At 42.9% G+C, this 144,179-nt stretch overlaps 2 protein-coding genes across 6 annotated transcripts in view; one reads left to right on the top strand and one right to left on the bottom strand.

The window, feature by feature from the left end:
* FAM160A1 (family with sequence similarity 160 member A1) overlaps positions 1 to 47,262 on the top strand; it is a 94,822-nt gene extending 47,560 nt beyond the window's left edge. The window contains exons 5-11 of the mRNA XM_023226260.2: positions 14,619 to 14,786; positions 23,563 to 23,642; positions 31,069 to 31,259; positions 33,953 to 35,089; positions 40,678 to 40,856; positions 41,173 to 41,311; positions 46,907 to 47,262. Coding sequence (XP_023082028.2) covers positions 14,619 to 14,786; positions 23,563 to 23,642; positions 31,069 to 31,259; positions 33,953 to 35,089; positions 40,678 to 40,856; positions 41,173 to 41,311; positions 46,907 to 47,160 — 2,148 coding nt within the window. The 3' untranslated portion in view covers positions 47,161 to 47,262. The remainder of the gene's footprint in view (positions 1 to 14,618; positions 14,787 to 23,562; positions 23,643 to 31,068; positions 31,260 to 33,952; positions 35,090 to 40,677; positions 40,857 to 41,172; positions 41,312 to 46,906) is intronic.
* Positions 47,263 to 54,207: 6,945 nt separating this feature from the next.
* GATB (glutamyl-tRNA amidotransferase subunit B) lies at positions 54,208 to 141,676 on the bottom strand. 5 transcript variants are annotated; one of them, XM_023227563.2, is made up of 13 exons: positions 141,467 to 141,675; positions 139,417 to 139,567; positions 102,861 to 102,974; positions 100,330 to 100,528; positions 99,466 to 99,588; positions 91,488 to 91,601; positions 88,683 to 88,767; positions 87,953 to 87,997; positions 85,421 to 85,610; positions 72,979 to 73,112; positions 64,203 to 64,281; positions 57,019 to 57,318; positions 54,208 to 55,725 (listed from the first exon to the last, which is right to left on the bottom strand). In XM_023227563.2, the coding sequence occupies exons 1-13, from the start codon at positions 141,640 to 141,642 to the stop codon at positions 55,600 to 55,602; spliced, it is 1,836 nt and encodes a 611-aa protein (XP_023083331.1). In that variant the 5' UTR covers positions 141,643 to 141,675; the 3' UTR covers positions 54,208 to 55,599. The 5 variants fall into 5 exon arrangements, with proteins under 5 accessions (XP_023083331.1, XP_023083366.2, XP_023083342.1 ...); XM_023227598.2 differs by lacking the exon at positions 141,467 to 141,675 and adding an exon at positions 138,973 to 139,053 and having other exon boundaries at positions 139,417 to 139,455; XM_023227583.2 differs by having other exon boundaries at positions 54,941 to 55,725; positions 57,184 to 57,318; positions 141,467 to 141,676.
* Between the last annotated feature and the right edge of the window lie 2,503 nt (positions 141,677 to 144,179).

Below are 144,179 nucleotides of genomic sequence, written 5' to 3'. Positions count from 1 at the left end.
AGGGCATTGATTCTATATTGTTGGCCCTTGTTCCAGTGACAGTAGGAAAGTGGGTGTCTTTCACATAAAGCTCTTTTTCCCCCTCTTATCATTTTAATAATGAATTTCACCTCTTTCTGTGGTTTCCAGGAGTAGGGTGCTCTGTGAGTTCTCTGCAGAAGCTGTTTTCTGCAGTAAAGTCCTGATCTGTCACTGGGAGCAGCTTTCTTCTGACAAATGTAGCTGAACTGGTTGGCAGAAGGATGGCAGGGAGGTAAAAGGGCAGGGAGTGGTTACAAATCCTCTAAAACGCCATCAATTGAACTCTTACAATGGGAGACAGTGTCTTTGACGACGTGTTCCAAATGGTTGATACAGATATTCCATTTCAAAGGATTTCTGCTGTGTTTTCAGAGGGCAGGGGACAAGAATGCCAGGAAATTGTTTGAATTCTTGCCTTGATGCCTTCTCCTCAAAATAGTGTAAAAAACATGAAATTTATTATCAGGTAGACTTAGGTTTGAATGTGGCTTCTGCCACTTGCTGTGTGCTTCTAGGGCAAATTTTGAGCCTCACTTTTCTTAGCTGTAAGATGAGAATCCTAATACCTACCTACCATTTTACTCTATCAAGATGAATTGATTAACATAATACATGTAAAACATCTAACACAATGTTTGGCACAGAACTGGTACTTCATAAATGGTGGCTATTTCTGGAACTACTGTTAATAGTGGTAGTAATGAATGATAATGATAATAATAAACAAACTCCCCCCCACCTTTGGAAATGGCCTGTATGTCCCCTTAGCCTTTGGTGGGGATGGCAAGGGGCTATTGACAGAGGCCCATCCGGGAAGGATGTACTCAGAATTTTCATCCTCACATAGTCAACATGTTATAATTTAGAGTCTCATCACATATTAATCCTTTAAAATGCAGTCACTCTCTAGAAGAGTTCATTTTACTGATTACTCATTTTGTGTACACCCTGCTGTTTAATTCAGAGGGCCTATAATACAGATTTTCATGTACACAGTGTGGACAGGGGGTTAGTAAAGGAGAGGGGAAAATATAATTTGGGAATTACTTTGGCCATAAGTCACACCTGGTGTCATGGTTTGGTGTGGGGTTTGGACACCCAGGAAAGGTTAGATTATTGAGAAGTTGAGAAGAAGAGATGCCAGAATGGGTGACAGGAGGGTGGTGGGGACCCAACTACAATTTTGAATTTCCTGTGCAGGGTTCTCTGTTAGGATTGCCTGTGTGTTGCCATGAGTTTGTCTTGGTGTCCCTTCTGTCATTTGGCATCAGTTGACAGTGTCTGGAGTACAGTTCCATTTCACTGAAGCATTCGGTCTAGAGTATAAAGCATTTTTGTGAATCAGTGGAAACTGAATTTGCACAGCTGAGGATCTGTACTGCAGTTTCAGAAAAGTCAGTATAGTTTAATTGAGTTATAAAGGGCTCTCCTCCCCATTTGAGTTGTGACAAGTTGAGAAATACAAAAAATGAGGCAGATGGAAGAAGATTAAAACACTATCTTTATTACCAGTAGAACTGATGCCAGAGAATAGGGTTTACTCCTGAAGACAAACATTCCCAATATTCAACCTGAGAATTAGACAGACAGACTCACCCAGACACATTATAGAACCTGTGCTGGGGAAGAGCAGAGACAAATATGTGCTTTCTTTTATTGAGACAAGAGTCTCACTCAGTTGCCCAGGCTGGAGTGCAGTGGCACAATCTTGGCTCACTGCAACCTCCATCTCCTGGGTTCCAGTGATCATTTTGCTTCAGCCTCCCTAGTAGCTGGGACTATAGGCATAGGCCACCACACCCAGCTAATCTTTGTATTTTTAGTAGGGATGGAGTGTCACCATGTAGGCCAGGCTAGCCTTGAACTCCTGACCTCAAGTGCTCTGCCCGCCTCAGCCTCCGAAAGTGCTGGGATTACAGGTGTGAGCCTCTGTGCCCTCTCCCGAATATGTACTTTCTGCTGGAAGCCTGGCTCCCAGGAGAAGAGAGGATGGGACAGGCTCAATCCCAAGCTCAACAAAATGACAAGTTACTCCTCCTCTCCTGGAGAAGAATTACTGGGGGAGTCAGAGAGAGGCCAGAAGTACGCTGCTAGGAGATCCTGCATGTGGGAGGACATATGAGAACTGGAGACTTCATTTTACCCTATCATGTCTGCATAAATTCAACCTAAGTTCTAGCAAATTTGGAAGGAGTAATTCATGCTTAAAAAAAACAAATGGGAGTGGTTTAAATGTCACTCCCATCACCAAGAACATATCATGGTCCCCGGGCCCTGCAGAAGATAATCCAGAGTCCTTAACCCGGTTTTGAAAACCTCTCCTGATGTGGCCCCATCCTGCCTATAAGCCTTCTTTCCCTTCATGATGTTCAAATGCAGATCTAAAGTCTGATTAGTGCCCTCATCATCCTCTGAACAGTTCATTCTTGCTCCCGTGTTCCTACTGGATTATCCTTCCACTTTTTGCCTGTTCATCCGAAGCGTACTCATCTGGGCCGGGCACAGTGGCTCATGCCTGTAATCCCAGCACTTTGGGAGGCTGAGATGGGGGGGATCACTTGGGGTCAGGAGTTCAAGACCAGCCTAGTCGACATGGTGAAACCCCATCTCTACTGAAAATACAAAAATTAGCCAGGTATGGTGGCTTGTGCCTGTAATCCCAGCTACTCGAGAGGCTGAGGTACAAGAATCATTTGAACCTGGGTGGCAGAGGTTGCAGTGAGCTGGGATCACGCCACTGCACTCCAGCCTGGGTGACAGAGTGAGACTGTCTTAAAAAAAACAAACAAACAAAAAACAAAACAAAAACGTGTATTCATCTGTTAGGTCTCAATACAAGCACCACTGTGGGCAGAAGCCTTGCACTGAAGCGTGTGCTGACTTCTCTCATCTCCAAATTGCCAATGAACTTTCACATAGGACTGCACTGCTTAGTACTTGTTCATCAAATGAGCTTTGTCTGCCAATTGTTGTAAGTTTTTTGAGGGATAAATGTTTCTTATGCTTCTTTTGTGTATCATCAGCTGCTAGTATATTGTACACCTGGAAAACACTCAATATATATGCAGTTGGTTAAATAGATGTGTCAAAAGAAAGTGGCTAGCACTCTTACCACTATATTAGAAGAGAGTGATGTGTTGGTTATGCTGGAAAATGAAATACCAAGACAATGAATTGAGATTAGCACTTAGTTTTATGTCACTGATGTGGAATCAAAGAATGCTTTGGAACAGACTTGTAACAGAGAGGGTAGATCATCATCATTTTACAGCAGAGAAAACAAAGGCTCATGATTTGGAAAGAAATGTTCGGAGTCTGTGAGCTTAATATTTGTGAGAGGAATACAGGATATGAAGCAGATGATCTTTCAATTCTTTAACATTTGATTATGTTTACAAGGTTTATGTGGTAGCTTTATGTTTGCGTTAGAAGGTCCTCTAAGTGTTCCGAAGTGCTTTTCTATTATCCTGTCGATCCTCACTTCTTTATGTGCTCGCCAAAATCTGTGGAGGAAGGCACTTTTCACAGAAGCCTTCACATCTCATCGTTAACCTTCTTCATTGACACATGTCTGCTCACTGTGGTAGATTACATAGTAGGCAGGCCTGAGACATCAGGCTTGTTTTCCATTTGTAAGCAGTTGGGACACCAGAATATTACTTCACTTGCCCATGGTCACCAGATGCTAAGAATTAAAATGCAAGTGTCTTATATTCATTCCCATTGCAGACCATTTTCTACTACTCCATGATGTTTTTCTCTTCTTTAAGATCATCTGGAGACCCAGAGAGAATCCTGGCTGAGAAGGGAAGCACATTTGTGAATCCCTGATCAGCAAAGAGATCGGTTAGTGCAAGTACCTGAAGCACCCAGGGTAGAAGGTTATGAACACCAGGTTGGAGAAAGGATGGCTTTGATGAGTGCTGAGAGAGGACGCTGCCCTGTGCCAGAGTGGAACAGGAAGCAGGGGCTGATACCTGAGAAGGACAGGTCAGCTAACCAGCCCTCAGTGAGGGTTTCCAGGACAGCCTCGTTACTTGCTTTGTTGTAGGCTTCTCAAGACATCTGTGATCATATTTAACTATTGTACAAAAATAGCAAACAAAAGAAAAGTAGTGTTTTGGTCATTTGTGCCACTGTTTCTTTCCAGTAAAAATTTTTTAAAAATTTTGGTTTTTAACTTTAAAAATTAAATGTTAGTGTTGTCTCTTATTGGTTAGTTAACAGAAAAGCTAATAGAGAAGTTAGTCTGTCTAGTGTATATTTTTAAACAGATTTCAAACACCGAGTTGTCACATAAGTCAGTCATGAAGTCACTTTGGTAGGTCACAATTAGCTCTTAAAGTAGAATAAAATAGAAAATACCAGAGTGCATTGCCCTTAGTAATGGTGAGTATTAGATATTATTATAAAATATTTTTATTATGATGAGTCGTGGTATTAAAAAGTTTGAAAACACTGAATGGGAGAATGTTACTAGATTACTTGTTACTTGATGTTACATTTCTGCTTTATCATGGGCTGCAAATAAATGTTAGTTGGTATTCTTTTGGTCTAAAACATTCATTAGGTAATTATTTCATTCAACATACGTATTTTAAGCACCCAATATATGCCAGGCACTGTTCTAAGTGTTTGCTGGGGTTGAGATACCTGTAGCAATTTACTTACAAAGCATATCTTATTTCTCTTACTCAGAGAAAATACTGTATTGGTGTGCCTAAGGTTTAGCTGTGGATACGAAAACTCCCTTTATATTACAGAAAATTCGCTTTAATGATCCTTTCGTATTCCGCACACTACTTCTATTTACAATTCACTAGCCAGGACACACATAGTAACATCTAGATGCAAAGGAAGCAGGGAAATGTGTTTTTTTTTTTTTTTTTTTTTTTTTTATTATAAAGTCAGGGTTAATTCCCAAGGAAGAGAGGGAGAATAAATATTGGGGAGACATTTAGTAGTGCCTGCCATAAACCTCAAAGCTTCTTACAGATAAACAAAATTTCGTTTCCATTGATGGGAAACTGGAAATTTCTATTATTATAATTGTTGGAAAAGCACAGGGTTGGCAGGGCCACTGCATCGAGTTGGGCAGGTTGTCTACTGCACAAGGGCAGCCTGCTGAGGGTGCAGATAGGAGAGATGGTGTTCATGTTCTGTTTGCCAGACTTTGTGTCCTGGCATGGGGCTGTGTCCACCCACGGGAAGAGGCACCCTTATCTAATTGGCAGAAGACACCTTCTTCTCTGGCCAAGCCATCTGCTTACCGAACTGTGGGCCTGGGGGGCTACTTTGCCCAAAGAGATGTATTTCTAATTTGCAGAAATGCCCTATATGGGCTGGTTGTGGCTCAGAGGCCAGTCTCAACTAGCCTAGAGGTCGTCTTAAGCATTTGACCCTGACATACCTGATTCTGCCCCTTCTTCTAGTATAGCTCTTCTTGCCTGGTTTTATATTTTTAAAATAATAGAAGTTAGCTGACAAAACTTTATGCATTGTCTTATCACAAATAGGCACAGAGTAAATTTTCAGAGGCTGAGCAGGTCTACTGGTCCTGCAGAGTCTCCTCATCCCTGACGTCTTCGAAGCCCCTCACATCACTTCTCTTCCATTGTAGGAAAGGAAATTCGTGTTATAAATTAAGCTTACATCGATCTCTGATTTGAAATGGAAAATTAGATATCTTTTGTTTTTAACTTCAACAAGTGCATGAGGGAGATAATGGTACCAAATGATTGGGTTCTTAAGCATCAGAATTATGAAAAGATAGAAACGGTCCCACCCTCCCTATACACAAAGAAATAATAGTTAAAACACACACACACAGAAAACCCCACCTTATCTAAGGCAGCCAGGTGGTATTCATCTTGGAAACAAATGCAGAGAGTGGAGGGAAGATCTGGTCTGAAAGTTGGTGTGAATCTTTTATTCTTTCCCTGCACTCTCCTAAGAGAACATTAAAAATGTATCAGCAACAAAGGCCCTGCAAGCTTTTCTTCAAGTAAGAAAACCAAAAAGCAAGGAAAACAGAGAAGGAGTTTAGTCTGTTTATCTTCTGACTATAATTTTCTCTCGCCCCACACTAACTTTTTTTGAGGGCTTGCTGTCCCGTCATTTTTGTGTCTGACTTGCGTTTCGGGCGAGGTAAAGCGGAGTCATTCTGATGGGATGCTCCTCTGTGATTATCCAGTGGCAGATGATGTGCAGGTTTGGGACAACAGAGAGGAACAACCAGAATGACTGTAATTATTGAATTTGTTGGGGCAGATACGTGTGTGTTTTCTGCCTTCCCATTGTATTGAGGTCTTTCCAGTGCTCGTGGAGTGAAATCTGTCTTTTATTATCAGAGCTTGCTTTGTTACAGTTTTAGTGTCTAGGAAAGTGGGTCTAAATTTAAATTCCTCTCCCGAATGATACATTTAACCCGTCAGGGAGATTGAGCTGTGTGCGTGTGGTGGCGGGGCGGAGGGAGTGGGGGAGGAGTTGAGGCGGTTGCGTGGAATGGCAGGCATTAGATGCTGCCTTCTTGCAGTGGTTCTCAGATGCTTCATTCTAGAGAAGCTGCCAGTTGGGGTTCTGGCGCATGGACCATTTCCCCTCCATTGTGGGTTTTAAAGTCAGTCTCATCAGCATTCAGTAGTATTGTCTTATTAATCAGGAAGATAAATAGGGAGAAGCCTGAGGAAGCATTTCTTTTTTTTTTTTTTTTTTTTTTCAGCGGATCACTTTTCGAGGTTACCATAATTCAAGAGCATGGCATGAGTTACACTGTATTTTCAATGAAATGTTATTCACTATAAGTGGAAAATTTCCCCTGCTGTTCCGGCATTGTAAAATTAATATAACTACCTTGCTAAGGAAGGCATCCCCAACATGGGCTGTGAAAATCCAGTGTTTTTATTAGTAACAGGGCTGCTGATTTCCATCTTGACACATTTATTGATTACTCTGAGTACCTGGCGGTGCATCAGGTCCTTTGAGAGTTCACATTGCAGGTCAGATGTAGTCATTTCTGCAGTAAGTTTGCAATCTTAAAGGATGAATGTATGTATTATGAAAACTGAGAAAGGGAACTGACAGCCTAGAAAAGGGAAGTCTGAGAGGTTTAATAAGAATTCGGGAATAGGAAAGTTGAGTTTTGCGGGGACAGCATTTCTCCGTCACCACTTATTAAGATGGGGGCAGGGTAAGGTACAATTTAAATTACAGCAGGTGGAATCTCCCTTTGTAATGAGGAGTGCTTTCTTCTGATTCAAAAATTATGAGCCTCGACTAAGCTGTGTTGCCCAAAGAAGCTGTGTAATCTCTGTTTGAGTTTGAAAGAAGGGTGTCGTGGGTGTTTGTGTTTTGGCAGCCCAGCACCAGACCTCTTTTTCTTTCTAAGCCTGTCTCTCCAGCCTTCTGGTGATTCTGTGAGACACCCCTTCAGTAAGTATTTTTTTTGCTTGGACCATCTGGAGTTAGTTCTCATAAGATTGTTGGGACTCAAATAACTGAAACAATATGCTTAGAATAGTCCTTAGTTACGTACTAGGTACTCAATAACTGGTCAGTGATGTTGTTTTTATTGTTTCTCAAATTGTCACTGAGAAGTTTGAATAAAAAAGGGACCCTTTCTGGAACAATTAGTAAATAGGAAAGAGAAGAACCAAGTGGTCTTTGGAATACCCCTCAGATATTTGTTTCTGAGCCAAAATGCCCGCATATTTCCTTGTTAATACCTCAGGCCCATGCTATGAATTACCTTTCTTGTGGAGTATTTGGGTATTCAATAGTTAAACTTTATTAGGTGAGGTTCAGTATATATGCAATCATATACTGCATTATACTCTAATAAGTTATATCATAATGAAGCTATAGGGTACAAATTATGCACACATAGTATAGACATAGCCAAATGGCTATAGACATAGGCATTTGCTGAAACCTCCAAGGAGAGAGGTTTATGATAAGCAAGCGAAAATAACTTTTGATGTGAAAAAAGCAGTAACACTTCAACTTGGCCAACTCTAGTTGCAGCATTGGCCCATTGGACATAGGACCATTTTTATTGGCGATGACAGCTTTATTCTTGTTCTGCCAGTATTGGTCAGCTCGTCCTGTGGGATTAAAATGAGGTTTAGATTGGCTAGCATTGGCAAATACAGATGAAAATATGTTTTAGGGAGTTTCTGTGTCCCCTCTAACTACAGCCTATTCTAGGACACACTGAATCCTTGTGACCACCTCAAAATCTTCTGATTCTACAAAATGCCTGGGAGGGAATGGGGAGGGAGTGGAAATGGATGAGGTGTTCATTTTCTATAAGGGGTGGTTGTACTCCCCCCCCCCCCCCCACCTCCCAAAAACATGTACAGACAGGCAAATTTTGTTCTTTTGCCACCAACACTCCCACCGACTTCCTGGTCCTTCTCTTTTTTTGGCCTCAATTTGGCTTATTTTAAACTGAGGACCCAAGTCAGGAAATAATAGCCATCCTTTACTGAGTTCCTTCTATGTGTTGATATTTATGTGTATTCTCTTTAATCCTCTTAATACTTTCAAACATATTGGATTATCCCCATTTTGCAGAGGAGGAAACAGGCTTAGAGAGATTAAGTAACACAATCAAGGTTATACAGGTAATAAACGTTAGGATTTGAACTCTAGTTTGTGTAGCTCCAAAGCCTCTCCTTTTTCTGAAAACCATTCTCTATTATCTTCCTCTCACTGTTTTCCTCAAAACCTCATTTTCTACTCAGGGCTGGCAACCATATTCCCTGCAAGGCTAACATAACTCCTGGTATAGACCTCACATAGGTTCAGGTTTTAAGTAGAATTTCCTAATGCATTTGGCTTCTGCTTACAACAGCAAAGCACTCAGAATTGTGTTTTGTTCATCTTTCTGTCCCCAGGACCCAGTGCAGAGCTTTCACACCTGCATAAATGTTTGCTGAATAGGGCCATTCCTGGTATGTTCCCATTGCGAGGAGGTGTAGGAAAAGTTAGGAACCCCAAAGGTGCAGCATCCATAGCAGTTGACAATATTCATGACAAGGTAATCTGAACACTGAGAACAAAATGGAAATTGCAGAAAAACAATCAACCAGATCCCAGATAATAAAAGTTTGTACTTCGGGGACAGGTAGTCAGTGTTTATTCAAGTACCTCAAATTTGGGCCAGTTAAATGCATTGAGATCTGCTCCAGGGAAGCAGTGCTCAGTGAGAAAGCCACATGGCCTTGGGAGCACCACCACTGCCTGTGGTTTGAGTGGCACTGCCTCCCACGTTGTGTTTCTGGCACCTGGTTTTCCCCAGGTGGACAGATCCTAGCTCCTGCTTCCATTGGGGAGATGAGCAGTGTTTCACTATTCAGGGCCTGGAAGGACCCTGAAAAGCCATTTGTTCACTGCTTCCCTTTTCTCCCAGAAGATATAAATTTATTATACTAATATATTTAATGTATTATAGATCCATTGAAGAAATGCTGGGAGAAAAGGGGCAGAGACTGGCTTTTATTTTAATACACTTTCCTCAAAATATGTTACTGAAATCCTCATTGTAGCCACTCTGTTTCCTCCTTCCTCAAATATTTTAGGAATAAATCAGCAAACTTGCTGACTTTGGCTGTCACCTCCATTCACCTCCCCAGCTGGCCTCTGGCGGTGCTAGCAGTATAGCGTGTGGCCTAGAGGTCGGGGAGCAGAAGGGAGGCATAGGGGAGCCGACGGGAGGGAGCCGGAATCATCAACTGCAGACTATTTTCAGATCTGGAGTCACTGAACATTTTCTGTCCTGAATTTTTGGCTGAAACAGTAGAGCTGCTTGCTGAGAACCAGGGCGTCTGTCTTCCCTTTTGTACTTGAATGTTCTTCTTAGCGCTTCATGTCCTTGGAGGGGAGAAGATGGCTGCAAGGAGCCCATCCAGCTGCTGCCCTTGGCTGCAGGTGGGTGGATATGCCTCCCGCCTGTCCGTTGGCTTGGCTCTCTCTGGCAGCAGCAGGCGGGCTCTTAGCCTGTGTTCCCTGTTAAGACCCTTTCACTCCTGTTTCGTGTGATCCAGCCTTGTCATTCTTTTCCCCTCTGCTGATTTCAGTGGAAGCTTCACTCTGGTTGGACCCACTGGGGCTGATGACTCACTGATGACCCAGGTGAACCAGCAGTTAGCTAGTTTTTTCCTCTGTTATCAAAGGAAAAGCCAAGGAAGGGTGGCTTCTAACTTGGAGAGGGTGCCACAGTCACCTGACCCCACTGCCTGCCACCTGCCTGAGTGACAGAAGGTAGGATCCATCTGTTTGTTCCAGTGTGACTAGATCACAAAAAAACAATTAGCAGGTTGGAAATGTATTTTTCAGGACACACATAAACCTGCCATTACAGGGAGGATTCTGGTGCTAATTTAGATGCAAATGGGATGGCCCGACTAGAGCTGATTACAGAAAGGTCAGAATGTCTCTATGCTCAATTTCACTCCTATGCTGTGCAGTAAGTTAATGTGCTGCTGCAGTTGTGGGCATGATAGCTGGCTTTGGTTCTGGCTTTAATTCTTTTTAGAGAGCTTTGGTTTTATAGAAGTAGAATGTGATGCGTGGTGTCACCTCCTCCCTCCCCACCCACCTCCTTTTTAAAAGAAAACACACTGTCCATTTTACCTATTTCTGAGAAGCTTGAAATTCTAATAAAAAATAAAAACACACTTTTGGAGCTCTTAGTCTAAGACAAAAAAGAGTAGATTGATTGTAAATTCAGTTGCCATCCTGTTGAGAAAACTGATCTCACCTATGTGTGCACTTCTTCCAGGCCAGCCCATGCTGGGTTATAGCCTGGAGCATAGGGAACTGGTGATGAGAACTGGTGGGTGAAAGGATGGCGTAGATGATGGTGAACTGTGCTCCTGTGGTGTTTTTCAGATGTTTTTGGCTGCAGCTCACAGTCAGAAATAATATTTTGCATGTTTGCATATATATGTATATTCACTGAATTTGCAAGCAAAGCACATATATTTAATATATTGCATTATGTATATTTTCAACAAAATATGTATACACAAGTTTGACAAAACAGGACTTGCCCTTACTACGTGCAGGGTACTCTAATATTTTCTATTGGAATCTGGTCTAAACCATTAATGAACTAATAAACTGAATTAACTACCCACTCTTGATCTCAAACTGTAGTTTCAAAAACACCGGCTTGAGGGATTGGTGAAGATTCTTGGCATGAAGAAGGACCCAGACAAGGGCTATAGGAATGTACAGAAGACGGACAGAAAAAGATTTATTTCCAAGGATGGACTAAACGGGACTCAGTAGCAGTAAAGTCAAGTACCTGAGTCAGGCCTCTATTCTGGAACTTGGGTTGAAAAGTAATCACGTAATAGTGCCTAAGCAGATACGTTCTTTAGAGTAACAACTGTTCTTATCTTGTCAAGGATAATTATTCGTTTGTGGACACTGAGTTTTCTTTAGGTGATTTCAGTCATTGTGGCCCACCTTTAGTAAGAAATAACATTCTTAAGCTTTAGTATCCCTAAACTTCATTATTGTGTATGATATGGCAGTAAGGTAGGACGTCATTTACTGTTTCTATTAGTATTTCTGTGTAAATTCGTAGCTACCTGCAATTCTTTATAGAACAATTTAAATAAATATTGATAGTCATCTCTAAGACAGAGATCTTACTTATATTAACAGCAGATTGTCCTTCATAATGGGTGCATGAAGAAGACACTACTTTCCAGTCTTGCTAATGCTTCTTTGGGGCAGTAGCAGAAGATTTTGTTTTACATTCTGCGCAGCAGAGCATCTTTTCCCTTGTGGTTTATTGTTAGCTTTCCAGTGATCACACTTAGGCTCTGGTCTCATCCTCGTTAAGGAGGTTGCCTATTTGGGGGGATTAGAGGAAGTTTCTGAAAGTAAGATAATGGGACAGGAAAAGATTTTCTGGTATAAAAAGCTCCTAAAGGCTCTGAGGATGTGGTGGAAGGAAAAGATAGAAGGAGAAGGGAGCCATATTTTCCTGGTTTGGGTATTAGTTTAATGTGAGTATGATCTCAGTTCATAAAAATATGCAACTTAATGCTTAATGGACTTGGGTTTTTAATATTTATAGCATGTTATATAAACGTTGTCCCTCCAAGTGCTTCTTAAATCCTCTTAGCTTATAAATGACAGCTTTGATTTCTAAAAAGAAATGAAATCTTTTCACTTATCCAGCCTAACTGTAGTAAACAATAGATACTTAATGCCCTCCTTTCATGTTAGGCCACAGAGACTGAGACTATAGTCTAAGGAGTTGATTGCTGTGCTTTCGAGCTTACTAAGGTCATATGTAACTTAAGGGGGGAAAAGCTGATGCTACATTATTGGTACAAAGGCTGGAATTCTGTATGACACGTCAGTTCAGCAGTGTTCCGTAGATAAGTTGAAAATATTGTATTACAGAAACTACATACATAGCCTGTTTGGAATGATTATGCAACTTTTTTCTAGTGATCAAGGTTGTTGGGGAATTAGATTTTCGCCTAAATCATTTAGGATTAAGTTTCTGCTAAAGGATCCCAAGTTTGCAGTAGTGAAGTGGATGTGAGCTAATGTAGGGTTGTTGTGAGTCATTTCCCCCTTAGCCATGATTGGTGACATCAGTTATTACAGAGATCTTTATAAAAAATGTCTTTACTCTCTGGGGCCTTCAGGACACATGTGGAGGATAAAGAATAATCAAAAGTTAAACTAAACTCTGGCAAATATAAATCACTAGATCTTTGGGGCTGTCATTCACTCAGGAAGAAATATGTTCTGTGTGCCAGGCTTTGTACATGGCATTGGGGTAATAAAGGAAAAGACACAGTGTGCATCCCAGGACAGCATTAGGAGTGCTCCATACATGGGACTAGAAAACATCAGGAAACACAAAGACGGAAGTAGTTTGTTTCAGAATCAGGGGCAGACCATGAAAAGCACTCTTCCCAATGCAATTTATTTGTTAAATGGTTGATGGTTACCTGTTTCTATTGCTATATTTGGGCCACAGAGAGCTCTTTACAGTTGGTCAGTTGACATAGTAGTGTATTGAATGTCTGAGAGCTTGCATTGTTGGCACCAAGCTGGGGGAAGGGAATTTGCGCTACGATATGTACTCAGACCACTGTGGAATGACTTCTCATTAGATTCTAATGCACTGGATAAGCATGCCTTGCTTAGGATAAGGAAAACGGACACACTGACTTGGTAATATTTTATCCACCTGGGCTCATCTATCCAGAAGATAGCTGAGCACCAGAACTTTTAAAAAGTAATTTAAGCAGCCAAAATAGATAGCGCCAAGCCTTTATGCACAGATGCATCCACTCAGGGCTCATCTACACTTATGTAGCAGATCTGGACATCTGGTTTCTAAACTAATCTGTGGATTTTGAAAGCTGAAAATTAAAAGGGGAAGAGGAATGGAATATAAAAGGAATGGCCCAGTAACCGTAAGATAATGTGACAACTAATGCTTTTAAAGGAAGAGAAAGAAAGAAGATTTTAAAAAATGGAAAAGGGAAAATAAAAATCACTCAAATTGTATTGCCATCTGTTTTGTTTAGAATCGAGTGCATTTGACTCATGGTGGAGGGATTGCTAAGATTTCTAGGGTGTGTGGTATTAGAATCTGAAAGTGTGAACTATTTCTCTGGTGATTTTCATGCATTCAGGTGTGGCTGTTTCTTTATGCTTCTGCGGGGCAGTTGATGACCCTGGGAATGACCTCTATTCATCAAGAGATGGTATATTCTCATCTTAGGAGGACAAAGATGTATATGCTAGCTCTTAAAATACTCCTAATAAATTTTGATACTTGAAGCATCAAATCCTCAGCTTCTTGAAAAACTTGGCTCTTCAGAGTCTTATTCACTGAAAAATTGACATTTTACTACATGAGAAAATTACACCAGGTAGCAAATATTAATTTGTATTATAAAAAAGTCACAGTTACTTTATAAGCAGTGAGTTCTTATAGTACTTTATAAATAACATTTTATGTGTATTATTCAGTTATAAAAAATTTGACTTGCATCTCTCCAGAAACACATCTGAACATCTGTAGTACTTTGTGTCTGTACTGCTCCTTTGCAATTTATATTATCATTTTGCTTGTTATAGCTCATCTTCTTGGACATAAAGAGTGTTCTTATGTTTTCAGCTCCTTGTACATAATAGGTCCCAATAAATGTTTATTGAATGACTAATAATGAAACAAGTTACTCTGAGCTTTCTAATCAATCCTTTACAAACCATGTAAATACTTTCCATTATCTTTTTTCTTCATTTCTGATTACACTCTAAAATCTTTATGGTATTTGAACTGTATTTGATGATTAGAATTGTCAGAACACTTGAACTGATTCTTTATGCCTTTCTTTTTCCTTATTGAATTAAAGGGTGGAAACAGCATGAGGTATTGTGGAATGTGAATAGATTATGGGTTTCAATAAAGCTCGGAAGTGTGTTTTCGTGGGCAGTCGTGTTCTTGCCTTGATGGGGTCACTGTGGTGAGGCTGGGGCCACGGGAGAGGCGTGTATCACAGCATCAAGAGGATGCTCACCTGCGCTCACTCTGTTGTTGGTTCTAGGTGACTGTGGAGGAGGTCATGACCACAACTGCATATCTGGACCTTTTCCTGCGTAGCATCTCCGAGCCGGCACTACTTGAGATCTTCCTCCGTTTTATCCTATTGCACCAGCACGAGAACGTCCACATCCTAGACACTCTCACGAGTCGAATCAACACCCCGTTTCGGGTAAGGAGAGCGCCAGAGGAAGGGAACTTATAACTAAGAACAGATTTCAGGAGAGTTTGTTTTGGGAATGAAATTATGAACATTCTCTTTTGCTCTCTCTCTCTTTTTTCTTTTTTTTTTTTTTGGTGGTGGTTGTTCTGTGGCCATTGCCTTCTTTCTATTTGGTTAGAGATGAATGGGATAATGTGTTTTGCTCTCAAGGATCCTTCTGTCAAAGAGGTGACACTTACTGCCTTTCATAGGACATCTTTTGCGATTTCTCTGTTTTAGTACTTTCTACTGTAGAACTAGCAGAATGCACTTTTGTGGGGGCAAGATGCAGGGGAACACCTGGACTTAAGCACAGATAAAACCAAGGAACCAGAGTGCATCAGGTCTGGATATTAGAGATCATATTCCTGTCCATGAGTTTTCCTGAAATGGAAGTTTGGAAAGTTGTGAATTTGGGTGGTCATTCTTCATTTTGAAGCTCTGATTAACTTGAAAAATACTCCTCCCCAAAGGCTGTCCCTATTTAATTGCAATTCTTGTTTTAAAAGCAAAAGAATGAGAATGTATATATCATTCAGTTTGTAACATATATAGAGATAATATGTATAACAATAATTGCACAAAGGGGCAAAGAGGGAATAGACTTATATAGGAGTAATATTTCTATATTTCACTAGAGCTAATTTAATATAAATCTGAAGTAAATTCTGGTAAGTTAAAATGTATACTGGAAACACTAGAGCAACCACTAAGAAAATAGCTAAAAAATATAGTGAAAAAATCATTTAAAGGAATTAAAATGTTATACTAAGAAAATATTCAATTAGCACTACACTTAACAGCAACATAATACACATTCTCCTCCAATGTACATGAAATATTCTCTAAGACAGACCATATGCTAGGCCATATAACAAGCCTCAGTGAATTTAAGAGGATTGAAATCATGCAAAGTATGTTCTCTGATCATAATGGATGGAAATTAAAAAAATATTGACAGAAACAAATTTGGGAAATTCACAAGTATATGGAAATTAACACACTTCTAATCAGTGGGTCAAAGAAGAAATCACAAGGGAAATGAGAATTTACTTTGAGATAAATGAGAATGAAGACAAAATATACCCAGACTTATGAGATATAGTGAAAGCATTGTTTAAAGGGAAATATATAGTTGTGAACACATATGTTAAAAAAAGAAGAAAGAGCTCAAAGCAGTAAGCTAAGCATCTACCATAACACACTGGAAAAAGAAGATCAAACAAAGCAGGCAAAAAGAAAACAATAAGGATTAGAGCAGAAATTAGTGAAATAGCAAATTTAAACAATGGAGAAAATAGGTGAAATAAAAAGTTGGTTCTTTGACAAGACTGACAAACCGTTAGCTAGGCTGAGAAAAAAAGAGGGAAGTCTCAGATTACTAAAATGAGAAATGAAAGAGGAGGATATTACTATCAACCTTACAGAAATAAAAACAATAAGTGATTACTATGAGCAACTATATGCCAAAGGATGACTTAGATGAAATAGACAAATTCTAGAAAGACAAAAACTTGTGAAATGGAAAATCTAAATAAATTTATATCAAAATAAATCAATATCAAAATAAGATTAAAATAGAGTTAAACAAACTACTCATAAAGAAAAGCCCAGACCCAGTGGCCTCACTGGTGAATTCTTTCAAACATTTAGGCACTAGTTAAAAAGTAAGGTCAGCAAAATGGTGGAATAGGAAGACCCAGGCCCTTATTCCCTCACAGAGAAACCCACTTAACAAAATGTATGGACCAAATTGCCTTTGTGAGAACTTCAGAAACTTTGTAAGAACACCAGTTAAGAGGTTGTAGCACAAAGCCAAGAAGAGACATATTGAAGTGTGCAGGAAAATAGGTGGCATTATTACCTGCTCTAGCCATGCGCCCTCCCCAGCACAGTGTGGCAAGATGCAGAGAAAACTTCCAATTGCTGACTTTTACTTTGTGAGGGAAAGAGAAGAGTGAATTGCTGGCTTCACACTGCTGCTTATGTTCTGTCTGTTTATTGGGAAAAGAGGAATAAAATAGCTGTAAGACACACAGAAAACAACAAAATGGAAATAGTAAGTCCTTCCACCTCAGTAATTATTTCAAATGTAGATGGATTAAACACTCCGATCAAAAGATATAAACTGGCTAAATAGATAAAAGAAAACATGATCCAAGCATATACTGTCTAAAAGACACTCACTTTTGATCTAAGAACATGCATAAGCTGAAAGTCAAAAGATGGAAAAATATATCCCATGCAAATGGTAACTAAAAGAAAGCAGAGATTGTTGTACTTATATTTAAAAAATTAGATTTTAAGGTAAAGAGACAAAAAAAGACACAAGAGATAAGGAATGACATTATGTAATGATAAAAGGGTCAATTCACTAGTAAGATATAAATATTATATATAACATCAGAGTTCTCAAATATATGAAGCAAACATTGACAGAATTACAGGGAGAAACAGACAGCTGCACATTAATAGTGGGAGACTTCAATGCCCTACTTAAATAGTGGATAAAAATATCAGACAGAAGATAAAGAAGGAAACAGGATTTGAACAACACTATAAACCAGTTGGACCTAACACACATATACCAAATACTCCACTCAGCAATGGCAGGATATACATTCTCCTCAAGTGCACATGGAACATTGTCCAAAATAGACCACTTGTGAGGTCACAAAACAAAGTTTAACACGTTTACAAAAATTGAAAGCACACAAATAATTTTTTTCTGACTACAATGGAATGAAACTAGAAATAAATAGCAGAAGAAAAAGTGGAAAAAATTATGAATACATACAAATTAAACAACACATTCTTGGGCCAAAGAAGAAATCACAAGGGAATTTAGAAAATATCTGGAGACAAGTGAAAATGAAAGCACAATATCCCCAAACTTATGAGATGCAGTGAAATAGTACTAAGAGAGAATTTTATAGCTGTAAACACTTAGGTTAAAAAAAAGAAAATCTTGAAGCAGCAACCTAACCATACATCTCCAGGAACTAGACAAAGAAGAACAAACTGAAGTCAAAGTTAGCAGAAGGAAGTGAAATAAATCAGTGAAATAAAGAATAGAAAAACCAATGAAACCAAGACTTGGTTTTTGAAACAACAGCAACAATATTGATTGGCCATTAGCTGGATTAACTAAGAAAAGAGAGATGACTCAAATAACTAAAATCAGAAATAAGAGGGGTCATTACAACTTACGCCACAGAAATTAAAAAGAGCATACCACAAACAATTATACACCAACAAACTGGATGATCTAGAAGACTTAGATACATTCTTAGAAACATAGAACCTATCAAGAATGAATCATGAAGAAATAAAAAAAAAGTCTAAACAGACTTACCTCTAGTAAGGAGATCAAAGTTGTAATAATAATTTAAAATTCTTAAAGAAAAACCCAGGACCAGATGGCTTCACTGGAATAGTCTACCAAACATGTAAAGAAGAATTAACATCAGTCCTCCTTGAATTCCTAAAAACTTGAAGATCCAGGAACATTTTCAGACTAATTTTATGAGGCCAGTATAGTCCTGATACTAAAGCTAGACAAAGGTACTTCAAGAAAACTAGAGACCAGTATCCCTGATGACTATTAATGCAAAAATCTTTAACAAAATACTAGCAAAAAGCATTAAACTGCACATGATAAGGATTGTACAACATGACCAAGTATGATTTATTCCTAGAACACAATGATGCTTCACCGTATGAAAGTCAATCAGTGTAATATACCACGTTTACAGAATGAAGGACAAAACCCACAGGGTCATCTCGATTGATACAGAAAAAGCACTTGACAGATTCAACACCCTTTCATGATAAAAGCACTCAACAAACTAGAAATATAAAGAAACAACTTCAACATATTAAAGCCCTTATATGAAAAGCCCACAGCTAACATCTTACTCAATAGTGAAAGACTAAAAGATTTTTCACCGAAATCAGGAACAAGGCAAGGATGCCCACTTAGAGGTCCTAGCCAGGGCAATTAGGCAAGAGAAAGAAATAAAGGCATTTAAATTGGTTAGACAGAAGTTAAATTGTGTCTGTTTGTAGACAGCATGATCATATATATAGAAAATCCTAAAGATGTCACTCAAAAACTGTTAGAACTAACAAGTGAGTTCAGTAAAGTTGCAGGATACAAAGTCAACATGCATAAATAATTTGTATATATTAACTATGAACAATTCAAAAAGGAAATTTTAAAAAGCTCTTTATAATAGCATCAAAAAGGATAAAATACTTAGGAATAAACTTAACTGAGGAGGTGAAAGACTTGTGCACTGAAAACTACAAAACATTGAAAGAAATGAAAGAAGAACAAATAAATGGAAAGACATTCCGTGTTCATGGATTGAAAATCTTATTTTCATTAAAATGGCCATATTACTCAAAGCAATCTACAGATTCCATGCAATTTGTAACAAAATCCCAGTGGCATTTTTTGGGCAGAAATAGAAAAAAAAAAATCCTAAAATTTATATGAAATCTCAAGGGACCCTGAATAGCTAAAATAATATTGAAAAAGAAGGCAAAAGTTGGAGAGCTCACATTTCCTTATTTTAAAACATATTACAAAGCTATAGTAATAAAAAACAGTGTGATACTAGTATAAAGACCAGTGAAACAGAATAGGAAACAGAATGAAACAGAAATGAACCCTTGTATTATGGTCAAATGATCTTTGACAAGGATGCCAAGACTACACAATAGGAAAGGACAATTTCATCAACAAATGGTAATGGTAAAACTGGATTTCCACATGCAAAAGAATGAAGTTGAACCCTTACTTTACACCATATAAAAAATTAACTGAAAATGGATCAAAGATCTAAACATAAGATCTGAAACTCCAAAACTCCTAGAAGAAAACATGGAGGAAAACTTCATAGAAATTGATTTTGTAATAATTTATTGGATATGACACCAGAAGCGTAGGGGAAAATAGACAGATGGGAGTACATCAAACTTAACAACTTAGGCATATCAAATGAACTAATCAACAAGATGAAAGGGCAACCTACAGAATGGGAGAAAATATTTATGAGTCATATATCTGCTAAGGGGTAGTATCCAGAATATATAAAAAGTTCTGTAACTCACCACCAACCAAAAAGCCAAATAATCTAACTTAAAAATAAACAAAGTACTTGAATATTTCTATGAAGAAGACATACAAAGGACCAAAAAACATATGAAAAGATTAGAGAAGTGCAAATCAAAACCACAATGAGATATTATCTCATATCCATTAGGGTGGCTACTATCCAAAAAACTGAAAAAGTAAGTGTTGGTGAGAATGTGGAAATACTGGAACCTTTGTGCCTTGTTTATGGGAATGTAAAGTGGTGCAACCATTATGGAAAACAGCATGGAGGTTTCTCAAGAAATAACACATAGGATTAGTACATTATCCAGCAATCCCACTTCTGGTAATATATCTAAAAGAATTTAAAGCACTATCTTGAACAGATATTTGTACACCCATGTTTATTGCAGCATCATTCACACTAGCCAAGAGGTTGAAGCAACCCAGATTGTCCATTGATGGATGAATAGATAAGAGAGTATGTTATATGTATACAATGGAATGGAATGTTATTCAACCTTAAAAAAGAAGGAAATCTTGTTACATGCTACAACATGGATGCTCTTTGAGGGTATTATGTGAAGTGAAGTAAGCCAGTCATAAAAAGACAAACTGTAGGATTCCACTCATGTGAGGAATCTAAAATAGTCAAACTTAAAGAAACAGAGGGTAAAACGATGGTTTCCAGGAGCTGGGTGGTGGGGAAAATGGGGAGTTGTTTGATGGTTATTGAGTTTCAGTTTTGCAAAATGTAATGTTTGAGAGATCTGTTGCACAACAATGTGAATATAGTTACCACTAGTGATTTGTATGCTTACAAATCATTAATATGTTAACTTTTATGTTGTGTGTTCTTTATCAATTTAAAAAATGCATAATTAATACAAATTCTTCACAGACTCTTTAAAAAATTAGAAGAGGAGGAAATACACCTCAACTCATTCTGTGAAGCCAGTGTTAATTCTGATTCCAAAACTAAACAAAGATACCACAGGAAAACTATACACTTAACTATGACTGTGGGCTCCCCATATTCTCAATAAAACACTAGCAAATGAAATCTAGAATAAATAGAAGGGATTATACACTATGATCAAATGGGGTTTATCAAACTAGGATTGTAAAGCTGGTTTAAAGTCTGAAAATCAATTAATATAATACATCGTATCAAGATAAAGGAAAACATCATGATTATCAGCAGCATACTCAACAAACTAGAAATGGAGGGGAACTTCCTAGCAATCTGATAACGAGCATCTACGAAAAAGTCAGAGCTAACATTATACTTAATAGTGAAGAATGTTTTTTCACTAAGATAAGGAATAAGATATCTTCTCTCCTCAATTATATTCAAGGTGGTACTTGAAGTTCTAGCCAGGGCAATTAAATAAGAAAATGAAATAAACACATTTATATTAAAAATAAAATAATCAGTATTTGTAGGTGACATGCTCTTGTATGTAAAAACTAAGGAATGCACTAAAATTGTTAGAATGAATGAGTCTAGTAAGGTTGCAGATACAGGATTAATGTACAAAAATCAATTTACAACAACATCAAAAGAAAATATGAATAAATTGTACAAAAGAAGTGCAAAACTTATGCTGCAAAAAGTATAAAACATTGTTTAAATTAAAGAAGACCTAAATAAAAGGAAAACATCCCATGTTCATAGACCAGAAGACTTAATATTATTAATATAGAAATACTCCACAAATCGATCTACCATGTCAGTGTTTTTCTATAAAACTCCTATCTGGCCTATTTGTTGAAATAGATAAGCTGACTCTAAAATTCATATGGAAATGCAGTAGACCCAGAATAGTCAAAACAAACTTGAAGAAACGAGTTGGAGAACTCACCATACCTGGTTTCAAAACTTTCTACAAAGCTACAGTAATCAAAGCAGTGTGGTGCAGGATAGACAGACAGATCAGTGGAACAGAATTGAAAATCCGGAAATAAGCTCATATATCCGTGGTCAATTAGTTTTCAAGGAGATTTCAAGACCACTCAGTGGGAGAAAGAATAGTCTTTTTAACAAATGGTGCTAAGACAATTGGATATCCACGTGCAAAATAATAGGGCTGAATCCACACCTCATGCCATATATAAAAATTAACTCAAAATGGACCAGAGACCTAAATGTAAGAGCTAAAACTCTGAAACTCTTAGAAGAAATCATAGGAGTAAATCCTTGTAGCCTTGGCCGTGTTTTCTTAGATATGACACCAAAAGCATGAATGACAACAAATGAAAAAATTGATAAATTGGAAATTATCAAAATTAAAAACTTTTGCCTTCAAGGGACAACAACAGGAACTTGAAAAGACAATTCACAGAATGGTAGGAAATTTTTGCAAATCATATGTCTGATAAGGTATTTGTACACAGAGTAAACAACTCCTACAACTCAGTAATAAAAAGATAAACACCCTGTGGCTCACCCTTAACAGTGAGGGGTAGGGGTTACTATGCAGTCTGATAAATTAACAGTGATTTGCAGGGGTTACTGTGGCAATGGATGAGAAGGAAACCTAACTGAGTTGGGGAAAGGAGGTGTTGGATGGTAATATTGTGAGACAGAACAGAAAGATTTCTTAAGGGAGGTGAGGCCTAAGCTAAGACTTTGAGAATAGATAGGAATTAGCCTGTTGGAGGAGTCAGGAAAAGGCATTGCATTTAGTGGAACCACAAGTGCAAAGACTTGGAATGGGAACAGGGTATGTTGCTTCTAGCTAACTACACGTATATGACCTGCCCTGAGGATAAGAGATGTTTTGGATTAGGCTAAGTACAGCTCTTTCTTTACAGCATTGTTGTGGATTTCATTGGCCAGATTTTAAGCCCAACATGCCTAGAAAACAGACTAGCATTTACTCTACAAAGAGTGAGGGCTTAAAATTATTTAAATGGGCCAGTAGATTGATAAAAGCTTACTCTCAAAAGGGTACAAAGATTTTACAATACACCTTTGGGCATCTCCCCTATTTGGCAGTTTACCTTTTCTTTTTGGAAATCAGCATTGATAGAATTCTTGTTTTTTTAAAGAACGTTTTAGAAAAGAACATTATCTCACCCTCAGCACAATGGGAAATGGAACCAAGGAAAATGTTTGCCCCAAAGCCAAGAGAGGAGCTGAGCTTGAGGCTAAGAACTCTGAAGGGAGACTTGGCTAGGTTGTACACAATTTTCCGTGAACCCTGTCTTGTAAATAACTAATGTTTGAAAAATAACTCAGGAAAACAAATTACCTAAATAGGAGATTGTGTGTGTGTGTGTGTGTGTGTGTGTGTGTGTGTGTGTGTGTGTCAGAGAGAGAGAGAGAGAATTGGAGAATTGTAGGGAGAATGTTTATCTGTCTGGATCTTTAAAAGTTGGAAATATGAGCCCAGGCATTTTTGTAGGAAGATAATTCTGCACAGTGGCATAATTCCAGACACTGGCTTTCTAATCAAATCCTATAGGAGGATTGATATCCTGAATACACATTCTCTCTGGCAGCAGCATGCTTTTTATCAAAACTGCTAAAAAAAAAAAAAAGGCCCATTTTATTTTGTAATTCTGATTTATTTACCATCTGTGGGGAGTGGAGCTATCGTGCCAGCATCTGAACTAGAATGTGTGTCTCTTGTTTCCCAGCTTTGTGTGGTGTCCCTGGCATTATTCAGAACTCTCATTGGTTTACATTGTGAAGATGTGATGTTACAGCTAGTTCTAAGGTGAGTTGCCTTTTTTGTTTCCTTTAAAGAAAAATTCACTTTATACTTTATATTACTTTCTATTCATATACTTTATATTACTTTGGTCATATAAGCTAAATAGGGGCCATGCATCTAAGGAAGAAAATTATCAAGAACATGAATTTATTTTTTGCAGTTTCCCAAGGTTAATTTTATTTGTACTATTAAAAGTTTGTCGAGGGCCATATGCATTATATTGTAAATATGCACCTGGAAATTATAGATAGAATGCTTGAAAATGTTCAGAAGTATTATAAAAGCTATTCTGGTCTGTGGCTGAACATCTTTCTCCTGAAGTACATTTATAGGGGACTTTTGCTATTAAAAGGAAGTTTTCCAAATATAAAATGCTTTTGATATATAATTTCTTTGATTTATGCTTTGATAATGGTACACAGTGTTTACTCTCTGATCTGTGAGTATATTTCGGTTAAATTCAGTAAAAATTTGATGAGTATTTGCTGTGAACTGAGGACTTACATACAAGGTAGCAAAGTTTTGTCCTTTGGACAGAAGTACAGGTGGGAAAGGTTTTATGAAGTGACTGGGATTTGAAGGATGAGTATTAGGAGTCAAAGTGCACAGCTATTAAGAAGACAGTCATTTGACAATTTAATAGGGAACTCAGGAACACCATTATCTTGTCTTGGCCCAGCAATACCTCTTCTTCTCCAGAACCTGTGAGAAGCATCTGTTTTTGTGAAGGAAAGAAATGATGCTTCCTTATTAGCTCATGATTTAGCTCTGAATCTCTGTACAGAACTCTAGAAACCCCTGGTTAGACCATGGTGCACGTCTTTCCTTCTTTTTGGTAAACCCAGATCCCGAATCTTGGAGTTGACTACTCTGGTGAAACCCTACCCCAGCACTGCAAGAAGCAGACCCAGAGAGAATGTGGTCCCAAAGCTGAGAGAGGAGCGAAGGGCTAGGGCTGAGAGGAGCTCCGAGTTGTGAGGTTTTGTGCTCTTACATGCTCTTCTGGTGGTGTGGAAGCAAAAATGAAAAAGTGGGACTACCGGGGTCCTCCGGCATGCACTCCCTGCTCCTCCTTCCTTAGTGGACTTCCTGACCCTTCATTGGAGCAGTCCTGGGGAATAAGGGTGGGTGCTAACTTTGAGAACCACTTTGTTTGAGGAGTGGTGCCATGCAGGCATAACATCCTGCAAAAGAGAATGATTACAAAACGAGTCTGAAAAAGCTGGTGGTGGCCTATTGTGGAGGGCCTTACAGAATTGTCGGGAGAGTATCACCTATTAGTTTTTTAAGTTTAAAAGAGCTTTTGAACTTTTTAGGGTTTTAGATTAGGTCATCAGTAACTAATCTTAAGGATTAGCAGAAAACAAATCCAATCTTAAACACCCTGGATAGTCTGGGTAGAGCATTAGTTATCTGCCCTAAAAGGATTATGTTAGCTCCTCATCAAGCCTCTACTGATATATGACAGAATGCATTAGCAAGGCCTGAATGAAATCCGGAACAACTTGGCAAAGCCGTTTTTACTGCCAAAAAAACCAAGCTTTTACTCCAAAGTGGGTAAAACCTGATGGTATTTAAATGTTAAATTCTTAAATACTGCTTCTTTGATGGTAGGAAAACCAGCTGTCTTTTTTCAGTGTACTTGGAAGCCTGGCCTTGGTCTGGAGGTGCAGAGCTTCCCAGCTGTGGGTCACCAGGTCAGATTTAGTCCAGGTGATGGAAGCTCTTGCCTGCTGGCTGTTCAGTGACCTTTACAAGGTGAGCGCTAATCACCCTTTTACTGCTCATATAGTGGTGGTTGTTGTGTTAAAAAAGTGTCCTCAGAGATGGTATCAGTAATGGCTTCTCTGAAGACCCAGACTTGTACCTTATAAAGATGAAGAGATCAGTTCATGGTTGAAATACAGAAATGTTCAAGTCAGGGCTAGTCATTTCTAGGGTGGATGAGGACAAATATCCCAGGGAAGTGCCTGAATGTTATGTTATCACGAGTTCTGAATGGAATAATGAAAAAAAAAAAAAAAAAGTGCCAGACCTGAGGTTAGGACATGGGCTTGACTGCCTGGTCCTAGGCTCTTCTGGGCCTAACTTTCTTTAATGAGGATGATAGTGATAATAATAATAATATAGTTGCTCTTAATTGAATACTTCCTCTGTTTCTAATTCTGCGGTGCTGCTTGAGGGGTTCCACCAGGAGAGAAACTGAGAGGACATACACAGAAGTCGATTGGGCACATAATAGGCATGGAACAAACCACTGGCTCCTGGTCTCCTCCTTCTGCACTGCTGATGTGACTCAGCCTGTTTTGGTTTTGGAATATGCTACCTCATAAGGTTATTGGGAGGATCAACTGTGGTATGTCTGTGAAAATGTTTCGAAATGCTGTAAAGCAAGGTTCTGTAACCTTTGACCTGTGGGCTGCATGTATGGGGCCCAACACAAATTTGTAAACATTCTTAAAACATTATGAGATTTTTTTGCAATTTTCTTTTCTTTTAGCTATCATTAGTGCGAGTGTATTTTATATGTGGCCCAAGACAATTCTTCTTCTTCCAGTGTGGCCCAGGGAAGTAAAAAAATTAGACACCCCTGCTGTAAAGTATAACACACATTTAAGGGAGGGAATTTTCTAGAAAGGATATTTTAAACTAATGAAAATAATTCTTTCTCGATTTAGAATCTGTGCAAAAAGCAAAGCCAATAAAAAAATGTTTATTCTTCAAGTCATTTAAACATTATTTTAAGAGACATAAAAAATAGATTTATAATCTGTCCTTTTTGTTTGCTGCTGTCACTGCAGTCATTTGAATATACATGATAAACTTGCAGATCTGAGAGGCAGTAGAGCAATGAAGATTATGTGACTGCGTTTAATGAAGGTATTTGTTATGTGATAAATAAATAATAACTATATGTCAATTTTTGTTACAACCCAAATACTCATAAATACCAACATTTCAAAATGATGATCCATTTGTAACAGATACTGGTTTCTTCATTTGACAAAATATCAGAAAAGTGAGTTGAAATAAGGTACCCCCAAAGACAGGATATTTTAGTGAGCAGAAAACCAAGGAGAAATTGTCCACTTCCACGGATATGACATATGATAGGCCAAAGGCAGGCAGGAAATGCTGACAAGCAGTGAGGTAACAAATATCTGCCATGCTCCTGGAACCTCCCAGTTGAGACAAATTTAATTGCTTAATACATTGAATGCTATTTCTGAATATTCTGGTTAGAGAGTTTTTTTCAGAAGTACTGGTCCATTGTCAGGTTTATGAACTGCCTTGCCTGTTGTGTTCAGATAGAGGTTGTTTTGCCTGAAGAGAAGCTGTATGTGTACTTCAGGAACATTTTCATTTTGCATAGGAGTTAGGGGTCTGGAGGAAAGGAAAAAAAAAAACAAAACCAAAAACCCATAAAGCCTGCCAGCCTAGGGGAAAATGAATAGGAGAAATATGGCCAGAACTTCTTTGAATCACAAATGATCTTTTTGAATTCACTAACATTGCTTTGTAGATTTTGGTCTATGGGTGCATTGTTGGAGTTACCATCTCAGAAGAAGTGCTTCACTTAGCTCATTGTACTTCACTGCCTTGTTTTGCTTGTGTTTATGGTCAGTGTAGCATAGGGCAATATGTGTGCTTTGTTATCAGCTGATTGTCACTGAATATTTTAGAAGTGATGATGGTTTAATTTAATGACCAATATCCAAGAAAATAAGAAATAGGCCCAGGATTATAGAGGGTTGGGGAAATAGTGAAAATCGGGGAGGACAATATGTATGATATATATATGATACATATTTTATTTATATATTAGATACATTTTTTTCCTTTTTTCCTTCTGTGTTGGGGAATGGCTTTGCAAAATCTGGACCTCTGAATTCAGATATTTATTAGTCTCTGATTATTTTTATAGTTTCATGAATTTAAATTCTTGAATAAAATATAGTATAAATGAAAAGATAGTTTGAGGATAAATACCTATACTGAATTCATAAGTGATTTTTCCGCTATTGACAGCCAATTCATTTTGATATTTGACATTTGGGGATATTCTGGCATTCATTCTATTTCTCATCTTTTCCTGTGAGTGATGAAAAGACAGAGACAGAGGGCCACGGTCTTTTTTTTCTATTCTTTCTTCTGGGATGATCCTTCATTTTAAAGATACAGCAGAACCACTGCTTTTTTTCTTTGCTTTTGAAAATTGATGTATAATAGTTGCACATATTTTTGGGGTACACATGATATTTTGATGCATGCGTGCACTGTGTAATAATCAAATCGGGATCATTAGGATATCTATCATGTCAAGCATTTATCTTTTCTTTGTGTTGGGAACATTACAATTTTTTTCTTCTATCTATTTTGAAATATACAATAAATTATTGTCAACTATAATTTCTCTACTGTACTATTAAATACTAGCACTCTGTGTAGCTGTATTTTTGTACCCCTTAACTAACTTCTTCCGCCTTCCCTTCCCAGTCTCTGTAACCACCATTCTGCTCTCTACTTCTGTGAGATTCACTTTTGTAGCTCCCACGCATGAGTGAGAACATGCGATATTTGTCTTTGTGTGCCTGGCTTCTTTAACTTAATATAATGACCCCTGAGAACCACCATTCAGAATACCGGCGGGCTATTCATTTGAATACTCCCCATTTCCTGTTTCGTAGACTCTCTCTTTCAACCAATAGGGGATCTCCCTTGATTTGAGCTATTCAGAAGAAAATTTTTAGTTTCTACTGAAAGCATGTATTTGTAAAGTTGCAATTCCCCAATAAGTCTTTATTCTAATATAGTTTCAAGCTACCCACTGGTGATATTTGATAAATAGCTTTATTAGCTTTGATCCAGTGTTCCATTTTTAATACTTCAAACAATACAAATCTATAAATATCAACTTAAATCATGAAATATGCTTAGTTTGAGCCGTAAGCAGTCATTGCTGTTCCAGCAGTATATAAAAGCATCGAAGTGGTTTATTTCTTAAATAATTAATGACCAAAATAAGGATACAGTAAATCCTGTGTAATCTGAATTTCTCTAGGCCTCACCAGCCTGTGGGAAGAGTTCACATCAATGGCTACAGGACAGGTTTTCCCAGCTCTCACCCCAGCCACCTCATAGAAAACCTTGGACCCGCCCCTAAACCCCCCACCTAACACGAAAGTGTCACCCATCACTTCTAGGGATCACCAAGTGAGAAATCTTTTTTGTTTCTCTGTTTTTGTTTTGTAGAAACAGGATCTCACTCTGTCCCCCAGGCTGGAGTGCAGTGGTGTAGTCATAGCACACTGCAGCCTCTACATCCTGGGCTCAAGTGATCCTCCCACCTCAGCCTCCCGACTAGCTGGGACTACAGGTGCAGACCACGACACCCGGCTAACTCTTCTATGTTTTATAGAAACAGGATCTTGCTGTGTTGCTCAAGCAGTCCTCCCACCTTAGCTTCCCAAAATGCTGGGATTGCAGGTATGAGGCACTGTACCCCACCCCCAAATGAGGAGTCTTCCATATAAGCATGAACAAATCTCCACCACGGTTGCCACAGCAGCATCAGCCATGGTCCCCTCTCCTGCTCCGATCCCTTTTGTTGCTGCTACCTTCCCTTCCCACCCCCCAACCCGCTGCCCCTGTTCCTGCTGTGCACCCCGGCACCTTCCTGTGGTGCTAGAGCAGCATTGCCTTCTCTGGGTGCCCACTGGGGTCCAGCTATGCTTTGTTCACAGCTGGCAGGTTCACACAGAGGTGGGAGAATGCTTCTCTCTCCTGTGTTATTTCTGGTTACCAGAGCATCTCTACTCACAGATATCCTTGTGGAAAAGAGCTCCATTATTTTCTGCCTGCAACATCCATTTTTCCTCATTGCTAAATTCCCCAAAACTAAACCAAGCATCAGAACAGGCTTGCCCCCTGTTCCGTACTTTCCTTTTTGTTCTTGTAACCTTCTACTTTCATGAAACTGTGCTTATGAAAACAGATGCCACCACATCAGACCTGCAGGGTGTGTCTGGTTCTTACTGATAGCAGGTTCACAATATATATCTGCCCATGGGGACAGTGGGAGGAGGGGATGAGGACTGCCTTACCTAGATGGTTTGCCTTTTCTGAGAACTGAAGGTTAAGTGGCAAGTTTGCCATATCATACCTGGAAAGTATGATTAAAACCTTCAGTATCAAGTAGCACAAAGAGAACGGAATCTTTCTTCCCTCTCTGACTCTGGTTCTTGCAGTGGATCAGTTGTGAATATCAACTTAGATTTTCCTCATTTGGATCAACAGTAGGTGTGGGAGATGGTTGAATGTTTACAGGCCTGAAGACATGTCCTGAAAGTCGTACTTTTTATCTTTTTTTAATGAAAAGCTTAATCTTAGCTTGTTTTTCTCTGCACTGCTTCTTTCTCAAATGCCGAATACAGAAGTAAAAACGTGCTGGCTGATTGAAAGGTTGTGATTGTTCACATAAGGGCTTGGGCTCATCTGAAATTGGCTCCTGCACACGTATGTGATGCTGGGCTCTGGCTATAAGTTCTTTATCCCATTTGCTCCATTTTTGTTTAAATAAGCAGTACTTTTTTTTCCCCTGTTAAGAAAGGAAGTCATTTAAACACACTTTATTCTAGCCACGAAGCTCACTGATGTGCTCCAGATGTGTCAGAAATGGTTGCTCAGGTTTTCTTGTCCCCAGGTTCATAATGATACTAAGATGCTTTTGATCACCAACCAAAAGTGTTTTGTGTGAAATGGGGCCCAGTGATCCTCAATGAGTCATTTTCCATTATATTTTCTCCTGGTCACCCGTGAGAACATACCCGTGAGAACGTAAAGAAAAGGTTTACATTATGGAGTGGTTGTTTGCTGCTGCCATTCAGTGCCTGTGATGAGCCAGAGTTTCTGGGATTATAAGAGAAATGATCGAAGCAACTCCTTGCTGTGGTAGCACATTATATTGAGGAGGTAGACACTGAAGTAATCGTGATACAAGGTAATGTGCTTGATAGAGGCCCATGAGCATAGTGGAGGGAGGGATTAGCTCCCTCTCAAAGAAGGTGACACTGAAGCTGGACTTTGTAGAATGAAAGGCATTGGTCAGGCAGAGAAAAGGGGAAATCTCAGGCCAGGTAAAGGTGACAGTGGGCACAAAGGCATGGAAGTGAAGAGGGATCATTTAAGAGATGCAGAAGGTTCTGGAGACTGAATTGTAAAGAACATTAAGTACTTTGTAAAGAGGATGTTCCTTCAGAAGAAATTAAGCTAGGGAGTAAACCCTGGTGGCTGATGAGATGATCAGTTGAGAGCTGGGAGATGATGAGTCTGCCCCTGGCCACAAGGAGTCCCTGTTATGGTTTAGTTAGTCCTAGTAATGGTTCAAGACATTGCAGAGACCAAACGCTGGTTCTTTTTGTCATTCTAGGTATCTGATCCCCTGCAATCACATGATGCTGAGTCAGAGGTGGGCTGTGAAGGAGAGAGACTGTTACTCTGTTTCTGCGGCCAAGCTGCTTGCCTTGACTCCTGTGTGCTGCTCCAGCGGGATCACTCTGACGCTGGGGAACCAAGAGAGGGATTATATTCTCTGGTCAAAGTGTATGCATGACACTTCAGGTAGGAACTTGCTAGTGGTGATCTTTAAACCAAAGGATGCCATTTCATCTCGCCTTGGGATGTGTGTCCCTTTGGGTGGACAGGGAATTATGTAGTGGGTCCCATTTCTTTTATGAATGACTAGTTGGGATCCTTTTCTGCTTTGTAAGGAGTTATGGACACGTAATCAGTGTTCATTGACATGCCCAGACATTACGTAGTGTTGCCAGATCTTTATTTTATGTGGACTTTCTAGTGGGATCCTCAGAGTCAAAATGTGAAAACGTGTGCTAGCTTGTCTTCGGAAACAAGACAGGGGTGAGAGGTGTGGAGATGGCTATTACTGAGACAGAATCAGCCCTTATTTTAATTTCTAAAATGAGCCACTTACAGAAATCTGTCATAAGGATTTACATATTATTGTATATCACTTTAAAACTTGAAATTTGTGATGTGACAGCGGAATCACATGCATTTGATTGACCTAATGAGGAAGGCTGCCATAAACACTTTACAGGGGTTATGATGCTCGGTGCTATTTGCCAGCTACGGTTCACCTCATACAAGCAAAATTGAAATGGCAATCTCTGTCAACCTTGGCTCTCTGGCAGGCAGCTGGAGCAAGGGGGCATTTGTGTATCTTTGATGGTCATATGGCTGTTTCAATTCGGGAACTTTCTGCATGGCCTGTGACCACTAGGAAATCCCCAGTCCTGGTGTTGAGTCAAGCGTTTCCAGTTTGTATTCTGATATCCACCCCAACAATGTCATTCTGTCCACTCAGCTATAATTTTCTTAGATAAAGTGTATTTAAAAGCTGGGTTACTTGACTAAGAAAATGTCAGTATGTTTGATATTAATATAATTTGTAGAAATTAAGGTTGTCTTACTGATTCTTTGTCTTTATATAAAGATGCATGGAAATTAGCAATTTATGTAATTTAATTGTATTTTCCTATTAGGCAAGTTAGTATGGATATTTTATATTTTCATACCTAAAAGTTGTTTTAAAAACATATTTAAAAATTGATGTCTTTTCTAAATTTACTATGAAAGTTTTTTCAAGAATGATTCTGTGGCTAGCCTTGCCTCAGAATTCAAAATTCAAGTTAAACCTATGATTCTCCATAACTTGCCAACTTCTTTCCCTGTGTGATCACTTTTAATGCTCTGAAGAAGGTAGTATTCCCATTTTACAGATGAATAAACAAACTCAGAGAGGAATTGACTTGTTCATGGTTATACAGCTAAGTAGGTTCTCTGGTTCCAGATTCCATGTTCTTTCTACTCTCCTGCCTCTGGAATTGCCTTACAGCAGATAAATGCCCTAATGGATGTGTGGTGACATAGCTGGCTAGCTAGCCAGAGTAATTACTGTACAGGGGTAAATAATTTGCCCAAGAAAGTAGCAGAGCCAAGATTCAGGTTCTGCATCTTGGTTCTGTGTCTTGGTTCTACTACTTTCTTGGGCAAATTACTTAAGTTTTCTAAATTTTTTTTCTTATCTGTAAAATAGTACCTACTTCAAAGGGTTATTCTCAGGAAAGCAAGTGAAGACATGTAAAGCTCTTAGAAGACTGCCTGGCATGTAGTAAGTGCACAATAAATATTGCTAGTAGTAGTATTTGATGTCTTTTTACATAACATAGATGAGAGATAAACACTAACGTTTTAGCAGTAGAGCTGTCAAATATGAATTATGTCTACCCTAATGCCCTGGAAATGGGTATCCTTAAAGGCTCAATTCTGACCCAGTCTGGTAGAGATTTAGAGCATGAAGAGACATGAGGCCTGCAAAGATGTGGCACTGAAGTAAGAATGGAGGTCGGTGTGAAATTGCCTGTGCTTGAATTGTGACTCTTCCGCAATTTGGGTTGGGCATTCTTTCATCTCTGAGCCTCAATTTCTTTATCTGAAAATGGAGAAAATAATATCTACCATACAGGATCATTGGGAGAATTAGATAGCATTGATAAAGCACCTGCAGCATACTAGATGCTTAAGAAATGATAGACTATATATTTTTCCCTCAGTCTTTTTCTTTTGAGGGAAAATGTAAACTCATAGGAAGATATTTTCACAGCTATTTCAGTAGTGAAGTTGGAACTTTTAACATCAAAGGCAGTCATGGTAACATAAGCAGCATTCTTAGGTTGAAATGACTTTTGTAGTGAATATGATTTTACTTTAAGAGACCATTTGATAATATCAACATCCCCGATAGTCCCCAGGAAGGCAGAATGAGTTAATAGGCTTTTCTAAAAACTCAGGATTTTTCTACAAAAAGTCTGGTTCTCAAATTCATGGATTATCAGCCTTCCACTTTAGATTCAAAGTAAAAAACTTTAAGGTTATCACTCTGTGGCAGGTACTATATCAGGTGTATTACCTAATTTGATCCTCTCAACAACCTGAGAGATTGCTATCATCAGCTCTTCTTTCTCTAATGACTCGTACCAGATAATAGATTTCCATTGGCTATAGCCACTATTGACTGGCTATATTGGTTTTCTATCTTCTGTGAGGGTAGAGTTTCTATTATTAATCTTTCCTTCTTACAATCTAACCATATTATTCAGAGGTTATTTAATCAGATATAATTAGACCCAAAGTAGCTGGCAAGACACAGTCTTAGCCCAAATGGATCACACCCCCATCCACGACCTTTGTCCCCACACCTGCCTTGTTCTAATGGATCTCTGCCTCCTGTGCAGGGCCTGTGGAGTGGCCATTCCCTGAAGCGTTCTCCCAGTCAGCCTGCATTGTGGAGTATGGGAAAGCCTTGGACATCAGCTACCTGCAGTACCTGTGGGAGGCCCACACCAACATCCTCCGCTGCATGAGGGACTGCCGTGTCTGGTCCGCCCTGTATGATGGCGACTCCCCCGACCCTGAGACGTTTCTCCAGAGTCTGACGGAGGAGGGCAGTGTGAGCTCGGCCTGCCCTGTGTTTGGGCTCCCGCAACAACTCCCCAGGAAGACGGGATCTCAGCTGGCTCCCAGAAAGGACAAGAGCCAGACAGAGCTGGAATGGGATGACAGCTATGACACTGGAATCTCCTCAGGGGCTGATGTGGGCTCCCCGGGGCCTTATGACGATCTGGAGGTTTCATGCCCTCCGGCACCCATCGATCCCCCAAAACACATCCAGGAGATGAAGAAGAATGCCATCCTGCTCTTCAAAGGGTCCTACATAGAAGAGTCGGACTTTCAGGATGATGTGATGGTGTACAGGCTGTGTGCGGAGAAGGACTCCGAGGACGTGAAGGATTCTCAGGAGGAAGCTGCTAGGCCACCAGCTGAAGCCCAGGCTGAAGTTCAGACTGTTCCCATCAACAACGGCTCCCTCCTCAGCACCCAGCCAGAGACAGATTCAGAGGAGGAGTGCAATAGGGACAATTCAGACCCGTTTCACAGTGCGCCCATGGAGCCAAAGCAAGAGAGGGAACCTGAAGCAGCCACAGAATCCAACTCAGAGTTAGCATCCCCTGCCCCTGAGGCAGAGTACCGCTCTAACCTGACGGCCGCCAACCCAGAGAGCGAGGATCTCATTGCCCAGTATGACCAAATCATTAAAGAGCTGGATTCCAGCACTGAGGGCTTGATGGAACAGAATTTCCCCACACCTGATCCCTTGCTTCTCACTAAGGAGGAAGAAGGGAAGGAAGAAGAGAGCAAAGGAGAAAAGGAGGAGGAGGGGAAGAAGGAGCTAGAAGAGGAGGAGGATGACTTTGACTCTTTTATAGTGGAGACACCTGCTGTAGAGACTGTGCTTTCCCCGTTTGTGCGGAGAGATGAGGCTGCCTTTGCCAGTCGCCATCCCGTGAGGACTCAAAGCACCCCATTCACAGGTGACCATCTTACATTGCTTTGTGGTTTCTGCTTTTGAAAGTACTTGTATGTATTGGAACAGGAAAGTAAGGTAGGCAAAGGTAAGGAATATGATCGGTTTGTCTAACAGAGGGCTGAAAATATTTTTGTCAAGAGCAAAGAGGGGTGACTTTATTTTGCGAGTCTTGCAATGACTATCTTATGTATTTCTCAAGCTAGGGGTTAGATTTTATTACTTAGTAAAACTAGTAGGACTGATTAAACCACACAAGAATCCAGACTTCTTATTTAATGACTTCATTTATTCTAGTGTAACTAACTTATTTTTCTCCTTAGCACTTATTTACATTTATTTTTAACAAATGACTGTCTCCCCGAGTAGAATGCATGCTCTGTGAGGGTGGAGCCCTATCCCTAGCACTGGAAGAGTGGACAGAGCACAGAATAGGTGCTCAGAGTCCTTGTTGGGTGACAGTAGCTGTGCACACATCAGAGGCATCGGGGTTAGCTGTGCCTTTGCCTGGGAGCTCATTTCAGAGAATCACAAAATCTTTATCCAAAAATAAGTGGAGTGGACCCACATCAACTAAGAGTGCTTTGAAAGAGTGTGTTCAATGATACACCACCAGCCACAGGTAGGAATCTTGCAAGAGGTAAGGGGATAGGGTAGGATTTATAGATAGGCAGATTGGGGTGAAGACTTATGGTAGAAAACATCATTAAATATTAGCCAACAAAACCTGCATTTACAAATCATGGTGCAATGGGAATCACCATAGATGAGATGGCTCACTAAGCCCAGGGAGGGCCGGGGTGGGATCACTGGATGGTGTTTAGGTAGCAAGGAGAGGGGCTGGAAGATAGTAGCAACGGAGGGCGACAGTGGTCTTGGAGCCAGGCCAGGGGTGGAGTCCTGGCTCTAGCATTTAGCAGCATGTGGCCTTAGCATCCCAGGCCTTCCGTTTGCTCCTGTGAGGACTGAATGAGATACTGAGAGGTCATTATTCATTTTATGACAGGTAGCTCCCTGGAGAAGCTTGGTGAGAAGGGACTGTGCTCCCACCTCTTGGAGTAACCCAAAATAGATGAAAACAGATTGCCTTCTGGTCCAGCCAGCCAAGTAGGCTTATGTGATTTCAAGGAGCTCTTCCAGCCTCCTCCTCCAATATTTATTCATCTATTTACTGATGCCTGAAGATTTGTATATACAGGAAGAAAGCTTTTAATTTCACAATTAAAGGCCTGCGGTTCTAGTTGAGATAACGTTTCAGTGTGAATAAGTTTTAATTAAAATTCAATCAGTCAGTCAATCATAAGTAAAATGGATTAGATAATCTCACTTTTCCCAGTTGATAAGGGAGACAAGGAAGGGGGAGCTGGAAGAGTTCACTTGGAGGGAAAGGGCAGCAGTAACTTGGCATGTCACAGCTTGCCTTCTCGTAGGACATCTGGGCTACCCATGGCCATGAAGATTATTCTTCAGAATGCCAGCTTTCTTACAGAGGAGCTTCATTCCTGGGAAATGTGTAAATAGAGGAAAGAAAGTATAGCTCAGGGCAAGGTAAAAAAAAAAAAGGCTAATCTAACACCCAATTAAATAACATCAATATTTTACATATAATACACCTGAGAACTGACAAAACATTCTGCAAGCTCTTTGATACATACAGGTAATTGTCACTAAAACCTTCCCTTTTCCTCTTTTGAACCTTGTACACAGCTTTAGGAAACATCTCTCTTTCCATGTATGTCTGCTTTATAGTTTCTGAACTTCTGAGTGTGTTCTGTAGCATTAGGCTTAACTACTTCTCTCCAGGGCATCTGATTTCCACTGAAATGAGTTCACTTCCCAGCAAAATCAAAGCATTCCATTTGTCTAATTTTATTTATTCATGTGTTCAGCAATCTTTTATTGATCCCCTGATGTTTGGCAGGTGCTATGCTAGGAAATAAGGACACAACATTAAAGGAATTCACAGACTTTCAGAGGAGACCCCAACAAAGAAGGGTACTCTCTTAGTGGGAAATGCATGATTAGTTGTCATATGCCAAGTCCAGTGGGAACCCAGTGAGGGGAGTGGGAATGGCCTCACAGAGGACAGGCATGGACAGTGCAGGGAAGTCCCCAGGTAAAAGCAGGTGAGAATGATAGTGCAGACAGAGGAGACAGCAGGAGGAGACTGAAGAGCCTGCCAGCCTGTGGGGTATGACCGCATGGATGATGTGGGATGGGGAGGTGGGAGAGAAAGGCAGAAAGCTTGGTTGGTGCCAGCTTATGAAGGGCCTTTGGGCCAAGCCGAGGGATGGAAACCTTGTGCCCTGGCACTGAAGAAGCCCCTGGAGTATAAAGTTGAGGAATGATGTGACTGGATCTGAAAAGGCCAGCTTTGGTAGGAGTGTGGGCCGAGCACTGGAATGGGGAGACGTTGGTGCCAGGAAAAACAAGTGAGACACCCTTATTGCTATGTCAGAATTCAGAATGTGCCAGTGCCTTTATCTAGTAATTCTGTTTCTAGGAATGTCCTCAGAGCTGTATTCACACTGTGTGCTGAGGTGTACATACAAGGATGTTCATTGCAGCATTGTTTAGAATAGAAGAAGACTGGAAACAACTCAAACACCCACCGGTGGGAGACTGACTTGCTTGTGCAACACCCTGGCCATCTAATGTTTTGTGGTCCTGAGATGAGACAGCTCTGTATGTGTTGATACGAGGTGTGGTCTCCAGGGTGTATTGTTAAAAATGCTAGGTCTCTCTCTGTCTCTCTTTTTCTGGCTCTCTCTCTCTCTCTCCTTGGCAGGCAAGATAATGTGTTGGGTAAGAGCACTGGAACAGGTGGTGCGAATTAAAATTCTATTATTCAAAGCTGGGTTCACTTAGCATTCTGCCTCCTCTTTACATGGGGATAAATAATAAATATACTTCCTAGGGTTGTTTTGAATCTTGAGTGAGTTGATACATGAAAAGTGCTCAGCACACTGCCTGGCAGATAGGATGTGCTTAATAACTGTTTTCAATAATAATTAAATTAAATCTCTATTAACATAATAATACTGTTGCTGGAGTCCAGACCAGAAATGAGACTGACCTCAGGCAGTGGAGCAGGGGAGGTGGAGCTTCAGGTCCACATCAGGAGATATGTCCAGGGTAGAATTTGCTGAGTGGAGGCACAGAATCGACGGCTGCTCCATTCTTGGACAGGGGAAGTGCAGGAAGAGGGTGCAGGTTCGATGGAGGCAGGGAACAGGGGAGAGCGGTGAGTGGATGACAGGAGGCGCAGTGGAGATAGTCTCAGTGACTGTGAAGAATGTAATACTTTGTGAGGCGGGGAGTCTATCTGTGCTCCTAGGAGATGTGGGAAGAAAATAAAACCGCTGTCTTCCAGACACACCTGCGGCTTCCTGAATTGTGCTGAGTCTTTCGATTTTCGGCTGCTTACCAGATCCCCCTATGCACTTTCTGTTAAGCAGGGATTTTTTTTTTTTGTAGTGCCAGAAACTAAGAATAAAGTAGGAATTTGAAAGTTTTAACACATTTTTTATTGCACACGCTCAAGGAGTGATGAGTCATTTAATTAGCAGACACTAATTATAATGTCAAAGTGAACTCCATTTGTATCATTACAGTCTACTGGCCTTGACCTAATAATAGTCCGTCATTCACATAGGTCAATGATGACATGATCTTCCTCTCCACAGGGCATGGGATTCAAGCTTGTGGGAACCCTCCCACTTCACCTCACCCCTTACAGTAGTGATGTCCTGTGGATGGTCTCCCCTGGTCACTGCATGGTCAGCAGTTTAGAGTTTGTAGGATGGCTGGATGCGGCCAGGCACAATCTGGGACTGGGGAAGAGAAGTTGAGGGATCATTTTAGGGTCATATGTTTTACAGAAGACTCTGGCCACCTAAGTATGTCTTAATTCACCTGCTTTTGCTCCATCTGGAAGGAAATAGATGCTGAGCCAGGGACTGTAGGGGAGCAGGTGAGAGGAAGCTGAGGACAGCAGCCTTCCCCCTCTAGATCTACCTGGAAAGCCAGCATTGTGTTGTGATGCCTTAAGAGTTACCATTGACACTTCTGGGGTTCTTTATGAGAAAACCATTCATTGCTTTCAAGCTGGGGTCCCTATCCAGAGTTTCCAAATGTGTTTGGCAAAGTCTCCCAGTTGTTTGTAAGCATCTCCAAAGAGGCTCTATCTGAAGAGTTCATTGACCTCTTGTGTCATGGAAAGTGACTAAAGACCTCTGCCTCCCATCCCAAGGATGGGGAAGTTGAGGCTAAATGCCACACATGAGGGGATGGTGCCTCTTGTGTTGAGATCCCTTAGAGACATCCTCAGTGTTCCTGGAGACAGAGATATTGCAGTTACCCTCTTCCTCCCCTGTGTGGTAAAGGTTTCGGTTTGGTGTTCCCATTCTACACACAGAGCTTCTGTTCCTTGCAAAGGGTTTTACTCTCTTATGCTACCAGGGCTTCTGAATGAAGCATCTTGTGATGAAGTATGTTTTTGTTAATGTTGGTGACATCTTCATAAGGCATGGCTTATTTATCAAGGGATGTGTGCTTTTGTTATAAACATGTCATGGTTTAGTAGCATCATCAATAGCTCCACCAAGGGAAATACAAATTCTCATTGATTGTGTTTAACAGAACACTTTTATGGTAAAAATTTAAAGTATCTTCAAGTAAGTTTATTAATGCCAGATTTATTTTTGGTTTTCCCTGCCCTCAGTGAACTCAAAGCATATTAATTTTCTAGTGACCCAAAGTAGCAGAAACTTCTTTTTGCCTATTTTTTTTTTAATGGACTGCTTTTATATGACTAATTTTTTAAATTGCTTTTTCTAAATGACTGCTTTTGTAGTCATACGGATTTTCTTTTTTAAGAAATCTATGACACACTGAACTATATCTCCCAAAACTGACACCCTTTTCTCTCTCCTCTGAAAATTCAGATGTGGTTAGTGAATTGCTAAGGTTATAACCAGGTGCTCCTCCATCTCTCACCTATTTTTTTTTTTATTGTTCCACATTACGACACTTGACAAAACCAAATTTTTCTCAGTGTGCTTGTTCAGGATAGGCAACCCCTGTTCTCAGTGTTGCTATTTGATAAACATAGTTTGTGCATTTTTGGTGTTCTTTACACAGATTTTTTGTTACTAAGACTTTCAATGGCCTCTGGTGCTTACATGAAACGCTACAGTCCATACAGTCTGTGCATCATGAGATGATGGCTGTCATGTGTTAAGCACTGGCAGCCCCAAGAAATACAGGAACAAAGTAGAAAAGCATATTTTAATTTTAAAAAGTTAAATTATTTGGTTTTTTTTCGAGGTCTGTGATAATTTTAATAAGTATCAAAACTGCTCATGGAGTCAGAATGTCAGTAGCCATGCCTATTTTTCTGTTTTCTTTTTGCCGTGGTGGTTTGCTTTCTGTTTTGGTCTCGAGGCAGGAGAAAACTTGGCCGTATTTGCTGTCTGGCTTGTACCTGCAGGCCCGTGGTGGTTTGGGAGCTGTGGCACCGATGGTTCTGCCGCTGTCAGGGAAAGGCATCCGTGTGAGCCCAGCCAGCCCTGAAGCCTTATGTTCTTCCTGCAGGCCCATTCATCAGCGTGGTCCTGTCAAAGCTGGAGAACATGCTGGAGAACTCTTTACATGTTAATTTGCTGCTTATTGGGATCATTACTCAGCTAGCCAGCTACCCCCAGCCACTCCTGCGCTCCTTTCTGCTCAACACCAACATGGTCTTCCAGCCAAGTGTCCGCTCTCTCTATCAGGTATGTTAGCTGAGCCCACATCCATACCTGTTGATTTTGTGGGTGCTAATTTGTAGGGCATCTCTGCTCTAATTCATTTGCTTTCCTTCCCTGTCCTATTAAGCTCACTGTGTAGTTTATTCTAAACAAACTGTAGAGCTTCATTTAGTTCGATGTTTTGAGGGTGCCCTATGCAGAACACCCAGGCAGTTAAAAATGAGCCAATGTCTAACATCATAATAGTTCCCATGATGAGGGTTGTACCTGCCAGATATATTGATAACTGAGAGTGGAATTTCATGGTGAGGCATTAACGTCAGTAATGCTGTTTTGACAGGTCCTTGCATCTGTGAAAAACAAGATTGAACAGTTTGCTTCTGTGGAGAGAGACTTCCCAGGACTCCTCATACAAGCCCAGCAATACCTGCTCTTCCGTGTGGACACGTCTGATATGACCCCTGCGGCACTAACCAAAGGTAAGCCGGGTTTCTCCACAGCGCCCCTCCTTAAATTCCTCCTCCACGTCCCTAGCCTACTGGCCTCAGTTCACAGACGCTGCACTGGCTTCTGGATCCTAGAAGCATTCAGATATTTTCATTTTTATGCAACAGGGAGGAACCACCTCTTCACATTCTTAAACCTAAAGAAAGGTCTCCCTTGCTCGCACCTGGCCGGTTTCCTCTGTGGACGGTCTAGAGGGGATTTGGTTTTTTAACTGAGAGTGGTGCCTGGAAGGAGCTGACGTGTAGGGGATTATCAGGCTAGAATAAATCACACAGCACACATGGGCCAGAAAGAGGCATTATGTGCACTCTCCGAGCCATTTCTTTGGGCAGCCCTGTCCTGAGGAGGGCATGTGTTCTCTTTATTATGTTTTCAGAGGCTCTTGGGCCAAAAATAAGTGTGCTTTATGGGCCCTAGGAGGTAAAACAAAAAACAAAACAAAAAACGGTTTGGACTGTGAGAAGTAAAGTTTATGCTCAGCCTAAAACCTCTGAGAGTGCCTTTTTATGAACTCTAGAGGAGGCGTTAGGCCAGGGCCCTGGCAGAGTGAGGAGTGGGGGCAGGGGATGGGTCGGTGCTAGTAGGAGCGCTGAGAATGGCTGGCCAGGCCCGGGAGCACCACTGCTGCTTTACCTTATTTAAGCTCTGGTTGGACCGATTTGCTGACCATTGTCCCCTGAGCTGTAACTTAGGCCTTGGTAGGAGCAAAGTAGGAATGCCACATATTGCACTGGCTTTTACTTTTCCACACACAGAGCAGTCAGGCTTCTTTGTGGCAGACGAACAATGGAGAGACTAAGGCGCTCGGTCCTGAGCCATAGGCAAGTGATCAGAAACAAGATTGGCAGTGAGTGGTGGAAATGAAAGTCAGGGCAATTGTTCCACCTTTCAAAGAAGCTGGAAAGAACCCAGAACTCTGAAGGCCTGACGCTGCCCCTGTGCAGCTATTTGATCTTGGTCGCTTTACCTCACAGGCCCAATGTCCCTTGACTTTTCAATGAAGGATTTGTTCTCCATCTCTTAGGTGCTTTCTAGCTGAAGCCAGAACTTGGGTTGTGATGAGCCCTTAGGGTACTGCAAGGTAGGGTTTGAAAGAAAGGTAGGCCATGTGCCACTGGTAAAGTGAGGAGTCGGGCTTCAGGCTATTGGACTTTGAGAAGAGCAGGCAAAGGTGTTCATGGAGGGAAAGGCTCCGGCACCTCCGTGGGAAGGTGGACTTCAGGTGCCATGTGGCCTCCTTAGACACACGGGTGGGTGGTCAGTGTGTGAGCTGTGTTCCTCCTGAACAGGGCGCATGTTGCTGCCACCCACCCCGCGAGAGAAGGTGCACCAGTTACCAGTATAATAAACCACTGCAAAAACTCATTGGCTTAGCACAAGGCCATTTATGATTGCTTATGAATCTGTGTGGTCATCTGGGTGTTTTGCTGATCTGGGCCAGGGTGATTTTGCCTGGACTCGCTTGTGTGGCTGCCGTCAGTGGGCGGCTGGATGTCTCGGATGGCCTCACTCACATCTGTGGCTGTTGGCTGGAGTGATGAGGGTGATGGGGGTGTTCCTAACCATCCGGCAGAGTAGCCCAGGCTGGTCCATGTCACAGTTAATAGGGTTCCAAGAGTGAGAGCAGAAGCATAGAAAATCTTCAGAGGCTCAGACTCAGAGCGTATGTAAGGTCCGTTCTGCAGCATTCTGTTGGCCGAACCAAGACACAGGGCCAGCGCAGATTGAAGAACGGAGCAAAAACCCTCCCGCTTGATGGGAAGAGCTGCAATAAGTTGTGGGCATTTTGTAGTCTCCTAGACAAGGCCTAGTCTTCATTGTATTTTACAGTTTAGAAGGTGCTTTCTCAGGCGGTCAATTTTCATTATCCAATAGCACTCTGAAAAGGGCAAAACAGGTACCATTAGCTTCATTTTCATTAAGGAAGCCCAAATTAGAGGTCCGGGGTATTCAGCCAGGATCATGAAACTCAAGTGCCTGAGCCCATCTTAGCTAATTCAGAGACGAGTGTACACACTGGCCAACCTAGATACACTGAGGTACACTAGATACTCAGAGTACACGGAGCCTTAACCCCCACATTCAGGGAAAGGGTGAGGGTCACTCACACCTTGGGCTTGTCCTGGTTTCAGAATATCTGGAGGCCATGATTGCAAAATATATGCCTGGGGAACTTGTTCTCACTGCCTACGGTTGTCAGATTAGTTAGCTGGGTTCCATGCTCCTTAAGCAAGGTCTGTGACACTCCAGGGCTTTGACCTGTAAGAATCTTCTCTCTGGATATAACACTTTTCTTTTACTTGAGTTTTTTTAGATTAACTTTCTAACTTTTCCAGGTTAGCCAAGTCATACTCTTCCCCCACTTAAAGCATCTTTAACTGACAGAACGAGAGTTTCCTGTCCCCTTATACAAAGCTGACTTCTGAAGCATTTACTGTGACGTGATTTCCTATAAATGATTCAAATCTGGGAGGCCTGTTCTCACTGGGATGCAGAGCAGTTTACAATGAAGAATTATGGTAATGGGCCAAATATTTGGTGGTCCAAGTATCTGCGTGCTCTACCCTTTGCCTAATACTGCTGCCAGGGAGATGAACACGTAACGTATCTCTCTCCTCACTTCTGAAATCTTCCCAGTGTTAGTCTTGAAAACCTTCTGTTGCAGCTTTTCAGACCCAGGGCAACATTTCAGAAGCCATTCCTAATTCTGACATTTATTTATACTTCCCTCCGCCCTGCCTTTTTCTTCAGGTGCTCGTGCATGCTTGTTGGACCCTTTTATGAGGGGCGTAACTCAGGCGCCTGCAGCCAGAGCGGCTCCATCATGCAGGGCCTGCATTCCCTTTGCCTCCTGGCAGCGCCGGTGAAAAACGAGCCTTCTCACTAATGCTTCCAACAGCAGTAAAAGTCTGTGTGGCCGCTGCTCCAGAGCAAGCTGATGTCCTGTTCCCAGTTCCACATTATTATTCTTGAGGCTGTTGGTCTCTGAGATTCAGCCACTTGCCAGGCCTTTCTCTTTCTACTCAAATACTTTCCAAACCACAGAGTAACAGTTCACTGTATTTACTTATGTTCAGAGCTCTTTTACTGGGCACTAATTCTAGAAGGGAGATCAGGTAGGTAATGTCCCCAGTTTACAGAGATGGAAACTGAGACATTCTGTGATGAGCTGGTGGCCAGGTAGGGACCATAACTCGGGTCCACTTGCTTTTGAATGGAGAATTTGATGGTGCTTGGTGACACACTGAAAGGCCAAGACCCCGGAGGGGAGCCCGGGTCAACGTGCTGCAGCCGCTGATGGAATTATGCTATGGATCTCCCGGCCAGCCCCTGGTCTCCCTCACTGGGTGTTCTCCTGTCTTCATTAGTGAAGACAGTTCTGATTCTTGGATTCATGCTGAGTAAATGAGCCTTAGCAATGACACTTTTTATTCACAGCTCAAGCTGGATAAATGAATCACAAAACCCCTTTTTAGGGGAGAAGAGAATGAATGAATTTGAAGGAGAATGGGGAGATGAGGAATATGAGCAGCTGCAGGGAGCATCAGGAGTGGGGAAGACTGATGAGATCAGTTCCTTCACTCATTCATTCAGCAAATATTTATTAGCTCCTACTATGAATATAGAAGTGTGTTAGGGGTTGCTAAAGACGTGTTATCAGATAGGGCTCAGCCCTGAGAAAGGCTGGAGTCTAGTAGAGGAGATAAAACATAAACAATGTGAGGCTGAAGGGCAGTGCAGGCCTTAGTTGGTCAATAACATGGAGAGGAGGCTAGAATGAGACTAGGTAGAGGGCAGAGGAAGGCATAAAGACTATAGGAATGAATTCTGGGGGCAGGAAACTGGAAATTCATTGTGAACTTGGTGGCAACGGTACTGATGAGGATGATGAGGTAGCTGACACCCATTCAGAGGTCCCTGTGTACTTTTTACCCATTGATTCATTTAATCCTTATAACAACTCTATGAGCTTTTGGCAGGTGAGGAAATCGAAGTACAGAGAGGTAAAGCAACTTGCCTGAAGTCAGCCAGCAAGTGGCAGACTCTGTGGTCTTAACCGCTATACTAATAATGCCTCTAAGGCTAGTAAGATTTAGGTGAGCAGAGAAATGGGGCAGGGAATTCCAGGTGGAGGAACCAGCATGAGCAGTGCAGGTTTCGGTCTGGGAGTAGTGTCCGCAGTGTCCCATTCCCCACAGGAATGCAGGCCAGCTTCCTTTGTGAGCTTTGCTGGGTGCTTTGGAGAGTGGGAGGGCCTGAGCTATGGTCGGGGATGAGAAGGCGTGCTCTCCAAGGTTGACATGTACCTCAGTGATATCAACACTTTTGTGCTCACTCTGTTGCCGGGGCATGAATTTCTGCTAAAAGGTAGCAGAAGACAGATTCTCAGCAACTTTTCCAGTTCTTTATGGCATTAAAGCTGTGATAAGTCTTAATCTAAAAGGATATTTAAAGCAGGAAAGTGGAAGTTTTTTTTTTTTTTAACACTAAAGACTATAGTAGTGAGATGTGGAAAGTATTATAAATGTCAAGAATTTTTAGTACTGTAGTTAAGCAACACTCTGAGAAGAGTGTTGAAAAATGGTACTGAATTCTAAGAAGCAGCCAAAATAATGAAGAACTTGAATATAATGATTTGTAAGGAGTAATGAGATTGTTTGGGTAGGGGGCAGAGGAAGGCATAAATAATTCCTACAAATATATGAGGGCTGGTGATGTTCAGGAATCAAAGAGGGAAGTTGAACCATTTTAATTAGTAAAAAGTAATTTGATAAGAAAATGCAAATCACTTGGATATGTTAAAGTTTGAACTCATCTTAGGCCTATGTTATTGAAATTGAGATGGAAACCCTTGGCAACCCTCCTTCAATGTAGGTTTCTAAGCCATTTGATACTACTAATTCCCCGTGGTTGCAGAAAGTTCTTACTCTGGTCTTATCAGCACCCAACTTCCCTTCCATTATTTCTGCTGATCTCAAGGAATCCTGCGCTCTCCTTTTATGTCAAACGTTGGCGGTCCCAGCCAGAAGAAGACTGGAGGTCACTGGGGAGCCTGAGAGGCTGGAGCACCCGCTGCAGAGAGCTTGGAGTGACCCAGTGCACCCAGCCTCCCTGCTGGAGCTATGCTGTGCTGTCAGGGCTTAACCGGCAAAGGGAGAACAGTCATCACAGCATTGGAGGCTGGGAGAGCAGGTGGGGCTGCTCATCGCCCCTTAATAAGCCAGTGACAGGAGATGCCTTTGTCAGTTTTCCCCGTTTCCATATTCTGGCATGGAGGGTTCTTGACAAACCTATATTCTTTCCATGATTTCTGCGTGAAGTTCCTTAGAAGGAATTTTGGATGAAAGTCTCATATCACCCTGCTATATGCTGGAGGATATCTGTTGGGCAAATATGTGTGTCATGGAGTGCACAGGGGCTGCATCTTCAGGATTTAGTCCAGTATAGGAACTGCACTCATAACTAGATACTCTCCAGCAACTCTGCCCCCAAACGCATGCTCCACTGAAGAAGGCGGATGGGAAGGCTATGGAGGGACGCCATCATGGTCTTCTTTCTGCTTTCAGATCCCATTCAGGAGGCTTCCAGGACAGGAAGTGGCAAGAACCTTTTGGATGGACCTCCAAGAGTGCTTCAGCCCTTCCTGACCCACAGAACCAAGGTGGCTGAGGCACCCCCCAACCTGCCCCTGCCAGTGAGGAACCCCATGCTGGCTGCTGCCCTCTTCCCAGAGTTCCTGAAGGAGCTGGCAGCCTTGGCCCAGGAACACTCCATTCTGTGCTACAAGATACTGGGTGACTTTGAGGACTCCTGTTGTTAGCTGCTGCTGCTTCTTTTTTTTTTTTTTTTTTTAATAGAGGTTCTTGTTTTGTAAGGTTTTAGTGTCTTGACTGAATGTTAAATGCAAAGCTGCTTACAAAGATTTCTACTTTAATGTTTCCTGACAATACTTGATTTGTGGGGAGGGGAATTTTCTGTATCTTTCCTCTCTCTCTCTAGCCGGGCCTTTCCACCTTATGTTATATATAGAATGTAAGTCTCATAAGCTGGTTGCTCCTATGGCAGTTTTCTTTGCTCCGTTTTTTCCTCGTATTTTTTGGGTGTCATTCTCCTATCCCTTTGAGTGATTCATCTTGCAGCTCAGATCACACCAAGCAAATATTGGGGTTCAGTGATGTCCAGAAGTGCCCCATGTCAGAATTCCAGCTGTTCAGCAGCAGCACCACAGGAAGACTGTACACCTGCAACTGTGCGAATGGTCCTGTTGCCTCCTGCATTTTGGCCTCTGTTTTATAAAGGAAGAATAAAGATGGAGCCCGTCCTGCCTCCATCACGAAAGCACGTATCACCTGTCCCTTTGGATTTTACTTCCAGGACGTGTGTCCTCCCCAGCGTGTGTTGCCTTATGGTGCCGGCAGAGCCACTGGTCTCAGCTCTCTGCCTGGGAAGTCGGATGTCTTTGGAGAGAATTTGGAATGCAGAGAATTTTTCTTATTTCTTGAGGGCTTACTTTAATCAGCATGACACTGTCTGAACACTGAAGATGGCCTTATTTTAGTAAGATTTGCACAAAATTAAGTATACCTATGCAAACTGTTACTTTGGTTTTTAGGAGTTTTATCAGATGAAGAAAGTACGGTCTCACATATGTATGTAAGAAGACAACCATCATTATTTTTATAAGTGTTTTATAAAAACAAACTGATTAACTTGTGAAGCCATTTCATAGTGGGTTTTTTCAGGGAAGGTAAGCTGGGTGGGATGGGGAGATAAACTAAATGTAGCCTGTAAAAACACTGGTCATTATTTAAAATTCTATTCGCTTTTGCTAATAAGCTGCACTTTGTAGAGAAACAGGAACTGTACAGCCCACTTCGGGATCTTGGATGTAAATGCAAACAGGTCACCGGGAGCCCTGCAAAGCCAAGTGCCTGCTGGTGACTCACTCTGCATGGAAATGCTGCCTTCCGAGTAATGGGGTTCATTAGAAGGCCCCACCGTGTTGTATGAGTAACCCTCTGCTGCTTTGCAGCCTGCTCCAAGAGGCAGGATTATACTTAGAGCCCAGCCATGTTAAACCACCACCAAGAGGGGAAAACACAGGATAATTGTGAGCTGAAAATGAGACCATAAACAACTGATTTTTATGGATATTAAATTCCACTCCCCTCTATTTTGGGCCCAGTTCTGCAGGTGAGAAGCAAGTCACGGACGTGAGCCTGCCTGTTTGGAGGGAAATTGGAAGCCTCGGCTCTCTCTGTGCTTTGTGGGCATCTCTGTGGAGCCCCGAGGGCAGCCACAGGTCTGTTGGCTGTGCCTCCGGGGCACTGGTTTGGTCTTCGTCAGGCTCCTCATGTGCAGGCAGGGCAGTGGAGGAAGGAACCACACCTGTGATGCTGTGGAGCGGTGGAGGCCCTCTTGTGCTTCAGGAATCTTGAAGCAGCTTTGTATTGAGCAAATGAGAAATTGGGAGCCGGCCTGTGAAATGACAACAGGAGACCTGGCCCGGGCAGGGTGAGCTGTTAGGAGCCAGCCTTGCTTTCGTGTTTCACAGTCCAAGCAAGACACCAAAGATTCCTACTCACTGTACGTTTCTGTTTGTCTTTTCAAATGGTTTGCTCAGCTGTGGTGCAGCAGCCAGGAGGGATGAGGCACAGCAGACTGGCCTGCTCCTGGCTTCCTGATGTCTGTTTGTATTTGCACAGCCCACAAGTCTCCATTAGAAAAGAAGGTAGCTTAAGATAGAGAAAGAGTAGTAGTTGAAGATGGAAGTTTGGCTGTAATTTGTTATACTCTAACTTTGTTTTTGCACAAGTATTTATCTTCTTGTTTGGACTTGCAAAGTCATAAAATCTTAATGCCACATCTGGAAATGGAATTCTTTAGCTTTGTGGTTTGAGTTCCACCTCTCTCCATTATCTGGTGGTGGTGTTGATTCTTCTTGAATCCATGTTTCTGCATTGTAGAGCACCATGGTCCCGTGTGGAAGGTTTCCTTTGGGAAAAGATTGATTTTGTGCATCTGACTGTTTTTTTCAATAGGTACTGAAATAAACTTAATTATTTTGTTTTTTTGAGACAGGGTCTTGCACTGCCTGGGCTAGAGTGGAGTGGTGTGATCACAGCTCACTGTATCCTCCACCTCCTGGGCTCAAGTGATCCTCCCACCTCAGCCTCCCGAGTAGCTGGGAATAAAGGAATGTGCCACCACACCCAGCTAACTTTTTGGTACAGTTTGTAGAGATGGGGTTTCACCATGTTGCCCAGGCTGGTCTTAAAGTCCTGGGCTCAAACGATCATCCCGCCTTGGCCTCCCAAAGTGCTGGGATTACAGGTGTGAGCCACTGGGCCCAGCCTGAAGTAGACTTACTTTAAATGACGACAGAGATGACTGGTGTGTGCAGTGACAGGCAGGAGAATTTAACTTTGCATGCTGGGGTGCTGGCAGCAAACTCACACGATAATGCTAACTTCCTATTTGGATTTGGAAACTGGCTCATGTTTCTGAATCCATCATAGTCCTCAGAGGTTTGTGTCCATGGTTTTGCAAAATGAAGTCAGAAAATGGAGCTGGACATAGAGAGAATGGGAAAACCCATGTGGCTGAGTGAAATAACTAGAAGTGGGTTTTTTAGGGAGTGACTAGACATGCCAAAAGAAAAACAGCAGAGAACTGGGTCTACCCACAGGAGAAGAGCAAATCCTGCATGGTTCAGGGAGGGTGAACGTTGATCTAGGTGGATATGAAGAAACCAGGGAGTGGGTGGGTGACAGTGGGAACACCTTGTTGGGAAAAAAAAGTCATTGGCAATGAGGTAGAATATTCCGGTCCTAAAGTAAATCGGCAAGCCCTTAGAAATATCTTTTTTCGCAATGAGTTGGGGGGAAAATCTTAAATATGTTTGGCATGCTTAAAATTATGGTCCGAGAGTGTGGACACTTCTCTGTGTGACAGGCTGCCACACCAGTCACTGTGCCCCTTGCTGGAAGAACGTAGGGGAAGAGAAACCGTGGGTACTGCCCCCTGGCGCAGCCCCTGAGCTGGGGTCACTGCGTCTGGCCTGGGCGGGAAAGGTGACGTAGCCAAGGGTTCCTGGAGTATCACAACATTAACCTCAATTCATAATTCAGGGCCTGACTTAAAGTTCCAGACTGAGTGACTTCTGTGGTTCAAAATGTGTGAGAGCACTGGGATATTTAAAATTGATTTTTTTGGAAATGGCCAAGTAAACGTTCTTAAAATTTTACACAAAGAAATTCCAGGTTAGGTTCACCCTAAAACATAATTTCATGGCTGGTAAAATACAATTTCCCAACCATGAAATGGGAGTGCTGGAATAGCCAATTAGAGATGTGACTTTTCTTTACCATTAAATACCTCCTTTCCCTGGTATTTAGAGGAATTGTGAAGTTGTCCCCATTTTGTTGAGCATTATTTTGGAAAATACTTTGATGTGCTTGGGTTGGAGTGGATGTCTGTCAGGTGTTAGGATGCATTCAGTATTTTTATAGGTCACCAGGAGTACCCTTTCCTTAGCAGGTAGCTTTTATTTAGGTCAGATATAGTTGATTTCTGTCCAGGATAAAACATCATGGAGCCAGGGTCTTGTCAGGAAAGCATCCTCTTATGAACAGAATCTAGAAACAGGCTCCATGAATATTGAGGTTGCCTGTTTAATTTGGGCAGCCAGTGGGTACTCCGGGTTGAAAGTTGTTTCCAGTGTCTCTGAATCAGCTTGGCTGTCCCGTCATGTGGACTGATTCCCAGGTCTGTTGGAGGTGTAGGGTTGTGGATGGGCTGCTCTTCTGAATCTGGATCAGCGTGTCTAGGTTGTCTTCAGGAGGGAAGCACAGCCACAGCAGCCTGGATAAATCAAGGGCTTTAACAACGGCATCGTCCTCTGGGAATCATCAGTCCTTAATATGGTCACTTGACATCATAGTTCTGGTGAACTATCTTTACCTGGCTGCACCCCCTTTTAAGTAAGCCCTTAATTTTAAATGGTCCCAGTGTGCTGTTCAGTATCTGCATATGCCGCAGTTCTCATTTAAGGGCAGTTCCATGTAATTGCTAATTACCAGCCCTGGATTTACTGAAATGGCTGTCTGTCATGCTTGCCGTTTTTATGGAACACTTTACTGCAGGTCAGCTATTACTGCACGTGCTATCACTGGCTCAGGCTGGTGTCATGTGTGGTTTGCTGCAAACGGCAGCCTGTTTTGCAGCGTGAGCTCTTCCTGGAAACAGCAGTCTCTTGTAGCTGATGCCACATCAGCTTTAGGTCATTAAGAAGATATTCTAGGCCCCTTGTTGCTTCAGCCATCAGTCTATAAATCACCCAACACTAATTCTCCATCAAGTCACAGCTTAAAACAGAACACTGTCAAACCAGTTCATGTTCCACCCTTAAATCACATCGTTGAGGAAACATTGCCGGAGAATGAAGTTGACTCTTTCCCACCCCCTTCTTTTTGAATGACCATCGTAAACCTAATGCTTTAGAAAGAGCTCTCAGAAGACTGAGAATGGTTTTTAGGATAATTTTGCCTCAGTAAATCCTCTCTATGTTCAGGCACTTATTAGGCCATTACTTGTTTTGGGACTACAGATTATCCTGGCAGCTCATTAACTGGATAAACAGGACTTTAGTGAAAGATTTTCAGAGGTTCTTTAGGGAAAAGAAGGACCAGGACAGGATGGGTGGAAGCCTTCAGTTCTTTGACCTCTTGCACCTAGAATCCTAAAACTGATCATGATTTTAGCTAGGACTGACCTTTCCTAGCTTGTAGGGTCACTGTGAATTTTGTTCCTGTCTTAAAAGGTTTAAGTTAACCTAGTCCACTATTACCTACACAAGTAACAAGACGGCCAGTAGGACCTGTCAGCATGACTTCAACATGCTCTCAGGCATCTTTCGGGGAGTTTAGATTTCCTGTATCATTTCAGAACACAACAAAGATGATGGAAGCTCTTAGGCCAAATTTCATGGAGTGGAGCCTCCTGAAGTCCGTGCTTCTTAGTGTGTCAGCTGGCTTTTTACTGGGACAGGTCTGTGAAAGGCCCACCTGTAACAAGGCCCCTTTTTGCTCTGTGGATATTTTAAAACAGGGAATTTGGTGTTGACAATCTTATTTACACAACTCCTGCTAAGCTATTTGACTAAGGGTTTCAATCAGATGCTTCCCACCTCACAGGCAGGGGTCAGCTCTGTTTGCAAATAATCCATGAATATGTTTGTCTAAAACCCGCTGAAGAGGCACAGCAGCCACTTCCATGCTGCTTTTGGTAATGGGTAAAGAGCACAGCCTTTCAGATAGATGTGGTGGCTTTTCCCCAATAGTCACTATGTAGAAACTATGCAACTAAATTCAATGGAAATGAAAGACACAATGTAAAATAGCGGGGCATGGCCGTATAAGCTGTCCTGAACTATCCAACTCAAAGCTGAAGGAGGGCGTGTGCTTTCCAAGCTGTAAGCTGTGTCCTGAACTATCCAACTCAAAGCTGAAGGAGGGCATGTACTTTCCGAAACTTCGAGGCCTTCTTAGTAATTACTTTAGCAATAATTACTAAAATGTTAGTGGGGTGGGGGAGCTCAGCTAAAATAGCCTTATCTTGGTGCAATAATGATCTAGGTTCTTTTTCCCAGGCCTAGGCCTACACCTTGAAAGACAGGAACAGAAGTTCACTTTGATGTGTAACCCTGGACAGAGATTAAACAACTCTTTTCTAGACCCAGAATGTAGAAGCCTCGTAGTTGGTATCACCAGTCTCTTCAAAAGGGCCCCACAAAAGCTTGTCCATTAATTTGCTTCATACAGTAAGCGAGCTTTTACTGAATACTCCCTCTGTTAGATAGCATGCAGAGTGCTGGGGCTGACCTATTCCTGCCTTCCCACCAGAGCCCTCCAACCTCCTCCCCAGGCAACAGAACACAGGGTTTGGGCTTGACCAGGCAGAGCTGGTTCAAGCCAGCCTGGGGCAGAGCCAGTTTTCCAGCACACTCCAACTTCTAGTGAGAGCCTCAGCATTATACACCCAGCCTACAGGTGTGCGGATTCCTGAGACAGATGGCAGTGGCATCACCTGTGGCGCCAATTCATACATTTTAATGAGATTTCTCCCTGAAGAGTGAACCAGTAGACCAGACTAAACGCACACTCATGCAAGAATATAAAATTGTATTTCAGAGGCCCCTTTACAAGCAGAGCCATCTTAGCGAATTTCTTGGGGTGTTATTGTAAACATATCTTCAGAATATCTCATCGGGTTTCAGTCAGAGCCATGCTTTGGTTTTTTCCTAGTTGCAGTGATATCAACTTACAAGGTTTGGCTTTCAGGATTTCAGAAGCTGGCATTCAAGACAACAGGCAATTGTCAGAGCTGGATGAGAATCAAGCTGGGCAAATCAAGGGCTTTCACAATGGCATCTTCCTCTGGGAATAATCGGTCGTTAATGCGGTTTTCACTTGGCATCATCGTTTTGGTGAAGTGTCCTTATCTGGCTGCACCCCCTTTTAAGTAAGCCCTTAATTTTAAATGGTCTGGAAAGATCTTCGATGCTTTCTGAAAGGTTTAGTCACCAAGAAGCCAGAACTTTTGGTGAAAATGGAATTTATAAAACGAAACTGAACCTTATCCTTTCTTACAAAATAAAGATCCTGTCAGACTCTAGTCTCAGACCACCTTTGCCCATTTGTAATTCAGAGACTTGCAGAGCGAGGAGAGAACTGATTCAGCCTTATTCTCTTGTAGAGCGGTGTAGTGAAAACCATGTTACTTTAGACCCAGTAGTTTTCTGGACCGCAACAGGATGCGGGGCACCTGGCTTCCTGGGTAAGGTCACATAGTCTCTTAAAATTCTGTCACTAATTCTTTTAAAAGATTTTTTCACGCCTGTCCAAAATGAACCACACAACTGGTTACCTTTCCCTGCCTACCTTTTGGGCTGGGGAAGAGGGGCACCTTTCTCATCACTCTCAGGGAAGTCCTGAGCAACTGTACAAGCCAGGAAGCATGAGTCACTGAATTGGTGATGGAGGGGTGTCCACTTTTTCCTAGTTCTCAGCTGCTTCTGGAGCAGCGTTCACAACGGGAATATTTGTGCTGTCCTTGGTAGGCTACAGGTTCACAGCTTCAAATCAAGGCCTCCAAGCATTTTCTCCTCTTACATCACAGTTTTGACAAGTATGCTTTTAAAAAACAACATTTGCAAAACTGGTCTTTAAGCGACGTGAGTCAGAGGTAACAAAGGCATACACCGAATGAAGGTGTGCTCCGGTGCAGTGGAGAGAACAGTATTAGTGTCACAAGCACAGGGGTGCAGACAGTCCCGCCTTCATTGTCATGCCTGCAGCGCACCGCCATTATCGTGAAAGGTCAAGATTGTGATTTACTAATTTATAATCTTATTTCCAAGCAAAACAAGTCAATTTCATGTTACAACTTTTTTCTTGTTTCTTTTTATCTTGTTTGGCCTGAGGGTTGGGGGAGTTGGGGGGAGTTGTCAACTGCACAATCTTTGAAGTGTAAGTTAATTTTTATGTGCTATTTCAGTATATATTTTATTGATTAAATTTATTTGAAAATTTACTTTTTAAAATTCATTTATTCTCAGACCTGCGCCTTCTGGGATGGGTAGGGAGTTGAACAGGCAGTATCACTTCTACTCAGTTAATAGGTTGATTAATTCTAATAATATCCTCCCTTCCCACCCTCTTGAGACCTCCTTACACAAATGTGTGTTTATACCGTGCCAGTTTATTTGGTTGTGTTTTCATCTTTGTTAACCTGTGTTTAGGTCTGAAAACAGTATATCCAAATTACAGTCTCTCTTGACCACTGCTAATGCCCATCACCTACAACAATGGCTGGCCCGTAGGAGTTGCTCAAAAATATTTGTTGAAGGAACTGCAGAATGAAAAGTTTTCTTAGAATGGGTAACAGTATCTCTAACATAACATTTTATTTAGTTTAAAATTCCTTCATACAAGAAGGTGTTGCTCCTTAACCACTGCTACAGCCACCACCGGACCCTCCTGATGTGGATGAAGCAGGCCGGGTGGCTCTGGTTGGCTGTGGAGGCACCTCCGGGCACAGGGCCCAGAGGGTGAGAACACTGGTACGCATGACGCCATAGCTGTGGCTCGGGACAGGGACTGAGAGGCAGCTCTCAGGGCACATGGGCGTCCGCTTTCACAGGATCCCGCTCCCAGTCGGGCTGCACTGTTCTCCCTTGGGCATGGGGACCCCAAACATCTCACGAAGACAGCTTCTCCAGGATCTCCTTTATCATGGCTGGATCTGCTCGGCTTTGCGTCGCTTTCCGGACCAACCCAATCAGTTTATTTATAGCTCTGGGGTTTCCCTCCTTCAAATCCATTACCTAGAAAGACAGAAATTACTTAGGAGAAAATGAAGAGACTGACTCATGCCCCCAAATCCCAAACTAAGGCTTAAGTTTACTGAAAATTAAATTCCGCTTATTTCCACTAGTATTAGACATAAAATGAAGAACAGAAAAAGGGGGGGGGCCTAATTTCTGAGTAGGTTTCTAGGCTCCTGTCAAAGGAGGTTTTTGCTACTCCACTTTCTGATTAAAATGAGCAAGAAGTGATTGCTGAGAGCCAGAGAAGCTGGCACGTGGGAGGCAGGGCCCTCTCCTCTGGGATGCCACAATGACAGAGGACACTGAGTCTGGGGAGGGATAATCTCTCTGAGATGAATCACTGCGTCTAATCAGTGAGGAGACCTGTCTGATTCTCAGTGACGTTCAGCTGAAATGTGCGGCTTTCCTTCTCCCCATGCTCCCCACCACGAAGATCCCTTATCAGAAAGCAGATCTACACACCGGCTAAGTCTTCCGGAGCACTGGGTCGGGGGAGTGTGCTGTGTGGGTGGGGGGAGTGAGGAAGCCGGGAGGCACTGAATTCTTATCAAATAGCCACTGACTGTTAGGGCCACCGCACGACCTCCTGCTCTGCAGCATCTCCAAGGGCAATGACATGAGGATCTGCACTCAAGTGCCGCAGAACAAGCCTGAAACTACTAGCACGTCTTTATCAGTCACCACAGATGAGGCAGGAAGACGAGACTGCTGAGGCCCGGTGCAGGCTCACTTTCCTTATGGAGGGCTCTCTACAGAGCTGTAAGTGTCCCTGGGAAGCTGACGGGTGGGTGGGTATTATTCTGAGAAAGTGGCTCACAATTTTTTCCCCATGGAAAAGTATCTGTAGACAATATGGTAAGACTTGGGGAGGAAGGGATGCCACTTGTTTTAGCTTTTCTGTCTTGTGCTGTGCTAAGAACACAAAATGACCTGGTTTTCAGCCATGCTCCTGTCAGGGATTTTCTCCACAATTTATAAATACTTTTCCCTTCTGCCTTTCTTCCCACTCCTTAGAAGCATGAAGCCGAAGTTCCTGTACTCTCCTTGCTCTGCAGGCACACCTGCTGGTTCCTTACTGGGAGGTCCTTAGGAAGTAGCGCTAACCACAACAGATTCGAAATGCCAACCCTGGGAGAGGGCGACGCGCCTGGGAGGTCACAGCTTGGATTTCGTGAGCTTGCTGACACCCTTTTAAATTACACCTCCATGGAGAGTAAACCCCAGGGGTGGTATCCTTATAGGAAAAGAAGTTGTGTTTTTCCAATATCTACCTCTTTCATCTCTTCTGACCTTAACTAAAAAGATGACCATGAGGGAACTGTAGATGAAACTGGGCCAGTCATTCTTAGGAAGAGCCTCTGGGCTGCCACAGAGAGTGATGGCGAGGCTCTTGGGCGTGTCCTGGGGCTGGCTCTGCAGGTGGCTCTGGCCCTCTCCCCTGCCCGAGATAGTCACCACTTGAGGATGGGCCTCCATCACGGAGTGGCAGAGCTGCTCCAGTGCCCCCCGGTCCTCCATCAGTTCAAGCTGCTTTTCTGAAACAATCTGCCCTGGGGTCTTGCCTTCCCTCTTCCACAGTTCCTCAAACACCTACGGGCCAGAGAAGGGAGAGGAAAGAGAAATGAGAAGTCAGCTCTTCTGCCAGCTCCATTTGCACTGCTGTGCTGTGTGGAGCTGGGGTGGGAATGAGCAGATTCAATGAAGACCCCACTACCTAGGCCTGGCCCGAAGGGAAAGGGCGCCTGGCTGCCCTGCCAGGGCCTTGGCTCTCCTGAGGCATCCCTGAGAGCAGGGCTGGGGAACAAGGCCAGCCAGGTGGAATGAACGCGCCTGGGTCTCCTCCTGAGGCTGACGTCTCCCTCAGCACAGGGTGTGAGAGGACTCGGGCCAGCCAGGTGCCCCCGCGCCCAGAGGGATGGTGAGTCCTGCCCGGCCGACTCCACACGGGAGGGGCCGCGGGAGGCGTGGAGATGCCCGTCACTCATGGGCGCCTGCTGACGGGAATCGGAGGGCCGGTGATGGATCTGTCTCATGGCCACTGAATTAACTGAGGTGACATTTCGGTGAAGGCTGGGGCCACACAGCCTGCGGGAGGTAACCACGGTACTAAATAAAGTCCAGAAACAGCCTGCTGGGAAAGATGACTTTGGGGGGGCAGGAAAGTAGCCCCAGAATGAAGATACAAAATGGCAAACAACTGAAAACATAAATTAGAATCCACAGGGGCCTCCTGGCCTACCACATTCATCTCCTACAGGTAGAGCCGGACCCAAATCAGGCTAGGATAATGAACGCTAATGGTCAGTATATTTTTCTACTTAAAAAATGACAACAACAAATCCCCAAACTCATCAAACCCGAGAAAAAGGAAACCATTTTCAAGGAAGGCATTTCCTAGGGCAGCTGTTTTCCTCATTGCTTCTAGAGAAAGCCAGAACTGGGGGCGGGGAGCAGCGCTTCCTCTGCTGGTCTCCTGCCGGTGCCACCTCCATCCAGCCCACAGTCACGACTGAACACTGAACATTCCCTGTTACCTTGGTGGCCGAGAATGGGCCAACCAGGAGCCATTCCTCCTGGAAAAACAGAGCTCTTCCATAATTAGCACGAACAGCAAAGCAAATAAAAGAGAGATGCTGAGTCTCAGCAGGGCTCAAAGTCTTCCCCAATCTGAATCACAACAAACCACAAATACTTATCACCGCTAGGACAGGCACTGCGCCTCCAGCCTGGCGCCTCGGAACGTGTGCCGTGACGGTGGCCAAGGAGGTGTGCTTGGCAGGTCCTGGGTAAGCTCCCCACAGGGCTCCCCTCTGCTGCTGCCCGACTGCTCAGGAAAAGCCTGGCCCTACTCTTAGAAAAATACAGAACGCACGTGCCTCCAACTCAATTCAGCAGATATGTACGTGGCCTGACAATGAGGAAACCATCGGGAGAAGGGGGCACAGAAGCAGGAAGAAACCTCCTCACTCTCAACATGCTTATCAGTGGAGTGTTGGCAGCAGAAGCACTGGGGACCTGGATGGCATTCCATGGAGCTGCCCTGTAAGTCTGAGGAGTCTATCTGCCTCCTTCCTCTGACACGTTTAGTTTTTGAACTAGGACTTAAATTTTAAAATACATTTTCTAATGATAAAAGTTAATACACATCCACGGCAGAAGACATAAGGAAATACAGGAGGGATCAAAAGAGATCACTGGAATTCCCATTTCTTCAAGAAAACCAATGTTAGTATTTTGGTGTTTTTCCTTCCCATCTTTTTCTTTCTGTTTTGTAACATACTTGTGATCATAACATATATTCAGTTTGTGTCCTGCTTTTTTGCATTTATCACAGAAGTACTTTCTTAATAAAAAGATCTAGTATCCATCAGATGTATTTATCATAATTGAATTAATTATCCCCTCCTCATAGATATCTAGACTTTGACCAGTGTTGATTTTGTTCATCTGCACAGACTCCCAAAAAAGCTCCTAGCTGAAAACCTGGCTCAAAACAGAAACCACCTGTAAGGACTTGCTCATGAAAAGTCTATGCAGCAGTTCCCTCCAGGAAAACCAGGCGGACTGACGAGCAGCCTGTGCCTGGAAGTAGGCGGGGCCACTCCTGGGTCTGCCTCTGCAGACACAGACCAGGGAGCGATTTCTCTGCGCCTGTGGTAGCTGCTGAAGCACACAGCAGACCCTGAGCATGCTGGCCAGCGAGCCAACCTCTGCCTGATGGGACCCACAGCTGGCTGGATTTGCCTGGGCCAAAATAAGCACTAGAGTGGCGGGGTGCTTGGGGATCACTTCCAATCGCACCATTCAGAAGGAGAAGCAGTGCACCGCTAGGACAGATGCCTTCAAACACAGAGGCTGGCTGCTCCCCGAGAAGGAGGGCCAGGCGGGGTGGGGGTACCAAGCAGTGACGCTAGAGAAACATCATTCAGCAGCCTCCTGGAACCATGGGAGCCCAGTGGCTGAAATGTTCTTTCCTCCCAGAGTTAGAACACATAATGTTAGTTAACTCCACAAATTAGGGCAGTGGCCATGACAGTCGAGGCCCCCAATCCCCAGCCCCTTGGGCTTATACAACAGACGCCGGTTGTCCCATCCTCTGCTCCTATTTAAGACAAGGATTGTGCACTCCTGGCTGGAGTCCAGGAGGGTGGGCGCCACTGGGCGGTAGTGGCGGGACCCTGTCTCCAGGCCAGACTCTCCTGCTCCTGGCCCTCTTGACGCTCACAGAGTGGCCTCTGTGGCTGCCGAGCCCTGTGCTGCAGCATAAATCCTCAGCTTTTGTCAGTGTTTCATCACACTCTGAGAAGTGATATCCAAGTGCAACTGTTTCTAGCCAGGAGCGCAGCTCCCAGGCCCTGCTGCTGCCTACCCAAGACAGATAGACGTAACAAGGAATTTCTAGCACAGTGCTGGTCCTCTGTGTTAATAAATGGCCGACGAGGAGTACTGGGTAACGCACGCTGGGAACTCCCCATCACACACAGACACTGGAGCCAGCTCTGACATGGGGCAGAGACTCAGCCTTTGGTTCCCTGAGGACTGAATTTACATACCCTCTTAGCTGCCACCCAGCTGTTTCTAGCTCAAGCTATTTCTGAAGTATCCTGAAGGAAAGCACACAAGCCTCTAGCCTCTCCCTGCCTGTCCTGGGTTTCCAAGGTCAGGATATGGAGGAAAGACCTGTTCGAGGGACATGGCAGGGAGGGAGCTGTGACAGTTACAGAGAAGGGAGTCCCCTTTTTGGCCAAAGGCAAGTATTGTGAAAGGTTACTTTTGTAGAAAGGCACAAACATCAACCCAAGCCCCTAAGAAAGTGGGGCCCAGTAAACCGTGCAGATAACTAAAGCACTAAAAGAGAGGAAAAGACATCTAGTCATCATCTGTAATACAGCTTTGGTGCATGATATGTAACGTTTTGCACATTAAAAGGTTTTTGGCGATTTCTCTTTAAAGCAGACCCCAAAGTAGACAAGAGATTGGTTATTATGGAACGCTTGTGTGTTAAACGCGATTTCCATCTCTGTGGCACCCAATTCAGCTGGGTCCTGCCAGAAACGTTAACTGGACGATCCTCAGGGCATGGTGGATCATCTGCATCTATTTCAGACGTGCACGAAGGAGATGCACTTACACCCCATACAATTTCCCTTGAACAATGACCGACCAGCCTTCTGGACAACATCCAGGGCGAGTCTCAAGAGGCTTGGGAATCCTGGGAGGCTGTTTTCAGGTTAGCTGTGACTCTGACAGTTTGGGAGTCTGAGGTGTCCAAGCTGACCCCGTCTTTAGTGAGGGGAGGAGACAGGGTGCCACCTGCCACTTCAATACGCAGCCTGGGTCTTGTGAGGGGCACACGGGATGCTTTTGTCTACAGTTACCAGGAGATAACTGCTCGGGATTATATATAATTTCCCAGCTTCTATTTCTGATTCTGAAGAACAGGGCTGCTTCGTGGCAGCAACCTCTTAACTCCCCTGGCTCTGGGGTGCTGAAGGGATGAGGTTTGTAAATCTCGGGAGCATTGGCAGGACACCGGGAGGAGGGTGCAGAGAAAGGCAGAAGGAATGAAGATAATGCACAAGGAAGTGGGTAAGAGACAGGCAGAGAAAGGCAGATTCATAACCAATTAGAGCACAAAGTGGGAGGTTCTTTGGAATTCAGAATTCTGCTCTCGGAAGAATCAGGACAGGATTCTTCTTTCTGTGTGTCTGTCATCCCTAGGAGTCAGTCACTCAGTCACCTTTCTTCCTTATCCCCTGGTCATCTAATCACTTAATGGAGCCTCTTCCAGTTCTGCCAGAGGAACACCAACAACCGGTAGGATCAGACAGTCTCTCTCCTCGCTCACAGCTTTCTAAAACCCAAGTCATGCTTGGACTCTTCTTTTAAATTTGGAAAAAAAATAACTGCAACATATTTTTTCTTTTTTAAAAAAGTACACTATAAAAATAAGATACAAAAATATTCTCAACAGATTATGGGGATGCAAATCAAATCCACAGTGAGATATGACTTCACACCCACTAGGATGGCTAGAGAATCAAAAAGATGGACAACAACAAGTGCTGGTGAGGACATGGAGCAACTGGAACCCTCGCACACTGCAGGAGAGACTGCAAGACGGTGCGGCCATTTTAGAATATAGTCTGGCACGTCCTCATAATGTGAATGAAACAGCATTAGCATATGACCCAGAAATTCCATTCCTATAGGTATACACCCAGCCTACGTGCAAAAACTTGTACATGAATGTTCAAGGCTGCATTATTCCTAATAGCCAAAATGTGGAAACAACTCAGATGTCCATCAGCCGATGGACGGACAGACAAAATGGAGCGTGTCCATGCAATGGTGGAGGGGCTCAGCAGACGAGCAGCCCCATTTAGCCCTAAAAAGGGGTGAGGGACTGATGCGTGCCGCAACACAGATGGACTTTTCACAAAACGTCCGGATAAAATAAAAATAAATAAATACTACAAAATCAATAAATACATAAAATATCCAGATAAAATGTTCAGGACACTATATAATAATAAGAATTAAACTTAAAAAAAAGTACACTATAACTTCAGTTTTTAAAAGTCTCTATTGCTATCCTTCCTTCCTCCCTCCTACCTTCTTCCTTCATGATGTTCATCTAATATTAAAGGTAGTTATTTCAAGGTGGTAGAACCTCAGAATCTTGGTTTTTCTGCATTACTTGTATTTTTTATAATCAACATATATTACTTTCCCCCAGAAAATCAGTAATTTCCTAAAAAGAGAAAACAAAAGGTAGAAAAACAAACAAACGCCAAGGCAATGATACGTAAGGGGGACGCCCTTGAGCAACACACACTAGACGCCCTTCTCGCCAGACTCGTGTTTTCACTTGACTGCCCCACAGAAGCCACCTCCTTTAAACATGCTGGAAGCTGACAAAATCTGAAAGCGTCCCTACATCTGAACCCAGCTGTCAGCGTCTTCCAACATTTTCCATTTCTTCTTACTGGAACTATCTTATTCACTGCACTGGGTGTTTCGTTTTGTTGTGCTGTGGGGCAGGATAGGTAGGAAAAGGGGAAGGTTTTTTCCTTCTTTCATTTCACATGCAACAATTCGTGTGTTCTTCTACATATATATATCATGTGTGTATATATATAGTGATATATATATATATATATATAGTTTTTTTTCTGCCCTCAGGCCATCTAATCTTCCTGCAGCTGCTGTACATTGTCATAAACATTTGTATTCCCCTGACATCCAGACAAGCAAGAGCCTTTCCTCAACGCGGTGAGGTCCCTGTAGTTGACAGCCTCACTCGAGGTGGGTAAACAGAGCCTTTATTAGTCCTGTCTCCAATTCCACAGCACCCAGCCCGGTGTGTGCGCCATGGTACCTCATAATTATCCCAAAGCAGCCACCTTCCCCAAGCCTCCCTTTGTAACCTGCCACTACTGTCGGTGCAGATAAACGTTACATGCAAAAGGCACCATTAAAATAACATTAAACTCCTGGCTGAAGCATTGACAGCTGCAATCTCTGAAGCTGAGATGAGGCAGCCACCTGAGAGTTCTTTATCTTTCTGGTTATGTGTTTTGTTTTCTTTGGTTTTTTGAGATGGAGTCTCGCTCTGTCACCCAGGCTGGAGTGCAGTGGTGTGATCTCGCTTCACTGCAACCTCCACCTCCCCAGTTGAAGCGATTCTCCTGTATCAGCCTCCCAAGTAGCTGGGATTATAGGTACCCGCCACTACACCCAGCTAATTTTTGTATTTTTAGTAGAGACGGGGTTTCGTCATGTTGACGAGGCTGGTCTCAAACTCCTGACCTCGTGATCCACCTGCCTCAGCCTCCCAAAGTGCCGGGATTACAGGTGTGAGCCACTGTGCCCGACCCTTTGGGTATGTATTTGTAAGAATTTTCTGAATTCCACGAGTCTTTCACCCAGCACTTAGGCAGAGGTACAGACAGACAAAAGGCTGCTTAGGATGATGCTATTTTTCTGAGTTTTCATACACTGGGCATGTCCGTAACATTTTATCTACAAAGTGCACAGTCTGACTTCACCCTCCTTGCTGAGGACAGACTCTCCGAGGGCAACCATGCAGGAGGGACAAGGCAGGCCCTGGGACTGGCTGGGAGGCGGGACAAGAGCCCCAGGCAGGCTGAGAGCTGAGCTGAGGCTGCCTTGGGCACGAGGGAAAGTGCTCAGGTGTAAAAGGGCTAGGGGAGACATGTCAGGGGGAGATGTTCAGGGCAAGACTATTTCCCCAGGTTAGCAATGATGACGAGAAGCAAACTGCCTGCATTGCACATATTGGCTTCATATCCTTGCTAAGTGAAATGCTGCTACCGTTCAGCATTAAACACGTCACTACAAGCATTTAATACTTCCATGATGGAAGTCACTCAGTGATGGCATTTGGGTGTCACAGAAAACATTTCTCGGGACAGTGGCGCAGTCAGAAGCTGTAGGGAGTGTGGACATACCTGTTTAGCTGCTGCTGAAGAAATCGCTCTGCTGTCCAGCAGGTCAAGAAGCTCAGCGAGTGCAGAGGGTGTGACAGGACTGGTGGCCCCCAAAAAGAGAAAACACATTCACATTGCACACTGTCAGGGCATCCGTGAATGGCTGTTCAGAATCAGAACACTTGCTCTCTTGGGTGTAAATATCAGACTCACACCTAGGGATGAAAGCAGCAGGCCAACTGGGCTCCCTTTTATTTTACTTATTTGTTTTATATCTTAGGATATAACAAATTTTTGTGACTAGTGTTCTTTCTTTTACCACTCAACAATAACAGCTGTTTGGCAGAAGTTGTAGCAACAGACAACTGCTCAGTGTAATTAGTCAAGAAAAGGAGGTGGCTGCAAAATTCATGAACCACAACAGGAAAGGGAAAACAAACTCCAGTAATTAAATATTTTCAACTGAAAGATCAGCCTAAAAATTACTTAAAACAAAACAAAAAAAAAAACAGCTAACAAAGTCACGTTTCTGTGCAAATATAAATTCCTTTAAATTGTAAGAGATTTTCTGCAAGGGAACACGGTGACTACCAGCCACATCTTCACGGATGAAGATGGTAAAAGAAAGGTTTCCTCGGGAACCTGTTACATACTCTCTTCTCCAGGCTCACACAGCTTTCTGGACGCAGAAGGGCCTAGAATCCATATACCTATATTTCTAGGATGTGACTTATTGGCCAATATCCTATGATATAAAAGGTCAGGGCAACCAAGCATAGTGAAACAGTGAAGTGTCATTAATTCACTTTAAGGTGAACTAATGGTAGGGGTGAGTGCCTAAATTATGGGAAAGACAACAGTGAATTACAAACTATTTCTTTTAAAATGTATGGTTTTCTGACTTCTAAATACAGGTTGAGTATACCTTATCTGAAATGCTTGGGAGCAGAAGCGTTTCCAATTTTGGATAGTTTTGGATTTGGGAATATCTGCATTATACTTACCAGTTTAGCATCCCTAATCTGAAAGTCTAAAATCTGAAATACTCCAATGAGCATTTCCTTGGCACGTCATCATCAATGCTCAAAAAGTTTTAGATTTTAAAGCATTTTGAATTTCCAGGTTAGGGGGATACTCAACCTATATACACAGCAACTAGGCTCATGAACTGCTGTCTGAGATCATCTGGGGAATGGTTTTAAAAAGGTAGGAATGACATCAATAGCACATTAGTGTTACACCGTGTAAATGAGGGCTTCTGAAATGCTTCATGCCACTTGAAAACACCTTCTATTTAAGTCTGGGTTCCCATCATGCACAATTAGTTTCTTTGGATGTGCTTAGAAAATACAAAGGAAACTACAGCTTAGTCCCTATGCTGATTTCCCAGACTCCAAACCAACGGAGTGCGTGTGAACCAGGTGACTTACTGTACTCTGACTCAAGGGCAGTGAAACCCTACTGGGGCTGTCCACTTAAAACAGCTGATGTACTGAGACGGCCCATCGTCCTTTAAGTGTCTATTGATCCCAAAGTATGACTAAAAGGCAATTCCAAGTGAAACTTAGGTTTGGAGAATATCTGGTGTTACTAAATTGGTATTCAGAACATCTGTGAACCACCCTGATTAAACCGCAAAAGCAAGAGGGGCAGAGGCTGCTAAACACACTCATAAACCTCCTACCTTTACTGACAAGTAAAAGGAAGGCCGATTTTTCTAAAAGCATGGGTTGCTTGGATGTTCTGCAATCCTAGAAAATACAATGGCCCATTATCTTAGAATGCAGACTGTGTGTAGAACCCATAACAAGCACTGAGGTGGAACTGGATTTCTTGAGTGTGCAAAAGATAAGGTCCCTAGCCCTATACGAGTTGATGATTGCCTTGGTCTGTCTGGGCTGCTCTAACAGGTTAGTACCAAAGACGGCGTGGCTTATAAACCATGGAAACTTTATTTCTGCTCTGGAGGCTGTGAAGTCCAAGATGAAGGCGCCAGAAGAGTCCATGTCTAGTGAGGGTCCACTTTCTCACTGGTGGCACCTTCTTGCTGTGTCCCCACGTGGTGGAAGGAGTGAGGGAGCTCTCAGAAGTTTCTCTGATGAGGCAGCTAATCCCATTCATAAAGGCCCCTCCCTCATGACCTAATCGTCCACAAAGGTTCCCTTTCCTCATACTGTCACCTTAGGGGTCGGGATTTCAACACAGGAATTTGGGGGAGGATCCGAACATTCAGACCACAGCAATGACATAAAAGACCTGGGGGTGGGAGAGGGACAGAAGAGGAACACAAAATAACTACAAATAACATCACCTTTGACAAGTTCATCTAAGGACTTTAATTCATCAGTTGGGTCATAAATTTAGTCTACAGAATCTCTCCACTGACGTAATCACACTTGGGATCTCTCCGTCACCTTTCTGTCCCTACAATGCCTGTCACACAGTAGGTCATCATATTTGTGTCACAGGCTTCCTCACACCCACAGGGATGTCTGGCAGACTGCACATGCTAATTCCACATATGCCAGGGCTAAACCTGAGTCAGATGATGACAAAGAACAGTACCTGTCACACCGACCCTGAAAGACCCCACTCATCAGCTAAATAAATAAACCCTCAGACTCGACACGCAATGGCAGCAGCAGCACAGGCTACTAATTTGCTGCTGTCAGGTAATACCGGTTTCCGGACAGTGAATGCGTCTCCGCTGAAGAAGAAACTGACACGGCGGCCTTCAGCTCTGTGTGCTGCTCTCTTCCCTCCCATTCTCTGAGGCCACGGATCGACAGAGGAGGGGGAAAGGGGCTCTTTCAAAGCTCCAAAATTTGTCCAGTCCCTCAGAGCTCATTCAGGATCACAGCTCCGTCTACAGCTTGGATGATGAGAGCAGACATGCTGATGCTTCTACAACCACCCCCGATCCCCCATGAACCGTGCTGCCTGTCCCAATCCCCAAGCTTATCTCAGGCCCAAAGTCCACCTTCTCTGCTTCTGTTAAAATAGGATGCAAGAAGGAGGAAGACACTGGGACTTGGGCCTCTAGGTGGTACTTGCTGCACACAAGGATTCTGTGTTCATCTCGAGTGCCCCTAGCTGGTGCCCCATCAAGTACCCGTTCCACGCAGCCCCCTTCCTGCTCCCCTCCTCTGCACATGCCCTCACCTCCCATTTCACAAGGACATCAGCTGAGCCACAGTTGAGAATTTTCTAGGGCACTCTCCTCCTCCTCTTCCATCAAACAACCCCTCCACCCCTGCTCAGAACCCCACACTTGCCACTCCTCCGAACGAAAGATGCTGGTTTCCTGTGTCCTATGGCTTGAATCTCACAGCTTCACAAATGCTCCGATCCTCCCTATCTTGACAATGCCTTTGGCTGACCTTGCAGTCACTTGCGTCTACCCAGTTTCTTGCCTTATTGTAACAATAACGATCTAGCGTCAGTGGCTACTAGCTACCCTGTGTAAGCACATGCCATCTGGATTCTGTGGCCACCCCTCTACAGAAGCTTTTCTCTTAAAAATCACCCCCGTCACTTGTGGCCAAACGTTCAGCTTCTCCTCATCCGCTGCGCCCTGACTCCTGGGGCTGCATTGAAAGTTCCTGGTGAAACCCCCTTCTTGGGCCTCTGGAATCTCCTCCTCTTCCTTGCCTGTCCCTCTGCTGCTCCTTGCCAGTTCATGCCAGGTGGCTCCGGTGCCCTCTTGCTGGGTCCTCTGACTTGACCTCTAGTCATGAGGAGGATGCCCAGGGCTGCCGCTGCTGCCTCAGGTGCCGTTTCTCTCCCTGGCTGACTTCAACCACCTCCTGAGAGGCCCGTTCACACCCAGACAATGTGCTCTAAACCAGGACGGCACACTTCTGGAAAGAGCTACAGTGCACATATTTGAGGCTTGGTGAGTGCCCTCTGTCATATGTGCTTCTTTGTCTTAACAAGGGTAAAAGCAATTCTTAGTCACAGGCTCTACAGAAACACGCCAGAGGCTGACATGCTATAGTTTCCCAATCCTTATTCTAAATCAAACTTGTCTTCCTCACAGACCAGCTCCTCTGTATTTCCCACCACCCACCTTCTGTCTTAAATGATGACAGCACCATGCTTCTAGGTACCAGAGTGCAGATTATCATGTTATCTTTGCTTTATTCATCACCTACTCCCTGAAAAATCTAGTACCTTATTACCACATCCCAGTGATCCTTCCAAACATTAATCACGGCCATCCTGCCCTCTGCGCTCCCAGCACCACCACTTCTGACTTGCTGTGGGTCTGGTCACACTGAGCTGAACAGGTTTGCAATGCCTGCAGCCCATCCTTGGATGCTAGCCTACATTTCATGCTATGGGACACATCTTCCGCTCGCCTCCAGTCCCTTCTTGGTCTAAAATCCTTCCCTGCTCCAGTGCTCAGGAATTGTTGCCCGCAGCTCACCTGAAACACTGGGGCACTCAACTGGCTTGGACAACTGGATAGCTGTACCTGCCTAATTTGACCACAAAATACTTGGTCAGGAAATCTACAATGTCCACTTTCTCAACTAAACCAAATCTGTTACTCATAATTCAGAAGCTGTAAACCAACCTTTCAAAGCATATGCTCAATTAAAAAGCCAAGTTCAACAAGAGGTTGGACCCTTCAAACATCAAGTCTTCTGAGAGGCCTTTAAAGATGAATGCTAATTCGCATAATCATTCTCTACCAATGTGATCTCCAGAGTGTTCCCTGCCTGGCTGTCACTATGAGACTCTAGCTAGTTTTGCAGCTACTGCCCTTCTAAGCTCTGGAAACATTAGCCCTAGTAGCTGAGGCTGTTCATTAATGTTTGCTCTCTGGGTAGCCTAGTATATCAGCCCAGCTAAACGTTCTTTGAACTGTGTAGGAAAAGAGCTGCTATGGTTTGGTTTTGGCTTCTCAGTCCTTGTTCCATTTAAACTGTGAAACAGAACTGTTGCCTGCTTCCTCTTTACTTGATTTTGGAACAACCAAGCCTACTTTTATTTAGAATTGGGTACCCTTCAGGTTCTTAAAACTTAGTGCTTATGAACTGCTTGGGTAAATACCAGGGGCTCCCGGTCCACTCAACAGGCTAATTTATCTCTCAGCTCCTTTAGAGGCCACCAAAATGGTTGTTAAACCCCTAATTTCACAGACCTACATATAAAGAAGTTGATCACAAGCCAGGCAACTTGGCTTCCAGTTTTTGTGGCTGTGCCATCTGAGGCAAGTCACCTTACCTCCTAGGGCCTCCGTTTCCTCATCTGCTAAATGAAAAAGCTGAAGATCCCTAAGGTCTCTTCCAAGACTAAAGTTCAGCAATTCCATAAATTTTAACCAACAACATAGAAAAACTGTAAGTTTAAAGCTAAGAAATTTCTATTTCCTCCAGAAGCACAAACACCTCATCTTCTTGGAGCTTTCCTGGAATCTTCTGGCTAGTGTGAATCTCCCTCCTCGCTGTTCCCACTGCACTGTGTCTACTTCTAACACTGGAAGCATCCCATTCCGCCTTGAATTAAAATTCTATGCACAAGTTCTAGTCTTCCCCAGGAGGCTGAGAGCACCTGTGGGGCTAGAACCGGGTCCTGGTCATCCCCACACCCCGCAGGGCGGGGCTCTGCAGCTGATGAGCTCACGGCTGAATTCCCCTGGCGCTCCAGAGGCTTCTGATTCTGGCTCAGCTCTGGCTTTGCGCACAGCCACAGCTCTTGGCCGCTTTCCACCCTCTGCTCCTGCCAGCTACGCTCCTCTCCTTCCCAATCATGCCAGTTCTTTGTCGTTCTTGCACCTGGGCTCCAGGTAGGCACTGCCCTCTACCTCACCAAATCCTGTCCAGCCTTGAAGGCTCTGGTAGAGCTGTATCCCGTCCATAAACTCTTCGGCACAGCTCCTGCCTCCACAGAATGGCCACAGCATTTTCAGTATGAACAGCAGAATTTCTGAAAGGAGAGGCCAAGCCCGGGAGGACAGGGATGAAAGACCAAGAGGCAGGCCGGGTGCAGTGGCTCACGCCTGTAATCCCAGCACTTTGGGAGGCCGAGGCGGACGGATCACTTGAGGTCAGGAGTTTGAGACCAGCCTGGCCAACATGGTGAAACCCTGTCTCTACTGAAAAAATATAAAAATTAGCTGGGTGTGGTGGCGGGCGCTTGTAATCTCAGCTACTCAGGAGGCTGAGACTCGAGAATTGCTTGAAACTGGGAGTTGGAGGTTGCAGTGAGCAGAGATTGTGTCACTGCACTCTAGCCTGGGTGACAAGGTGAGACGCTGTCTAAAAAACAAAACAAAACAAAAAGACAAAGAGGCAGCAGATGCCACAGGACTTCAGGAGGGTGGCAGGTGCTGTGGCATTTAGCACACCCTGGCAAAGAGAAGGTGGCTGACACCGAGGCCCACAACGTGCCGGCACTGTGAATTTTCCCCTGAAAAGCTCTGAGGCAGGTCCGGCCATTTTAATTTTACAGGGAGGAAACTGAAGGTCAGAGCAGCCGCGTCGGGAAGGGAACTCACGCCCGGGCCACGCTAACACAGGGATGTGCGCATTCCTAGCCAGCGGCTGAACATGGAGTTGACATCATCTAAAGTTAACCTTTTTGAGCAAACAACTGTTGGGAGTTATTTGTCGATATCTGTCTGTCTTCACTCCCAGGGAAGCTGCTGAGACAATGACACACCCACCCAGCCTGGACTCCCCCTGCCCCTGGGAGCTTGCAAGGGCCCTGCTACCTGCCTGCCTATGTGCCGCCGGGAACTCTCTTCCTGATGCCCCACAGTGACACCTACTGCCCATTCTTTCCTTCTTGAAACTTGCTTTTCCCTTGGCTTCTGTGTCACCAGTCCCCGCCCGGTTTCCTGGTTTTCCTTCTACTTCCGTGCCATCACGCCTCCATTTCCTTCTTCTCTGCCCATGCTTCCCAGTTAAAGGCTAGAGAGCCTCAGGTTCGTTCCCCAGCCACCCTGGCACGTTGCACACTCCCTGAAAGTTCTCATCTGTCCAACAGCTTCAACTACAGATGCTGCTAAGTCCATGTTCCATTTACACTGTGCTGTGTCCCTGGATTCCCCAAACTCTCATGCCCAGACTCACTTCAGATTTTTCCACATGCTGTTCCCCACGTCTGGAACTTTTCCCCGTCAACCTCGGCCTGTCCCTGCTCATCCTTTCCGCAGCTCTTAGCTTAGTGGCTACCTTCTTCCCCTCTCAGGGCACGCCCGTCCCTGACTGCAGCCACCAGCCTCAAGGCTGCCTGTCCTTTGATTCAGGGCCGGTGTCTGTCCTGGGAACTGTGCTTCTCATGCTGGGCACAGAGCTTAGCACACAGCAGAGGCTAAGTGAACACGAGCTGAATAATGAACTGACGCGAACTCTCAACTGCAAACCTCTCCAAGATCTTATCAGCTGCAGACTCATAGATCTTGCCTACCGGTTCGCCCCGTGAGGGGAATGTCTGTCCCGCAGGCAGCTTGAAGTCAGCACTGGAAATGGAATATGGCATCTTCCCTCACCCCGGCCTATAAAGTTTATTCCTTTTCCTTTAGCTCCTCCTGCATTGAAAAAGTCTGCCCTCTGTTTCACCTCTGCCCAAGCAAGAAATCTGGAAGTTGTGCCAGTTGAGATAGTTGCTCTCAACTTGGCCTAGCGCACTTCAGCCCAGCCGCAGCCACCTTGGCTCAGGCCTGGGGCATTTCTCATCCGCATTCCTGAAAGAGGTTCCCAAATGCAATTCCTGCTTCCAGTCTGCTCTCAGACACTGAATATTTGTGTCCCACCCCAAATTCCTATATTGAAGCGCGATGGTTTTAGGGGATGGGGCCCCGGAGGAGTAACGAGGTCTAGAAGAGGTCACGAGGGTATGGTCCCCATGGTGCGAATGGGGCTCCTGTAAGAAGAGACCGGAGGGCCTTCTCTCGCTCCCCGCTTCCTGTCTCAGCCCTCCACTTCTGCCTGCCATGTGAGGACATCTGTGAGCCAGGCAGAGGGCTTCACCCAGGACTGCATCACGTGGCACCCGGATCCTGGACCTTCCCCACCTCCAAAATCATGGGAAAGACATGTTGCTGAAGCCACCCAGTCTGTGGAATGCTGGTACAGTGGCCTGAGCTGAGTGAGCCACACCGCATTTCCTCAGTGTGAAACTGGCATGAGCTTGTAGTCTATGGCTACAAGAGCTGGTGATAAAGGCAGACACAGTTCTCCAGGCGGCCCTTGGTCATCTCCGCAGCTCTGTCCCTACCATTCCCACCTGCCTGCCTCAGGCCCCTGCAGCTTCTGGCATTCCTGAGCCTGCTCTGCCTGCTGGTCTCTGAGCTGCTCTGCCTTGTCTGCACGATCTGTCCCTCCCACCGTGGGGTGACTCTCCCTAGTCTTCAGGGCATGGCTCAAACATACCCTCCCGAGGGGAACCCTGGTTGGTTCCCCAGCGTCTGTTCAGCTCCCCTTTTTGTGCATTCCCAGCACCCCGTGCGTGCCTCTGGCGCAACAGGATCACCCTGGGGTGGCTGCCTCCTCACAGATCTGTATCCTCCGTGAGTTTGTAAATGTCTGTCTCGTTCATCTTTGTGCCCCCAGCCTCTGACACAGTGCGAAGGACACAGTGGACAGTCACAGATTTGAAGGAATAAACACATTTTTACATGGACTAGAGAACACATTTAGAATGTGGAATCCACAGGGGATGTTTGTGTCATGTCAGCATATCCTGAGGGAGAACAGGGGCAGCCAAAAAATGGACCTGCCCTATTTCCAGCGCTTCTGGACAGGGCTCACCACAAAGGAAGAAAGAAATCCCAGACCTCACTCACCTCTCACTGACAGCGAGGTTCTGTTGCTTTAAATAGCCCAGAAAAGTGTTGAGGACCCAACTAGTCACCTTTTTTGGCTCTGCCCTAGTTTCTTTTATCACATTTTGGAAGAACTCCAGTAGGCCGACTTCGTTCTGTTAGAAAAAAAAAAGAAAATTACATAAAGCCTTCCCAAAAATGAAAGATCAGCATTCTGAAGGCAAATCGGAAACTGTCACCCTTTGCCTCTTCTGAGACAGCCACTTTTTCTTTGCTAAACCCTGAGATGTCACCAGAAAATTCTGATCACTTTCAGCTAATGACAACTATTCTACTACTGTCACTGTGCATTTACATAGCATTTTCTCAAAAGGATAAACACATTTTAGAGAGCCCTGACTTTGCAGACCAGAGGGACGGTAAAACTCCACATCCTCCAAACTCACTTGCTTTCTCTGTCTGCTGTGTGTAACCTACACTCTCCATCCCTGAGCTGTAAACTAGGCCTAAAATGTTTGGCCTGACTTTAATGCCCCTTCTCTTTCCAGGCCTGTCCTCTGCTGAAGTCCTAGTAATTGCTAGAAAAGAGGGTAACAAACAAAACAAAATCAAGAAAGAACAAACAGAATATTCTACCTGTAAAAAATCAAAAGTGATCTTCACATCATGACAAGAAGTAGACAGGAATGGTTCTGAAATGTTTTCAAAATGAGGGAGAACAGGGACACATGTCACCCACTTAGGCCACTTAATAACAGATAGATGGGGCAGCAGCCTCCCAGCCTTCTGAGCTGAGCCAGGTACAACAGGCCCTGCCTCTCATCGTGTTCTGGGAAAATGATCAGCTGGAGACTTGTTTCATCAAGACTGTACCACTTCTCCCCCTCTGGACTGTCAGCCCCACGAGTCAGGGCCGTGCTCTCCTTTTTAAAGGAGTAGCTACAGCTAAGTCCATGTGGGCCATGGCAGATGCTCGGTGTTAGGCTGGTGCAAAAGTAATTGTAGTTTTGCCATCTTTCAATGGCAAGAACCACAATTACTTTTGCACCAACCTAACATCAGCAGACGGCATTGAGATCTCCTGTCACCATGTATGTGTGTTAGGAATCACACACGAGCATGCATTCTTATCATACCATGTTCACCTTTAAATACTGCAACTCCCACAACTACGCATATGACCAGCCCTGAGGCACCTACCACATTCTATACTACAGCTTGCTGCCAGCTCAGATAGATTTGACACAAGAAATTTAGCTAAGTCCTACTATTTCAATAAGAAAAATAAAAACTGTGCTGCTCAGAAAGGGAAGGCTGAGATTTCCAAATTCAGAGGATATACATTTTAAGTAGCAGATTTCCCTTACCCGCAGAAATTCAAATCAAACTACACTTTTCTTGAAATGTTCCTTTTAAGTTCACACTGCACCTAAGGCTCCTACCCCTGCGCCTTTCAGAGACCCTTCCTTAACCAAAAGAATCTTCTGGAAAAAATGAGATACTGGGAAGAAGCAAGATATACTACCAAAAGTGCTCTCCAAGTGTAGCTATTGTAGCTGCTGGAACATACACACAGGCACAGCAGAAATTCTGTAACAAAAAACCCTACATGTTCTTTGTAACAGATAAATTCTCTGGTGACAAGCCTACTGAATAATCCCGTAATCATCTCTTGAATCTCTTTTCAAGCCAGTGCTATTATTCTGCTCATGCTAAACCAGGGCAGAGGCCACCTCGGCAGCCCAAGCTTGACTACAGATAAAGGCAGAGCCAGGCAACATGAAGAGGAAGTTCTGCTTAACTTATGGAAAAGTATTCAAACTTCCACAATAGTACACAGATCACTGGGGAAGCAGAAAACTGCTATCTGGCCCAAATCAGACGGGCAGAATTCCCTTTGTTCTAACCCAGACAGGCTGGCCCACTGGTAAAATGAGCTGTCAGGAGAGCTCTTTGCTTTGCCAGGGAAAGAGTTTTCTAAATCCACCTAGAAATATTGCACTTAAACTCACAGACTCACAGGCTTGGCTGAGTTGCTGGGACGTGATGAGTATCTATTCCTCTACCCTTGGGTGGTTTTTTTATTGGATGGATAACACGGCAAGTCAGATTTCTGTTTGTCTTTTCATGTCAGTGCTGTGATGAAGCCTCTCTGAGCTGGAACTGTACTTCACTAGGGGATACATGGTTTCAGTCCACAATTTAAAGCAGACAGGAAAATCTGTGGTGGTGATAGGGTGAGCTATAGGGAGCGGGGCTGAAGGAGGCTGAGCCGCAGCCACCCAGGGAATGATGGATCAATAAAAGCTGCACATGGGCTGCCCGCTCTGCTCTTCATAGCAGAAGCCACTTCTCAGGGAAGAAACACATACATTCTAGTTTCCTCGTCTTCTTAGTTTTTCCATGAGATTGGCAAATGCTAATAAGCCTGGCACGAATCTCAGAAGTCTCTGGTGAACATGTCAGTGCAGCCATCTGGTTTTCTCAGAAAAACAGTGAGCCGGTAATTCCCTTACATAAAAATCATATGAAGAGCAATGCAGAAAGACCACGGCAGTAGCGGACCTTTAACGTCCTCCTCAAAAGCCACAAGCAAGCATTCGCCTCGGGATCAATCTACTACACGCGACAGAACTGCAACTTCGGCGACACAGACAGTCCAGTCCCCTGGCTGACTGCGACTCTAATTGTTCCTTCAGATGGCTAAAGCAGCAGGCATGACTGGTCCTGTCTTTTGTATAATACCTGACAATCTCTACAGCTCTATGACTGGGAAACATCCTTTTCACATTTTAATCAAATTTCCCAAAGCACTGAATGACACCCAGAGCCACGGCCAGCTCCGCCTCTCAGACGTGGCAGGAACCCTTGATTACTAATGATTAGTCAGGTGATCAATGCTGGTGTGAGGCAAAGCAGAGGGACCTGCTCACCGCCACTGCCTGCTCAGGGAAGGAACCTTGGTCTACCCTGCACTAGGCCCTGGGAGCAACCTGCCTTGAAGCGGTCTTCTGCATCCCACCTTCAGAGATGATCAAATGCAAATGCTGGAAGACGTTCCAGTTGGAATACGATGAAGGCTGATTTCTCAACTGCATTTCTTGTTCTAAGTCACACACCCTGTGAAGCTGATGATAGGCCAGAAACGAGGTGGACTCTATTTATTTACGAGAAGGAAACCTGATAGAGCCAGCTGCCCAGTGGCAGACTCAGAGAAGAAAAAGCAGCCCAGAAGAATGTAAGTTGAGGAACAGCTGGTTATGTGACAGGGAGTGTTCCGACAGCTACAAGGGACCCCAGATGAACCATTCTGGGCTAGTCAGAGGTGCTCAAGAGTATCTACTGAATATGTGCTAGACACAGAGCTCAGCACCGGGCCCTGTGGGTGGCTGCGTGAGGCTGCTGCTGCTGCTGAGGACAGTGATAACCAGAGTTACAGCAGCAGCGGTGACGGGCGCCAGGCACCATCTACACACTCTCCACATTACCTCAGTTCATCCCAACACCAACCGTCTTAGCTCAGCACTCTCAGGACTTTTACAGATGAGGACACGACGCACTAACTTGCTTGAGGTCCCACAGCAAGAGAGCACTAGAACTAGGCCCAACCTCTGCAGTTTGTGCTTTTAACCTCTGCGTGGCTCTGCCTTTGAGGAAGGCAAGGTCATGGTCTTTGCCTGCCTGGGGACCGAAACTGAGCACCTAGGAGTGCCAGGCGCAATGGGAGGCAGCCAGCTCCTCTGAAGAAAGCGCTGTCCCACACTTCCATTATTCTATTTGAGAGCTGCCAGCTGTTCAAAGGTTCTTAACATATTAAAAATGTTGCAAGGAAATTAACTTTGAAATCAGAAGGAGAAAATGGGAGGTTTACTTTCTGCCTTTGCCAGTGTACACCTAGGCCACGTGGCACTCAGCTGTGGCACAACACACACCCGTTCCCAGACCAGGAAGGAAGACAGCTGCACGCCCACCGCACAGACCATGCTGGGCTCTGGGGACGGAGGGCGGCCAGAGCTCCTCTGCCCCTCTCCTGCCCCCTGCCTTGCCTCTGCATCCCCTCCCCACGCTACTGATGCCCCAGAAGAGGTCCTGTGAGCACACCCAGACCTGGACACTGCACAATCCTGATCAAGACAAATCCTGTTATTTCTCATATTGGTTTGGTATTAAGCATATTGTATTTTATTTATTATTGCATTCTAATTCCTCTAATAGAGTAACTCCTACCTAACTGGGCAGGTCATGCCTGTGATGGGAGCTGCTGACTACACAGAGCCTCTGCATCTGCAGATGGAACCATAGGGGTTTCCACTGGACAAAGCTCTCCCATGTCACAAGGTGTCATTTTGCAGAGGCACACACTGGAATTGCATCGTCCCCTTTGCAGCGGGGTGCTGGGGTGAGCAGCTGCTGAGCATGTGTGCAGGCGCTGGAGGAGGCTCATCACCTGCATATCAGCACAGGCTCTGCTGTTTCATTATTCCTGTGGATTTGGTCATTCCTACAAAGTGAGAAAAACAAAACTCAAATACAACAGCTATGTAAAGAAACGGCCCTGAAAATAACACCAAATGCTAGTGCTGGGGATGGCAATGAAGCAAAGAGGCCCAGGACAGCGATGGCTCTCAGCCAGAAAGCAGGCGCCAGGGCAAGGCTAAGGACTGGAACGTTCAGTGGGGCGGTGGCTTGGGTGGGTGATGTGAATCGGTGCCCCTTCTGCTTTTCACAGAAACAAGAAGCCTCTGCAAAAATCCTTCCGCGAGTGCTCCTGTGAACAGAAAAATTACTTACTTAGAGAGGCCTCGTCAGTGGAGAAAACAAAAGGAAGTTAATTGGTGGTGAGAGGCTGGCACAGGAAATATGACCACCCCCTCGAGAGTGTCAGGAGAAAGCTAGAACAATGCAGGACCTCCACTGCCGCTGGCAAGAATACAGGGATCTGCAGAGGCTCTGAAATGGACCCACAAACATCACGGCTGTGTTCTCCCAAGCAACACACAACTAGCGATCCAGGGCCCTGTTCTGGTCCCCACAATTGTTATTCCTGGGTCACTTCCCCAGCAGGGCTTGGGAGCCCCCAAAGTCTGAGCAAACCTTGGGTCCCAACCATTTCACTTGTGCTATGTTCACAGCAAAGCCGGAAAGTAGACAGATCGTGAGTTCAACTCAGGCACCAGTTCCATTCAGGGGATATTCAGACTAACGTGAAAATGACCTTACATCCTCTGAGATGCAGTAACTCCAGGGGAGATGCTGAAGGAAACCAATTTGGGAATAACAACTTCCCCCGAATAATCAAAATCCAAATTCAGGTACTACAAGCTGACAGCAGACCGGCACAGCTAAAAGGCTGTATCTGCACGAATGGGACACAGGCAGTGTGTTGTCAATAAATCAATTCCAACTGTAGTCACATTCCAGTGCACCGACCACCACCACTGCCAAATCGTCCCCACGTGGAAGGAACCTGAGTTGCTCAATAGGAGCTTTCTGGCTGGAGCTTAGAAACAGCAACAGAGGCAGTGAGGACTTGCTCCCTTCCTCCAAGATCTGCCTGAAACCTGAAATAATATATATTTATCCTGAAAAGGAAATGATTCCACAGGAAATTGGGCTTTGGAATGGGTTGGGGACAGAACCCCTGTGGGTCCCCAAGGCTGGCACGCCTCCCTGCACTGTCTCCCTACTGGGCAGGATCCTGAGGGATCACATGGCTCTGAGCCCAGAGCATCTTCCCCTCTGAAAGCTCCTCATCCCTTGCATCCAAAAGAAATGAACTGCTGGTTTTACAGAAGTAGAGTTAGATGATACTTCTTTTTATTCAACCTTACCAGAACAAAACTTGGTTACTTTTCTAGTGTACAGAGTCACTGTAAAAGCACCCTTAAGCTAGCAAGCTCTGTTGGCAATTTTTATAAAATGAAGAATAAAATCAATTTTGAAAATTGCACGGAGCTGAAATATGGTGCCTGACGATGTTGGCTAAATGGATTTTCCTTCAACAGTAGTTAGAAGGTGAGTTACTGTGTACCTCAGTAAGTCTGGCCAGTCTAAAACCAGTCAATATGGTTTTAGATACTATTAGCTTTAAAGTAGTATTACATATGGGATAGATAGATATTTATCACGGGAAATTATTTTATAGGCGATTCATCCAGAAAGCAAACCTGGTCATTTCTAGCTTACCAGCCACTTAACGGAAAATTCTTGAAAAACAATCCACTTAACAACCAGCTGTAGTCATATCCTTCCTGTTTCTTTGTCCCTTGGCGACACCTTAACCTTTTCCATGATGTCAGAAACAAAGGATTATGATTTTAAAAGTGGAAGAACCAGCTGGAGAGAATGAAGTTGTAAGTAAGATGACACATCCTGAGGCTGACCATAAAGACAAACATAAGCCTACGGCAGCCCAGGGTGCTGACTCAAGGGCTCGCAAGCACATCTTCCACAGTCTCACTGGGGCCATGCTGGATTTTTCTACAACTCTGTCTTTCATGGCTCTCAAAGAACCATTTTAGCGTGTTGCTTGGTGTCAACACTCTTGTCCCTGGCGGCATATTCTTTGGAGTCTGCTTGGCTGTATTTAGGCTTTTTTAGATTCAATGAAGATGTGGCTGTGTCTGTCATCGTCGGGGTAAGTGAGTCATCACCCCTTCTTTCAGCTGGGGAGGGAAACAGCTCTGGTTACCCTGCAGAGCCCTCCCAGCTCCAAAGTGTCAGAGGTCAGATGTGGAATCAAGGGTGTCTGTCCCCGAGTCAGTGTTTTAACTCAATGCCCTGTAGGGCTGCTCCGGAGAGACATGGAAAAGCTGATGCACTGACATTTGGAACTAGCATCAGGCACTGTAGTCAGGGTGGCAGGCCCTCAAAAAAACACTCAACTCGGGATGCTCTGGCTTCCTCCACTGAAATCTCCCACAGATGAGCTTCAGATCTTCCCACCTACTGACTTCATGCACAGCCAGGGCCCTGTGAGCTCATCTCTGCTTCCTACCAAGTATCCATTACGTGCCAGGCTTGAAGGACAGGAGGCACCAGGCAAAATCAAGCCACAAACTCTGTCCTACGTGGAGACACTTTTCAGATTCTTTTTTCTTTTTTTAAATTTTAGAGACAAGGTCTCTCTCTGTTGCCCAGGTTGGACTGCAGTGCACGATCACAGCTTGCTACAGCCTCAAATTCCTGGGCTCAAGCAATCCTCCCACCTCAGCCTCCTGAGTAGCTGGGACTACAGGTGTGTGCCACCATGGCCGGCTAATTCAAAATAATTTTTTTTTGTGGGGGTCTCACTATGTTGTTGCCCAAACTGGTCTCGAAATCCTGGCCAAAAGGGATCCTCTTACCTTGGCCTTCCAAAGTGCTGGGATTACAGGTGTGAGTCACTGTGCCTGGAACTTCCCAATGATTCAGACAGGACTCAAGTGCCTCCAGCAGAAAGTTTAAGAAACACAATAAATAAAGCTGCAGAGGACAGCTTATATTACTTTTCTTCTAACTTTATTTTTCCACTTGGAAAATAGACATGATTTCTGCTTTTCATTGGCGTTGACTGATTTTCACTAAATTTAGTGGATGGCACTTTATGTTTATTTATAGGGCAGTCTGGCATCTTAAAAACCAATAGGAGTGGTAACAACTTTTAAATGAATCTATGTTCTGTGACTGTGCAGAACAAAACACTAGTGGCATGAACGTTAACAAAAGTAAAAACTACTTTCTCCACTAATGAAACAAAAGTGACCACCAATAGCAATTAACTAAAAACATTATTTCTCTTTGACTAATGTACATTTTATAAGCAAGCGGGCAGCAGGGCTTAGGAATGAAGAGCCTGGGCCTTGAAGTCAGCATGATCTGAACGTGGCTCCAACACGGGCTTGGGGAAGTTACTGCACCAGGGAGGTTACATTTCCCTACCTGTAAATGGGGAGAGCAGCAGTCCCTGCCTCAGAGGGTTGCTGTAAGGATAGATTAAAAAGTGGTACAATGTGACTTGCAGAGCATGCTAGAAGCAGGCAGCCTTTTCTAGGCTGCTTAGGCAAATGGCTACAACGCTTTTGTGTTCTCTGAGTGAAGTCAAGCACAGAATTTAGGAAGAGATGCCCCATGGATACCAGCCGGGTAGGATTTTGCTAAGAAAAATGCACATGCATATAATTCTGATCATTCTATTATAATAACGACTACTGATATACTGACTCAGAGAAAAACTTGTTATGCTATTAGAATCTCTTGTTTTTCAGAATCCTAATGCCTGGATTTCAGCTTCAACATTTCTATTCTTTAATCTTTACAAATGAGGTTATGTAGAGAAAAGGAAATGCTTATATACTGCTGCTGGGAATGTAAATTAGTACAGCCTCTATGGAAAACAGTATGGAGGGTCCTTAAAGAACTACAAATAGAGCATTCAATCCAGCAATCCCACTACTGGGCATCTAGCTAAAGAAAAAGAAATCATCATTTAAAAAAGATACCTGCACGCAAATGTTTATCACAGCACTAGTCACAATAGTAAAGATATGGAATCAACGTAAGTGTCCATCAACGGATGACTGGATAAAGAAGTTGTGGTATACCTACACAATGAAATATTATTCAGCTATAAAAAAGATGGAATCATGTCTTTTGCAACAACATGGATGGAACTGGAGGCCACTATTTTAAGTGAAACAACACTGAAACAGAAAATCATATACCACATGTTCTCACTTATAAGTGGGAGCTAAATAATGTGTACCCAGGGACACAGAGTGTGGAATAACAGACACTGAAGACTTGGAAGGGTGGGAAGGGAATAAGGGATGACAAATACTTACTGGCTACAATATATATGATTTGTGTGATGGTTACACTGTAAGTCCAGATTTTCCACTATGGAATATATCTATGTATCAAAATTGCACTTGTAGCCCCTAAATTTACATTATAATAAATTTTATAATCATAAATATTTGTGTATAATTTTATAATATATATAAATTTATATATAGAGAAAAGCTAACCTTGCTACTCTAGCTTATATCAAGTTGCCTTGATATATATATACACGTACACACACACAAAATCAAGTTGCCTTGATTTCTCATACAGGAAATTGACTTCATACATAAATAAAAGAAATCCATTTCATATATATATATATATATATATGAAATCAAGGCAACTTGACATAAACTAGAGAAGCAAGGTTAGCTAAATAGGTTGAAGTTTTAGGTGGGGCAAGATACCCCATGATTCTCTGGGTTGTCAAAGCATGGTTTATATATCTGACCTTTGGAAACGGGGATGCTGTTATCAGGAATGCTGCTTCTCCCAGGATTTTCCTGTGTGCTGTGATAACATCCCATTCACTCACCCATCTGTCCACCCAGTCATGGAGTACCTACTATGTGTCAGGTATTGTGTGTGGTAGACGCTAAAGTATAACATTAGAGTTCTGTAAATATTAACAATAATTTGGTGCTCACTGCACAATAAAATGACAAGATAAATTAAAGACTGGAGTTAAATTCTGAAGTTTGTCATCATTTGTGGGTGAGGTGTGCGTGGGGGTAGGCATGTGCATAATGCCTAATTTAATAAGCAATCCAAAGACACAGAGCACAGAGTCGCAGCTCTGCAAAGCACACCTCCACCACTGCTATTTATTTAATGAATACTCCTGGGCGCTCTTTAAATTGAAAGATGGTTCATTAGATTTGTGCATCTGCCCTTCTCAGCAATCTGTTGTGTTTTTGATGAAGGCAGGAAAAAACATGAACATATCATTTTCGGGCATGTTATGAGTAACGCAGCTTCCAATGATTACAAAGTCATAAAGGGCTCAGGCTGCCTAATTTCAGGAAAACAATTTGTCTGAATCATTCTCTTTCCATTCCTATCTCATTCTAATCTCACTTATCTTGGAAATTTCAAGTACTAGCCCTTTAAAGGAGAAATACTAATCACCCAATACATTATCTGCAAGCCGTAAAAATAAGCATGTTTTTAAGGTATCAAAAAAAGTCCTTTCAAAAATGGCCAAAAACTTTACCCTTTTTTTTCCCAACCAAGTTAACCACTACCTCTTGTGGGCCCTGATCCTACATTATTTATCTGTCTAGTGTAATCTGTCCTGGGGGCTGGTTTTTGTAGTGTGTGTGTGTGTATAAATTCTTGGAAGTCAAAAAAAAAAATCTTAAAAAAAATCTTTTGTTTCTGTCTCAGTACCTGCTGCACAGAAGATGCTAATAAAAGTGCTGAACTAGGCCGGGCGTGGTGGCTCACACCTGTAATCCCAGCACTTTGGGAGGCAGAGGCAGGCAGATCACTTGAGGCCAGGAGTTCAACCAGCCTGGCCAACATGGCAAAACCCCATCTCTACCAAAAATACAAAAAATTAGCCAGGAGTGGTGGCGCATGCCTGGAATCCCAGCTACTCGGGAGGCTGAGGTGGGAGGTGGCTTGAATCCGGGAGGCAGAAGATGCAGTGAGCCGAGATCATGCCACTGCACTCCAGCCTGGGCGAGAGTTGAGACCCTGTCTCAAAAAAAAAAAAAAAAAACAGCGCTGAACTAAAAACTGAAGGTAGGTTTCCCCATACAGGCCTTTACACTACTAAAATATAGACTCACTCATTTGCCAGCCCCTAGCAAACACCTATTTAAGGCCTACCAGGTTTGGGCACCATGCAGGACCCATGAATAAAGACAAGGACACAAACACAAACACAAAAATGTTCCTGCCCTCATGGAGCTTATGCTCAGTGAGGTGAGGCAGACGCTGTCCCCATTACCCCTCATCAATGGCCGAGAGTGACAATCCTATGGAAATGCCCTCTGAAGGAGGCACAGATTCTCATATAGTGCCTTGAACAGAAACAACTGTATTCTTGAGAGGAGATTCTGAAAGTTTCTTTCACTCTCTTATGGAGACAGCTAATATACACACACACAAATTAATGTTATATACAGTGGATTTCTCTATGAAATCACATTTTGAGCAAAGAAACCTTGGCCATTTCTTGGTTCATCATACACTACCTCAAAAGGTAGGCTTGGGCTCCTGCTGAGTGGAAGGAGGTAACTTAAATCTTCGAGGCTGAGTAGCCTTGGTACCTTCCTCCCATCTCCTGTGTAATTTCACAAATAGTCATAAAAGATAGGGCTAGAATTCAGTGTTTATTTCAAGTAGGTTGGAAACTCAAGTGGCCAAGATGGTGGGGAAGATGTATAAGACTGAAACACAGTTTTGTTACATCAACCTAGGAAAAACACATGAACTGTAAGAGGCTTCAGGTTAAGAGGTCCCCTGTACGGAATGCTGACTGACTGAGTCATAGTCAAAGTGTGGCATTAAGCACTGCTGATGTTGTGCTCATCTGTGCTGAGTAGCAGAGAAGGTGAAGCAGTCCTTGCCTTCAAGATGCTGAACAACATAGACTAATAAGCACTTAAAAGACAGTGATACAATTGCCAGAGAGGTAAGAAGATCAAACAGCAGCCCACAGGAGGCAGTGACCAACTCTGCTTCTCCAAGTAGCTGATTTATGGATGATGAAGAGAGAATCATTCATTCAACATGCATCTGACTGCCTACGTTGTACTGTAAATGCTAGGATGTTACTGGAAGTGTATAAATAGACATAAATACATATATTCCAGCATCCCAATGTAGTTATGATTGGCCATCCAAAAAGCAAAAATCCAGAGTTTCCATAGATCCTGCTGCCCCAAAAGATGAGTGTGGTATATACTGATTCCCAAAGATGCAGCAACAAAACTTCCCACTTCCTAACAGACAAAACGACGACAACTGTGACAAAATGCTGCCCTCACTGATGCTGCATCACTTTAATGCTGCCATGACAAAGAAAACCACAAAGCCCCAGGCAGCTCTGAAAAGGATGGAAAATCCCTAAGCAGATCTCGACAGTGTCAAGTTCTCCACCAGCCCCATCAGACGCAGCCTCAGCCTCAAAGGACTGATACTTTTAGTCAGAATTTTCGGCATTTCGTGTGGAATAAATGTTTTCTTCTGAAATTGGCAAAACAACTGGCTGGCTTTTGGGAACGCAACATCCTGCCAGCCCTGTCATGGCTCAATACCGCTAGACATCCAGAAACCCTATATATTGATTTTCTTTTGTCCTTCAGACACATGGGTAAAACTCATCCATAACATTTGGACAGTCTTCAAGAAGTCTCCACAGCTGCTGTGGGCAGGCGTTCATTTCTACACAGAAGAAATGACTAACACAAGATTGCGTTTCATCTTCTGGTTGTATGAGGAGCATTTACCATTAAGGGTAGTGAGCAAAGGTTACTACATCTTATTCTTCTCAGTAGCATCTATGGTACAACCTAAGAAACATGCCCACCCCACTTAGAGCCCATGGCAGCCTGTGTGTGGCAGGCCTCTGAAGGACACTGCCCCATCTGCTGAGCCGAGATCGTCTTGGCATCTGATAGATACCTACCAGCAAAGTGAAACTGTGTTCCAGCAGCATCCCATACTGTTGGACGAGCCTCTCTCGGGTCACGCTGGGGAGCTCCGGGAGTGTCTCCCGAATCTGGTCAATATTGATCACTTGCTGTGGGTCTGCACCTGCGGGCAGAGATGTGGCGTCGTAGAGCACCAGGGGAGGCAAGTTGGGTTCTGGCATGAACCTGGGCAGACAGAGGAGACAGGACCTGAATCTGGAGTACTTGGATTAATGAGAAAACAAAACCTACCCCAGTAACATGAATGTTTCTGTGTTTAGATGCCATGTTACTTGCAAATATCTTCAAATGTCCTATTATGTCAATTCTGTTTCCCAGAGAAGCCTTTGCATCGGTGTCAAAACCTCCAAACCTACCCCTCTCCATGCTTATAAATAAGATGAGTGAAAGAACAACACAGGCTTGAAGCCACACTGGGATTTGTAACTGTGGATACATAATTCATTCCACAGTTCTTCAGGAATTGTGTCTACAGTTGTGTGTTGCTTCATGACGGGGATATGTTCGTAGACATGTGTCGTTAGGTGATTTTGTCATGGGACCATCACAGAGTGGACTCACATGAACCCGGATGGTACAGCCTACTACACACAGGCCATGTGGAACAGCCTACTGCTCCAAGGCTACTGAGTGTCCCAAATCCTGTAGGCAACTGTAACACAATGGCATTGGTGTATCTAAGCATGTCTGAACAAGACAGGGACAGTAAACATGCCATGTGATAATCTCATGGGACTCCTGCAGCATACATGATCCACTGTTGACAGAAGCATCCATGTGCACGCAGGACTATGTCTTCATAAAGACACAGGCTGGAAAAAATAGGACCGAATGAGAACAATCTGCTTATCAGAAGGAAAGGTGACTTCCCTCCATTTCAACATTTCTACTATTGTTAGCAGCATTTACATAAATAAAAAATGAAAGGAAAAAAATTTATCCTTGAGAAATAGAAGAAATGATATATTTTGCCTAAATAAAATGTGACAGCTGGAGGAGAGGGAGGGAGGGATGAAGAGGTGGAGCACAGGGCATAGCGAGGCAGTGGAACGTCTTTCTCGGTGCGACACGATGGTAGATGCGTGTCATTGTGCATATGTCAAACCCCACGCAACGTACCACACAACAGGGAACCCTAGTGTAAACCATGGACTCTAGCCAATATAGAGGTGTGAATATTGGTTTCATCATTGTAACAAATGAGCATCTTGCATTACTGTGGGACATAACAGGAGACTCTGGGGGTAGAGTGGGGAGGGAGAGTACCTGACAACTTTGGACTTCCCATTCAATTTTACTGTAAAGCTAAAACTGCTCTAAAAAATGAAAGGAATTAATTTTTTTAAATGTGAAAGCTGCACCATCGCATGTAATCTTATGAAACAAGATGTCCCTCCCTCTGTTCTTGTCCAGCACTAATGGTTTCTCTCTGCCCATTTTTGTCAAACGGCTTATGTAAAAAAAGCAGGGTATTCAGAAGAAGTGGTGGTTCGGAGGGAATGGACTCGAAGCACACACTACCCATCGCCTCACTGCCAGATCTCTTCTGTGAGTTAATCTGGCTTCTGAAGGCAAGAGGAAACCCACGGGAAGTTCCTGCAGCTCATTATCATCTGAGGCATCACACTGAAGCCACGGGCGGATGCAAAGCCAGACTCCACACTTAGGGGAAGGCACACCAACAGGGCAGGGAGCGACACTCGGGAATAAAGTGGGCTCCTGGGAGAACAGACTCATCCGGGAAGTTCACAGTTGATTAAAATAATTTTGACTCTAGCAGACACACAATGGGAGTTCTTGGGGTGAGGTTCACGCGAAGGGTTTATGAGTTTCTTCTTTCCCACATAAGCATGCTAATTTTGATTCTCACTGATAACAACAGCTACACTTGCATCTTTCCGCCCTTCACAAAGGAAAGGTGGCTGATCTCACAACTTTGTTGCTTAAAACTTCAACCTGCTAAACTCAATGAGAAAAAAAATAAAAGTTTCAATTTATCTTATGCCTGTTCTTAGTATCGGCTTTATTTATGGGTCTCATATTAAGTAGCTCAACTTAATTTATCATGAAATAGCATCATGCGAGGTTCAAGGGAACCACCATCAACATACGCTATCAACATCTCTTTTCTCATTTCTTCTCAAGGAGCTTCATTCAGCATAGTACTGAATCGGTTATTGAACACAAGAATAAGAAGAGCCTAGACCCCAACCTCAACTGCCATCCTCTTAGCTCAACTATGACAACTTCGACACAAAAGTGGATGAACAAGTTCTTCCAAAAGCTGAATCAGTCAAACAAGGCACTCTGAGGCTACCAAATCAAGAAACTAGTACTTTTCTCAGTAAGCATATCGAAGAGGAAGTCTAGATGTCCCATCATGTAACAACAATGACAAAAAGTGGTTTCTCAAAATTGTTGAGGATCATTATGTTGAACTTTAAATGAACTTGAAATATGCCCCAGCCCCTGATATACAGCAGTATTTTGCCATAAGCAGTAACCACCTGTAGTCCTGTTTTCCTTCTTTGTCTCTCATTGACATGGTGTACCTGCAATAGTTAAATAAGAAAACATTAAACATTGCAAGCAGCATTGACCAGCCTGTATGCGGGGAAGGGCTCCCCTACCAATAAGGGACACAGGCAAAAACAAACTCTGTGGCCTTCCATGGGAAAACCTTAAGTGAATACATTAAAAAAAAATCATAAAGAAAGCAAAATGTACAGAATAATTTTTTTTTTTTAAGAATGACTTCAATGTATTCAGCTTTCAGCCAGCTCAAACTCAGCTTGTGAGCTTTTTTCAGTATTCTGCTTAAAGTATACAATGCTCAAAATTTTGAATTAGAAAATTAAGGCCCAAGTTATCTAAACAAAAATAAGGCATCTCTACAACCAGGTCTTCACTCTGTTCCGCCTCTAGCTTCAGCTGGGAGAGGTCTAATAGATTAAGGAAGTAAAAATTCTTGCCACAAGGCAGGTAAGCTGGAAGCAGAGAAGGAAAGGGCCTAAAACTAAGCTCTCGGGCACGGTCTGGGTCACTTCAAGTCTCCCAGCAGCCCTAGGGTGTATTATATCCCTATAGGGTACACTACTTTTCTAACTGTACTTGAGGAAACCTAAGAGTGGAAAGGCTAAGCGCCTCCTTCACGGTCACATGGCTGGCCAGTGGCTGAGCCCAGCCCTCTCGCACCCCGCCTGGCTGTGGTCAGGACGCTCAGCAATGTGAACTCACCCCAGCTGGTGATGAAATGAGCGTGTTTCATTCAGAATTTCACCTCCATTCTCAAGTTCATCGATTTGCCTCTGAATTTCATAGTCTAGGAAAAACACACTAATTTAGCATCATATTTTGATTATACCTTTCATCTAGTCAAGCAATAATTAGAAACAACCTTTCTCAATCTTTAAGTAAAAAAAAAAAATCAGGAAGATTGTTTATAATTATCCTTCCCTTACACGCTGTATTTCCTTCTCACTGCCATCGTAGAATATCGGTGCTGGAAAGGGCCTTAGGAAGGCAGGCTCCCTCCGTGTTGAGACAATTCAGGTTCAGAGAGATCATTACGCAACCCCATGCAGATGATGTGACTTGGCAGAAGTGGGGCTGGGCCCAATATCTAGGTCTGAGATTGCTGCCTACCAAGGGTTCTTACCCTGGGAGCCTGGGACAGGCTTCAAAGGCTCTGGTACCCCCAAAATTATACACAAAGTGTGGGTTGTGTGCATATGTGCGGGTTTTGGAGAGAGGGTCCAGCATTTGCATTATCTTTTCAGAGGGGCCATGGATCCATGCCTCACCATCAAATGAGGGAAGCTGTGGGAATCAAAACACAATCACAATTGCTAAGCTGCTGCTGCTTTTTTTTTTTTTTTTGAGAGATGGGGGTCTCACTATGTTTTCCAGGTTAGTCTCAATCTCTTGGCCTCAAGCAATCCTCTTGCCTTGGCCTCCCGAAGTGCTGGGATTACAGGCCAGGCATAAGCCACTGAGCCCAGCCTGCTAAGCTTCTTTATGAAAATATCTTGAGCCTCCATCTTAACTCTCCCTCCCACCATGTACTACCTTCCCTTGCCCAAACCTAAACCCTTTATCCGAGCTGCTAAGAGGCAGCAACACCAACACATGTCAGTTTTTGCTGCCCATCTCTCCCCAACTCCAGTGATCTCTTTGGTTGACACGAGATGATGGCTAAATGGCCTGACACTGGGAGAAAAAGGTGGTGGAAAGAATCACAGATTTGGAGAATTGAACCCATAGTAGTAAAGCTTTGGCTCTTCCACTCTGAGTCAGACCACAGGGAGAATTCTCCCTCAGACTGGTCCTCCAAAGAGTTCTTCATAGGACAGGAGGAGGCTAGGCACAGCCAAAAAGATGCTGGGGTCTCCTTCATAACTTGTGGATGACTCTACCTAAAATCCGGCTGCTTTTACTATCACCAACTCTTAAAATAACAGGTCCCAGCCCACTACTACCCAGCCTACTACTGCCTGCATTTCCTCCATTTGTTCCAGGCTTCCCACCAACTTGGCTTATAAGGGTTTTCCCTGACTCAAACCTTTCCCGGCTTTGGGAACATGGGTTATGTCCCTTTCTGGAGGCAGAACAGTTCGCCATCTTTAGTCTGCCTTCATATGGGAGCCTATCCCTTCCCTCTCTGCTCCCATAAGCTATCCCTTTGACCACTTTAATGCCTTTTTCCTGAAGACTGTCTTCATTGAGGCTGGTTGAGTCACTTCAGGTTCAGGACAATAGGTTTAACACAAGACTAGAATTGTCTTTTCTGTACTGTTTCTAATATTTTCTTGACAAGACCAGGGCTCTATTAAACATTTTGGCTACAGCAAAACTTTGGCAACAAACTCAGTTATCTTGGTATCTGTGCACTCTTGAAGCGGTACACTTCAAACTCCATCCCTCCTTCTTCCTCTCTAGATAGCTTCGGTTTTAAAAAGTCTTTTTAGTACTCTGAGGTCCTCCCCTTGAATTCACAGTTACCTATATCTATGGGACTGCCCAGATATTTATCTTGCTAAACTATTTTAATTATTATACATTATTATCATCAATGAAATACCCACAGTGTGTGCTCCAGAAAGACTACTCTTTGACTGCATGGGCACATAACCTAGCAGTTAAAAAGAATATAAAAAGCAGGAAAACATAATGACCATTTAGGTCAAGCCATGGTCAATCTAAAATGAACAACCATGCCCTTATAAATCTCAAGCTTGTCAGAAAGAAGGTAGAAAATGGTAAAACAGAGCCATGATCTTTTGTGGATCCTCTGATAAACAGGTAGAGTCTAATTTCCCCTCAAGTCTGCTTTGAATTCAATGTAATTTTCTTTTTTTTTTTCTTAAGAGACAGAGTCTTGCTCTGTCTCCCAGGCTAGGGTGCTGTGGTGCGATCACAGCTCACTATGACCTCAAACTCCTGGACTCAAGTGATCCTCCCTCCTCAGCCTCCTGAGTAGCTGGGACTACAGGCGCACACCACCATGCCTGGCTAAATTTTTAACTTTTTGTAGAGATGGGGTTTTACTATGTTGCCCAGGTGGTCTTGAACTCCTGGCCTCAAGCAATCCACCTACCTTGGCTTCCCAAAGTGCTGGGATTATAGGCATGAGCCACTGTGCCTGGCTTCAATCTACTTTGAATAGAATACACTGGAAGTGACACTGTGTGAGTTCTACAGCTTAGGACTCACTTCTGCCTTCATCCCCCTGAAATGCTCCCACTGCCTCATAAGAAAGCCAAGGTCAGGCAAGTGCATGAAGAAAGATCACATGGATGGAGAAGCCCAGCAGACATCGGCATCAAGGCCCCAGGGTGTGAGACAGACTACCACAGACCCTCTGCTTCAGCTGGCCTGCTGGTTTCCCACAGCCACATGAGTGAGCTGACGCAGGACCAGCAGAACGGACCAGTGAAAACAAAAGTAATTCTTGCATAAGCCACTACGTTTCTGGGTTGTTTGTTACCCAGCAAGAGAGAAACAATAGGAAGAAGGACGCTAGGAGCGGCAGCTGGCATTCACCTATGGCTTTGGCCAGGAACCTGATGCTGTTGAGATTCTTCACTTCCGTTCGAACGCCCAAAGGCTCCCCAGGGTGATGCACGGATATATTGGCATCCACTCTCAACTGGCCCTCTGGAAGGAGAGAAAAAAACAACTCCTTAGAAATTCTTGGAGGTGACATGGTCTTTTAAAGGCAGGGAGTGTCAAAGGTAGCAGCATCTAACTCTACCTGCTGTTGAGTTACAGCAGCCTAACTTCAGAGTTAGGCTCTGAAGTACATGGCTGGTACTTCTGTTCCCTCGAGAGGGGTTACAGTCCTGAGGCATCTACGGTGTGCGCCTGTACATGTGAGCACATACAGATGTGTGTGTATGCACATACCAAAGAGAAGTTTTAGACACGCCAGCTGGAGAGATCTAATTTTTTTGTGCTAAATAAGAAAAACAAAACTGTTAAAACGGAGATTGACTCTGAAGTTTTATACTGAAGTTTTTTTCAAACTGTCAGAGCTGAGTTGGAGGAAAGGCCTCGTATATCTGATCACCCTACACTGCTCTCCAATGGAATGTGGATTTCTAACAGTGATTCCAGGAGATTGAGAGGAGAGTCCTTGAGAATTTGCAGCTCAAGGGCAAGAACTGAAACCTGGGCTTTTCCCCCCTCCTCCTTCCTCCAGGTACTGTAATAATCTCCTCCTTCCACAAACATGACTCCAAATCCTTCCTGACGATTTGCCACAGCAGAAAGGCAGCGCTGTTACGAAGTCGGGAGTCTGTGGTGGGACTCAGAGAGATGCTGACCCCATGCTGGGAGGACCTTCTTTGACCCTGGAGGCTTCTCAGATTAGGAGCAACAAGCCCTAAAGAAACACGCAATGTGTGGAGAGGACTAAAAGGCTCTTGAGGAAGAGAGAGAGAGAAAAAAAAAAATTCCAAGACAAACAGATGTAGGTAAGAAAGAATCACATTTGGCACCCTAGAAAGTAAAGCTCAGATTCTCTATTCCCCCTTTCATTTACAACATTTAAAAGAGAACAGAGTGAGAAGACAAAATGCTGGATTTTATTTTCCTAGTTAAGTTTTTAAATTAAAAAGTAATCTGCCAAACCTGAGTGTCTTGATGGGCTGAATAAATTCATTTCCCAAGATTCCAAAGCAAAAGCATATTAAAATAATAAAAGTAGTCAAAATGAATTCCATGTCATGAAAAGGAACTGGTTCTCTGTCATTCTCCCAGTGCTGGGCGGTGCAGCCTATACCAAGCTGGAGGTCACCGGCAGCCGGTGGCTGACACCTCACCACTCATTCTCAGAGAAAGGGAAGGGTTCACCCAATTGCCACCCATGCTGACAGGGAAAAGATACCTCTTAGCTCAGACATTACTCTCTCTCCAGCACTGACTTCTCAACATTTTTACAAGAATTCTGTAGCCCCTTATTTTTAACCCCTTTTTTTGACAAGTTGTGTGTATCTGCATCTCAGGCAGTCCCAACTATTCCTGACATCCTGAGACTCTCGGTCTAGGAACCCTGAGGTCATCTTCTACTTCTCTGTTTTATTTGCCCCTTATATCCAAACTGGCAACTAGCCCCTACCAGTTTGGAAGCTGCCAAATATCCCTCATGTCTGTCACGGCCTTTCCATTTCCGTCGCTACCACCCTTGCCCAAGGTCCCTCGCCTGAGGTCTCCGAGCTTCAGGCTTAGGTTATAAGATCACATCCTGACTCTTAACACAGTTCCCTCCTTGTCCAGGGACTGGCAATGTGGCTGTGACTTTCATACTGCTACAATCTGGGTTCATCATTCCTGCTGTTTACTCAACAGCACAGACAGCTCCTACCGGATCATCTGGGCTCCTCTGCTTGGTGTTCCATAGCTCTCATCTGATTTGGGTCGACACAACCCGTATGTTCCCACTGCTCATTCCGGGAGAAAGATCTCCACCAATCAGGGCAGCCCTCTGCATACACATCCCTGTCCGCTCCACCGGCACGCTCTCTTTATCAGAGCTACTGTCCCTCTCCTCATCCCTCAAGGCTTCACTTGAGTGTTACTGCCTCCTCCTAGAAGCCCTCCTCAGCAAGCTGCAAGCTGGCCTGCACTGGTGGGTCCCCTAAACTATCAGAATACTCATAATCTATACTACATAATTCAGTATGTGACCATAGTCTACTGTGCACTGGCCTCCATCTTTAAGACCAGAGTGGAAGGCCCCTGAGGCCTGGGCCAGATTTTAACCCCCACTTGCCTTCTCAAGGGTGTCACTCTCAGTTATCCCTTCTCTCCCATACCAGTCATTACTCTTTCTCAGCATTCCATCTGACATATACATATGCAATAGTATTTCTCATTAAATGAACAAACAAGAACCCCAAAACCTATTCCCTTGGACCCAGTTCTCACTCTATCAGTCACTTAGCTATGTTTCTCTGGTTTCCTTTTCAGCAAAGCCTCTTAAACAAGTTTTGTTTGTTTGTTGCAGATACTGTCTCCACTATTTCACTTCCCATTTATTCCTAAACCCACGTCAGCCTGGCTTCTCTCCCCATCTCTCTAAAAATGCCCTTGTCAGAGTCACCAACAGTCTCCTGGCTGCCACATCCAGTGGACAAAGGACACGCTTGTCTTCACCTACTGGACACCTCAGCAGCATGTGACACACCAACCGATCCTTCCTTCGTGAAGTATCTTCCTAGTTCAGCTTCTGCCACCTTTTGCTCCCAGTTTTCCTCCTCTGGATGCTTTATTTCCATTTCATTCACTGATGCCTTCCTTCCCGTCCAAACCCAGGACCCCCTTCCTTATCTAGACTCTCTGGGTGGGCGGACACAGTTTTAAATACCACCTGGTGCTGAGGATGCCTACATTTGTCTCTCCAGCCCAGACCTCTCTGAGCTCCACACTTACAGCTCCGGTATCTATTTGATACCTCCACTTGGAGGTCTCATAAGCAGCTCAGTTTCCAAAAGGAAATCCTGATTTTGCCCCTGCACAAAGAGATTCTCGATCTCATCTTCCAATTTCAGTAAACAGCACCACCACCTAGTTCCTCCAACTTCCCTAAAGTCATTTGTGCTTCCTCCCTGTCTCTTACCTTCCACCCAGCCTATTTCTAAAAACCATCTTGTACGTCTCTCCTGTCTCTCCATCTTCATCTTCACTGCCACCAGTGCTGTTCAAAACAGCATCGTCTTCCATCTGAACTATTGCAAAAGCTTCTTAACTGGTCTCCTGGCTTCTACTCTTACCCATCTGAAATCCACTTCCCACAGAGCAGCCAGAGTGGTTTTCTAAAACATTTATCAGACTATGTTTTTCCCTTGCTTACAAGCCTTTCAGTGATTACCACTGCACCTGGGTTGAGAGCTAAACTTCCTGCCATTATCTCTGATCTACCCCTTGCCCGCCTTTACAGTGTCACCTGATGCAACTGCTCCTTCTGCTTCTGGCACAGTGGCCTTGTGCTACCTTGCTTACCTCGGGGCCCATCCCCAGCCTCTCACCAGGGCCCTGGCCTCAGCTGCTTTCTGGAATGCTCGTCTCCTGGCTCTATGCTGCCTGAGCCTTGAATCATTCTTCAGGTTTTAAATAAATGTTACCTCTTCTGAGGGGCCTTTAAAAACAACACTGTCACCTTCCAATGTGACTCTGTAGTATGGCACCCCATTTATTTCCTTGAAGCATTTGTTGCTGTAATTATTTTGTTTTATTTGTTAATGTATTTGTCACCCTCCTGAACATAAGATCCATGTGGCAGGAACAATGCCTTCTGCGGAACCTAGAGTTGGGTCTGGCACTTGGTGACTGTTGAATAAATGAAATCTTGAGCGATGCATGCCAGAACGCTGGCATTTTCCTGAGCAATGAGTAAGCAGACGGGTTTCTGTCTCACAGTAGGTTCCCGGTAAGTTCCACAGTTCTGTCTGAATAGGACTAATCTGCAGTTGGAATTCTCTGAAAGGCCCATTAAGCTCAAAGGAAAACTTCCAAAGTGTGCTGAGCTCCATCGAACCAAACTGCAACACTTGGGAGACAACTTTTTTTGAACTCAGGGAACCATGAATTGGACCTCGCCTGCTTTTAAAAATGAAAGCATCTTTCACAATTTAGAATTCTAATTTGGAAGAGGAATAAAAGCATGAGTTTCAGTCTCTCCCAGAGAAGACTACACTCCATAAATACCTGAGAGGAATCATTTAGTATCCTGCAGTGTTGAAAGAGAGTTCGCTAGCCTGGATTCAAATGCAGTATCAAACATTAACAAAAGACGTGCTATCTAGTGAAGACAAAATACCTTTTAAACAAATTAAGTTAAATTGCCTCAGTGCACAAAAGCTTTACTAGTTAGGTTTCCTTCAATGCGTTCTGCACCACTGAGGGAGAGCCTTCATTCACACATCATGAGAATGGCATTGGGCTCAATTTCTACCTTCTAGAAGTCAAGATTTATAACAGCAAAACTAAAAAAACTGTACCACTGAGCACAGTAATAAAGTGCAGTTTCATATTTTTCTCTAAAACACATTCACACAACAGAAATATAACATCAAGATAGAAATCTGTTTCTGCAAACAGCAGGGGCCCAAAGATGTGGTGGGGAAGGTCTGTTAAGCTATCTCGTTCTGATGGCTGAAAATAACAAGTTTTGACCAAAAAAAAAGTGACCAAATTTTATTGAACATATTTTACAAAGCTCATTCACCTAGATGAGTGGTAATTCCATAAAAGTATTACTACTTGTTACTGTTAATAGGAGCACTGAACATGTACCCAGCACAGGCTATTTTCGAGGCCCTGTCCTAAGTTTTCTAGACATTAGTACATTCATTAGTACATTTCTTGACATTAGTACATTCATTGTAATACACCTTTAGTCAGAAGTCCCCAACCCGGGGGCCATGCACAGGTCCTGGTCTGTGGCCTATTAGGAACCAGGAGGCACAGCAGGAGGTCAGGAGGTGAGTGGTGAGCAAGAGAGCCAAGCTTCATCTGTATTGACAGCTGCTCTTTATCCCTCGCATTACCATCTGAGCTCCGCCTCCTGTCAGATCAGCCGCAGCATTACATTCTCATAGGAGCACGACCCCCATTGTGAATTGTGCAGGAGAGGGATCTAGGCTTTTGTTCCTTATGAGAATCTAACGTTCTAATAATCTGTCACTGTCTCCTATCACCCCCAGATAAGGGACCATCTAGCTGCAGGTAAACCAGCTCAGCGCTCCCAGTGATTCTACATTATGGTGAGTTGTATGATTATTTCATTATATATTACAATGTAATAATAGAAATAAAGTGCACAATCAATGCAATGCACTTGAATCATCCTGAAACCACCCTACCTTTGGCCCCCCAAGTCCACGGAAAAATTGTCTTCCACGAAACCAGTCCCTGGAGCCAAAACGGTTGGAGACTGTTGGTTTTGGTGACAAAGCCACTGAGCTATTCCCGAGGCCTTTCAAACTTAACCTATCCAAACTGGAATTCTATGTTTTCTCCCACAAAGTAATTCCTCTCAGCCAGCTGCCGCAACTCTATCAGATGGCCTTGATCACTTCTTTTCCTCTTTGGTTTCTTCTTTTCCCTTTCTATACAAAATTATTTGGGGGCATGTTTTTTAAGTGTGGAAAGTGAGGCTCAGAGAAATCAAAGCCTGGGCACCTATAGCTAGAAGTTGTAGGACAGGATTCCAAGCCAGATCCGGGACCTGGCAGCCCTTGGCACCCTGCCTTGCTATCCTGCCTCTCTTAAGTCAGCATCTGTGATGTTGTCACGACACTGCCATGGCTGCCACTAGGGAAGTGGTATGATGCTGTGCTTAGAGAAAGGGCTCTTGGACCCAGACACACCTGGGCTCAAGTCTCAGCTCCGTTACTTCTTATGAGCCTTGGGCAAATAACCCCCATCTCTCTAAGCCTCAGTTTCCTCACCTGCAACAGGCAAACACTAGCACCTACTTCTCAGCAATGTCATTAAAATTTAAACGAGATGATAAATTAATTTAAAAATGCCTAGTGAACTGAGGAGCGCATACTAAATGTCCCAACTGGTAGATATCATTATCGCCGAAACACTTAGCATGTCTACTTCTGTACACATTCAACTTAACATACTATTAATACTTTGGGCATCTCCTCAACAGGGGCAAAAGGCTGTCCACTGAGAAGGAAATGACTTGGAACCTGGGCTGACTTGTTCTATGCTCATCAGCAAAACTATCAGGAACTCACTGAACCACAGCCCAGAAGCAATTAGGCTTCATTCCACAGCACCCTGGGTGTCCACCAGTCTTCAGTGTCACTTCTTCAGGGTGGCCCTCAGCTCCTGAGCTGCAGGCTCCAAGGCCAACACACTGGTCCTAAAGGGGTTGGGGGAGGGACGGAAGGATGAGCAAAGGAGAGGGGGCTGATAAAACGCTCACAGCAACAATGAGTTGGCTCCCTGCAGACTCCAGGCAGACCTCAGCTCCCACAGAACTTTAGAACAACCAAAGCCTCTCGGCTGCTGTGCTAAGAGCCATTGGATTTGTATTTAAAAGAAACAAAAAGTGCCACAACAAATGAGATTTAATGAACACTCTCAGCTGTCACTGACTGATGAGTTCTTGCCACTATGGTTTATCTCTTGGCAAGGACCCAGATGGGACTATTTCTCAGCTAACAGGTGGCCTATTTATGATCCCATAGGGTTGGTAGGAATCACAGTTAGTTTGAAGAAGAATGGGATAATAAAAACTTTCTTAAAGCAATCAACACTTGGAGCATAAATGGATAACCATCCAACGTGCCCATATTTCATTTGTGTTCTGTGGATTAAAAAAAAAAGTGGCATGAGCAATAAATCTAAAATTGAGAATTCTCTTACTCTAAAAGAGACCGTTGTCTCTGTAAAGAAACTTGTAGGCAGCTAACCTTTATGCCACTCAAACTCATGTGGCTGTGTTTTTCCAGTCTTAAGCTTACAGAAAATAGCAAATAAGCAAGTTCTCTCCTCAGATTCAACATGTACCAGGGCTCTGATGTTATAATTTGTTGCTTGTTACACATTCTATATGACAAATGTGGCACTACAAATCCAGAAGTTCTCCTGTAATGTGGGAAATACATTATGTGACATGCTAAGCTTGGTAAATAGTATTATCAGACAGCACGGAGACGAACATTATCATCAACGGCATTTCCTGGGCACCTGCTGTGACTACTGTACCATGCTATGGAAAAATGCAATTGTAGATTCAGAACCTATATTTTATCTCCTCTCCATCAGGGCGTGCTCTGAGGGTGGCAGAAGTTTTCAAAAAGTCCCTAGGAACAGAGTATAGGAGAAAACGATGGCAGAGGCTACCCTTTAGGGCCTTATGGGAGAGCAAAGCAGTACCAGGCCAGGGCAAAGCACATCTAGAGTCATGAGGAAATCGAGTGTGACCAAAACCTATGATCTTTATATGCAATTTGCAAATGCTTCAAATGTGTAGTCTGGTCCCAAGGGTGCAAGTGTTTCTTTTATTTGTTTTAGTTTCCTACTGTATTTCCACTGAATTTAATTAAGATTTTATCTCAGGGTAAGGTTTTCATAATCTTGGCTTATAGTCAACATAATTTGGCTTCCGCTGTATATGGATGAAAAATCTACGAAAGAAAAGAAACAGACTCAAAGGAAAAGAGGCAACTAATGACAAAGTGCTATCTATACGGAACTCACTAACTAAGAACTGTTCTTGATAAACACAGTGTCTTCTTCCTGAGAAAGACTGAACTGTTCAAAACCATTATTTCATTAAGGGTTTGGTGTGTCTGCAATGTTGTTGGTCGTGTATTTATATTTGGTTGCGGGCTCATCAAAGAATCCAAGGAAAATTCTAAAAAACAGGGTTGCAAAAGGGAAAAAAATGGCTGCAAACAACCTCAATATAACTGACAGAAAATAAAACTAAAGTCAGAGAGGTTCTAGGAGGCAGGAAGGGAGAGGGAAAGAAGAAGGCTGCTTCTGCAGCTTCTACCTGCCATGTTCGCCTGGCTGGTCCCCAGGGCTTGAAGGATCAGCTGCAGCTCCCTGACAGCTGCTGCCGCCTCTTCTCCACAAGACAAGTCGGGCTCCAGGACCACCTCCAGAAGGCCCACGCCTACCAAAGAGGGCCAGAGTCAGCCTCACTGCAGTTTTCCAATTTCACCAATAGAAAAATTAGGCTTAAGTTTCAGGAAGATCCTGCCTTACTGATGGACTCTCAGAGTGGTTCTAGCCTCTCAATCATTTCTCTTCCCTTCCAGCATTTTTTTTTTTTTTTTGAGACAGAGCCTTGCTCTGTCACCCAGGCTGGAATGCAGTGGCATGATCATAGCTCACTGCAGCCCTGAACTTCTGGGCTCAAGTGATCCTCCCACCTCAGCTTCCTGAATAGCTGGGACTACAGGTGTATGGCATCACACCTGGCTGTTAATTTTTTGGTGAGTAGGTCTTGCTATGTTGCCCAGCCTGATCTCAAACTCTGTGTCAAGGGATCCTCCCACCTCAGCCTCCTGAGTCGCCAGCATTACAGGTGTAGGCCCCTAGGCTCCACTTTTTAATTTTTAACTGTTTCACTTCTTTTAATGACTGCTTAAAATATCCAGCTGCTGGGTCTGTGACTAGGTGGATAAGTTTGTCTAACTTTAGGGTGAGTTACTAGCAAGCCTAATAATTGCAGTTCAAGCCATGTTCACTAGTCAGCTGTGCCAATTCCAATGCTGATATTTTGGTATCCATCTGTCAGGCTCCTGTGACTGCTTTCTCAATTTGTTTAAGAAAACTCTAACGATGAAAAGAGGGGCCTGCAATCCAAGAACTGAAGTAGGAAGGAGAAGTAATGAAAACACTCCAGGTCTACCTGCCCTGTTCAAATCAATGAGCGTCTGCGACCTCAGGTCGTCGTGGAGGCTTTTGCCACTGTCTTGCTCCAACTGGATCTGCTTGATCCTCACCGTCTTGGGGATCACCTGACTCTGCTTCTTCCCTGCACAGACGCCGTATGTCAAGCTCCCATTCACAGCAATTGGGAGCCTCTGCTGGGTAATTTGGTAGCCTGCCTGCACACAAACATAGGGTACACACAGTCACTGGTCCACACATAAAAGCTGGGATTCAGTTTACTATCCCTTTTACAATGTCATACAAAGACAGGCCTATTTAAAGCAAAAACAGTAACAAGAAAAAAAAGGAAAAGGAGAAAAAAATTAGTCGCTGCATTGCAGCCATCACTGAACCTGGTCTCTTCTGCCCCTGCCATTACCCCTTCACCCTCCCCAAATCCTCCACTCCCGATAACAACACAATAAACGACACGAATTCAGCCCATCGCCCTCACTAAAGTGCTGTATTGGGGAATAACAATAATATCATTGTCAGGGACCCCTAAGAAAAGAATTTATTGTTTCCATCCAGCTCATTAGCCTAAACTCTGCATCTCATTACCAGGCTCCTGGCAAACCCTCCTTATTCGGAATGCTGGCTAAGCATTTTGCCATCTACTCTCCACACGGCCAACAGCAGTTGCTAGTGTGTGTTTAAGCTTGTTTTGTTTCTGCTTTTTAAAGGAATCAATCATGGCAGCTGCCCTCCCTGACCGAACTTCCCTAGCTCCTCCAGCCAGAAAATGCTGTGCCACTCCCCCTCCGTTAACGGAAGGCACATGGTACTTAAGCACTGATGGATCCTGCAAGGATCCTTCACCTGCTTCTAAGTAGAAAGGTAGAATTACTTTCAAATGCACAGAGGCACCAACACGCACTAAAGAGATAGCAGGTCAATGAGGAGAATTGGAGAAGAACAGAGAATAAGAGCAAAGGCATCTGTGGCATTTTCTAGGTCCCAGGCGCTGCTCTCACTGTGTTCCACTCAGTTAATCCCACAACCCTAGGAAGGAGGAACAAGGCACGGAGGGATCAGGACCTTGCCCACAGTCACATACAGAGTTGGTGAGCATCAGTGTCAACGTCTGAATTCAGGTAGTCAGGCTTCAAAATCCATGTCTTTCACCACTTGGCCAGCCAGCAGTTTAAGAACTTTAACTGCATCGAAATACTACTGTGCTTGTCAGAAGACAGACTGCTTGGCCCGACCGCAAAGGTTTCCGATTCAGTAGGTCGAGGGTGGGGCCTCAAGATTTCTATTTCTTAATGGTTCCCGGGAGATACTGATGTTAGTGCTCTGGGGATCACACTTGGAGAATCCTGCAAAAGGCTAACCCGTTTTCTATGCTGAAACGAGAAGTCTCAATTTAATAAACTAAGCTCTGGGTAGGGTTGTTGGATAAAATATAAGATACCCAGTTAAATCTGAATTTCAGATAAACAACAAATGCTTTATTATATGAGTATGTCCCATGAAACTCTAGATTATTTGAACTATCTGGGCCAGAAAGACCAGAAAGCCACAGATGACCAAAATATCTCATTTTAGTCATATTATTACTAAATCTCCCACCTCAGCCAAACTGTCTGTCACTCTTAAAAGATAAAGAAAGGCGGTTTAATTCTTTCTGCCCTACCAAACAGTAGACTTGCTGAGAGGCTGGAGGCCAGAGGGGAAAAGCAGCAGCCCCTGGAGAACGCAATCTTACTTGTATTTTTTATTTAATTCTGCTCATGCCCTCACCCACTAAAAAACAGCTCCCCGCAATCTTCAGTTCAAGGAGAATGAGGTAAAGTAACATCGTCACTGTTGTTTTTCTGAATCAGACCAAATGAAACATTATTTTGGGAAACCCATTCAACATTTCAGTTTTGTTCCAGTTCGATGGTATGAAAAATTGGCTCTCACTCACATGGTGTGGCTTAAAAAAAAAAACTTTTTAATTTTCAGAAAAAAGCGGGTCAATATGGAGTTTACTGCTCAGCCAATTACTGTTCTTGGTCCAGGTTTCTGGTTCATGTTTCCGCTTACTATTGTCCACTTACTTGCTCCTTGTGAGATGACAGAAATGTCTCCAAAGGAGACAGCCCTATTATTGGGAACTTCAACTTAAAAGCGAGACGCCCTCACTCTACCGACAGAGCTACAGTATGCATTTACTGTTGCATCAGCCAGAGGCTTAGCTTTTGTACTAACAGGCAATTAGCACCAAATATCACGGCCAGGCTGAGCCTGTGAACACTGGCTTCCACTCCCTGTGCAATTATGAGCGAGCCACCAGAAGCATGAGGTAAGCAAGAAGTCAGCAATCAGGACAATTGTATCCAATCTAGTAAACATCAGGGGCACCTGCCTGCATCAGGGCTGGGCAGAACTTCCCGCTGGGATGGACACAGTGCTGGCTGAAAACATGAGAGGCACAGCCCCCTTCCCTTGCTCCGACCCCCCACAGCAGGGCTGGCCCTGCTCTGAGAACTTGCAGTGGGGTGGATCACAAAGTGTACTTACAGGGAGGTCTGCATAGAAGTAGTGCTTCCTGTCAAACAAGGACTTCTTGTTTATGTGGCAGTTCAGAGCCAGGCCTGTCATCACCGCCGCTTCTACACACCTCCTGTTGAGAACCTATGGGAACACAACACACAGCTCTTCTCAGAACCGCAGGCTGAACAAATGCTTCTCCCACACACTGACATCCTCGCTGAATACGCAGCTTGGCCCTTCAACAGGCATTATCTCTGGTTCTCTGGGTGGGCAGCTCCAGTTCACAAGCTGACTGTTTGCCTGGGAATCAGGGAAATGATATAAAGAAGAAAATGCACGCAGCAGTGGGCCCCACTAGGCACTTAATGAACTGCCACATCGGGAACCCTTTCCCCCAGTGCCCGGCATCAAAGCTAAGGAAGAGTCCCAGAAAAGCTTAGCGGAGCGGTTACTACATAGAATAAATCTAATCTCACTCCCTCTACAAACAGAATAAGGGGCCGGTCAGAACACACGAGAGGCACTGATTCCTGAGAGGAGTCTGATGAAGGGTGGCTTCACTCTGACAGAAAAAGAATGAACTTCTGAAAATGTCAGGGCCGTAGCCATCTTCTCAAGGGCTAGGAAATGTGGCACAGCCGTTGCCTGGCTTTCTGTCCGTGCCAGGCCAACTCCCTAAAAGTGGAACACCAACGGAGGGCCTGTCCCACACACCGGATGACTCCGTGCTGCTGGTCTCTCTGGGGGCACCCAGCGCCCCAGTTCCCTCTGGGTCCCACCCTGCCCCACTTACAGGAGTGAATGACCAAGAAATGGCTGGCACACTTCCCAGCACCAAAGAATGTGAGCAGCCTTTAAGAACACTGGGGGTCTGGAACTAGACAGACAACGAGAGAGAATGTAGCCAATGAGAAAGAGCATTAAGTTCTCGAGTCAGGTTCGAATCCCACTTCTGCTGTGATTAGGAGCCTCAGCTTCCTTGTGTTTAAAATTGGGATTTAAGATCTACTTTGCAGAACGGATAAAGTGATAGCTGGAACACCTCCCCTAAGGTAGAGATTCAATAAATAGTTCATTTCCCTACTCTTCTTTGGGAAAATTTTGGAGGACGTCATGTTTGCAGATGAAATATACTTCTATTTTTATTAGGATATTTATGATGTTCTTTAGTATTAATATGCTATTATTAATATAGATAGGGCTTTCTAGTTGAGCATTTCCACATCCACCATTTTATTTCAGCCTCACAGCAACCCTGTAAAATAAGGAATCTGTATTATTCTAATATTTCAGATTAAAAAAACAAAGCTAAGACACAAAGAGTCTAAAACATTTGCCCAAATTCACAGAACTGGCAAATGGTAAAGCGCCTGTAGTCCCAGTTACTTGGGAGGCTGAGGCAGGAGAATCACTTGAACCCAGAAGGTGGAGAATGCAGTGAGCCGAGATCTTGCCACTGCACTCCAGCCTGGGCGACAGAGCGAGACTCCATCTCAAAAAAAAAAGAAAACCCAAACAAATCTCCCTGCTAGTGACATCACACCCTTATTTTTTAGGACTCAGGTTATAAGATGGAGCCATTTCACAGTTTCTATTTGGAGTTCTTCATTCTATGCCTAATAATGTCAGCTCTGCAGCAATAAAGGTTTTCAAGAAAAGATGTGTGGGGAACAGGAGGCTCTAATTATTGATGTTTTCACTTGCCTACTGTTTGGCATTTTACTGAGCGGTTGTTACTGAGATACAAATATAGCTGGGTGGAAAATCCTGCCAAATCCAAGCCTGATGATTCGGGTCCAGGCACACAGAACGTGAAACTGGAGTCCCAACCCTGGGCTTTGCTCTTCCTGGGGCCAGAATGCAGCCAGCCACGGCTGGCTCATAAACTGCCTGACTCCTGGTCTGTACCAGTTTTGCCTCATCATTCCCTCTGCTTTCCTAACCACTGCTTTCGCTCTCATTTCAAGCCACTTTGCCCCTCGGACCAAGCGCTTCCTCCTTCTAGGCATGAAGAGAACTCATATTATTTTGTTTGTTTATTTTTGAGCATGCACCATAGCCTCCCCATGGATGAAGAGTTGAGGACCATCACAGACTCTCACTGTGTCCATGTGCACACAAGTACACAGGCACTTCATAAACCACCACTTTCCAGAGAAGAAGGCAGTAAAACACACAAACACTACAGTGATACTGAGAATATGCTTTAATCTTTTTTTGATGATTTAGAAGCCATGAAGTACTTCAAGGTCAGAATTATAAGCATCAATCATCACACACTACAGCTGCACCGAGGGCCTAGTACACAGAGAGTGCCAGTTAAAAGAATGCCAAGAAAAAAAGGAATTTCCTAGGATCTTAGTCAAGCTGCTTGTGACAGATGGAGGTCCAGGTCAGCATGTTCTGAGGATAGGATACAGAATGGGAAAATTCAACTTGGGCTGTCTTCGCTCCAAAAAAAAATTCTTAAATGTCTATAAAGCACTAAACTTTAGGGATACAGAGATAAACAGGACTCTGTCTCTGCCCTCAATGAATCCGCAGTGGTGACATGAACCTGCCGGCGTCTGCAAACCCTTTTCAAGTTTGTCTTTCATACTAGGGTGATCCTGCTGAAATTGTGAATCTGTGGCATTCTGTTACCTGAAGTCCCTCAATAGCCCCTGATGTTCCCACAACAAAGGCCAAGATCTTACATGATCAAGCTCCTGCCTACATCTTCAATTTCATCTACTACCACGTCTCCCCACAGCACCTCTGGTGTAGTTCTCCTGTGCAAACTGTGCAGATCTTCTGATTCTCCCCATTCTTATTCCCTTCAAAATCCTAGTGAGATGTCACCACCTCTGTGAAGCCTTCCTTGTTGTCTTTTCTGTGTACCTCTTCTGACCTTCTACACACTCCCATTGGGGCCTCTATCACAGTGGATTGAATTTGTTCACATATATTTCCACACAACTGCAAATTTCATGAGGATGGGAATTGTCTGTCCACCCTTATATCCCTGGAGCCTAATACAGAACCTGAAAAATTGTGGTGCTCGATTAATGTGTGTTGAACTCAAAGGAGGAGGGAGGGGATGAGTATCAATGGAAGGTTTCAGAGAGGCAGTGATACCCCAGTCTCCTCTAAGGTGTCGTTTGCCACATGCTGGCCTGCAAACTTGTTTCTGGAAGTGCCCTGAAGTGACAACTGATTGTGTGTGATATGATCAAGATATAACTTAAAAACTAAAAAGACTAACTTGGCTTGAAGAAAGTACATTCCAGAATTTCTTTGTAATTAAATGACTACAAAGGATCTCAGGGTTAGCCATATCAGCTCTTGTTTGGAAAGAAGACAAGCAATCTTTGGTACTCACATAGCACACCTTTCTCAGCTGAGCCTTCAGAGGCTTCTTTTTGGCTTCAGGAAGGGTCAGCAGTGAGTATTTACTGTGTCAGGAGGTGTGCCGCACATCACACACACATGCCATTGAATCCTCTCATTCCTAGGGTAGATACTATTATGATCCTCATCTTACAGTGACGGGAAGCATAGAGATGACATAGTTTGGCCAGGGTGACACAAGGAAGTGGCAGAGCCAGGAAGTCAGACCCCAGAACCCAGGCTCTCAAACACTACATTCAATCTGAAATCTTACAAGAAAGAAGCATGTTAGTTTTAGCTATCAAGACTACTAACACCAGGCCATAACTCCAGAGCAGCACCTCAACCCAAATCCCACTGAACATCATTTAAGGCAGATGCCATTTCTAATGTGCTTCTCCTTGCCAGTTTCTCCCTCTTTAGATTTGCTTCCAGATGTTGAACTCCCAGAGGGCAAGCATTGTATTCTCTTAATGAAAGAATTGAGTGTTCTTTCAGTGCAGTCTCTGACATGTGGAGGGCTTGGTGACGGGTGAGCCTACATGTTTTCTCAACGACCAGAGGATGTTCTATTGCTAGACTTCAGAAACCCTTAGACACAGGTACCCATACAATGATTTATCAAATAAGAGACTAATTCTTCTATTTAATCAGAAGATGAGAAAGCTGTGATGGGTAGAGGTAGGAGATGAGATAAATACACGGTGGGTGGCCAACAAATTGTATGACTAGTAGAGAGAGATAAGGCACATTATGGCCAGGAAAAAGATCTTGGGGTTGGTGGGTGGTGGGAGTAGCAAATGCTTTTTAATAAAGAATTGCTTGTTTGGCTTATTGTAAGACCTGAGTAGTGCTGCAACCATAACTTGTTTGAAATCCAAGATACCTCCAGCTCATAAGCAACGTAAACAACTCAGTTTGCATGAGACCTCTAAGAGGACACGGCGACCCCAATTTGAGAAACAGGCTTCTAGTTTTAACATTTATTTAGCTAAACCAGACAAACATTCCCTGATCTCTGAGACCATGATTTAACAACTCCTAACACTTTCAAACAAATCACCAAGTTCTACACATTCTACTTTCTTAACATACCATGCCTTCAGTTTTAATTCAGGTCTTTGTTTAAACACCACCCACTCCCACCAGGACTTCTGCCACTCACCACCTGGCCAGGAGGTTTCTCTCCCTCCATTTTTAGCCCTCTAATCTCTCTTCTACACCTCTCCTAGGGTGACTTTTTTGAAGGATAAATCCGTTCATGTAATTCCTCTGCTTAAAATCCTTTTCACTGCTTCCCAGTTCTAACAGGATAAAGTCCAATTGCCTGGCAGAGGCTTCAGTGCCCTTGGTGGTCTACCCCGACCACCTCTCTAGCTTCCTCTTCCTCCAGTCCCCCTGACCACCATGTTCCTGCAGCCAAACATGAAACATGCTTTCATACAAACTGCTGCTTCCACCATCTTCCTGCAGCCAAACAAGAGACACACTTTCATACAAACTGCTGCTTCTGCTGGGAATGCCCTTCTTCTGTATCTGCTTCAGCAAGATCTTAGCATCTGGCAAGACTTTCAGATGTCACCTCTTTTGTGACATCTTTCCCACCACTACTACAGTCGAGGTCTTTCTTCCATTTAGCTCCCCTGGCACTTGGGGAACACACTGTCTCCCCAAACAGACTGAGTTCCCCGAGGGCAATCAGGTCATTTTGTCTTATTCTTCTTTGCCCCATCACCTAAATATAATACCAAGCTGATTAAATGAGATAATGAATAAGTTAACATTTCCTTTATCAACATCTAAAAGACTATAAGCTATGACATAAAAGCAAAGTGTTCTACAAAATATATGAATCAGGAAAAGGAAACCACTCTTTTAACACAGAGACTTTATTACACACGAGAGAGCAGCTGAAACGTCAAAGAGGGCACATTTGGGCAAATTAAGAGATTCTCAACAGCAGGAGCCCACTCCCATCCCAGGGTATGGAGCCATCAGAGGATGCTGGAAACACACTAGAAGCTGGAGCCATGGGTAAGACCCACTCTCTATCAGAGATGTTGCTGGAGGCAGAGAGTGAAAGCAAAATACCCTCTTGCTCCTTTCCTCCTACGTCTAGTCTTATCAGAGCCTCCTGCTGGCCTAACCCAGCCAGAAGCCAGCCAAGCTGGGGCTCTAGGATCTGTAGCCTGCAGGAGCAGCCTCCCTGCCATTCAGAGTGGAGCAGAGAAGTGGTGTAGCACAGAGCTGAGAACACACAGGCCATAACTACCACAGCAAACACATACAGTTCTATGTTCATTTCTGTCCTTTTTTCTTTTGATAAATAAACAGCTATTCAATAAAACAATGCCACTCTCTAGTCTGTCCAGTCAACTTAAAACTGAAAATTTTGTGGATACCCTTTTCACATGCGTGGAGCAAAGAATTATGAAATCTAACTAATTTATAAAGAACATTTGTGATAACTCATCTGGATTGAACTGAACTGTAAATCTACATTACATACCAGGAAAGGGTTTGCTAAGCAAATTAATAGAATAAAGAAGATTATATAACTTACTTAAGTCCATAAAATATTCTCTAGAATTTTAGTGCTTTTATGTGAAATTCCACTAATTACAAATAAATCTATTCACAAAAGCCAGTCTCTAGGATCTATACTGAGAAATATCCTGTTATGTACTTCAAAGGAATAAAATTGAATGTCTTTCAAAACAGTCCACAATTCACACCATTTCTCTCCCCTTCCTACTTTGCCGTCAATTGGTGAGCCCATGATGCTGTAACACCCAAAGTTAGTCCAATAAGTATCAGTACATCCTTAAAAAATTGAGGCGACATGGCAAGACTAGAGTCTTTACTAAAAATCCAGCTGGCAATTCCTATCAGGCATTAAAACAAAGAGTACAAGGTGATGTTTTCCAAAAAGCCCACACGGCAATTACTCTGTGAAACTGATGCTATACATGACAAATATGATAATTAGGATATAGCATGGTAAATGCTTTAATTTATGGAGAGAAAGCAATTAAGATTTATTAAGTTAAAAGAAGGCAGTAAAACAGGCCTTTATCTTACTGCTAACCATAAATTTGTCTCAAAGCATGAACTCCCTCTGATTCGTATTCAAAGCAAAAGTTACCACACGGATAAATTTTCATTACAGTTGAGAATATTGCTCCCCAGTTTCCACACCCCTACACCGCTTCTTACCACTGAGCCCTTTTATCATCACCCAAAACAAATACAAAACCTCTTGTGCTATAATAATTAAGCTTGCTGAAGCTGGTCAGTTAATTTTTTAAAGTGGAAATTTACCATCCAAAGGTACTCCTTTTATGCAGATATTAAGTATTTATATTAACAGAACCACATAAATATATACGTTCTTTATCCTTAAACACAGGCATTGCCTAGGGACGAGGAGAATGTGAAGGCTACATTTCCTCTTTTGTTTAAATCTCTCTTTCCTGAAGGGGAAAGAAAATCAAATAGCCATTGCACAGGAAGCAACTCTGAGTCCAAAGAAGAGAAGTGTAGTCTGGCAGGCTCAGCTGTCCTCAGCTCCCAGTTTTCTCTCTATTCTGAGCTCTCTTATACTAATTCCATTCCCCAGGGGCAGTCAGGAGCAAGGGGAGGAAATTTTCATTGGTCCAGAGTGTCAAAAGTCCCATTTTTCTCATCTGGGACTTCATCCTCTTCCTGCCTTTCCCTACCTAGCAAGCTCAGGAGGCCACGGTCACTATGAGACAGGCACTTGATGCCAGCATGGCTTCTGGCACTGGGGCTATTTCTGCTTTCTTTTCTTCTTTTTGAGACAAGGTCTTACTCTGTCATCCAGGTTGGAGTACAGTGGCCCGATCATAGCTCAAGGCGGCCTAGATCTTCCAGGCTCAGGGGATACTCTCACTTTTGCCTTCTGAATAGCTGGGACCACAGGTGTGAGCCACCACGCCTGGTTAATTTTTGAATTTATATTTTGAAGAGATGAGGTCTTGCTATGTTACCCAGGCTGCTCTTGAACTCCTGGGCTCAAGCGATGTGCCTGCCTCAGCCTCCCAAAGTGCTGAGATTTCAGGCTTGAGCCACCATGCCTGGCCCTCTATTGCTTTTCCATGGACCATTGGAATACTAAGATCTGAGATTTACCTCTGGGATTTTAAAAAAAGGACAGAAAAGTCTTTGGCCTACATCAGTCCTAGGTCCACACCTAACCTGGATGGAAAAGAGCTCTGCCATGATACAGTTTGGTTTGCTTGGATTTCACTTTGGGATTGGAGGCCAATGGCCCAACTACTACAGCGTACATTTGTGAAGTCTCATACTTGGCCATTTAGCCATGTTAGATAGGGAGGTTACAGTGGTTGGCGGCCAGTAAAAGACAAGACGGGGTGTGTGGGTTAACTGGTCTCTATTTCTTATTCCCACAACATTCTCAACAGTTACTAATCTGGCATTACTCACTGGTGATTAACCTGATCTCTGAGAAGACTTATACTAATTGATGAACTAGGGCAAAACCAGTATCTCAGTCCTCACACTAACCATGTTATCTCGTACAAATTACCTTACCTCTCTAGGCCTCACTTTCCTTATCTGTTTAGGGAAGAACAGTTACTTGGCAGGATTGACCTACGAATTAAATAAAATAAATTTTCACACAGCAGACACTTAGTAATACTAGTTTCAGAATGAAAGTGTTATTAAATGCAAAATGCCTACCTTAATTGAATCTTTCATATGTAAACTTTTCCAGGAGGCATGGGAATTTGATGAGAAAAGGGCTAAACAGCTCCACAGATCCATTAGTCTGGATTTATAATCCAAAATAAGGCACAACAGATGTTGAAATTATATATTATGTCAACATAATATTTCCCCCTTAAATGATAACCAACACCTTTTGTGATAATTACTTGTGTTATCTCCAGTGGAACAGACTATATTTCTTAATGTCTCAGGGAGCTTATATGACTTCATTTTCTCTGTTTTATAACGAAGCAAAAATTTCCTGGATAACCTTGTATGCTTTCGCATGACCAAAAAAGGCTCCCATGTGCACTAAAAGAAACGAGCTTCTAACAGGCTGAAGTTACAAACCAGTTAACTGAGCCAATTTTTACTCACATCTCACTCTTGCCTGCCACACATCTGTAAGTTCCTGTCTTCTAAGCTAGTAGCTACTTTTGAAATTCAATGAGAATTGATGAAGGGCTGTATAAAGGACATGGGAATCAAGTAAAAACAGAAAACCAAACAAACAATCAAAAATATTGCTCTTTTTGAATACAACTTTAGGATATGGCCAGGATCTTTAATGAAGAAAGATTTCTCTTACTTCAACTCTGAATATTTGTCTTTCTCTTGTCTATAATTTTTTTTTAAAAAAGTATATTAATATTTAAAAAGCTAAAACACAAACTCATTCATTTTAGATTTGCCCCATACTGAAACTGCCAAGTCTTTTCTGACGTGTCCTAAAATTTACTCATCAGACTCGACACCTGGAGAGATCTGATGCAACGACAAACTATTTCACATCACTGAAACCTCAAGAGGAATCAGTGATAGTAACAAGAAACATTAATTTCATGACTGAAAAGCTCTAATGATCAGAATGAGATTTACTTTCTTCTTTATATATATGATTAGTATTAAGTTGAAAGATTTGACTATCGCTAAGAAACAAAATAACTGACTTGAACCAACCAAACTCTAAGTAAGAAATGCAGCTAAGTATTCACTATTGATATGAATACAGAATCAGGAATGAACGAGGCCTATGAATATCAGAAACAAATTCCTAGAGACACCCGCCATTCTGTCAAAAGTGCACCTGCTATATATTCGCCAGCCTCACAAATGTTCTGAGAAGTGAGTCTTTGGAAGAGTCTATCAGGACAGAGACTTTTAGGGACAAAAAGCTCCCTTTAATTTCATGCATCCAACAGGAATGAATATAGCATCTTCTTAGAGGCTTCTTAGTAAGTCAGAAAATCATGGAGGTTCATAAGAGAAAGAAAGAAAAAACTCTAAATTTTCATAAGGCAAACTCCCTATTTCCTTAATTATGTTTGCTTTAGGAGTAGAAAGTAAGATAAAATAACTGGCCTGGACATTTCAAAACTGTCAATGTCATGAAGAAAGGAAAGAAGGAAGAAAGAGAAAGAGGAAAGGAAAAGAAACAAAAAGAAAAAGGACTAAAGAGACATGACAACTAAATGCAACGGGTGCTCTTTGACTGGATCTTTTATTGGGGGAAAAATAAAGGACAATACTGAGACAACTGTGCAAACCTGACTATGAACTATGTTTTAAATAACAGTATTCCGTCAACGTTAGCTTTCCTGACTATGATAATCATACTGCAATCACAGAAGCGAACATTTTTATTCTTAGGAGATAGATGCTAAGATATTTAGAGAGGAAGTGCCATGATGTCTGCAACTTATTCTTAAATGGCTCGTCCAAAGGAGGAAAAAAAAAAAATTAGGTACAAGATGGATTTCTTTGTGCTATTCTTTCAACCTTTCTGTAATTTTTAATTTTTTCAAAATAAAAAATGTTGAAGAGAGTAGAAGGGTTAGGTAATTCTATCTAGGTGAGATGATACAAGCCTCCCATGCAAAACTCAAGGAATCTATTAACTATGAAGAAAAGAAGGAGAGACCCTAAAGGAGGCAGGAGCTATTGAAACTGATGCTGGTTGGATCATGGCAGATGGGAGGTAGGACTAGATTGCAGCTCCAGGCAGAGCAGCATGAGGAGGCTTGCACTGTGAATTTTACCTCCAGATCGACTGCAAGAGCAGGCCAGCAATCCTGAGAAGAGCCACAGATCTTCACAGACTGCTCCTACAGGATCCGGGAGACATCCCAAATACTCTGGGAGGTAGAAAGCCTAGGGTAAGTTTTCAAGCCCGACTGGCCCTCTGCCTGGAAACAGACTCGGGGTGTGTTGGAAGTGAGACCCTTTGGTTTGTTTGGGACCTGGGTGAAGCCTGAGACTGCTGGCTTTCCCTTACTTCCATGACAACCTGCATGACTCAGCAGAGGCAGCCATAAATCCTCCTAGGTACACAACTCCAGTAACCTGGGAATCTCATCCCCATCCCCTACAGCAGCGGCAGCAAGACCCGCCCAAGGAGAGTCTGAGCTCAGACACGCCTAGTCCTGCCCCCACCTGATGGTCCTTCCCTACCCACCCTGGTAGTGGAAGACAAGGGACATATAACCTTGGGAGTTCTACGGCCCCACCCACCACTGGTGTGTCTCCACACTACTACAGCTGAGGCTCTCTGGAAAGTGCCACCTCCTGACAGGAGGCCAACCAGCACAAAAATAGAGCACTGAACCACCAAAGCTAAGGACCCCCACGGTGTACACTGCACCCTCTGCCACTTTCACCAGAACAGGCGCTGGTATCCACAGCTGAGAAACCCATGGATGGTTCACATCACAGGACTCTGTGTAGACAACCTCCAGTGCCAGCCCAGAGCCAGGAAGACTCACTGGGTGGCTAGACCCAGAAGAGAGACAACAGTCACTGCAGTTCAGTTCAAAGGAAGCCACATCCACAGGAAAAGGGAGAGAGTATTACATCAAGGGAACACCCCGTAGGACAAGAAGATCTGAACAAGAGCCTTCAGCCCTGGACCTTGCCTCTGACAGAGCCTACCCAATGAGAAGGAACCAGAAAACCAATGCTGGTAATATGACAAAACAAGGCTTTTCAACACCCCAAAAATCACACTAGTTTACCAGCAGTGAATCCAAATCAAGACGAAATCCCTGATTTACCGGAAAAAGAATTCAGGAGGTCAGCTATTAAGCTAATCAGGGAGGGACCAGAGAAAGGCGAAGCCCAATGCAAGGGAATCCAAAATATGATACAAGAAGTGAATGGAGACATATTCAAGGAAATAGATAGCTTAAAGAAAAAACAATAAAGAATTCAGGAAACTTTGGACACACTTTTAGAATTGAATGACAATAATGATACAACCTATCAAAACCTCTGGGATACAGCTAAGATGGTGCTAGGAGGAAAGGTCACAGCCCTAAACACCTACATCAAAAAGTCCGAAAAAGCACAAACAGACAATCTAAGGTCACACCTCAAGAAACTAGAGAAATAAGAACAAACCAAACCCGAACCCAGCAGAAGAAAAATAACCAAGATCAGAGCAGAACTAAATGTAATTGAAACAAATAAAAAATACAAAAGACAAATGAAACAAAAAGCTGGTTCTTTGAAAAGATAAATAACATTGATAGACCATTAGCAAGATTAACCAACAAAAAAAGAGAGAAAATCCAAATAACCTCACTGAGAAACGAAACAGGAGATATTACAACTGACACCACTGACATACAAAGATCATTCAAGGCTACTAAGAACACCTTTAGGCACATAAACTAGAAAACCTAGAAGAGATGAATAGATTCCTGGAAAAATACAACTCTCCTAACTTAAATCAGGAAGAATTAGATACCCGGAACAGACCAATAACAAGCAGCAAGATTGAAACGGTAATTTAAAAATTGCCAACCAAAAAACGTCCGTCCAGGACCAGATGATTCACTGAAGAATTCTACCAGACATTCAAAGAATTGGTATCAATCCTTTTGTCACTATTCCACAAGATAAAGAAGGAACGCTCCCTAATTCATTCTATGAAGCCAGCATCACCCTAATACCAAAACCAGGAAAGGACACAACCAAAAAAGAAGATACCCTTGATGAACGATAGATGCTAAAAACCTTACAAAATACTAGCTATCTGAATCCAACAACATATCAAAAAGATAATCCACCATCATCAAGCGGGTTTCATACCAGGGATGCAGGGATGGTTTAACATATACAAGTCAATAAATGTGATACACCACATAAACAGAATCAAAAACAAAAATGACATGATCATCTCAATAGATGCAGAAAGAGCATTCGACAAAATCCAGCAACACTTTATAATTAAACCCTCAGCAAAATTGGCATATAAGGGACATAACTTAACATAATAAAAGCCATCTATGACAAACCCACAGCCAACATAATACTGAATGGGGAAAAGCTGAAAGCATTCCCTCTGAGAACTGGAACAAGACAAGGATGCCCACTCTCACCACTCCTCTTCAATATAGTACTGGACGTCCTAGCCAGAGCAATCAGAGAGAAAGAAATAAAGGGCATCAAACTGTCCCTGTATGCTGACGATGTGATCGTTTACCTTGAAAACCCTAAAGACTCCTCCAGAAAGCTCCTAGAACTGATAAAAGAATTCAGCAAAGTTTCCAGATACAAATCACAATGTACACAATCAGTAGCTCTTCTATATACCAACAGTGACCAAGTGGAGAATCAAATCAAGAACTCAACCCCTTTTAAAACAGCTGCTAAAAAAAATAAAATACTTAGGAATACACCTAACAAAGGAGTTGAAGGACCTCTACAAGGAAAACTACAAAACACTGTTGAAAGAAATCACAAATGACACAAACAAATAGAAACACATCCCATGCTCATGGATGGGTAGAATCAATATTGTGAAAATGACCACAGTGCCAAAAGCAATCTACAAATTCAACACATCCCCATCAAAATACCACCATCATTCTTCACAGAGTTAGAAAAATTCATATGGAACCAAAAAAGAGCCCACATAACTAAAGCAAGACTAAGCAAAAGGAACAAATCTGGAGGCACCACACTACCTGATTTCAAACTATACTATAAGGCAACAGTCACCAAAACAGCAGGGTACTAATATAAAAATAGGCATAGATCAATGGAACAGAATAGAGAACCCAGAAATAAACCCTAATACTTATAGTCAACTGATCTTCAACAAAGCAAACAAAAACATAAAGTGGGGAAAGGACACCCTTTTCAACAAATGGTGCTGGGATAATTGGTTAGCCACATGTAGCAGAATCACACTGGATTCTCATCTCTCACCTTATACAAAAATCAACTCAAGATGGATTAAGGACTTAAACCTAAGACCTGAAGGTATAACAATTCCAGAAGATAACATTTGAAAAACCCTTCTAGACATTAGCTTAGGCAAGGATTGCATGACCAAAAACCCAAAAGCAAAAGCAATAAAAGCAAAGATACATAGCTAGGACCTAATTAAACTAAAGAACTTTTGCATGGCAAAAGGAACAGTCAGCAGAATAAACAGACAACCCACAGAGTGGGAGAAAATCTTCACAATCTAAACATCTGACAAAGGACTAATAACTAGAATCTATAACAAACTCAAACAAATCAGTGAGAAAAAAAAATCCCATCAAAAAGTGGGCTAAGGACATGAATAGACAATTCTGAAAAGAAGATATACAAATGGCCAACAAACATATGAAAAAATGCTCAATATCACTAATGATCAGGGAAATGCAAATTAAAAACACAATGTGATACCACCTTACTCCTGCAAGAATGGCCACAATCAAAAAATCAAAAAACAGTAGATGTTGGCCTGGATGCAGCAATCAGGGAACACTTCTACACTGCTGGTGGGAATGTGAACTAGTACAGCTGCTATGAAAAACAGTGTGGAGATTCCTTAAAGAACTAAAAGTAGAACTACCATTTGATCCAGCAATCCCACTACTGGGTATCTACCCAGAGGTATAGAAGTCATTATTCAAAAAAAAGATACTTGCACACGCATGTTCACAGCAGCACAATTTACAACTGCAAAATCGTGGAACCAACCCAAATGCCCATCAACCAACAAGTAAAGAAACTGTGGTATGTATGTGTGTGTGTGTGTGTGTGTGTGTGTGTATATATATATATATATATATGACGGAATACTACTCAGCCATAAAAAGAAATAAATTAACAGCATTTGCAATGACCTAGATGGGACTGGAGACTATTATTCTAAGTGAAGTAACTCAGGAACGGAAAACCAAGCATCGTATGTTCTCACTGATATGTGGGAGCTAAGCTATAAGGACACAAAGGCATAAGAATGACACAATGGACTTTGGGGACCTGGGGGGAACAGTGGGAGGGGGACAAGGGATAAAAGACAACATATATAGTGCAGTGTATACTGCTTGGGTGATGGGTGCACTAGGATCTCACAAATTACCACTGAAGAACTTATTCATGTAACCAAATACCACTTGTACCCCAATAACTAATGGAAAAAAAAAAGAAACTAATGCTGACTTGTAAATCTCACATCCTGCCACTTTCATTCACTGCTGCTGAAAATCAGTTCTAGAAAGGAAACATTACACATTAAAGCTATCTACTTAAACTTTTCTACGCCATAGATTCAATTAAGCTATGGGATATACTAAGGCCCTTGTGTATGTAATCAAGCATGGTGCAACCAAAATCTGTTAAGAGAATTCCACAGTATCTATAGAGAAGTATACAAACCCTGCAAATAGACACCATATACACGCACAATCAAGAAAGAGTATGAAAGGAAGATTTGTTCTCTCAACTGGTAGGAAAATAATTTCCCCCAATTATATCTTTTCTAGCTGAAAATACTTTTAGCTTCTCCCAAAGTTGTATGTGTGTCTTATTTTCTATCAGTGCTTCCATTCTGTTGCCTATGTAAGTGTACATGTATATTTATCAATTTGTGCTTCTCTGAAAGACATCTGTGACTGAAAACTTCTCATTTATTGTTACTCATACTGTTGTGAATACATGCCATCCTAAGTTATGTCAGGATAGTATGAGGTAAGTGTTTACCACTGCCACTCCCAGCCCAACTCTATTGGCCACTATGAAGGGGAAGTATCTGTTCTGACATTTTAATGATGCAAAGTTAAAAACATGAGTACTGATATGGTTTGGCTGTTCCCCGCCCAAATCTCATCTTGAAGTCTCACATGCTGTGGAAGGGACCCGGTGGGAGGCAACTGAATCATGGGGGCAGGTCCTTCCTGCACTATTCTTGTGATAGAGAATAAGTCTCACGAGATCTGATGGTTTTAAAACTGGAAATTTCCTTGCCCAAGCTCTCTTCTCTTGTCTGCTGCCATGTGAGGCATGCCTTTCACCTTCTGCCATGATTGTGAGGCCTCCCCAGCCAGGTGGAACTGTAAGTGCAATAAACCTCTTTCTTTTGTAAATTGCCCAGTCTCAGGTATGTATTTATCAGCAGTGTAAAAACGGACTAATAGAGTAAACTGGTACGAGGAGTGGGGTGTTGCTGAAAAGATACCTGAAAATGTGGACGTGACTTTGGATCTGGGTACCAGGCAGAGGCTGGAAGTTTGGAGGGCTCAGAAGAAGACAGGAAAATGTGAGAAAGTTTGGAACTTCTTAGAGACTTGTCGAATGACTCTGACCAAAACCCTGATAGTGATATGGACAATAAGGTCCAGGCTGAGGTGGTCTCAAATGGAGATGAGGAACTTGTTGGGAACCAAAGCAAAGATGATTCTTGTTATGTTTTAGCAAAGAGATTGGTGGCATTTTGCTCCTTCCCTGGAGATTTGTGGAACTTTGAACTTGAGAGAGATGATTTAGGGTATCTGACAGAAGAAATTTCTAAGCGGCAAAGCATTCAAGAGATGACTTGGGTGCTGTTAAAGGCACTCAGTTTTATAAAAGAAGCAGAGCATAAAGTCTGGAAAATTTGCAGCCTGATAATGTTATAGAAAAGAAAAACCTGGCCAGGTGAGGTGGCTCAAGCCTGTAATCCCAGCACTTTGGGAGGCCGAGACGGGCGGATCACAAGGTCAGGAGATCGAGACCATCCTGGCTAACATGGTGAAACCCCATCTCTACTAAAAAATACAAAAAAAACTAGCTGGGCGAGGACTCGGGAGACTGAGGCAGGAGAATGGCGTAAACCCAGGAGGCGGAGCTTGCAGTGAGCTGAGATCCGGCTACTGCACTTCAGCCTGGGTGACAGAGCAAGACACTGTCTCAACAAAAAAAAAAAAAAAAAAAGGAAAAGAAAAACCCATTTTCTGAGGAAAAATTAAAGCTGGCTGCAGAAATCTGCATAAGTAATGAGAGCAGAATGTTAATCCCCAAGATGGGGGTGGGGAGGGGAATGTCTCCAGGGCATATCAGAGGTCTTCACAGTAGCCCCTCCCATCACAAGCCTGGAGGCCTAGGAGAAAATGGTTTTGTGGGCCAGGCCCAGGGTGCCCCTGCTTGTGTGCAGTCTAGGGACTTGGTGCCCTGCATCCTAGCCACTCCAGCATGACTAAAAGGGGCAAAGGTACAGCTTGGACTGTTGCTTCAGAAGGTGAAAGCTGCCATGCCTTGGCAGCTCCACGTGGTGTTGAGCCTGGGGGTGCACATAAGTCAAGAATTGAGGTTTGGGAACCTCCACCTACATTTCAGAAGATGTATGGAAACACCTGGATGCCCAGGCAAGTTTGCTGCCGGCGGGTTGGGGGGTCCAAATGGAGAACCTCTGCTGCTGGGCAGTGCAGAAGGGAAATGTGGAGTCAGAGCCCCCAGAACCCCCAGAGTCCCTACTGGGGTACCACGCTGTGAGAAGAGGGCCACCTTCCTCCAGACCCCAGAAAGGCAGATCCACTGACAGTGTGTACTGTGGGCCTGGAAAAGCCACAGATACTCAATGCCAGCCCGTGAAAGCAATCAGGAAGGAGACTGTACCCTGCAAAGCAACAGGGGTGGAGCTGCCCAAGACCATGGGAACCCATCTTTTGCATCAGCCAGCATGACCTGGATGTGAGAAGCAGAGTCAAAGGAGATCATTTTGGAGCTTTAAAATTTAACTGCCATGCTGGATTTTGGACTTGCGTGGGACTTGCAGCCCCTTTGTTTTGGCCAATTTCTCCCATTTGGAATGGCTGTATTTATCCAATGCCGTACCCCTATTGTATCTAGGAAGTAACTAACTTGCTTTTGATTTTACAGGCCATAGGTGGAAGGGACTTGCCTTGTCTCAGACAAGACTTGGGACTGTGGACTTTTGAGTTAATGCTGAAATAAGTTAAGACTTTGAAGGATTGTTGGGAAGGCATGGTTGTTTTTGAAATGTGAGGATATGACATTTGGGAGGGGCCAGGGGTGGAATGATATGGTTTGGCTGTGTCCCCACCCAAATCTCATCTTGAATTCCCACATGTTGTGGGAGGGACCTGCTTGGAGGTAATTGAATCATGGGGGCAGGTCTTTCCTGTGCTGTTCTTGTGATAGTGAATAAGTCTCACAAGATCTGATGGTTTTTTTTTTTTTTTTTTTTTTTTTTTTTGAGATGGAGTCTCACCTTGTCGCCCAGGCTGGAATGCAGTGGTGCCATATCGGCTCACTGCAACCTCCGCCTCCCGGGTTAAGCCATTCTCCTGCCCCAGCCTCCCAAGTAGCTGGGATTACAGGCGCACGCCACTACGCCCAGCTAATTTTTGTATTTTCAGTAGAGACGGGGTTTCACTATGTTGGTCAGGCTGGTCTCGAACTCTTGACCTCGTGATCCGCCAGCCTCAGCCTCCCAAAGTGCTGGGATTACAGGCGTGAGCCACTGCACCCAGCCCTGATGGTTTTAAAGATGGGAATTTCCGGGCCAGGCGCGGTGGCTCAAGCCTGTAATCCCAGCACTTTGGGAGGCCGAGACGGGTGGATCACGAGGTCAGGAGATCGAGGCCATCCTGGCTAACACCGTGAAACCCCGTCTCTACTAAAAAAAAATACAAAAAACTAGCCGGGCGAGGTGGCGGGTGCCTGTAGTCCCAGCTACTCGGGAGGCTGAGGCAGGAGAATGGCGTAAACCCGGGAGGCGGAGCTTGCAGTGAGCTGAGATCTGGCCACTGCACTCCAGCCTGGGCGATAGAGCGAGACTCCGTCTCAAAACAAAACAAAACAAAAAGATGGGAATTTCCTTGCACAAGCTGTCTTCTCTTGTCTGCTGCCATGTGAGACATGCCTTTCACCTTCCACCATGATTGTGAGGCCTCCCCAGCCAGGTAGAACGGTAAGTCCAATAAACCTCTTTCTTTTATAAATTGCCCAGTCTCAGGTATCTCTTTATCAGCAGTGTAAAAATGACTAATACAAGTATTATAATAATACCAAATAAAATTTACATGCCACTTGAGAATCTGTGAAGTGCTTTCACATATATTAACTTCTCTGCACAGATGTAAAAATGAAAAAGAATCAAATACAAGGTAAATAAGATAGCTATCTGGCTGTGATAAGTAAACAGAGGTTATGAGTGACTACAGGCATCTTAAATGTTACAAGCAGCTATAAAGGAAAAATTTCCACTATGTTTTGTCAGAAATGAACAATTAGCAAGTATTGCAGAAGGGAATGTAATCTGGTGCTTATACTAAGAATGGGGACCAGGCAATTCTCACTTCTATTTTTAGCTGGGTTCCTGACTTCTTTGTGTCCTTGGATAAGTCAATAAGGCCATCAGTTTCCTCTCCTATCAACTGGGGTTGGAGCCCCTGACCTTGCTCATTGGGATGGCTTATGAGTTGGCAAATATCACTGAAAATTCAAAACGCTATTGATAATCACATATTGCCTGTCTGCATTTCCTAAGAAAGCTGCAAAGCATGACAAAGACCCTTGATTGATTACGCTTCTTGCTTCTATACTTGTAAAAGGAGATTCGTGCATCAAAATTTAGAACAGAGTATTTTAAGGCTCCCGGGAGCACTAATGTATTTTGATTTCCAGTTATTCTCCCTGCCCCAGCTCCAGTCCTTATTATAATGACGCACCCAGCGGTGAAAGGCTGGGGAACACAAAGGCTCACTAGCAAGAACCCTCTGCCATGAGGAAAAAAATGCTCTTCAGAGGAGCCCAGCCTGACGACCTACCCATGCCAGAATCACCAAGCCTACGTTTGTCAACTCTGGCATGCCAATGGCAAAATCACTTCCTAACTTTGCCAAGATTTTTAAAAGAGCTGAGAAAAAAAACTCCCCAATATGCTGCAGTGTAGAAAATAGCTAACTCTCCCCACAATATTACACGTGAAGCCGAAAACACACATAAATATGGCCAAGTAAGAAAGGCCAAGTCAATGACCTCAGATGACAAGTGTGTCTACTTGCGGTATAAACAAAGAATTCCGCAAGACTCACCCAAAAAGAGCTTCTCACATCTACTCCCAGACATGATGTGACACTGGCTTCATGTTTTTGAGGGCAGAATTTGGGCAACAGTCATTCCCCTGTCCCTAGGTTTCCATGTGACAGGACTTTGCTTTCTACTCCATATTCTCTTGTCCCCAAAAGAGTGACTTTTCTGACAAGTGACTTTGGAAAATGGAACCACATGAGTGGGTTGGCCCCGTGGCTGAGCATTCCTATAGAAGCTTGCAGTATCAATTATCAGGACAAAGCCTAAATGAGTTCTTTCTAATCAACATGCCCACAATGATGAGACAGTCGGCTCTGTTCTGGCCACATGATAAGCTTTCTGCAGAAGCAAGTTCGTCCTCTACAAGTGAAAAGCCTGCAGTTTTGGAGTCCTGAGTTCAACAGAGGCAGCAAGTACTAAAAAGCATGTGGCTAAACATCACGTTGCATTTTTCAATCAAGCTATTATCTGTAATAAAGCTGGTATTTCATTTCCATCTGTCTGACTTCTGTGCTGATTTCTCAGTTGGTTCTGACTCAAGACGGGAAGGGAGTATTATTTTACTGACCCACTAAAACGACATAATATCTTCCTAGAAACTCTTTTCTAGTACAGTCGTGCATCACTTAGCAATGGAGATATGTTCTATGAAATGCCTTGTTAGGAAACCTTGCTGTTGTATGAACATCATAAGAGTGTGCTCATACAAACCTAGATGGGATAGCCCACTATGCATCTAGGCTACAGGATATAGCCTATTCTCCTAGGCTACAAACCTGTACAGCATGTTATGTACTGAATACTGTAGGCAACCGTAACACAACAGTAAGCATTTGTGTATCTAAACATATCATCATGTTTTATGCCATGATGACAAGATGGCTATGACATCACCGGGCCATAGGAATTTTTCAGCTCCACGGTAATTTTATGGGACCACTATCATATATGCAGTCTGTTGTTACCAAAATGTCATTATGCAGTACATGATGTACCCATAAAAACCATCTAGCAATCCCCACAGCATCACCAATGATGCCAGAAAGCAGAAGAAACCCAAGAGGGCAGCTGCCATGGCCAGGCATGTACTTCCTTTGAAGGAAGAGCTTTGCCAGGCCTGCTGTAATTTGTTAAGTTCGGGAACTGTCCATGGAAGAAAAATGAAGGGTACCCAGCTGCATGATTTCAGGCTGCGTTTTTATTATAGGCTTCTAGTATAAATCACCAGAACAAAGCCTGTATGAGCTACTCGAATGGCAGAGATAAAAATAGTGTCACAGAACACTGTTAGGTTTTTTTTTGGACTACTACGTATTTATATCACCAAAAGACTCCTAAGCTTTTGTACTCCCAGGCATCTTTGGTAATGTGTTCATACTTTATTTTCTGCACATTCCTACCTCTTTCCAGTACAGGAGTGCCCCCTTATCCATGAGGGATAGGTTCCAAGATCCCTGGGGGACGCCTGAGACCTCAGATGGTAGCAAGTCTGACATAGACTATTTTTTTTCCTATCCATAGGTATGTATGATAAAGTTTAATTTATAAATTATGCACAGCAAGAGATAAACAGTTAAAAAAAAAAAAAAAGAAAATATACTGTAATCAAAGTTATATGAATGTGGTCTCTCTCAAAATACCTTATTCTCCTGTATTGAGGGTAATTGAAACTACAGAAAGTGAAACTACAGATAAGACAGTACTATTGTAATACAGATTTTTGGTTGCAGTAGTGTACAAAATTCATTTTGAATAGTTAATAATTCTAAGTATAACACTATCTTCTCTAATAAGGGCTTATTATTTTGCTCAATATCTCATCCACGTGCATATTTTTGAGGGAAAACAAACCAATAAAAGCATGTGGAAATGGGAGAAAAGCCTTTCCCAAACAATACTGGCAGTTTCTTGCACGGGAATGAATCTGTGGGGAGATGAGCAAGCTGCCGGGAGACTTCCATTACTAGGAAAGGAGCACCAAGTTCCTGAGAAACATTGTTGACTCAGGGAGATGCTCTGCACACCCAGAAGATTCACCCAGGGGGAGGCCAGATAAGGTCCCTCACGTTCGCCAAGGCTGGGGTGGAGAGGAAAGTGAACTCTCAATTTCCTCATTGATTTCTCCCACTAGAGCCAGCTACTCCTGTCAACTCCATCATATTGCTTTTTGTTGTTCTTTAAGAGGAATGAGATGGCATCATCATTTCCACACAAAGGCTAAGGGAGAATCATTTTATTAAGGATGAAGTTTTTTTTGGGAAACTGCTCATCTTTAAAGGCAATAGGTGAGAGAGTGCATCCTTGCACATCTAGCGGGAATTTGGAAAGAGCTCAGTCACCTGATCCGTGTTTGTGATGAGAGGGCAGGTAAGAGGTACTGGGATGTGCACCAATCTTGGCCCTAACTAGTGTGAACTGCAATCCACACAAAAAGACACAGAAGAATTACAATGGGAAGGGAGAGATATCTTAATGGGACAGGGCAAGGGGGCCAGAGAGAAGTTAAAGGTGCTTTCTCTGCCCCATTCTGAGTCACCCATATTCACAGTCTGTTTCATCCCCTCCCTTCTATAAGGTTTCAACCTTAGTAAAGTTTCAGCCCAGATTTTAGATTTTGGTGGGTGGCAGTGGGACGGGGGTACAGGAGTCTGCTCTAAGAACTGATAGTCTGCTCTCAGACAGGCTTGGGGTCAGATGTACTAACTCTGTGGTCCAGAAGCCCCCAAACTAAGAGGTAAATATGGAAAATGGCCCTCGCTTAGACTGGAGCATCAGGCAAAAGCCAATGCAAAAGTGCTTTAAAAAGATGGACTCTCAACAAGATACCACTAATAAAGCCCTGTCAGATATGACTTCATAATAAAAAAAAAATTACAAAATACACCAGAAAATCATCTACTTACAGCCAGAATCAGCAGTCAAGCAAAAAGCATAGCAAGATCACCCAAGAACTTCAGAATGGAATTACTGAACACAGACTGTAAAATAAGTAGCTGTAAAATTATGAAAGAAATAAATAACGGAATATAAGAAAAAGGAACAAGATATTTTCAAAAGATTAGAGAGATTTAAAAGAGAAAAACAATTTCTGTAATTGAAAGATCTAGTGAACTAAAAACCTCAATGGATATGTAAAAGAGCGACTACTATAAAAAAAATTAGTGAACTAGATGTCAGAGTAGAGAAAACTGGCCAGAATGAAGCCTGGAGAAAAGATCCTAAAAGAATTTTCCTGTGACCACTATTTGCATGGTGATATGTACAGCTAAGAGCTGCCCATAGACAGGCCTGCTTTCTTCATGGTGAGTCTGGGGAAATCTAATGCACAGAGCCCTGAATTGGAGGCTAATTAGGTGAGATTTCCCTTATCCGTTTCTTCTTCTGACTCAGCACTCTCGTCTTTGCTCTCTCCCTAGGTTTAGATCTCACACCTAGAGGGCATCATAATACATGGTGCATACAACCATCAACACAGCATCAGTGCTGTGTAGTCAATGCCTCTGTATGTGTATAACCATGTGGACATGCATCTATAAACACAGTACATATACATCTGTTAATGAGATTCATGTTTTTGGATGTATACTCATATATACATATCTGTAAAATAATAGCCACCTACATAAATCTGACTTCCAGCAGCTCCAACTATAGTGGAACAGGTTGGGAGCCAATCACTGAACTGGAAGTGAGAAACTTTGGTTCTAATCTGAATGGAATGTTAAGAAACTGTGTGACCATGGACAAGTCCCAACAGTAGTTCTCTCATCTGTAAATTAAAAGGACTGAACTGAATGATTTTCAGGACCTCTTTCTATTCTAGTGTCACATGGTGATGCTAAATAGCTTTCATAGCATCCATATACTTTATTTTGTAGGATAGGTTTCTACTCAGAGCTTTGTTCTTATTTATATTTACAAATGTGATACTCTGACTTTCTGAACTCATCAGAAATAATCATTGAGAAGTGAAAAATGAGCAAGTAGGGATTCCTAGAGCCAAATATACCGACAGCAGCTTTAAAAATCTAGTGAGGAACAGGTAACTATAAAAGCAGGGAAAAACACTGTACTATGAAACCTCAAAACAATGGCTATCTTTAGCCATTTACTGTAGGATCAAAAAGCTTTACACACTTCAATAGACCTTGAAGGCACCATTATAACACTGAGCAATAACTGATGTTGCTGATAAGCTTGGATAATCAAGGAAAGGTTGTCTTATGTTCAGCCAGGACAAGAGACCCATAAAGAAGTTTAAAAAATAGCTAAAGGGTTTTAGACAGGAAAATCCTTTCATATGGATGCCTCATGTGTGCGTATGTAAGTGTATGCAAGTGTATGCAAATAGGGAAATATTTATTAGGGGTGCTATACACACGTTCTATGCAAGGTACTGTCAAGTGGACCAAGAAAGATGCATGAATTGCTCTTTTAGAAGCTTATAATAAAACACAGAAATCCTTATAAGCAACATACATAAAACATAAAAAGATGTTCACTCAACTGTATGAAACAAATATATATTGATAGAAAGTAGAGGCCAGGCATGGTGGCTCATGCCTATAATCCCAGCACCTTGCGAGGCGGAGGCAGGAGGACTGCTTGAGCTCAGGAGTTAGAGAGTAGCCTGAGTAACATGGTGAGACCCAGTCTCTAAAAAAAATAAAAACAAAAAGAGTGGAAGCATTATTATTAATATGGTTAGGTTTCAGGTGGGGAATATTGCATGCAAAACTGGTAGAGAGATGGGGAAGTGAAAATGGCTGTGAAGAGAGAGGCTTTCAAGAACCCACTGAAAGTTAGAAAAAGATCTATGGCAGGGAAGGAGTCAAATGCTTCCCACAGGGAGGGAGGTGAGATCATGCTGCCTGCTGAACGTGAAAGTCATCAACGTCATGAGTCACTGAATTCATGAGAGACATTCAGTTAACGAAGTTATAAGGCAGGTTTAGACCATCACAAGAGTGAGAGCTGAAAAGAAACCTTCCACATTTGTGGGTATGAGCTCACAGACATATACTTCTTTTAGGGTGACAAGGGTCACTGTACAAAACACCTCATCCCTGTAACACTTCACTCTCAAAAGCATGGAGGATAACTATAGAAGTGATTTGAAGAGTGACTGGCAAAAAGCAAGTCTGAGCATACAATGTAATTATAAATCTTTCAGATTACATTAAAGCAAATCATTGAAATGGAAAGAAATTTCATAGAAAATGGTCACATTTTGTCTTCTTAGTTAAATAACTAAACATCATCTAAGTGTGAATGGACAGAGAGATAAATATAGATCTGATTATAAATGTATGTATTTAAAGACTTCTCCCTAATGATGCTATCTTCAATTTCCGTTTCATTTCTACATTTTGAATTAAAAACAACTTTTATAATTATGTTTAGAATTAAGGGTCAGAAAAGCATTTCAGAAAGCCTGATGCTCCCTAGACTAGTCAAGTGTTTCTAAATCTAGCAGGTTCTTCAAAACAAAAGTTATCACCAATATCTTCTATGTTCAGAGTCAGAATGCTGCAGATTTACCTAGTTTGAATGAAATCTGTCATAAGGAATCTAAAAAATAAATTCCAAAGTACTTTAGAAAAGCATTCACATCACCATTTCTTTAGGGAGGCAAGCCCCCTTCTGCTGCAGTCTGCATACATATGTTCCAGAAGGAATCTCCAGCAGAAAGCACAGCATTCGCATTGTTTGTTAGTTCCCAGCGGGCAGACAACACATCATATTTATTCACATCATATTTCTTCCCCTGTTCATTCCCCTTATTCTGGCTCATAATAGTATGCACTCTTGTGAATAAAAGAAAGTTTTGTAAAATGTGGTAAACAACATTCCTGTTTTCATTCCATAGCTTCCAGGGGCAATTCTAAATACCTTTGATATGGAAAGCCCTGAATGCTTTTTTAGACAGGCTGATCCTGAGAAAAGAGGAGAACGTTCTTGCATACATGTGTGAAAAACAGCTTTTATGGTCTTTTCCCCAGTTCTGGAAACAAGAGGCATTCACAGTTGCTAGGGAGTTCTGTGTTACATACAGATAAGAGTTTTCAGACAAGCAAAACAAGAGCAGAGTTCCTCCTTTCTTATTAATCGAATGTAGTGCAGCCTGATTATCAGGAGTTATCTACTGTGCCACACTGAGCATTCCTACCAGCCAGCTACGGCAGAGCCGATGGTGTCCTCTCCCCTTTCTCCTGCATGGGAACTGACACCAGGAGAGGGCAAGCATTTCTGATCACAAAAAGTGAGTGTGTGTGTGTGTGTGTGTGTGTGTAAACATGGGTTTGCACTTGCATACATTTCAAACAAGCTTGATTCTTTGCTGAAATCTCACCATTACTGGAAATATTATTTGGCCAATTATGAAACAAACAGAATTGTAAATCCCATGACATTTTACCAAACAAATATATTTCTTTCTTATTTTTCTTCCCATTTCACATCCATATACAAAGTATTACCAGTCGAAAAATTGGAATGATATTGTTAAACAGGAAATAACTAACTTTAAGCAAACACCCTAAGATCCTGTCTATAGATCTACAGATGAATAATTCCTTAATCAATTAAGGAAGGCTCTGCACCACAGTAAAGAGATTTCACTAGGTCAAAATAATGAGTGAAGCTGAATCCCTGCTAATAAAAACAAAGAATGCTGTCCTTAGTGTAGCTGTAATCCTGCCTATAAGCAGTGAAATGGGCTGGCTGACCTTTTCATCCTGAAGATTTATGATGGGCTTAAATAAAATTCTAAAACTAAGGGAAAATAAGAAAATAAAAAGATCTTAAAAAAACATTCAGAATAAGGGTCACTAATCAGAATGGGGAGGGGGTTGGTCAAGACAGCAGGTGTGCTCCAGACATGCTGGGGAACAGGGAGATGATGACAGGAGAAAGAAATGAAGTATTCTATTTATACACACATACATTTATATATACATATAAATTTACAAAAACACAGATGTGTACATGCCCAGAGCCAAGCTCAAAGCAAGCAAGAAAATCCCCTGGGGCCACAGAAGTAAAGGTAGTTTAAAGTCATGTGACAACAGGGGTAATGAAGAGAGACAGGATAGCACATTTTCTACTCACTTTCTAACTGTGATAAGGACAGCAACTGCCTGGTAGGGTTGTTATGAGGTTAAAGTAAGTGAATATATACAAAGCACCTAGAACAGCGCCTGCCACATGGTAAGCACTTGGTACATGGCAGTTGATTTTACTACCATTATTATTGTTAACTGGGCTGATGAGACATCGGGTGTCAGTGATTTAAAGCACCTTGGGGGCAGAAGTCAAGGCCATGAGCCCATGTCGTAGGGAGATGGTATGGCTTCCTGCATAAAGCTGTGAGCCAAAAAATTCTAGTCCATTTAGAAAATCTTTTGCCACCAACTGGAGGGGTTGCTATGGAGGAGGCCAGCCGCCTCAGGCCATGGGTGAAAAGGAGTCTTGAGAAATCTGAGCCCTTGACCCTGTTCCTGGCTTGGATGTGTGGAGCTTGATGCTGGCACTATCTAAGCTGTGTGGCAGTTACGGGGCCAAGAAATTAACATAGAAACCAGTTCATTCAATAAAGCCCAAGGGGCCCTGGCAGAGGCCACCAGGAATTCATTCCATAGAGATACCTCCATAGTCCAGGGTACAGTACTTAAGTTAAAAATCACACTGAGCAGCATAAATAAAAACAAATTAACATCTGGACACATCCTGGCTAAAGCTATCAGAGAGACAAAACAGATTACTGACAAGGGATGTAGACTTCTCATCAGCAATCACAGATGCCGGAGGACGACAGAAAAACGTCTTCAAGTGCCAAGGGGAAATAAATGTCAAGTTGGAATTCTATACTATTATTCCAGAGTGAGAGGGAAACAGAAACAGCTGGAGGCACATACAGACTAAGAGAGTTCATCACCCACAGACCCTGAATGCAAGAGCCACCGACACAGGAAGAAAACAGTGCCCAAAAGCAGAGTGAGATGTAAGAAGCAATATCTGCTAGAAAATGAAAAAAATCAGAGGTGTTTCCTCAACCTTTCACAACCAAACCTCAAAACTTCCTCGCACCCGGGGCGGAGGGACACACATTCCCCTCGGGTTATAGTGGGAGAGGGCTCTTTCTCCATGGTTCCGGAGACATTGTCTGCTTTCTCAGGAACCTTATTCTATCAATAATTCCCTCCCCTTTATATCTTTATTCCTTTAAACCTAACTTAAGTTTTTTAAACAAAATATCACAGACATGTATTTTTAAATACCTGATCATGAAAAGCAGCAGTCCCCTGTCCCACCTCTTCCTAGGTCCTGTCCTGTTCCCTGGCAGCAACCACCTTTGGATCTTTGAGCTGTCTTGTCTGGTATTTATCTTCCTATTTTTAAATAATATGCCTGTGCCAGGGGACCTTTGGAAAATCCATCAGCTGTTGGCCAAGGCTCCTGGCCATTTGCCATGTGACAATCCTTCCTTAATCTGGAAAAAAGACAGACTTGATAAACTGTCACAATGACACAGTGTACTTAAGAACATGGACTCCCAAGACTTAGCCCATTCCATTTCTAAGAGATAACTGATGTAAGTTACAAGGTAAGAGAATAACAATATGAGACATTTTGCAATATTTTTATATCTTACTTTATCTCAAGAATTTACCCAAGCTTGCTACATTATACATTTTTTATTTTCTTTTCTTTTAAAACAGGGTCTCACTCTGTCACCCAGGCTGGAGTGCCGTGGTACACTTCCCAAGCTCAAGTGATCCTCTCGCCTCAACCCCACAAGTGGCGGACTACAGGCATACCCTACCACGCCTGGCTAATTTTTGTATTTTTTTTTTTTTTTTAATTTTGTAGAGACAGGGTTTCACCATGTTGCCCAGGCTGGTCTCCAACTCCTGGGCTCAAGCCATCCATCCACCTCAGCCTTCCAAAGTGCTGGGATTATAGGCATGAGCCACTGTGCCCAGTTGCTAAATTATATTTCTATCCAAAAGTAAAATATACCCACTCCGTAAAAACCCTACCATGGTAAGTTGGGTAATATACAAGTCCATAAAGTCAGGCAGAAAAAAGGATGGTAGGTCATGTCTCCCCCAGGGAAGCAGACAGACCCATCACATGCATGAGCTTGAGTATGGATGGATCTAGAATGTGCGTAAGTCTATTTCTCCTAAAACCAGGGTAAGGGTAAGAGTTGTGAGAACAGGGGTGTGGTACAGGCTTCATTATTTGCACTTTGAGAACAAAAAACAAACAAACAAAAAACTTCACCAGCAGAAGGCTGAGATACCAGTACTGGTAATGTTTGATTAGTACCTAACGCTATCTTGTATATAAAATAAAAATAAATCTTGTTTTTAAAAATGCTTTTGACTACTGATCTGTCTCTTGGGAGCTCCAAATCATTTACCCATCACCTAATTAAAAAACAAAACAAAACACAGTAACAATCCCATATCCCACCTCACCGCCAAAGAAAAACACAACAAAATGAAACCCATCTACTAGCTTAAGGCCTGAAAAGGAGAAAGAGGCCTCCAATCAGTGGCCAAAAATGTTCTACAGCCTATACTTAGGTTACTTTTTTCTTGCTTTACCAATTTAGAACATGACTTCCAATTATGGTAGGTAAGAATTTAGTTCTTTTCTTTCCCAATATCCAAGTTATATCACAGTTTTTACTATATCGGTAGCTGGTGTTTCTATTATTATTTAAATGTTTCTCTCCTAAGCTAATAAAATACTATGATTACATTTCCTTTCTTGAACATTTTGTTCTTCCTAGAAAGACTTGCTAAGTCCTTCATTTTTTTCATGTGCTTCAATTTTTTTTTTTTTTTTTTTTTTTTTTTTGAGACGGAGTCTCGCTCTGTCGCCCAGGCTGGAGTGCAGTGGCCGGATCTCAGCTCACTGCAAGCTCCGCCCCCCGGGTTTACGCCATTCTCCTGCCTCAGCCTCCCAAGTAGCTGGGACTACAGGCGCCCGCCACCTCGTCCAGCTAGTTTTTTGTATTTTTTAATAGAGACGGGGTTTCACCGTATTAGCCAGGATGGTCTCGATCTCCTGACCTTGTGATCCGCCCGTCTCGGCCTCCCAAAGTGCTGGGATTACAGGCTTGAGCCACCACGCCCAGCCATCTGCTTCATTTTTTATGTACCTATTGCTCATTCCTCTAAAGGCTAGATTATATGGAAACCTTTTTTCCACACAAATCAGATACCTGCTAATTCCCTACTCTCATTTTTTTCCTGGAATTCTTTATTCTGGAGCCACCTTCCTCCTCTGCCAACAGGTCTCATGGTAGAGCTGGCAACCTGAAACTTCTCTACTATTCTAGCAGGTTCCTGGGATAATGAAAGGCAAACTTTTTGAGAATCTATCTGAAAATATCATTCTTCTACTGTCATACCTGACTGACACTGTTGGGTACAAAATTCTAGGTTAGAATGATAATATTTTTCCCCTAAGAATGTTTAAGGCACAGTTCCATTCTCTTACAGGTGTAAGTGCTGCTGTTGAGAAGTCTAATGTCTGACTCCCAATCCTTTGTATGTGGACCTGATTGTATTTTTCTTCTCTGTAAGCTTTAGGACCTTAACTTTATTCCCAATGTTAATAAATTTCTTGACATGCCTTCATGTGAGACTATTTTTATTCTTCATGCTGGGTAGTTGGCAGGCCCTTTCCATTTAGAGATATATGCTCTTCAGTTCTGGGAAATTAATCCATGTGAATCCATGTGTTTTGTTTGACAGTTTCCTCAAGTCTGTTTTCTATTTTTTCACGAGTCTCTTATTAATCAGATGCTGAACTTCCTGGACTGATTCTCTAATTTGCTTATTTTTTTCTTCTATTGTCCAATGTACTGCACATTGGTTTTGATTTCTGGAAGATTTTCTTGACATTATTTTCTAACTTTCCTAGGGGAAGGAGAGGGACCATAAATTTAATTTCTAAGAGCTCGTTTTTATCCTGTTTGTTCATTTTTTAAAAGTAATACTGTGTTCCTGTTTCAAAGATGCAGCTACCTTCCCTTATCTCTCTGAGGACATTTATAAAAGCTATTAATTGTTTAAGTATTCTTTTACCCTGTGCATTATTTACAGCCTCCTATTTCCTTTAGCTTTCTTTTTTATTTTGGGCTTTGTCTATCACACTGGAGAATCTCCTCAAGTGTCTGGTGATTTTTGGCTCTCAATCTATATTTTAAAGTAAGATACTAAAATGCCAATTAAAAGTCCCATGTAAATGCCCGGGGCTTGTTTGTCAGTGGTCTTCACTCTAAAGCAATCAGGTGGCCAGACAGATTTTTTAAAATTGAGAGACCTCTCACCATGTCAATATCTCATGTTCTTCCCATTACGGTCACACAATCTTCAAAGAAACTCCTGCAGATTCTTGCTTGCAGGAGGAGGGGAAGAAGAGAGATGGACACACCAGGCCACCTGAGTTCCCACACTGGGGCAGGAAAAGAACTAGGCAGGTCCTGGAGTTCGCTACAGATGCTGTCTGACACTGCCTTTCACTCTGACTGGTGGCCTCAGGGAAAGTGTGTCATGAGTTGAATTTCTCCAAAGACTATAAATTCCGGTGGGGGTAGGGCAGCTGCCCAGGGTCAGGTAGAGAAGCTCAGATCTCACTGCTCTGTACTCAGACTCTGACTAACCCCTTTGTTTTCACCTCAGTCAGCCTTCCACAATACTTGGCGCCCCCACATCCTGAGCGTTTTTAAGGTTGTGTAGGACACATCATCTCAGGTCTCGCTAGTGTCTCTTCCTGCGGGCGCTTAGGTCACAGTGCATCCTGCTCTGCAAAGTGAGGCCCTCCTCCACCTACCCTCTCTCTCTCACACACTCTTGACTCCTCTCCCATTCTTTTGTAGGCTTATCACATTTGCATTCTTTCACTATCATTTCAGTGGGGTTTCTTTGGGTTACAGAGAGGATGGATTAAAATGCATGTGTTCAGTTGGCCATATTAATCAAAAGCCTCTCCTGTCTTTCACTACCCCTTCTTGACTGGCTCCTTCTCATCAGCATTTTTAAAAAATTTTGTTTTACTGCAGTAAGAACACTTAACATGCGATCTATCCTCTTAAACACATTTTAAGTGTACATTATCATAGACTATGTAACTCATCAGCATTTAAACATTCCCAAGTCTCTCCAATATTAAGAAAGACATGACTAATAAATGTTTGCTCTTGACTCCATGTCTCCTCTCACTTGCTGCACTGTTGTCCTTCATAGTAAAACTTTTTGAAACACTTGCCCACACTCTCTTCTTCCTCCATGCCCTGACATTTCTCAATCCGCTGCCACCTACCTTCTGTTTCCATCACCCCACTCAAAGGCTTCTTGCAAAGGATACCCTTCTTAATAAATCCAATGGGCACTTCCTAGTCCTTACTTTACTTGACCTCTCAGTAGCACCGAACGTTCTTGTACTCCCTCCTCCTCAAAACACTCACTTCCTTGGAGTTTCTGGCCCTGTACTCTCCTTATGTCTTCTTATCTCTTTGTAAATGGGATCCACACCCCTTATCAGGGCTTATACGGTACAGGCTATGCTTCCTGCTCTAGCCTCACCTCTTGCAATGCCCATATTCAAGTTCTATGCTACAACACATGGAAAATGTTTCAGTTTCTAGAGCAAGCCAGGTTGTTTTTCTTCTGGTCTTTGTACATCCTATTCACTTTTTACTTGGCCAGTTTCATCAATTCCTTGTATCTGTGTTGAATACTCTTCCTATGTGCTCTTCAAGCACCTTGTATTTCCATGACTAACACGTTTAGTAGAAGGTACTGCAACTGCCTGCTTGCTTGTTCATGCTCCATGTGGGCAACACCCATATCTATCTACTACCAAATTCAAAACTGTGTCACTAGAGCTACACAAAGGCTAGCATAACATAGGCATCCAATATATGCCAGCTGAGTGAATGAAGACACAACCGACAGAGAAGAATGAAATGTCTACAGAAAGACTACACATTATCACAACTGTTTTAAGTAACAATCCTAATTTTTTACTAAATCAAGTGCCAATACCATGTTGGACCAAAGAAACACTCCAAATAATTACAGATGGAAAAAAAGCTCATAAGCCTTCTTTTTTGCAATCAAAGTAATTATTTATAATTCAGAAATAATTTTATCCAATATACTAGTTTTTATTGGTTTTTATTATTTACTTAATTCTCTATACATCTCTGAGGTGATGAGAACCCCAGGTTAGTTTTTGTTGGCAGATCACTTAACTAGTGAAATCAAGGTTAAGTGACCAATTGTTATGTATAGCGTTTACTTTTGCTCTCACTGGCAACATAACTGTGCACAATAACTCAGGAGAACCTTTGTAAAGATAAAAGCCACCAATCATTATGGGTATACTAGTAGGTAAGATTTACCTTACCTATTATTAAGAGTTTTTAAATTAATTGCTTGTTATTACCTGTTAATTATCTGTTAATTAATAAGAGCACTTATTACATGCATTTACTGTCTTAAGTGTTTTAAAGGTACTGATTCATTTAATTCTCACACAAATCCAATGAGTCAATTATTCCCATTTTATAAGAAACTGATGCAAAGAAGATTAAGTAATCTACATGAAAATTCTATTCATCTCACTAGAATTTTTATCTTTAGCATTTTCCTGTGCCACTAAAAGTCTATTATAAACATTATCAGTGGCTTCATAATGTTGCACTATACTGATGTATTATAATTTATTCAAGGATTCTCCCATCACTGAGAAATTGTGGTTACTTCCAATTTTCTACCTTTAAAAATAGATCTGCTATAGACATCTCTGTATATAAGTCTCTGCCCACATGTTTATTTTCCAAGGACAGATTCCTAAAAGAATTACTAGGTCAATAAATATATGTTGGGTGAATAAAGCAGTCAAATTGCCATCAATTTTGCCTAATTAGCTGTTTTCTCTTGCTTTTATGCCTACAAAGTTTCTCCCCAACCCATGGACAAATATTCTCCTAGATTTTTTTGGATTTAATTTGACATTTAACTTACATTATATATATATGAACTTTGTTTTGATGTATGAAATGAGCGATATTTTTTCTCCAAATAGCTAACCAATTCCAAAACCATCAGTTGAATACCTTATCCTCTTCCCACTGATTTTTGCTTCTTCGTATATATATTTTCCCTTTTTGGTTTATTATTTCGTCAGGAGGCAGTGAAACTTTGGGGAGAAAAGATAACAGGCTTAATACTGTAACTGCTGAATTTAAGATGTTTATGAATCATTCAGATGGAAATGTATAGTAGGACACAATAGATACAGGTTTCTTGCCTAAAAGAGAGAGGGGAGGTTTATTTGAGGATAAAAAGATTACACAGGGGAACACAGGTAACAGAAGAACTGAGAGCCAAAGAAGAGGGCATGGGAAACCAACATTTCAGGGCTAAGTGGCAGAACACAGCCATGTGAGAAGGCACAATCAGCCAGGTAGAGGACAGGGAAGAAGCAGGAAAGAAGGGAGCAATATAAGCCCTGGGCAGAAAGAGTTTCAAGCATCATCATGAATCACACTTATACTTTTGGTTTACCTGATCAAAACAGTAACATAATGTTCTACTAAAATCCTCAGAAGCACAAACATATTCTCAAATTACTGGTTTGTTATAAATGGAGTGCTAAGCAGAGTCTGGCTATTAGAGCATCTTTATACATCTCCATAGGGCTTAGGGAAGGACAACTGTCTAAAGGTTTTAGTATATTTTAAATCTATTTAGAGGTAAATAAAAAGATTTTGAAACGTTTTGAGTGACAATGCTTAATTCTGGGAGTTTAGGCATAATGTTGCTCACGTACTAAATGAGGTCCCTTAAAGGCAGAAACATTTCTGAACAAGAGGCAGATCTGCTCTGTCTACAGAATAACTATTTAGGCTACTTAAACCATAAGCATTGTAGGCTCTGAAGAGGAAAACAAATCCTAGCTCATGCAAAACTGTATTTCCAGACTTTGTCTGCCATTTAATTAATGTAAGCCAAGCTCTCAACACTCAAATGTCTCAAACACCTTTACTGTGTTACTGATATGCTTACCAGTGAACAAGCACCTTCTTTTTCGGTGCATGACAAGTTTTACAAAGCAATTAAAATGTTGGCATTTTAATTATTTTGAATTTTTCTAATTTGGTCTAATTTTTGACCAAATTTAGGTACAACTGGAGAGTCTATTTACAGAAAACATGCTTATCTGCAAATGGATCTGTTTCTAAAGTGAACTATAATAAGTATGGCTTGATAGCCATCACACTCACAGCTGGAGAAACCTAGGAGCAACTCAGAGCTTATGCCTAATCGCTTGATAAGTAACTACCACATGGGGAAAAAATGTTTTGAATCTGGGAGGGAAAATGTAGAGGTGTTATGACAACTTGCCTTCCATTTTACTTGTCTAAATATTACTGTATTTCTACTATATCTGAATCTCTGCCCAAAAAATATGTCACATATTTATAACCAAAAAAAATCACCCTTCTCAAACAAACAAAAAATCTTTCTGTAGATAGATCTCTAAGTCAGAGAAAGAGGGCGCATCTCCACATCTATCTTCTCCCAAAGGGACCCAGCAGCACATCAAAGGTGTTCTTTGATATGGTCTGCAGGGATGGGAGTTTTCCATGACAGAAAATGTGAGTAAAAGTTCCAAGACAAAGATACTGCCCCAATACAACCAAAGCTGAGTGAGGCAGGCACACTGGAGGCACTGCCCAGAATCTTCCACTTCGGTCAGTGACTGAGAAAAGTACACCTCTGCCTCTGCAAGCCTGCCAGTGCTCAGTTCAACCAGCTTCCAGTCTTTTGTTTGTTTGTTTGTTTTTTGAGAGTCTCACTCTGTCGCCCAGGCTGGAGTGCAGTGGCGTGATCTCGGCTCACTGCAAGCTCTGCCTCCTGGGTTCACATCATTCTCCTGGCTCAGCCTCCCAAGAAGCTGGGACCACAGGAGCCCACCACCGTGCCCCGCTAATTTTTTGTAGTTTTACTACAGACAGGGTTTCACCGTGTTAGCCAGGATGGTCTCGATCTCCTTACCTTGTGATCCGCCCGCCTCGGCCTCCCAAAGTGCTGGGATTACAGGCGTGAGCTACCATGCCTGGCCTCAACCAGCTTCCACTCTTATTTAAATGTTTGAGAGCATGGAATTCACCCATGACAATGTCTGCCCCTCCCCACCTTTGTCACCACCATGGATACACATTACCTCCAAAGATGGCAGGAAACCCCAAACACAGTTGATATTATAGGTCCTGGACAGACCATATGGTATTTATTGGCTAAAACATTTACACTGTTCCCTTCATACTTTTCTTAAAAATCCAATCAATTATCTAAAAATATATGCAAAAAGTCTTGCTGATGGGTATACCGGGCCCAGTCATTCCATAGGATCAAGTAAAAATGAGTGGTTAAGTGAGTACAATAGTTAACTCACTGCATATTACGGCTGTTTTCTACATTATTGAGTGTTTCTTAATTTGCAACAACCACAATCATTACTGGCCTTACACTAAAATCATGTGAAATATGCTGCTTCCTTTGAGTTGACTCCTCCTCCTCCCTCATTTATCTGCCTAAATTCTACTGGGCTTCTCAAATAGCTCAGGCCACCACCTCTTTAGTAACACTTCCATAACCAAAGGTACCCTTACCTCAATTTCTCCCAATAATCCTTTCATTTACTGAATTAGTTGTCCGTTCTCTGGGTTTCAAAACCATCCTCTGCATATTACCTTCAAAGAAGGAATCACAGTGTCCTCTATTTGTTTATAAGACACATCTCCCCTACTAGTTTTTGAATTCCTTAAAGGCAAGGCTCATCTTTATGACCCAGCTCATAGCACAGTATCTGGTATTAGTAGGCATGCTAAAATGTTTGTGAAGTGATGAATACGTGTATGAATATGTTTAGACTTAGAAACAGCATCACAGAGATGGGTCTTTAGAAAACATTTAATACATCCCACTTCACCCAAAATTCCCTAAAGAAGTATTTCCAAAGAGTTGTGTTATTATTAAAATAAGAAAATAATTTTCCATGTTCAATATAAAATAAACATTTTTCTAATGAAAATAGGATTAAATAAAAATCTTACCGGCAAAGTTCCAGGTAGAGATGCATCAAAAAAAGAAACCAAAGAATTTGGAGGTGCTGAAAAGCGAACTTGAGATCCAGAGAAGAGTTTAGAGTTGGAGGAAATCTGGGCATGAATTTCCAAACCTACCACAGCAGCCCATTTGTGTTCACTAAGAAGAAAGAGATAATGGTTAAGATGTAATTATCTTTGTCACCATGAATAAATTTCTGTAAGTCTAAACCACAAATGTTAATTTCCTATATGTGTTTTAAACGTATTACAATGTTATATCCTCACATTAAAAATGTCATATTTTATCAGTGACTAAATAAAAAACAATTCAGAATAAGCGCCTACACTGAGATTGGCAAACTAAAATTCATTTACAACATGGCATCAGGAGGCTGATGATATAAACATGAAGGCAATAGAGAAAGGAACAATTTGGTGTCTTAAAACAATTAAGAAATGGGTATCAGGTGACAACTGCTTGGCTAACTTCAGTGAAAAGCAGCACTTAACAAATTAACTGTACCTTATCAAGTAATCACTCAGTAAATGAAGAAAGCTGATCTTTCCCACATTATTTAGAATGAACATAAATGGTAAGATTCTACTACTAGAGAAATAATGATAAAGAGTTCCACATTTCTTATTTAAAAAGGAAATTCGCAACCATGTTTTGAATTCATTTCACAAAAATGGCTTGCAAGTATAATAACCAGAGAGACACAGATATAATAAATCACCACTAAATGATACTCTTGAAAAAATTTTGCTAAACCCCATCACATTAAACCATCTGATGTGGCATATTTTTGGTCCCCCAAATCACTTGCAATTCCTGAGACCTAATTTCAGGTTACTTTGTTCATGCTTATTTGCTATGAAATCTGAGAAGCTACTAGATGCTATAATAATCTCTCTTATCTGGCCAGTCCTACTCTGTTGAGTCTGTACATAGGCCTCTCCAGGTCCTTATAAATGTGCTTATTCCCTATGAAATCCATGTATGTTCCTATCCTGCTCTTCTCCCAAGCAATTTTGTGTGTGTGTATATATATATACAGATTTTACATCATTTTGTTTTGTTTCAATCATTCCAACACACAAAGGTCTATATCTGAAGTACTGTAAGAATAAGTCCTTTTTTTTAAAGTTTGGAAACACAGCCCATAAGGGAGGTGAATTAAAGTAAGAACTCATTAGAAATTCTGCATGCAGTAAAGCATCATTCAAAGTATTTCTGCAGTTCCATTACATGAGAGAAAAAATGTTCTTTCCATTCACAGGGAAACAATCTAATTCACGAAAAGAATACAAAACTGAATACTTCTTTCTGGACAATTTCCCTCTGTTCCTCCAACTGAAAGTAAAAATAATGCCAACAAGTCTCAAAGAATAAACAAAATATTAGAAACTTGCCATATGTTTCTGTGTTTAAAGAGAAACTATTTAATTCTTACATAATGAAGCATAAACAGCTGTTCAGGGGATATCTGGCCAAATAAGCAAAACTCTCTATATAACCCGAGGGAGTATCTCTTCTTTTCGCTGCGTCCTCCTAGGTCTAGACACACATACTCAACATAAAACGCCTGCACAGCTAGCTAGTGTTTTCTGACTAATGACAATAACCCACCACTACCCAGAGCTTGTAGGTAAAGGCTCCCTTTCTCCCTTTAGAACACTGCCGGCCCATACTGGCGCTAAATAAAATCAGCTAAATATGATCCCGCTTCTCGTGTCACCGTCCCCACTGCTAGTGCTATTAGTAAGATGACCGAATCCACTCTTCTGTCTGTGCAGCGTTCAAGAAAATACTTGCTATTTTACACTAGCGAATTCCCCAACTACGTCTATTTGAAAATAGTGGTTTATATATGGGGGCAGAGCTGATAGAGGGCCTGTTTTGTGCTTTTATTTAGGTTTCGGGGCTCCAGGTTATAATTCAACGCCCTCCCGTCAGCCAAAACGTCTAGAAGCTGGCCTGTAATTGCCATCCTTTCCCCAGTCCTGCAGTTCCACCTTACAGTTAGGGGGGCAGAAATGGTATGAAACAGAATACCCTTTCCTCGGCTTCTGGGTAGTGTAGAGGGGCTGCTGAGCCACTGAGCTCTGTTCCCTAATCCGGTTGGATGTGGACCCAGTCGGAGCCCCTCTTCGGTGGCAAGAACCGCCGTCAACCCGGGCGAAAGTCCAACGTCTTCCACGGCCGACCCAGCGCAGCATGGGCGCCGCCATTGTAACGACAGGGTCTTGGTCAGGTGACTCAGCCACACTGTGCCGCGAGGCTTCCTGGGAAGCGTAGTTCTAGAAATGTATTAAAAACGCTGTAGGCTCGGACCGGAAGACTACTACTCCCGGCGAGCGTGGTGATTCGAAGCCTGCCGGAACCCGGCAGAGAGGGGAGGGAAAGAGAAATAGACGAGAGGGTGGGAGGGTTTCAGGGTGGGGAGGTGTGACTCCTCCTAGCGGGGAGTTGGAGAGGCTTGTGGCTCTGAGCATGTGTATGAGTTCGACTGTCAGCACTTGGTGCTTGGTGCTAAGAAGCGTTGCCGGGATTTTATAACCCAGTTAACCTTGCAAGGGGAAGTAAATGACTGTGACATCTCAGCAAAGACTTCCTGAGCAAACCTACTCCGTTATATTCTATGTCTCCTCTTCTACTTTGCTCAGCAATTTGTGTGTTAATGCAACAAATACTTATTTGCATGCCTACCGTAATGCCAGGCTCAGTTCTTAGGCACTGTAGTTACTGCAGAGATCAAGACAGTTAAGGCCCGCATGTTAATGGAGCTTACATTCTAAAAAAGGGAGACATACAGAAGTTAACAAAAATAAGATACTTCCATATAGGTAGTAAGTGCTATGTTTAAGCAGAGGTATTTAGAGAGAAACAACCCTAGATTGAATGTTCATGTACATTTTAACCTCCTTTTTATTATTGGCCAGTATCAGAAACACACTCCTTGTATGCTAGGAGCATATACCATCGTCCCAGCAGACTTCCTTCATTTTCCTGCATCAAAACTAATACCCCTTGTTAAAACTACCACCGATTTTTTGTATTTGAACACAGTCTAGAGTAGTCATTTAACCACTCTCTATTTCATCATCCTACTTTGATTGTCCTCGTAGTGCTTTTGACTACCTGATGTTTATCTTCTATTTCCACAAATTCCTTGTCTGTCTTACTCACCAGTGCAAAGTAGGTTCCTCAAAAATATTTGTTGAATAAAGTAGGGCAGTGTGGAGAATACATTTGACAAAGGATGGAGTGGATGCCCTTTGGAGCAGTAATTGTTTAGGGGAGAGATGATGAATTAGGATGGTGGCAGAGGCAAAGAGAAATGGATCTATTTGAGATAGATATGGGAAGTAAAATTGAAGGACTCTGATGGATTGGATATGATGGTGGAAGGCTAGGAGGAACAAGTAACTCCTGGATTTCTGGTTTGCATGACTGGCTGATGAGGTTATCCACGGAGATAAGGAAACCAGAAAAGGAACAGGTTTGCAAAGAAAACATATGAGTTTGGTTGCCTTGGAGACATTCAAGAGGAGGAATCACGTAGACATCAGTGATGCCTAATTCTTTTTTTTTTTTTTTTTTTTTTTTTGAGACGGAGTCTCGCTTTCTCGCCCAGGCTGGAGTGCAGTGGCCGGATCTCAGTTCACTGCAAGCTCCGCCTCTCGGGTTTACCCATTCTCCTGCCTCAGCCTCCCGAGTAGCTGGGACTACAGGCGCCCGCCATCTCGCCCGGCTAATTTTTGTATTTTTTTAGTAGAGACGGGGTTTCACCGGGTTAGCCAGGATGGTCTGGATCTCCTGACCTTGTGATCCGCCCGTCTCGGCCTCCCAAAGTGCTGGGATTACAGTCTTGAGCCACCGCGCCCGGCCAGTGTTGCCTAATTCTGAGTATAGAGCAGGGCAAGGGGAAAAGCTGCGTATACTTGTATACTTCACATTGATAGCTTTTCAGTTATTGATCAATAATCCATTGATTAAATGGCTGTAACCTTTGATCTTTTTCTTTAATAGTCTTAAATTGCATATCCATATGGAAGAAGGAAACTTTACTCTTGTTAAAATTGTCCTCATTTATTTTTTCTATCTTTTCTACTTTTTCATCCACTATCACTAATCTAAATTGCTACACCAGAAGTATCGGTCATTTGACCAAGGATGAAAATGACAAAAATGACAGGGACTAGAAGGGAGTGGTAGAGACTTGTTCCAAAATTTCTCTCTAATTGTTGCACTTTAAGGTTCAGATGATTCTCTAGATCCTTTACTAGAGTCTTCCCTCTGAGTTTCCATGTTTTCCACCTTTACTCTAGGTAAGCTAGTTTTCTCTTTCTTATTTAGCTCCTCAGGTTTTTCTGGCCCAGACTGGGGTCAGGGGAGTTGCCTCTGAGCACAAAATGGCTTCAGTTTTGTTAGAACAACAGAGGAGAATGGAACCTTGTATCTCTAGCTAAAAAGAGAGGGAGACACTTGCTACCTCATCGCTGGTAATCGGCATCTTAGAAGGCAATTCACTCCATCACATGGAAGACTGGGAATGTTTTGAAAACCACCATAAGGGAGAGCAACACATTTAATGAAAATTCTAATCTTATGGGTAAAACGCGCTATCAGGGAAGCTCATCTTTGTTTATGAAGCAGTATTATGCAGTAATAGGCTATCGCCTCAAAGGCCCCACCCCACCACTAGAGGGAGATAAAAATCCTACGCATGTAAGTGTATTTGCTTCCTTTCACAAATGGAAACCGG

Source organism: Piliocolobus tephrosceles, chromosome 3 (genome assembly GCF_002776525.5).
Source record: "Piliocolobus tephrosceles isolate RC106 chromosome 3, ASM277652v3, whole genome shotgun sequence".
Taxonomy (NCBI): Eukaryota; Metazoa; Chordata; class Mammalia; order Primates; family Cercopithecidae; genus Piliocolobus; species Piliocolobus tephrosceles.
The sequence above is the reverse complement of the archived record's forward strand: the minus strand, read 5'-3'. Positions and strand labels throughout refer to the sequence as shown.

Coding starts and splice junctions, on each gene's coding strand:
- GATB (XM_023227563.2), bottom strand. CDS start 141,642: ATGGCGGCGCCCATGCTGCGCTGGGTCGGCCGTGGAAGACGTTGGACT. Junction 99,589..100,329: donor CATTGATTTGAACAGGGCAG/GTAGACCTGGAG, acceptor CCTCTTTGGTAG/GCGTGGGCCTTCTGGAGGTG. Junction 87,998..88,682: donor TCATTTCATCACCAGCTGGG/GTGAGTTCACAT, acceptor TAACTATTGCAG/GTACACCATGTCAATGAGAG.